The 144,179-nt window shown below is 36.6% G+C and overlaps 7 protein-coding genes across 17 annotated transcripts; 3 read left to right on the top strand and 4 right to left on the bottom strand.

Moving 5' to 3' along the window:
- Positions 1-8,904: 8,904 nt before the first annotated feature.
- On the bottom strand, positions 8,905-18,065 carry zgc:103482 (uncharacterized protein LOC450001 homolog). Its single transcript, XM_053479001.1, has 8 exons — positions 17,653-18,065; positions 17,437-17,548; positions 15,832-15,978; positions 15,677-15,748; positions 13,894-13,977; positions 12,388-12,553; positions 12,116-12,307; positions 8,905-9,210 (listed from the first exon to the last, which is right to left on the bottom strand). Exons 1-8 carry the CDS (start codon positions 17,906-17,908, stop codon positions 9,166-9,168), a joined length of 1,074 nt encoding a protein of 357 aa, XP_053334976.1. The 5' UTR covers positions 17,909-18,065; the 3' UTR covers positions 8,905-9,165.
- A 2,207-nt stretch (positions 18,066-20,272) lies between these two features.
- Positions 20,273-21,183, bottom strand: hspb9l (heat shock protein, alpha-crystallin-related, b9-like). The gene has a single exon (XM_053478924.1). The coding sequence runs from the start codon at positions 21,145-21,147 to the stop codon at positions 20,524-20,526; it is 624 nt and encodes a 207-aa protein (XP_053334899.1). The 5' UTR covers positions 21,148-21,183; the 3' UTR covers positions 20,273-20,523.
- A 9,236-nt stretch (positions 21,184-30,419) lies between these two features.
- pde6b (phosphodiesterase 6B, cGMP-specific, rod, beta) lies at positions 30,420-40,745 on the bottom strand. 3 transcript variants are annotated; one of them, XM_053479303.1, is made up of 22 exons: positions 40,168-40,745; positions 39,552-39,704; positions 39,257-39,346; positions 38,922-39,062; positions 38,536-38,610; positions 38,387-38,451; positions 37,709-37,775; positions 37,563-37,610; positions 36,777-36,926; positions 36,515-36,658; positions 36,351-36,416; positions 34,949-35,095; positions 34,294-34,401; positions 34,094-34,203; positions 33,876-33,963; positions 33,659-33,759; positions 33,095-33,202; positions 32,566-32,629; positions 32,409-32,483; positions 31,772-31,855; positions 31,473-31,629; positions 30,420-31,129 (listed from the first exon to the last, which is right to left on the bottom strand). In XM_053479303.1, exons 1-22 carry the CDS (start codon positions 40,636-40,638, stop codon positions 31,074-31,076), a joined length of 2,568 nt encoding a protein of 855 aa, XP_053335278.1. In that variant the 5' UTR covers positions 40,639-40,745; the 3' UTR covers positions 30,420-31,073. The 3 variants fall into 3 exon arrangements, with proteins under 3 accessions (XP_053335278.1, XP_053335279.1, XP_053335280.1); XM_053479304.1 differs by having other exon boundaries at positions 30,420-31,126; XM_053479305.1 differs by having other exon boundaries at positions 39,552-39,699; positions 40,168-40,192.
- A 15,640-nt stretch (positions 40,746-56,385) lies between these two features.
- On the top strand, positions 56,386-59,641 carry rbp4l (retinol binding protein 4, like). The gene is made up of 6 exons (XM_053477921.1): positions 56,386-56,500; positions 56,666-56,780; positions 57,009-57,145; positions 57,820-57,932; positions 58,632-58,844; positions 59,013-59,641. Exons 2-6 carry the CDS (start codon positions 56,667-56,669, stop codon positions 59,021-59,023), a joined length of 588 nt encoding a protein of 195 aa, XP_053333896.1. The 5' UTR covers positions 56,386-56,500; position 56,666; the 3' UTR covers positions 59,024-59,641.
- Positions 59,642-61,612: 1,971 nt separating this feature from the next.
- Positions 61,613-72,581, top strand: slc26a1 (solute carrier family 26 member 1). 5 transcript variants are annotated; one of them, XM_053477910.1, is made up of 5 exons: positions 61,613-62,315; positions 63,233-63,363; positions 63,882-64,131; positions 69,413-70,052; positions 70,386-72,581. In XM_053477910.1, exons 4-5 carry the CDS (start codon positions 69,462-69,464, stop codon positions 71,895-71,897), a joined length of 2,103 nt encoding a protein of 700 aa, XP_053333885.1. In that variant the 5' UTR covers positions 61,613-62,315; positions 63,233-63,363; positions 63,882-64,131; positions 69,413-69,461; the 3' UTR covers positions 71,898-72,581. The 5 variants fall into 5 exon arrangements, with proteins under 5 accessions (XP_053333885.1, XP_053333889.1, XP_053333887.1 ...); XM_053477914.1 differs by lacking the exon at positions 63,233-63,363; XM_053477912.1 differs by lacking the exon at positions 61,613-62,315 and having other exon boundaries at positions 63,060-63,363.
- Positions 72,582-75,229: 2,648 nt separating this feature from the next.
- On the top strand, positions 75,230-85,599 carry zgc:86764 (uncharacterized protein LOC797431 homolog). Of its 2 annotated transcripts, none has more exons than XM_053477916.1 (14): positions 75,230-75,377; positions 76,691-76,823; positions 76,895-77,017; positions 77,374-77,607; positions 78,498-78,668; positions 78,789-78,938; positions 80,042-80,192; positions 80,298-80,434; positions 80,532-80,627; positions 81,772-81,918; positions 82,005-82,100; positions 82,191-82,295; positions 83,494-83,592; positions 84,409-85,599. In XM_053477916.1, the coding sequence occupies exons 1-14, from the start codon at positions 75,358-75,360 to the stop codon at positions 84,466-84,468; spliced, it is 1,722 nt and encodes a 573-aa protein (XP_053333891.1). In that variant the 5' UTR covers positions 75,230-75,357; the 3' UTR covers positions 84,469-85,599. The 2 variants fall into 2 exon arrangements, with proteins under 2 accessions (XP_053333891.1, XP_053333890.1); XM_053477915.1 differs by having other exon boundaries at positions 83,491-83,592.
- Positions 85,600-85,641: 42 nt separating this feature from the next.
- Positions 85,642-132,921, bottom strand: si:dkey-247m21.3 (5-hydroxytryptamine receptor 4). Of its 4 annotated transcripts, XM_053477917.1 has the most exons (8): positions 132,794-132,921; positions 117,902-117,992; positions 117,653-117,796; positions 115,884-116,084; positions 113,594-113,747; positions 111,891-112,456; positions 88,175-88,255; positions 85,642-86,765 (listed from the first exon to the last, which is right to left on the bottom strand). In XM_053477917.1, exons 2-8 carry the CDS (start codon positions 117,928-117,930, stop codon positions 86,672-86,674), a joined length of 1,269 nt encoding a protein of 422 aa, XP_053333892.1. In that variant the 5' UTR covers positions 117,931-117,992; positions 132,794-132,921; the 3' UTR covers positions 85,642-86,671. The 4 variants fall into 4 exon arrangements, with proteins under 4 accessions (XP_053333892.1, XP_053333893.1, XP_053333895.1 ...); XM_053477918.1 differs by lacking the exon at positions 88,175-88,255; XM_053477919.1 differs by lacking the exons at positions 85,642-86,765; positions 88,175-88,255 and adding an exon at positions 106,010-106,219.
- Positions 132,922-144,179: the final 11,258 nt, after the last annotated feature.

Raw genomic sequence — 144,179 nt, 5'->3', positions numbered from 1 at the left:
CAGAACCACTAAAACCATAATTTTAACTACCATTATCATAAGGTCCACCAGATCCATGGTTTATTCTCCTTAGCAATGTACCAGTAAGAACTACTTTCACTCCTTTTAATCACACTGTAAGTCGCTAACTGTTGGTCACTGGCTCTGCCAGTCGCAGAGAGAAACAAGAAATCTGTTCATAATAAATCAGAATTTGTAGGAATGTTGTATAAAAGCATTATCACACTTTAGGTTGTGCTGTTGTACTGAATATCAGCTTGGCTGTGACAGCTATGGCACACCATTTCACTTTTACGACCACATCACAGCTGCGCCGATATTCAATGCAACAGCACCCATTCCATGTGATATTGCCTAATCATGCTTAACATTTTAATCACTGGTAAATTGCTGTGGTAAAACTGGAATGCATGCAATGCTATTTACGTGTACATATGTAATGCATTTTGAAAGGGTGTGGGGATTATGTTATTCTGTACTTAATTGCACATTTTATAAAATAAGTGTAGACTTCAGCACTGCAGTTCTCTTGTGTAGCATTGTGGCTAATGTTTGTCTTTCAGCAAGTGTAAAATTGTAGGCTCGTTATTATTTATTGACTTAATCCTTGAGTAATTAAATTAAGGATTACTCGGTTTTAACAGCCCTAATTGGCAAAGACATGTTCTGGCCCCTGCATTAATGTTAAAACCTTGGCCAGAATGCCAGGAGTATCAATGAACATATTACAATTGTCTTTGCTGTACAAGACTGTAAAAAGCCCCAAAAAATGCATCATGTTAATCTTAAAACAGGGTGTGCAGAATTTGAATGATAAACATCAAATATCTAAAGCACTCCCAGTGTATGTTTGAACAGTAGGCGAGCTGCCGGGTTTAAAACACTCCATCACAGAGGCGGACATTAACCTTCAGCAGTGATAGATGCACTACACAAATAAGGCAAGGACTAGGACAGCAGGGAAACAAATCACTAAATCATGCTTCTCATGCACATATACCATATGCACCCCACTGCAGGCTGTTTAGTTACAAATTGTCTCATTTTGACTGCATTTGACAGATAGAATCCTCTGTTAGAGATAGTAGAGATTTTAACCTTCTGCTTAAAGGAATAGTTCAACCCAAAATTAAATGCCTTATTAAAAGTACAAAAATATTTCAATTAGACAAGACATCGCTTTCTGTCTATTGTTTGTTTTTTGCACTGGAGTTCACAGTTTAGATAAGCTTATAACTGCTATTTTAGCAACACATGAAAAAGTCTCAGTCTAAACTAACATGGGAAATTTGGAAATGAATATTGTTCTTTTGAATATTTTGTTCACTCTCTGTTTCCCAACCACAAAGAAATGCCAAAATGATCAATAGCTATGACCTCTACACTACATTTCATTGTATTAAACATAATTCTGGCATCTCATAAAAAAAAAAAAAATCTACATAACTACAAGTGCTGACATCTTGGAACTGCAGAGGTCAATATAATAATTTTAATAAAGCTACAGTTTAACTTGACAGAACAAAAAAAAAAATTATGTGACAGCTACAAAAAAAAAAAAAAAAAAGAATAGATGCCGTTTTTACACAGAAATGTCTCTGATGGGAAGACCTTTTGTGCCATCCAGAAAACTAACCAGCCTAGCTAGCTCTCCAGATCATCAGTAATGCAGATGGAATGTCGATTAGTACAGAGAAGGATGCTGTTTGCCTTGACTGCAGTTTGAGAAGTGGGGGCCAGGGGTAGCTCAGTGGTTAAGGCATTGGACTACGGTTCGGAAGGTTCAAACCCCACAACCACCAAGTTGCCACTGTTGGGCCCTTGAGCAAGGCCCTTAACCCTCAACTGCTCAGATGTGTAATGAGATAAAAATGTAAGTCGCTCTGGATAAGAACGTCTTCCAAATGCCTAAATGAAAATGTTGTGTACAGTAAGTTCCTCAAAATTACATTATGGCTACAATGCAAAGCTCCAATACTACAAATGAAATATTTTTTTGTTCAACATGTAATCATTATTAGCTCACTAGCAAGCATCATTCATTTTACATGGCCATATCATCCTATGTTCGTATTTCCTTTCTAGTTTCCAATTGTAACCTGAGGTTCGGCGGGCTGTTGGAAACATGTAAACCTTTTACTCTTGATTGAGAACATTAATAAACAATGTACAAGCATTTTTGTAGACTAGGTCATAATCATAATACTTGTTTTAACATTCTTTTTTCCAAATTAGGTAAACGTCACAGTACATATACAAATCAAAACAATATCCAAAATGGGTCAATTTAAGAAACTAAAATTTGAGGCAAGTACCCACATTAGCATCATAGCTTTATTTAAAAAATAAAATAATAAAATTGAGACACCACCAAAATAGCATTAACGTTATCCCAGTAAAATAATTCATGACCTTGACTTTACCCCAGTCAATTCAGGACAAACACATTAAGTACTAACCAGGAAACAATTAAAACTGAAATTCATTGAATTTCTTTCAACGTCTTTTTGCAAAAATCAACAGAGTGCAGTAGAGCTTGGTTTGCATTTTCCTGGTAAGCAAATCAGCCAGAATGGAAACTCCAAGTCATGACATTACCCCATTCATTACAAAAAAAAACGAAAGATGAATTATACAGTTGTGACCTCAAAATTGATTAATCATATTACATATTTATGCAACAGACCACACACTTGTTTATACTGCCTCATCTGATGTTCATGAGCAATGACCAACTCATCAGCCTGTTTGCTTACATCCAAATCAGTGTAAAAGCGCCATCTAGCGGCATCATGTTTGCATGAGAACTTGTGTCTGAAACTAGAATACAGCCCTAGGGGGGGGGCGGGGAAAAAGAGACCGACCAATGCTAAATAAACATTTTTGTTTTGTTTTTTTTGTAGCGGGACTAACAGATTTGTTCCATTTTTTTGTGAAATCTACAAATTACAGTAATGTGGTCAAAAGTCAAGACACCAGCAGTGGAACTTGCCATCCTGCAAAATATTTAACATGTTTATATGGCAATGTTGATGTGTGTTTTTTTTACTAGTTGCAATTTTATTATTCCTAGCAGAAAGTTAAGTGCTTGCCTGTTGTCCAGTGGGATATTACAGAGGCTCAAGACCAGAAAGTCTACATTGGACTTTGACAGAAAACCTCCAAAAAAGCCTTTTAAGTTCTAGAATAAGATGCTTGTATATGATCAGAAGAGAAAACAAGAATAAGGAAAGAAAAGGCTCATGATCCAAAGCATAGAACATCTTTTAAATGTATTGGAGACAGTGTTATGGCAAGGGCATGTATGGCTGCCAGTGGAACTGGGTCATGGTGCTTACTGATTGAAATAGCAAGATGAATTTTAAAATAGAACAATTTCTGCTTAGGTTTAAACACTGCAAATACAAAAAATAAAAAATAAAAAGGCAGATTGAGCATGAAACTTTCAATGAACACAGCCCAAGGCAAATAAATGGAATGTTCTTAAAGGTCGAAATCAGTTAGCTGACCTTAACCCAATTAAGCTTTTTTTTTCACTTACTGAAGGCCAAACTACCAATCATTATCAACTCAAGGCAGCTAGAGTAAGAGTCTGGTAAAGCAGCTCAAGGGAGGAAACTAAGCATTTGTTAGTGATGTCAAAGGGTTCCTGACTTTAGCCAGTAATTTATTTACATATTCAAAAATTAAAAATAAACCCAATATTTTAATTGCTTGTCTAATTACTTTTGAACCTGTGAAAACAAAACAGAAAATAAAATGCCTGACAGCACTTTGGGGGATGCATCAGTACAGGCAAAGCTAAAGGGAATGTACAGAAACAGGGTGAACTATACAACATGAGGATTGCCATGCAGCATGTGAGCCTCCAGCCTTATTACCACAGACAATATAAATAGGCTGATAATGTGTCAGATTTGGGCTGCCAGTCTAAAAAGAGGCACATCTGACCTGATCACCTTCAAATAATAGTGTTGACAGTCAGTCCTAAAGATCAGATTAGTGAAACAAATCGGATTTGCCTATAATCTGAACAAAGCATGTGTCAACTTTGAGTTTAATCAAAAATAAATACTTTACAGAGATGTAAACCAGTTCCAGGTGAACATTTTCTAATCCTGTTTGCATTTGTGGACATTATATATCGCTATAACCATCATAAGTAAGGCCGTTCATACACATGACAAAGCATTGGGGGGAACTAACAATACACACACATGTATATATATATATATATATATATATATATATATATATAATCAACATGTGTGTGTGTGTATGTATATATATATATATATATATAAAATCAACATGTGTGTGTGTATATATATATATATATATATATATATATACAGTGGTGTGAAAAACTATTTGCCCCCTTCCTGATTTCTTATTCTTTTGCATGTTTGTCACACAAAATGTTTCTGATCATCAAACACATTTAACTATTAGTCAAAGATAACACAAGTAAACACAAAATGCAGTTTTTAAATGATGTTTTTTATTATTTAGGGAGAAAAAAAATCCAAACCTAATGGCCCTGTGTGAAAAAGTAATTGCCCCCTGAACCTAATAACTGGTTGGGCCACCCTTAGCAGCAATAACTGCAATCAAGCGTTTGCGATAACTTGCAACGAGTCTTTTACAGCGCTCTGGAGGAATTTTGGCCCACTCATCTTTGCAGAATTGTTGTAATTCAGCTTTATTTGAGCTGAACTGCCTTTTTAAGGTCATGCCACAACATCTCAATAGGATTCAGGTCAGGACTTTGACTGGGCCACTCCAAAGTCTTCATTTTGTTTTTCTTCAGCCATTCAGAGGTGGATTTGCTGGTGTGTTTTGGGTCATTGTCCTGCTGCAGCACCCAAGATCGCTTCAGCTTGAGTTGACGAACAGATGGCCGGACATTCTCCTTCAGGATTTTTTGGTAGACAGTAGAATTCATGGTTCCATCTATCACAGCAAGCCTTCCAGGTCCTGAAGCAGCAAAACAACCCCAGACCATCACACTACCACCACCATATTTTACTGTTGGTATGATGTTCTTTTTCTGAAATGCTGTGTTACTTTTACGCCAGATGTAACGGGACACACACCTTCCAAAAAGTTCAACTTTTGTCTCGTCGGTCCACAAGGTATTTTCCCAAAAGTCTTGGCAATCATTGAGATGTTTTTTAGCAAAATTGAAACGAGCCTTAATGTTCTTTTTGCTCAAAAGTGGTTTGCGCCTTGGAAATCTGCCATGCAGGCCATTTTTGCCCAGTCTCTTTCTTATGGTGAAGTCATGAACACTGACCCTAATTGAGGCAAGTAAGGCCTGCAGTTCTTTAGATGTTGTCCTGGGGTCTTTTGTGGCCTCTCGGATGAGTTGTCTCTGCGCTCTTGGGTAATTTTGGTCGGCCGGCCATTCCTGGGAAGGTTCACCACTGTTCCATGTTTTTGCCATTTAAGGATACTTCTCTGTGTCAGGTAGCTCCTATTTAAGTGAATTCTTGATTGAAACAGGTGTGGCAGTAATCAGGCCTGGGGGTGACTACAGAAATTGAACTCAGGTGTGATAAACCACAGTTAAGTTATTTTTTAACAAGGGGGGCAATTACTTTTTCACACAGGGCCATGTAGATTTGGAGTTTTTTTTCTCCCTTAATAACGTAAACCTTCATTTAAAAACTGCATTTTGTGTTCAATTATGTTATCTTTGACTAATAGTTAAATGTGTTTGATGATCAGAAACATTTTGTGTGACAAACATGCAAAAGAATAAGAAATCAGGAAGGGGGCAAATAGTTTTTCACACCACTGTATATATATATATATATATATATATATATATATATATAAAATCAACATGTGTGTGTATATATATATATATATATATATATATATATATATATAAAATCAACATGTGTGTGTGTATATATATATATATATATATATATATATATATATATAAACACATACATGTGTTTTTTTTATAGATATACACACACGCGCATCTATACTGTAGAGTAATTCCATCTCAAATCAACCAATGAAAGAGAAATTTTCCACCATCACCTCTCAGATTTTGCTGATTTTTTCACCAATTGTTGATATTGCCATGAAAATAAAAACCCCCAATTTTTTTGTCCCAACTCCCACTCGTTAAAAAATGGCAGCCATCTTAATTTTTGGCCTCAAAGTGCTTTAAGACATGCCACGCCCCTTTTTGAAATCCTTTTTTCATTGATAACTCTCTTGCTATATGTCATATGGAGATGAAACTGGGTATATTTATGTAATTTTTCATGTAGATTCAGATTCTGCAATCGGAATTTGGCTATCTGCTGTGGTTATGGAGATATTTCTGAAAAAACATTTTTTGGGGGTACCCCTTTTCGACCCCCCAGAACTCAAGGTCTGCATGTATATATGTTACTCAAAAAAATAGGGGTTACTTCACATCACCTTATCTTGAAAATAAATAAAAACCAGGGGTGTGTTATGCCCTGTTTTAGAGAAATCATCAAAAATCAATTGTCCAGGTTTTGCAAATGTTTTATGATTTGATACACATTTTATATACAGAGAATGTACATGGATCTACACAATAGGCCTTATCTACCAGTAAATGTGTCATTTTTTGGTGGTGCATGTAAGATACATGTATCACTGTCAAACAGTATCCTGTAACTGAACCATTCAGGTTCATACTGATCAGAAAGTTGAATTACCTCCAACCAACTCCATGAGTGACCTCGCACTCAAGGAACTTGGTGATTGCATCATCTTTTTCTTGGTGCTAATTAAGTGCAGAAAAACAAAAGCATGTGAGTGTGTTTCATTTATGTTAATTTATTAACTAAAGCTTTCCAATGTAGTTTATCTTAATCACAATCTGATTACAAAGACTTGATGGCAAAGCTTGTCTGTTCTTTGGATTCTCGTGACTATATGTTGCACAGGTGTGAGCAGTGCCCCCCTAAATCAAAACTATCTAATTATCTTGATTAGGGCAGGGAAATATGGCCAAAAATATTTATTACGATATACATTTGAAAATTTGCGATAATGATATAACTGACAAAATGATTGACACGAGACAAAGCAGCTGTTTGTATGTGCATTAAAGCTATATAAAATTTTAACAGTGCAAATTACACACCACTGAAGTTGCACTATTTTTACAAACCAATTCTGGTTCATCTGTTTCATTCAACGATCCGCTTTCTCCTTTCTTATTCTCCGCCGCCGCCAAGCTTTTTCCGCCATAAGCGTTTGGAAACAAAGGCACTGCACATGCGTGTTTTACCTATATTCTATCGCGATATTTAATTTTCTTATCATTGCCTAACATTGTACCGGTATTACCGTGGAAGGTATGATATGGCCCAGCCCTAATCTTGATGGTATATTTGAAAATGCTGATTTGGACCCAGATGACATTGTTCAGTTCAAGCAGTGGAATTCATTATGAGACTTTGTGAAAAATGTGACCCCTGCACAGCTCATCACTATACAGCCAAGGCCCAAGCTGCTTATTTGAAAGAACTGAAAGAGAAACTTCCCATTGGAAAGGAGGCTGTTATCCTCATGGATTTTGCCGAATGTTATTTTTTATTTGTCAGGATGCTGTTCAAGGTTTTCATTGGGATACATCCCAGGTGATTCTGCATCCTTTCGTGGTTTACTATAGGGGTGGTAGTGGAAACGATGGTTCACTAAGTTGCAAAAGTTTTTGTGTTGTCAGTAATGAAAGGGAACACAATGCTATTGTTGTTCACAAGTTTATTAAGGTTCTCATGAATCCACTGAAAGTTCTTCTACCAAATTTAAATCATGTGCATTACTTCTCAGATGGTGCAGCCAGCCAGTACAAGAATTATAAATTTTTTTTTTTTTACAAATTTGTGGAGGCATTTCCTATCAAAATGACTTTGGTAGCTACAAAGTGCATGCCTTTCCTAGTTGATATTATTGTGTCACTGCAACTTGACAGGTCTCGTACATGTACCTTTTTGTCTTATTCCATGAACTCATTTTTGTGGGCTTTGTTCTTTCAGAATCAGATACCCAGGGTGATGAAAAAATAAACTGTGATTAGTCCTTTTAGTGTAGAGAGATGAATAACGTCATTATCAGTCTTTGACTAGACATGCATTACAGAAGAATTTGAGGTAACTTTTACTTTGAAAGAAGCAGATTTCATGAGTATGCATTAAGTATTCTACAGATATTGCAGTGCATTTCTGTGTGTCAAATCATTTAATGTTGCAAAACCTGGACAATTGATTTTTGATGATTTCTCTAAAACAGGGCATAACACACCCCTGGTTTTTATTTATTTTCAAGATAAGGTGATGTGAAGTAACCCCTATTTTTTTGAGTAACATATATACATGCAGACCTTGGGTTCTGGGGGGTCAAAAAGGGGTACCCCCAAAAAATGGTTTTTCAGAAATATCTCCATAACCACAGCAGATAGCCAAATTCCGATTGCAGAATCTGAATCTACATAAAAACTTACATAAATACATAAATACATAAATCATCTCCATATGACGTATAGCAAGTGAGTTATCAAGGAAAAAAGGATTTCAAAAAGGGGCGTGGCATGTCTTAAAGCACTTTGAGGCCAAAAATTAAGATGGCTGCCATTTTTTAACGAGTGGGAGTTGGGACAAAAAAATTGGGTTTTTTTATTTTCATGGCAATATCAACAATTGGTGAAAAAAATCAGCAAAATCTGTGATCATGTGGTGGAACCCTTTGGTTGATTTGAGATGGAATCACCCTGTATTATTAAAAAAATAAAAAGGACAGTTTATGGACAGAACAATGGCATGTGTTTAGTGATTGGTAATGGTTTTAAACTAAATGTTAAACACTTTTGAAGTGTCTGAGGTAGAAAAATGAGGCCCAGCATTCTTTTTGCTTGCTTTATTTTTCATAAATGTGAAGGCTAGTAGAATATAGTACATATCACAATATAAAGGTCTGTGGAGAAGTAATTTATTCTGTGGAGAGAATAACCAAGGCCACGAAGACCGAAGTAAATTAAATGTGGGTGCTTTTTTTTTTTTTTTTTTTTTAATTAGTTATTAATAAACAACCTCAAGTGCTGTTCAAGTCCCAGGAGTGGTCCGCTTGCTCAGTACCAATATAATCTCAAGTGCAGCAGCCACATCAACCCAATGCAGGGAAATCCTCTGGGTCGTCAGGGTTCGGAGCCTGGGGCAAGAAAACATTTAAACTTGAAGCAAAGCAAAAGCTCCAATATACAGACATCAAATCATGTTTAATCTTTTACAAAATTCATATGACCTGGGCAACCCGAGCTCCCTCCATCCACTATGGCAAAATGTGTTGCGAAGTGTTACCATAGCTTACACAGTTTGTGTGGTTTACTTCACAATGAGGATTCTTGGGTAAAAAAATTAAATCTCACCAAATTTAAATTAATAAACTGCATCGATGGTTTTCATTAGATATGCAAGTTATTTAAAATTATAAAGAAAAAATAATAATAATAAAATTCACTGACATAGTTCTATCCATATATACACACTATCCCAAACTTGGAGAAATTTAGAGTCTACAGGTGTAATAATTGAAATAAAATGCGAGTTTTAAATTGGCTAAGATTAATCCGATTAAGAACCTTGAGTAAAAACTGATCTCAATTGTGTGAACAAACAGGAAATAAATAAAAAAAATTTTTTTAAAAAAAAGCTTTTCAGCACTTTTGTACTTTGGCAATGTGGGTTTAAAATGTCAACACTGTTCAACGGAAACATGTAAATTAAATGGCAGTTCAGCAACAAGCTTTAGATCAATTCACTCTTGAGTGACTATATATCGACACATTCATTAATCAGAGTCAGGTTGCAGCTCAGTACTGAGAAGCCAAGCAGCAGTTATTGCCGTTTTCACTAGGAAATTTACAGACTATCAAACAGAAGTTAGATAAAGGCTGCTTAAGAACCAAAACACATCTTTGCCAAAACTTTGGCCCACAATATTTAAACAATTTCACAGTGTAGAGTAAAAAGCCCTTAAGACAAGTACTGGCACATGATATCGAATGAAACCTTGCACACAAATTTAGGTGCTCAGAAGTGCCGAGTAACAACATAATACCAAACGGCATAAGCATAGACTAGGACACGAAATGGTGGCTGGAATGATGCCTTGTACAATAAAACCTTGCATTGCGAGTAACTTAGTTTGCGAGTATTTTGCAATACGAGCTAAAATTAATAATTTTAACTTGAATGAGCAAAGTTTTGCACTACAAGTACATATACACTTTAGCCCAATCCCAATTCAATTTTCTACCCCTTGCCCCTTCCCCTTGTCCCTTGAAACGAAGTGGAAAGGGTTAAAATATTTCCCCTAAGAAATGGGACACCACTACAACACTGTTATACGTCATCATACGCATCCCTTTATTTACATGTACACATACAATATGGCCGTAAGCAAAACAATGCGTTATCAAAAGCTCGGCAAACTGCCGTGCTACTGAACTTTCATATTTGTTTGTAGCATGCAGTAAAGTGTATATGACATAAAAATATATTTTTGTAATATTGCGCAATCGGCGCTATCCGCTAGCAAACTTTAGCGGTTTTTTTGCAAACGTTTTTTTTACAAAACATCACCATAAACAAGACTAAAATTAATATACATATAATGAAAACTAGTCATAAAAAATCCTTATTAGTGGCAAAAATTCGTTAAATTTATGGGTCTGCTTGCTCGAGTGAGCGGCCATCTTGAAAATTTCGTTAGCCCTTCGTTTGAAGTGAGGTCCCGAAAAATCTTCGTTTGGAGGGCTATCTGGCCCTTCCCCTTAGCCCTACCCCTCCAACCAAAAGAGAAATGAGACACCCCTACCCCTTTACGTGAACGCGCCAAACGGAGGGGTAGGGGTAAGGGGTAGAATTGGGATTGGGCTTTTGTCTGCAATGTAGGGCTGCAACAACGAATCGATAAAAAACGATTACTAAAAGCGTTGGCCACGAATTTCATAATCGATTCGTTGTGTCGCACGATGCGGAGACATTTGATTATTTAAAAAAAAAAAAAAAAAAAAAAAAAAAAAACTTTAGTTGAGGGCAGAACAGAGGGAACATATTCGGTCTCGCGCACTGATGCTAGCAGAGTTCGGCGTCTCAGACAGGGCGGAGCAAAAATTTATAAAATATTTATAAAAACGAGCAAAGGTAGAGGAAAGATACATGACGGAGGCTGTTGGGTCTTAGTGCACGTCTCTTACTGGTACAATCAATCAACATCCGAGAACATGTGTACTGTTTACCATAACACGCTGACCACGTGTGTGCGCGTAAATGTGAAAGTCTTATTAGAGATGTTAAAAATCCATTTTCTTTCTGCTCAAGGTTCAGCCTGCTCTTTGTCTACTCTCTCTATGTGTGTGTCATTGAACACCATGCCTCACACATACAGACCCCTCCTACTTTCGCCATCAGACACAAACACTCCTCTGTTTTCACACAGAAACACTGCTTTGTCGTGATTCTTTTTAAAGGTAAAGTGCAGGTTAATTTGTTTTATTTTTACTTTACAGCCATTAGTGTGTTTTTAAAATTTTAATTTGGTTTACGATTGTTTTGGAATACGAGCCTACATCCGTTTGTGTTGGTCCATTTTTTTTAATTTATTATTATATCAGCAGCTCAAGGAGCAACATGTTTGTGCACCTTAAGATTTTAGTTCTGTTTTTGAATAAAGAATTGGAAATGAGTGCTTTTCTTGTTTTTGGTTTTTATCCGATTAATCGGGGGAGAGGGGGTAATCCATTATTAAAATAATCGTTAGTTGCAGCCCTACTGCAAAGTGTCATGCGATCACAACTGAGGCAATAGTGATTGTTTCTTGCTAAGGAATTGTGGGTAACCATCTCATGCTTGGTCTCTGTGCGAGTTTACCTCCATAGATTATTAAAAAGGACAGAAAAGTCACAAGACCACTTGAGTTTTGAGCACTGAAACGCATGTACTTTTATTCCCAAAAGGTCTAAACTTTACTGAGGTATAATTCACGTTCACTAAATATATACAAGTAAAAGATAATTAACAAAAAGTAAACAGTTTTGGGTTCTCATGCTTACCAATTCGCTTAAATCTTTCTGAGGTGATCTTTGGGTGACAGGAGCCCCGCGGCCTCTTCCTCCACGCCCACCTCGGCCCCCTCGTGTAGGCCTCCCCAGACTCCCAAAGTTGATGTCCACCTGACAGGTGATGTCTTTAGCAGGGCGCCGACACACTAGATGGTCATCTTCATTCAGACCAGGTCCATGTTCCTAATACAAAACACACATTGTGAAAAGAGAACATGTGCTGATGAGAGAAACATCTGAAATATACACAATACTCTGATCACCTTTGGGCGCTTGGACTTGTGGATCACCACAGCTTTGGGGGGCAACTTGGTATCTGCCTTACGAATGTTAAACTCGGCCTTTGATCTGCTTTGCTCCTGCATTGCTTTCCATTCATCCAAAGACATCTCAATAGCAACCTCAAGCACTTCTTCTGTCTCTACAGGCCTGTAATAACATCACAACTCTGTAGGCATCCACGGACAGAAAATAACAGTTTCACAAAAAAAAATAAAAACGCACAATGTTACGTGTAACTGAAGCCAGCATTGGGTGTTGTTCCGATAGTGCTGAGAAATTTCCTTTGTTAATTTAAATAAATATTTTTACAGGCTCTGGTTTAAAGGCTTTACATCAGTGCATCAACTGTTTTTCTTTGTGGTCATCTGAAACCAGTGGCCTATAGGAAATCAGCCCAGAACCACTGCACTAAAGGAGGAAATCTCCCCTACAGGTAACATTAGTTCTGATTTATTAAGAACTGTGTTATTCTAATTGGCATATACAGTACACAAGTGCCACAAAGTCAGGCTGTTAATTTAAGGATACTTTAAAGTAAATTCTTTCCCATGAATCAAGACTTTTAAGCCTGAATTTACAGTAAAAATAGAATTTAAGATTGAACTGCTGTTAATTCAAATAAGTAGCAGCTGAAAAGGCCAAATTAATGTACCGTCAAAATGCAAAGCTTAATGAGAGCTGAAAACTTCAAAATACAATTATGAAAGTGTTATATTCATGTAAAATTGTTAAACTAGTCAACACATTGCAATGGTTGTATATCAGACTCGCCAACTCGTACTTTTGTGCTTAACGGTATACTCTGTAATTGCAGTAACTCCTTGCCAGCTATTGGCCACTAGTATATAGCAAGGGATTTACCTCCTCCCTATAGAGTGCACTGGCTTTATATTTTACTCCCTATTTGAGATTCAACTCAAACATTTAGTGGGCTATTAATTAGAAAGCCTTAAACGCCAGTATTATTTAAATGCTACATGCACATCATTTTACATTTAGCAAAGGCTCTTATCCAGAGCGACTTACATTTTTTTCATCTCATTATATATCTGAGCAATTGAGGGTTGAGGGCCTTGCTCAAGGGCCCAACAGTGGCAATTTGGTGTTCGGAAACCCCACAACCAGTAGTCCAATGCCTTAACCACTGAGCTACCCCTGGCTATAACATGCAGTGCTTTTAATGCAGCAGAAAGCACAGCATATTCCATTGCAGCGTCTCATTTGGAAAAGAAGCACTGAATGCCAATGCTATCAAACGCCACCAAATCCAGAAGGGATCACATACAGTGGTGGTACCTTGGCATACGAACACCACACCTTAAAAATGTAAGTTTTGCATAAAAATTCGCCTCAGCATACAAGCGAACAAACTGCGCATACATCCAGAAGACGCGTCTTCTGAGACCCAATTAAGGAATATTGGTGCTCAATTAAAAAGTGCCCGTCAGCTGATTTTATTGACGTTTTTACAAAGAATTCAATCTGACCCATTTTCCAACTCAGTCTCCGTTGTATCTGGTACTTCCTCGCCTTCACCGGTCTCCTCATTAGGTGCCCCCTCAGCCACTGCACTGTTAAAGCAAATAGCGAATACAAATGATTAGAGCAGCATCGGAACAAACCACATGGGATGTTGGACAAAGTAACTTTAAAAAAGCTAAATTATACAAATGACTCATTCTTTTCATGCATGTGTATACTTGTGGCACAATTTGCGAATAAACAAGAACTACGAATCTAAAACAAGATGGAGTCAAAGGTCAAAAAACCTAATTCTATGGTCTTTCCTAATCATTTCTTTCTAAATTGTAAAACAATGCTGAAGGCATCCAACCTATGCAATAATTTTTGCACAGTTGATGTGTAGACAAGTCTGCTACTCATGCTCTGTAAAGCCTTCACAATGGCTCTAATCTGAGGTGCTGTTCATTGATTTTTTTTGAGGCTGGTAACTCCAACCTTTCCTCTGCAACTGAGGCAAGTTTTGTTTTGCCAAGATGATCTTGGCTAGTTACATCAGGGTGCTTGATGGGTTTTGCGAATGCACTTAACGCTGTTTTTGCAAAAACTATTCCAGAACATCCTTAAAACAACCGACTTTTTGATGTTACCCAATTACAAGCATTTTTATGGTTTTGAAACCCCCGTGTTTTTTTTAAATGTGTGTAAATTAGAAGAGCAAACTATTGACTGGTATTTTCTTGTACCAACAACACGATTCATTATAAACAAACGTATCCACTAGTCATTTATTTATAAATCACTGCATGTTTCATGTGAAACGTGTTCTAATCTGTGGAACCAATTTGCCGAAATCTTGAACATCAGTGTCACCTCGCACAAGTTAACCAAACGTGGACACTGTCCACTGCCCTGTGTTGGCAGAAATGTTCCCTTACATCTTCAACACCCTTTAATACAGGGTCATCTGCATTTAATCTGAAAAAGGGCTTAGGCTCTTCAGTAAGCATTTTACTACAATGAGCACTGATTGTTGAACCATTTTCCTGATAAAATGTTCGAATAGTGACCAATCAAATTTCCGGCTAATGGTTGACCTTTCTTACTTGGCGATTGAAGATGTTTCCAATTCCCCACACTGCCATTTACTCGCAGGCTTGTAGTGGTGAATCCATGGCTTGTCAACAATATTGATTTCCTTTTAGAAACTTTGACCTTGCTTAGAATCAGACCAAATTTTGCATAAATAAAATATATAATAAAATTAATAAAGTCACCGCACGCTGCTTTTCTGTGCAAATCACAATTGGCACAACCATTTAATTGTTGCTCCCACCGCTGCTACAATTGAACTTATGCAACACATTCTCACCTGCACAGCAGTGACTGGGGAGACAGTAGCACTAAAAAGGAAAGTGCTGTTAAGTGCTACTAACCGAAGTTTTAATTAAAGCAGAGCGCAGATTTCTATAAAAAGCATAGAAATCCAAAATTTCTAAAAAGCTACTCCAAATTTTTTTTTTAGATATTCATTCTCTGTTACCATTTCAACTTGCTGGAGCACTTTATAGAGGTGGGCACAAAACTGTACATAGACAATCATGCATGGTACAGAGAAACAGAGTTTGTTTTTTTACTTAAAGCTAACTTTCTTATTTCAGTTCTTGCTTGTTGCTTTTGTTGTACAGTACGTGAAATTGCTGCTGTAACAATACAATTTCCCTTTGGGATTAAAAGTGCTCCATCATCCATCAAATCAATTTCTCTAACTTTTAGATCAACATTTTAAAAACAAATTGCACGTTTTACCTTACATGGTCCTTCATGGACCCCCAGTTGCGTGGTCCACTACCACCCCGCTTCACGTCAGGACGAACACTCCTGGGTAAAATTAACACTATTACATTTCTGCCAGTAATTACCAAAAAGAAATTGGACCATTAGAAACTGCACTGCATTCTTACGCCCGGTCGCTTCCACTGTGCCGCTCAAACTCTCGCTTCCCTCTGGGATCAAAACCATCAGTGGATCTGGAAAAGCCGACACCTCGAACCCCTCGTCCCCGTCCACCTCCTCTTCCCCGTGTCGCTCTATCAAAAGGCTCTCCAGGCCTTAAAAAAAAAATTATATAAATATATATATAAAACATTACATCAAAGGTAGCTTTTAAGTAAAATTAAAAAAATAACCCAGATAGCATTTGTATTACATTTCTCAATTTTTTTTTGGTTTGTTTTTAGGCATAAGGGCACTGTAAGCTTTATGAAGATGTTGAGTTGTTCTTCCAGCAGGACTTGGCACCTACCCACAGCATCAAAACCAACACCAAATGGTTTACTGACCATATTGTCCTTACTGGCCAACCAACTCTGACCCAAATTTTCCATGAGATACAGTTAAAAGGAAAATGAGAAATGACCAAGCAAATAATAGAGACGAGTTAAAGATGGTCGTCAATACTACCTTAGCAGTGCCTCAGGATAATCACTGTCATGGTAATTTACGGTAAAGAAGCCCCAACCAAGTAAAGCGCATAAATTACCTTAATTTTACATAACTTCCGTGTTGTAAATAGATTTGATTAAGCTTAGAAAATTTAATATTGAGAGATTTTTGATTATGGAGCTGTAAACTGTGATGCATAGATGGCTTAGCTGCTGAGCAGTTTGTGATTTGCATCATTCTATTGCGGTATGTGGTTTCCACAACAATACACAATATTAAAGTTCACCCCACCCAAAAACATTTTCAAATTGTTTTGATCAGTTCTCTACAAGTAAAAAGTCATTGAAATGTGTGTAAAACCTTTAAATTCACAAAACAAATTAGTTAATGTACAGAATAAGAACTTTAAAATAAATCTTAGACTTGTCTAATTTGTGCCAAGTTTAAGAGAAATTATTAGTTTATTTTTTAATTTATGTGCAAGCCTCAGATGTTTATTAAAAAGACAATTTAATTTTTACGGCCAAATTAAGCCGGCAGCCATGCAACATCCTGATTCAGTTTACAAAGGTTTTGGTGTTTCACAGGGAGAAAAGTAAAAAAATAAAAATAAAAACTAGTCCGTAATTATGTTTTTCGTGGATGTTTTTCCCCCCCATGGAGTGTGACTTGAAAAGTTATATTTAAAATATTTAGATCAACCAACCAACAAGGTAATTATATTCAGCACACAATGAATAAAATGTCCATTATTGCACCTGTAATTAATGATAAGTTTAGTAATTAAAATAAAATGTCTTAATGCTGTATGTAATTTTTTTTTTTAATGAAAAGAAAGGAGTTGTAAAACTGAGAGCATCTTTGTTTAACAAAAATGATTAAACTTTCATCATTGTTAAATCTGCATTACTCCGACTTTTAGCGTGAGAATATTTTAAACCGTCCCCAACAAAACTTTTGACAGAAGAAAGTTTAAGAACATTTAAATTTGTGCCTCCTCCTTGGGGAATCAACCTTAAAAAGATCTTAACGCATAACTTTCCTCTAACAGCACAACTGGACACACACTCTGTATAACATCCTACACACTAAAACCACGGTAAAGCAGAGAGAAATCCGCTCACCTCTCGATGGAGTAGCCCAGAGAAACTTCACCCTCAGTCATCTTTGCTTCACTGAAGGCCGCGCGCCTCTCCTCTCGCTCGTCAGGTGCAGCGCGAACAGGCCGCTTCTGTCCTGGAGAAAAAACCACCACAGCCGCTCGCTGTCTCCTTTACTGCGCATGCGTCAATCTCTTTAGCTCATACACACACACACACACCTGTTCATTAGCACCTTACCTGCTGCAGCCCGGTTTGCGGTGTTTTCTCCGACACGAACCAGTGTCTTCCTGTCTTTTTGCGACTCCTTCTTGCTGTTTTTTGTCGCGGCGACGACTTTTTTCAGGTCTTCTTTCTTCTTTCGCTTCTCTGTTTTCACCTGGGCCTGGTACAGCAAGTCGAAAGGGTCGGACTCGTCATCCAGAAGGCGGCCGAAGCGGTTGGCTACGGCGCACCCGTACCCGCTGTCGGGCATCTCCTCAATCAGCTCCTTCATACCTGCAGCAGCTCAGGGGTCATAAAAACCTGGCCTAAAATCATCGAGCGCTGATAAATTATTTCAGTAGAAACGTTTCACCAAGTCAAAATTCTGAAACCATCCCTGGGAAACAGAATTTAGACTTCATTACCAATTAGGCAAGCTTGTTAGAAAACGCTGAAGCCTTGGCGGGAAATTTATGAGCACGCCTTTAGCTCCGCCCCGGAAGTTTATTACAGGTCTAGACGAGTTATCGCGATACCTGGAACTGATCCAATGTTTTGACTTGGCCTGAGTGTTCATTTTGGAGAAACAATTTAAAATACAAGATTAAACAACATAATATTACTTTTTTTGGTCAAAAGTGCTTAAAAACTAATTAAAACTATATATATGTATGGGTGTTCTGGGAGCTTTCTATTAAGCATTCATTGTTACAATATTACCTATATTGGCTTTTACTAGAAGTTAGTACTGTATTTACTGTACTAGAGGTTACCCAATGGCTCCGCCCACATGCAGATCCTAAATCTCCAATGAGCTCCAATGTCTGTCGTATGCCCTATCACCTTAGATGCATCACACTCTGATCCGGGGTTTCAGCTTGACCTCGACGTGACGTACCCATTGGTAAAGACTGTCTGTGACAGTATCAGACGCAGTACAGTAGACACAGTATGACGTAAAAGTTAAAGATGATGCTTCCGGCTGTTATGAATGTCTGTGACAGAACTCCCTGTTGTTGTTGGTCTTTCGGTTGATCCTGGCATGGGTTGCAACAGCGAACCATTCAGTCCACATGTCAAAGCTTGGCACAGGTTTTTTGCTGGATGCCTTTCCTCATCCAAAACTTTCAGCTATCATCACAATGATAAGATAAAAAAGGACATAGATTTGAGGTCTTGTCTTGGTTGGCTTTCTCAAAAATGTTTCTGACGCCATCCCACTAGATCCAATATATTTTTTTTGCTGACAAACCTTTATCAGAAATGTAACCAGAATTTATTTGACAGTGTTTGAAGTGAGATGTTCATAGCATGTAATTTGGATCAGTTACACAAACCAACTGTTCCATTTGCTGGAGAGATTTAAAGACACAACTGAATCTGCCCCTGCCATGTAATGGTTTAACCAGACAAGGTTTGTACCAGCATACATACTTTCTTGAGTGATGTGGCCAAACATTAAGCATTATAATGAAAAAAAAAAAAATATATATATATATATATATATATATGTTCAGAATTATCAAAAAGTTGATGTTAGGAAACATAGAGCTCTTGGACAGCAGACATTGTGTAATGTCTGGTATCCTGGTGTAAATATTTTCTCAGTTACATTTTTGGATTGTAGAAATGGAAGGATAAATCTAACCAGACAGAAAACCAAATGATATCGTATATTCAATCCAAACCACTGAATTACGATATATAAAAATATTTTCTTGGTAAGGTAAGTGTATGCAACCGGTGCCTATAAATAAACTGATTGGCTCATATATATGCACGGTTTTAAATAAACACAGACATCAGTCATTTTTTCTTGAAATCAATCAGATTACAATAGAGGAAATATAAGGTTATTAAAGTAATGTACTGTAGAGACTATTTATTACTATAAAGTTTAAATTGTCTTAATCTATTGGCAATAAATTTAGTTTCTTTCTATAAAAAATGCCTAATATTAGTTAAATTATCTGCCAATATAATAAGGAGTGTCTAGGAGTGCCTATTCTAGGAGTGTCTAGAAATAGGGTTAATGAATATTTAATTTATATTTGGTCTATTGTAATCATATTTAATATAGATTCTAGTAATAGAATATTACTAGATTTATTAGTAAGATTGACCATGTTGGAGATAGTTCACTTGTTAGGATGTCATTTCATGTACTGTGTTGATTAGCATAAGATAATGGGATTGCTTTAAATCTAGCACTTTTCTACAAGGTTTCGGATTGTGCTTTGAGGAGGCCTGAAAGGTTTTATGAAAAATCCAACAATTAATGTTACAATTGAACAAGGTAGAACTACCTTCTACCCCTTTTAGTATTTACTTTGTGTACAGTTAACCAGAATGACCAGTGTACCAACACTGTTTTATTGTATTTACTGCTTAAAGCTGCTGAAGAAAACATTCATAATTAATGAAGATACTCTGATGTGCTAATTCTACTTTAACTTTATTTTATTAGGCCATTCTTGCATAGGCCAATATTTTGTGTTTCTATCCTACAGTACACTTAAACCCAATCAAAATATTTCCTGAAATGTCTTCTATAGAATATTATTTACTTGATTATGTGAGTCAGTTGTCTGTTTGAGGTGTAAGTAAATTAAGTTGGCATACATTAAAAGAAAAATCTTAAAAGAATAGCGGAAAATTCTTTGATGAAAAACTAATTTAATATTGTACTTCATGAATAAGCCAGTTATTCCAGTGAAATCTTTCCACAATGAGGTATTTACTGTACCAACAGTCCAAATCCAACAAAATCAAATAAGTGAACATTAAATTATCATGCTCGAAATTCAGCATGGAGTTAAACATATTTTCAAAAACTTCATCATTGGTAATTAACTAGTTCTATAGTCCATGGTCATTTGTCAACGTAGTATGTTATTGCAGCTTGTCTTAGTTTTTAGAGGAATCTTCCTGGTCCGGCTGGCTCTGTGGTTCTGGACTCTGAGCTGGAGTGCTGGTCACAGCAGGAGTGTATGCAATAGGCACTATCCTCTCATTTGACCCTGCAGGGGTCTCCTTAGGTGCCTGGATCTGTAGCTCGCCACTGTTTAAAGAGCAGGTTACCTCCTCAGGGTTCACACCGTCAGGAAGGTCAAACTCCTGCCGAAATTCTTGGCATCTGTAAGAGTATGAACCTTTCCCATCATCCTGCTTCTTCTCTGACTTTCCACTCACACGTAGCTTCCTGCCCACTTGTTTGACTGAAAGCTCTTCGGGCAAGAAATCTTTTGTATCCAGAGTTACTGCGAAATTATTGTTTTCTTTGGCCACCTGAAATGAGATGGGTTTGAACACAGCTGAAGGTGAGGTATGGTCAATTTCATCGAAGATCCTCCTGTGGAGGCGCTCCATGAACTCCAGGCTGTGTCGCATCTCCTGCATGTGCCTTATCATCTCTTGTTCGATCTGGAAGAACAGAGGTCTTGTCTCAGGCCAAAGGCTGCGCACCGGCCAGTGGAAGTCCACTAAGGGAAAACTACTAAAAGTAGGCTGGAAAGTGCTCGGGCAAAGCATCTTTGATCAGTTGGTGGTCTGTGCTGCTGTGCTGCTGTGCTGCTGTGCTGGTTCTCGCTCTTTTGTTTGCTTGTCTCAGCTGTCTCGCTGCTTCTGGCTCAGTGCAGTCTGCATGCCCCTTTTATATCCTGGGCAAGAAAGTTCCAGTAGCAACCAGCTTCTGTCACTATGTGTCATCTATGTGCCAGAGTGTTATGACGACGCACATGCAGTCATACTCTAAAACAAGATAGATGGATCTGCTTGTGTGATCTAACTGCCACATGCCAGAGGAGTGTGTCCTTGTTCTATTTACAGCACAGTGACAGGCTTGAACAGATACATGCTGGATATTTTGCATGTCAGAAAGCCACTCTAAACACAGCTGATTTCTATTATTACTCTTATTGTATAACATGGAGAAAGTATAGATATAAATGTTAGTCAGCAACAGCGTTGAATATTATTCAGTTACTAATTAGTATTATGTATTGTTTTAGGGGATTTTGACCTTTCCTCGAAAATGATTAAAAAGTATTAACTGTACTCTTACTCTGTCATATTTACGTTTTTCAAGTACACATTATCATGGTGCATTTTCTTTTCTTCGGTTTTCAATTCTGATTTGTGCATTTATCAGTCATTTACAAAGGGTGTTCAAGTTAAACCTGAACTTTCGATTGTGCAAGATAATACACAGTTATGAGTAAAAATCTACCATTATTTCTCTATATAATCCCCTGCTACAGTACACTAATGCACTTATCCTAGCATTTTAGAAGTACTTGGATACCATCAAGGTAGAAAGGTTTCTCAGTAAGGCAGAGCCATGATCAGACCAGGAACTCCTATCACTTGGAGGGAGGTCAGGAATGTATTAGGGAATGTTGCAAAAACTCCTAGCCGAGTTCCTGTAATGTTTTGTTGGTGAATGATTGTGTGTACGTTTCTCATAGACACAAATTATCTGTAGATTTTCAAGGATCAGGCATTTCACATGCTAAATGTTCATTGGGACGACTGCAGTTGGCTCCGAGCCACCTTCGTTGGGATGCTCATTCACAGATTTACCGCCCTCTTTAAAACATCGTATAATTTAAATCTTTTGTCTCATCACTCTACTGTAACTTTTAATCATGTAAGCAAAACAGCTTTTGTTATCAACTATTTCATAGCAGTTGTAAGTGGTAGTTTCCTCACCAGACTCTTTTCTCTCACCTGAGGTTAATATGAGAAAAATAATGAAGCTTGTTACTACAATGGAAAGCATACAGTAGACATTTATGCGCTATGAGTGATATTGGGAAATCTGAATTTACAGCCTCAGAGCACTGGAGAGCACTTTCAAATACAGTATATATACAGTATCTCACATAAAATTAAATAATTATTCCATATGTTCCTTTGTAAAATAATAGCATGTTTTTATTGCTAGTCATAAATTATAAATGTAACTTTAATAAAAATATATATTCTTGTATCAATTGAATTAATTCAAATAGAAAGGTTTAGTTAATTAAAAATTAGTCTGTACTTTTCTCCCCATAATTATCACTTTTTTAGGAATTAGATGCCAAAGCTTGATGTAGCCTGTTACATTATTTAAAAATTCAAGTGATCATGGTGTGCATTAACATCTTATGACCTACGTCTTAGTCACAGGATAGAATTTCCCAACCATTTCCATTCATAATGTTGGTCATGTGCTTAAATTTAGCCCACCTTTTCCAGCATGCTTTCCATTCAAGGACAGTCCACCACCCCATATTCATACCAGACATCTTATTCCTGCTTTAAAAATAACAACGAAAAGCTATTCTTGGTGAAGGTTTTTTTTTTTTTTGTTCGGATTTTTATACCCCGATCCTGTTCAATTCTGAATTCTAATTGAATTCCAAAATGTGTTGATTCTTTTTTTCATTCTTTCTGACAGTAGAGCAGCTCAATTACAGGCTTTATTTGCAAATATAACATTCTTTCCTCTCTCTCTCCCCTGTGTGGCCAGTACTTGCTGATCAGGCTCATACATTCATTTTCTTTTTAGAACATTTAAATATATACTTATATATATATATATATATATATATATATATATATATATATATATATATATATAACTGTTTTTACTTTCAGTAAACTTAATGTGTAAATATTTGTATGAACACTAAAAGAGTCAACACCATAAGACATAAACTAAAAATGTTTCAGAATGTGTCCCTGAATGAAGGGAGGCTCAAAATCAAAAGTACCAGTCAGTATCTGGTGTGGCCACCTGCTTGAAGTACTGCAGTGCATCTCCTCCTCATGGACTGCCTATTGCGGACAGTCCGAGCACTGATGGAGGGATTGTGTGTTTCTGGTGTGACTCGGGCAGTTGTTGTGGCCATCCTGTACCTGTCACGCAGGTGTGATATTCGGATGTACCGATCCTGTGCAGGTGTTGTTACACGTGGTCTTCCACTGCGAGGATGATCAGCTGTCCTTTCTGTCTTTCTGTAGCGCTGTCTTAGGCGTCTCACAGTGCGGACATGGCATTTTATTGCCCTAGCCACATCAGCAGTCCTCATGCCTCCCTGCAGCATGCCTAATGCACGTTCACGCAGATAAGCAGGGACCCTGGGTATCTTTCTATGGGTGTTTTTCACAGTCGGTAGACAAGTCTCTTTAGTGTCTCGAGATTTTAGAACGGTGACCTTAAATGCCTACTTTCTGTAAGCTGTTAAGGTCTTACCGACCATTTCACAAGTGCATGTTAATTAATTGATTATGGTTAATTGAACATGCATGGAAAACATTGTTTAAACCCTTTACAATGAAGATCTGTAAATTTTTTTGAATTTTTACAACATTATTGTTGAAATACACAGTCCTGAAAAGGGGACGTTTCTTTTACGTATATATACTGTGTGTGTGTGTGTGTGTGTGTGTGTGTGTGTGTGTGTGTGTGTGTGTGTGTATATATATGCACACACACAGTATATATACTCAGCAAAAAAGAAACGTCCCCTTATACAGTTATGTATAATACAGTTATTATACTGTTTACTATATACAGTTGTGTTCAAAATTATTCAACCCCCACTGAAATTGAGTGTTTTGGCCAGTTTGACATTGATTTTGATCATTTCAGTCATCTTGTTTACAATGAAATCAAATAGGCACTTGTAAGTCAGACAAATATAACATACCATTTATAATGAAATAACCACAAATGTCTTTTCTGTGCTCACATCATTATCAGTTTTATTTAACCCCCAAGTGACATTCATTCTTAGTACTTAGTACAACATCCTTTTCCAGTTATAACAGCTTTTAAACGTGAAGCATAGCTTGACACAAGTGTCGTGCAGCGATCTACGGGTATCTTAGCCCATTCTTCATGGGCAAAAGCCTCCAGTTGAGTCACATTCTTAGGCTTGCGCGCTGCAACTGCTTTCTTTAAGTCCCACCAGAGGTTCTCAATCGGATTTAAGTCTGGTGACTGCGATGGCCACTCCAAAATGTTCCAGCCTTTAATCTGCAACCATGCTCTAGTGGACTTGGAGGTATGCTTGTGATCATTGTCCTGTTGAAAGGTCCAACGTCTTCCAAGCCTTAGGTTTGTGACAGACTGCATTACATTTTCTTCCAATATCTCCTGGTACTAAAGAGAATTCATGGTACTTTGCACACGCTGAAGCTTCCCTGTACCTGCAGAAGCAAAACAGCCCCAAAGCATGATTGACCCCCCCGCCATGCTTCACAGTAGGTAAGGTGTTCTTTTCTTCATAGGCCTTGTTCTTCCTCCTCCAAACATAGCGTTGATCCATGGGCCCAAACAGTTTTAATTTTGTTTCATCAGTCCACAGAACACTATCCCAAAACTTTTGTGGTTTGTCCACATGACTTTTGGCATACTGCACTCGACTCTTCTTATTCTTTGGAGACAGCAAGGGGGTGCGCCTGGGAGTTCTGGCATGAAGGCCTTCATTATCAGTGTGCGCCTTATTGTCTGAGCTGAAACTTCAGTACCCGCATCTGACAAATCTTTTTTCAGTTCCCCAGCAATCACATTTTGCGCTTCAGGTAGCGCACAGCAGTCGAAGTCAGCATCTTTTTTCTGCCACGGCCAGGTAGCGTTTCAACAGTGCCCTTTGCTTTGAATTTGCGAATGATGCTTCCTATGGTGTCTCTTGGAATGTTTAACATCTTTGCAATCTTCTTATAGCCATTGCCCTTCCTGTAAAGAGAAATCACCTCTTCTCTTGTCTTTCTGGACCATTCTCTTGACTTCACAATGGTTGTAAACACACCAGTAAATGTCTAGAAGGAGCTGAGTATCACAGTCATTTTAAATTGGTGCTTATTATGCTTGATTGCTGCTCGTTGACATCCACAGGTGTTTTCAATACCTGATCGAAAACACTTGAATGAACCTCTGTTCTTAAGAGTGGTGGTCTTTAAGGGGTTATATAATTGTGTCAATGAAGACATCCCAAAAAAAAAACATTAAATACTGCATTACAAAAACAATTGATGTAATTTTAGTTGCATTTGATTCTTTAAACAGTCCTTGTAAGATTTCATTCTGAACACAATTACAAATGTACACCGAATTCCCTAAAACCCTTTACAGCATTGGGGGTTGAATAATTTTGAACACAACTTCCTGCTTTAAAAATAACAACTAAAAGCTATTCTTGGTGAGTTTTTTTGTTTGGATGTTTATACCCCAATCCTGTTCAATTCTGAATTCTAATTGAATTCCAAAATGTGTTGATATTTTTTTAAAATCTCTCTGACAGTAGAGCAGCTCAATCACACACATATATATATATATATATATATATATATATGTAACCGGGTGGTGGTTAAAGGGGCATTGGATGTCTGTACTCTATGTTTTGTGCTTGTAGGGTGAAAAGGGATACAGGGCCCTTTAAGAAATGCGCGATGACGTCATTACGTATGCGTGTGTCTCGGTGCGTATGAGAATGGAAACCAGGAAGTTAATGTGGTGAGAGGTATCACCTGTAGCGGTTTTCAGTAATCTGTGTGAGTGAAAGATTGGATACCACTGTTAGCATAGAGTAAGCTAACATATCAGGACGTACAAGCTATACAATGTTCCCTGGTGTGTTTGGCCTATTGGGGTGTGTGTTGAGGTTGGAAAGTAAGTGAACTGTACAATAGGATCTTACAGGTATCATTTACTGTAGTTTTTGTTTTTTTGCCAATGATGTAGTTAATGCCAAAGGCATGTTGTATGTTCTTTTTGTTTGTTTTGTTTTGTTTTGTTTTGTTTTAGAACTGACACTGCCATTTTCTTTACTGGCTGTTTGTGTTTTTTCTTTTATTAGACGGCGCACCATAGTGATTCTGTACATTTGTACATTTTCTTGGGTTATTTATTTCTATTACTGGGAAAAGATTGTCTCTAAAATTGTTTTATTTACTCTTCTTCCACATAAAAATTAACAGTAACTAATGTATTGTTGATTGAAATAAAACAACCACCAGTTTCGTTGGTCTTTTGCACATCGTTCCAATGGCCACATATATTTTTTCATATGTTGTATTGTCTTCTTCTTCCTCCTCCTCCTCTTCTTCTTAATTTTATTATAACAAATCCACACCCAGTTTTAATGACAAGAGTGGGTAGGTTTATTTTACATTATTGGCCCCTGAAAGTTAAGCTCTGTATTAATTGCAGTTCTGTGTCTTAATCATCATACCAAAAAAAAAAGATTCAGAATAAAGCTGCAAAGAGGCCCACATAATGTCACATAGTGTGAATGTAAGTTGCTTTAAAGTTAGAGTTGCTTTGGTTTTAGCATTTGATTGCAGTCAAACAGTGGCATTTTTTCTCCCACCAGGCCTAAAGAAATTTTGTCTCAGGCCTTATTAAGTTACAGGCAAGTTTCATAAAATGTATTGTATTTAAAAAATAATAATAATTAAAAGTTTTGTGGGCAAGTATGTCTTTCCTGATAACAGGTGACAAACACTCTCACAGGTCAAACAGCAACTAACCAAACAATTGGCCTGGCCATTCTCTGTAAATTTTTGTTGTGCATGAAAATCAGTAAGAAAAAGAAAGAGGGAGACCCCTGCAATGCTGTCGTTAACCCTTAGGGGTCCCAAAATAATATACTGGATTCTGACTTTAGCTTTTTTCCATGCATTAAGACTACTCAAGTTTGCTTTATTATTAATAAATAACAAAATATGAAATAAATAAAAATGAATAAAATAAATGTGCATTAAGTAAAATATTTCATTATTAGTCTAGAATGTCCAAAGATTAATACTGTATAAATAGGTCAAGCTATTTTTTAATAATATTAAAAAACTATTAATATTTAACACATTCATGAAAGAGCTTTCACTGTTGCCCTTTAGCACCACAACACTCTTTAAACAACAAGGTTTAAAGAGAGCAGCTGCGTAATCCATATGTGGTTTAGCATACAGTAAATCCCAGATTCAGGTCACGGTCCAATACAAAAAAGTGCTGTGTTTGTGCAAGACATTTACTGCAGGGTTTAGCAAATTAGTTCATGTCACTTTCTTCTTAGTGATAAATTAATTAAAAGAATAAATTTACCCAACCTTTTTAACAGCTACTGATCATCTTTCATTGATTTAAATGTAAACAAATGTTATATTGTGTAATGAGCAGAAATAATTAAAATATTATACAATCAAAATATATCAACATACTAACTAAAATACAAAATATGTGACCACAGCAACCTTAGAATCAACTGTGAAGTTTTATCATTTCTTTTGTTGAGAGATGAGCTGTACAGTAGTACTGTATCTTTTATAATCTTGGCTGGTAAGAAATGGATAGACTGGAAACTGCTGATTGTTTGTATTAGATAAGAGGATTTATTAGACGTGAGTCTCTGCTCATACTGTAAAATGGCAGTGACATGACATGCTAATTAAAGAGCTGCTAGAGATAAAGTATTAAAATCTTTACCTCCTAAATAATCTAAGAGAGCAAATAAATTTTAACCTCTTAGGACTATTTACATATCTCAACATTTAAAACAATGCAATGCTGTAATTATGTTATTTAAAAAGTGAAACGTTTCATATACTGTAGTTCATTCTATAAATAGGTTTGATGTGTAGAAATAAGGAACCGTTTCATTCCTTATTACATCAAAATTCAAAAACTTTATATAAAAATTATAAAAATTCATTCTTTATTTCTCAATACAGATGAGCTTTACAGAAGGATTTTTAGGTTACTCTCACACCTGTTGAATCAAAGTAATTATTTTTGTTATTTTGTTTGCTTTCACTGCACATAATTCCTGCATACTCATTAAAAAATAATTCATTGATATTTGATGCCCAAATGAAGATCCACACAGTTACCAAGTGTTTGTAGAAATCACAAAAATCCCTGAGCAGAAAGAACACAGAACTATGTTTTGTCCTGCTTAGGGTCAGGGTTGATCCAGAGTCCATCCCTGTCTCTCACACTGGATGTAAGGCAGAAAAAGCTTACTCTGATGTACCGTCAGGTCCATAGGTATTTGGACATGATTTTCATAATTTTGCCTTAGTACACAACCATAATGAGATTTTAATACAAATATGTTAACATTCTAGCGTAAATATTGCATAACTTGTTTAAGAATTACAGCCATTTAAAAGGGGAAAAAAGTACAAAGTATCAATGCAAGTGAAGAAGTCTACTATTAGGCTACTATTAAAACACTATTAAACAAAACAAGAGAGCTATAAGTGTCCAAAAAAATCATTTGGCGCATTCTAAAAACAGAAGAAATGCACTGGTGTTTTTGGCAAACTAGGGCCTTAAAGGGAACTAAAGAAAAATAAATTATAATCTGGATAAGGTGTACCATTGTCAAAGTCTGCAATCAAGAAAGGAATTTAAGGAATTTAAACACAATAAACAATCAGCAATTGAAATGTAAGGCCTGACAAAGCAGGGAGGAAACATTTGGTGATGTTCATGGATTTCAGACATATAATTCTAATTAATTCTGAGCCGGTGATGAGAAAATGTAAAAGAAACAAATGGCTGTAATTCATAAATCTTAATGCTTCTATACAATAGATTTGTCAAATCCCTTGAACTAAATCTGAAAGTCTACTTTTCAATCACATATTGATTGCTTCATTCCAAATCAATTGTGGTGGTGTACAAAGGCAAAATGATGATGCTTGTGTCCCTAATCAAATATCTATGGACTCGACTGTACTCTTAAGTGTCTGCTTCAAGAATTGGGAAGAACACACAAGAGTGTCATTTAAATAGACTAACTCTGCATACATGACAGCGTCCAAAAAGCAACACAACCAACAAAAAATCTTAGTTAAAAATCCTAGTTTAGTGCATGGACCCCTAATTAAGCCAAGATCTAGTTTTTTTCTATTACATAAAATAAACTAATTGTCATAATATATGAGTTTATCTTAATGTCATGCTTTCCTGCTAAACCTAAGTAGTCTATTTGATTCGTTTACATAATAAAGATTTACAGGTAATGTCCACTATTTTTGTAGATGATCATAAAAAGACACGTCCTCCTTCTTAAACATAACACAAAATTAGACTCATGACATTTGTAGGTTTTGCATCATTAGAAGTTGGCTTAGAAGACGTTCAATATTTATGTGGTGTAGAGATATGAAGGCCACTGGCACTGGTATTCCCTCCAGCTGCGTGTGTCTCAAGTGTAAACTCAGACGTATGAAAAAGCATATGTATGGTAGCACTTGAAGTAATGCCATGATGAAAATTCATATAAAGGATATGAAAGAACAATTACACAAGTTCAAGTGCATGTGTACCATGATGCTATTAAAATGGTTCTAATTATTCATACTGATCAACAAGCATTTATAATAAGCACATGTCTTAGATAAATACTGTATATACATTTCTCTACATTTTGGAGAACCCTATGGGTCTAGAGACCATTAATATCTTCCACAGGAAAGCAGCTATTTTTTATATAGGTAATCTCAATTAAAAGTGCAATTAACACAATTTGGATCTATAAGTAAATTGCATTATTTGTAACTGGCATTTATTTTTGTGTTTTGTGCTCAGTTGTGTTTAAAACCAGAAACATATAGATGGGGATATATATATATTTTTTTTTTTAAATGTGCGACTTTTCTCTGTCTTTTGTTAAAATCATGCCCCAAAATCATACAGTGTACAGGTGACCTTCTATAGTTTTCTCCATTACCATAATATAATAATAATAACAATTATTATTATTATTATTATTTTATTGTATTTTTTAAGTCATATAAAAAAGAATGATTGATGTTCATTACTGCAATACAGCTTCATGGACTTGTACAAGCAAGTTGAAGTAAGGTGAAGCTGTTCTAGTGGATTGCAATGGCCTAACACCTTGCCAACAAATGTTATGTTGTGTTACTTTGTCATCTATCTGTAGCTTTCACTAAACTTTGATCCATTCTCAAATGTTTTCAGTAATGACTTATAATGCAAACCAAACTGCAAAGGGTGCCTTTCAGGTAAAATGCTGCCCAATGACACAGGAGTCCTTGAAGCATGAACTTGTAAGTATGAAACAAAGCTTGTGCATCAGACTTTTTTCCACAAACACTGGTAAGAATTGGTATATGTACTTTAAAATAAAGCAAGTATTATCTCATAGCTATTGCATTTGATGAAAAAATTCATACGACATGACACAACAAGAATGATTTTAACCGAAAACCACAACCAGTGACCGTTCAAACTGAATGTTTGAACTATTTCATCTTGGTTTTCATCTACAAATATTTGTTATGTGCATGTGAGCATGTGATTTATTGGTTCTCTCAGTGTTTCTTAGTGTCCCTCTGTTCTGGGGTTGAGGCCACTCTCACCATGTGGTGTCCATTTCAGTGGCTGTGTTGAATCCCTAAAGCATTCTCCCTTTTCTAACAGCCATCCAGTTCTAGCAGATTGAACAGGTCTTCGATCCTGATGATGATGGGTTATTGGTGGCAGCTGCTAAAGAAAATAAAACATTTTAACAAATACAGCACCATTTATAATTTTCTACACAATGCCAGTCAATGCCAGTTACATCCCTGCTAAAAAAGGTCGATGTCCATAAAGAGACATTAACACCATGGAATACAAAAATAAAATGATCACAACCCTCTCTCAACTGACATCATGTTAAAGTTTCACCCAGAAAGTCATTTTAAACTTTACAGATAAAGAGATTTTTGATCCTTCTATATTCTACATGACAGCTGTGTAACCTAGTTTGCTGCATAATCTTCACTTTCAAGAACAAATTAAGCAAAATTATAGTGAGACTGCTGCTTATGTGATATCTTTGCCAAACCTTTTTTGGCAGCTAGTTCTTCTGCTTTTGCCTTGGCTGCTTCTTCAGCTTCCTTCAGCTTCGCCTCGTAAGCCTCCTGTAAAGCCTTCCACTCTTTCCGGTTGTTAAGAATGCCATCATACATTGGTTGGATAGCCTTGTGGAACCGTGAAAACTCCTGCCGATGATATATTCATGTAATATGCTTATTTTTCCTTTGGCTTTAAAATTCAAGCTCTTTTTTGGTATATTAAACCAGAATACTGTATAATGCAACTTTAGCAATTAAGATTTAATTATAGATGTCTGTTAAATAATACCTTGTAGACAAAAGTGCAAACAAAGTCTATAAAACCACACTGAAGCTTGGGCAGTTCTGCAGCTTTGTTCCTGTCCATCATTGGCTAAAGAGAGAAAGAATACAAGGGCTTATGTATGACATTAAAACATACATTTAAACCCCCCTCATTCACTGATTAAAATTACAAGTCAAACTGAAATATGTCAAACTGGGACTTGTGGTTGAAGGCGTAAAATTGTCAAGGATCAATTGTTTCTGTGAAAATTTGCTGACTGGAACACCCAATCCTTGACAGTTGACTAATAACTTAAAGGACAGACAAAAATGTCTTGTTTTTGCAGGACAATGCATAACCCCATACTGCACACTGTACTACTTGCACATTACAGGAACTTGAATGGGAGTTATTGCCACATCTCCCATACAGTCCTGACCTCAATTCAAATGATTTCTACATGTTTGGGCCATTTAAGGAGGTCCTGGGAGGCAAGCTTTTCAAACATTTAGCAGACAGTCTGATCATGGCTCCAGTGTAGTAAGAAAACTGTTATTCATCACCATCAAAAGTCCCGATTTATAATTACAACTTGCAGACAACTAAATAAGATCATCTAAAGTGTGCTACTAGGGCTAAGTGCCAACCATGTTAGACTCACAATGGGTTGTTGCTCAAGTACAGTCCTTTCTAAATCACCCTGCTCCCAGAATTCAGCTGCTACAGACAGTGCCACCTGCATAGACACAAAATCTTATACATCAGTTATACATCTAGAACTTTGTTTTGATGAGATAACTTCATCCAGACATACTTACCTTACTCTGAACTTCCCATGGTTTGGTAATGGCTGACAGATCACAAGCAGTCATCATCATGGCCCTAGTGTTTCCATGTAAACATTACCATATCCACAAAACAGAAATGAACAAAATGTACTTATTGAAGCAGTAAAACAAACCATCAAGTTAATTGTTTTTATTTGTTCACTGATCAGCCATAGCACTATGACCACTGGAGGTGAAGTGAATAATACTGATTCTAAATTGTATACCAGTAAACCGATGACAGGATCATTGTAACCCAAGGCTCATCTATGCCTATGGGGACCAAATCGGTCCAATCCGATTACAAAGAAAAGAGAATGCAGCACAAAGATCAGGTAAAAAGACAATGTTGGTCATGATAGCCAACTGGTGACAGACATCACAGTCTACTCCCAAAGGACTTGTGGAGTAATGTCCCGAGGGGCCAGAGCTGGGACAAGGGGAGCCTACACAATATTGGGCATAATGTTATGGCTGATCAGCTTTTATATTAGTGACCAATTGTCATGTTTGCACTCACATTACAATTTCCTTCCTCGTTGTTTCCAAAGACAAAAACTCAACCCATTTCTTCTCATCCTCATATGTTTCAGAAAGATCCACAATTTTCTGGAACATAGTCCTCTTCCTGTTAACATTAGAGAGTTATTTTTGAAATAGGTGAAACATTTTAATTAATCATTTGTGAATTGTGTATTCTATTCTATTGGTATGTTAATTCTATTTTGCAGTTCCTATTTGCTAAAATACATAAGTGTAGTTAAATTCCAGATGCTGATTGAAAGTGAAGATTTTATAAAACAGCAGCTCTGACATTAGAAAAGATGGAAATGTTTATATTAAATATTAAAATACATTTTGTTAAATTGAACATGGAAAAATTTTCATGTGTTTTAAAAAAATAATAATAATAATTTGTTGTCAAATTGCTGTTGTACTGTATATAAAAACATCAGGGTATAAAATCCTATCACTGAATATTTTTCTATAACACCATAACATGGTGTGTTTTTTGACTCTTATACACCTTAGCTTCAATTAAATGATTATAAGAAAATCCTACTAATAAAAAATGAATACTCACTTGAAATACAAGGCAAGGTCAGTTGCAATAATGGCGATGTCGATTAGATGAAAAACGTGCTCTGTTTGTCTTCTGTTCAGGTTCTGGAAAATGTTTAAAGTCTGCAACCAAAAATATATGTCCCAATCAGTCAGTTCGTATGGCAGTCTGGGAATTTCTCAACCGTTTTTTTTTTTTTGTTTTTGTTTTTTTACAAAAGCCTTTTTATTTTTTTTACCTCATCTCCAAGTAAAAACTTCCCAAACTCTAAGTGATGTCTCTCCAGAATAGATGACCCATGAAGCTTTGCTAATGGATTTTGTGATCTAAAAACATATTAGAAAAATCACAATTAAAACATTGCGACATTATAATAAATGTGGTTTATTTCTTATGTAACAAACTTGGCATATGCTCCATTCCAAAATTCTGCCTTGGTCAGTGAGAGTGACTTACTTCACTTGGTAAAGATTATTAGTGCCTCTGTGGTCAATATCATGTAGGAATCCTGCCGTAATCATGGCCATGACTTCCAAGTCTGTGTAGTATCGCTTCAGCTGCCCTGTCTGACTCCACACATAATTAAACTCTAATTATAGATATCACAGTATCACATCTCAAATTTGTGCTAAATTGTTGCTTAAAGAGGTTCATACCGTTAGTAATGTAAACATGGTTTGTCCAACATTAAAGCCGTGGCGCCAGTTGTGATAGGTGATCTTTCTGTAGCCCTTGCTTACAGAGTACATAAACCGTACTAAAACCTAATGGAGAAAATAATGGCAGGTCATTTAATATCTGATATTTAAAAAAAAAATTACAGATTTTCTATGTGGACATTGTAAACAAAGTTAAATTGTATCAGAGTTTTTTGTATCAAAGGTCCTTTGTTATGCTAATATAAAATTGGTTTACAGATTCAAAATTGAAAACTGCACTCAAAAATGATAATTCTTTTTAAACGAGTCAATTAACAAAACTTGCTCTTGAGATTTTATTGTGAGCACTAAAGATGTAATGAAGGTTGGTTAAACTCTAGTCATGAGGTGGATTTTTTCCCTTATCACTGTAGCCTTGAAATCAGCACTGGAGGCAGCGAGACTGTATGCTACACTTAAATTGGGACTCCTCCTAACAATAAATCTCCTAAATCTCCTAACAGTAAATATTCCAAACACTAAACAGGTCTTAGTTTTAGGTACACAATGTTGGAATATTTATCATGAAATACATTTCACACATCACAAATCTCCTCATATTCACTTAGTAACAAAACAAAAACTACCACTGCTAATTGACAGAAATACTGACCTCCTGAGGGACCTGAAACTTCTTCACAACACCAACTTCATAGTACATTTGGATGCCACACATCACCAATTCCAGCTCTGAGCAGTCAAAGTCGCAAAAGTGGAACTCATATATCTCAAATTTATTTCTCCCTGGAAGTTCTTTTTTCTACATATGAGATCAGACAACAGTTAAGACAACAGTTATGTGTATATAAATAACATGAGCTATAATATTTACTAAAAACAATTGACTAAAATGTTACACTAAGATTGTATTGTATTTGGATTAAATAATTGTATTCCTTATCATTTGAGGGTGTCAGTGTCACAGTTTATCTCTGGATGCTGTGCAGTATTTTTTTATTTCAGGTTTTGTCGGACTTTTATTATGAAACTACCAATATCCTTTTGGATTCAGGTGCATTTACGTACAAGGCAAGGTCAGTTGCAATAATGGCGATGCCGATTAGGTGGAAAACGTGCTCTGACTGTCTTCTGTTCAAGTTCTGGAAAATGTTTAAAGACTGCAACTGTAAACATGTCCCAATCATTGAAGTTGTTTTTTTTTTGTCTGGCACTGTTGTTATCTTGTCTGATCTTTTAGTTCACTGCCAGTTCTGTTATCTCATTGATGCTATCCCATGCTAACTTTAATACAGATTTGCCAAGACCAGTTCTTCATTAACCTAACCTATACCTGCCTTCAAGTGGCGCAGTGGTAAAGCGCTCGCCCTATCATCCAGGGAGCGCTGGTTCGAATGATGCTGTTTTCCTCTTACAGCCGGAGGCACAGAGAGAGCTGATTATCACGCATTCCAGTCAAATCCTGCTCCACTCAAGCCATGTCCTATTGCCCCAAACCATGCCCTGCACCACTATACCTGACCATGCCCCATCCAAGCTGAGCCTAGGTCTGCCAAAACCATATCCTGCTCTTCTTTTTGTCCTGGGATTAACCCTGTTCTGCCCAGTCCAGCCTCAGCCAGACCCTGTGACACACCTAATTCTGATGATTCCATGTCCCAGTCTGGCTCACACCAAATTCTCACAAAGTGCCCATATCTGTTCTGGCTAGGTCTCCACCAAAGTCCTAAAAGATAGCCTTCTCTGCTCCAAGCCTTAGCCCAGACCCAGTCAGACCCTTGCAAGAGGCTAAAAAGGTAGCCTTCTTGGTCATGAGCTCACGGGATGCTTCAACCCATAACCTACACCAAGTTGCAAGTTTGTTTTGTTCCTTAGTCTAACATCCAGTTTAATGACCATTTGCCTCCAGCTAAATCCTGCTCCTTATCATTAACTTTGTGCATGTTAATGAAAAAATCTTATTTGCAAATGAGCATGAATATTGCACCAACAATACAACAGCATCTTATTTTGTCATGCAAATAAAACGTGTTGACAAGCTTATAATATGTATATACCAGGATTTGCCGAAGTTCATCTTCTTCACATTCTTTTGGTTCTTTTCCAAAATATTCCCTGGTTTTCTAGGGGAAAAACAAAAAACTAAATATGCACTGTATTGTCCTGATATTGTCAGAAATATGTGATTTTTGTGACTCAATACTTGTAACCTAAGACTTACAAGGATATTCTGAATCTCATCATCTCGACACTTTACATGGTACAGCACCATGTCTTGGGCAATGTCTTTTCTGTTTTCCAGTTTATTCATCTTGTCATAGGTGTCTGTGTTGAGTGCCGACCAGCCCAGAAATTGGGTCAAAGCCTTTAAAATAAACATTTTATATCATAAATGATAATTAAGACTTATGTTTAAATAGCAAACAAGTAGTAAGTTACTAAGAACGTGGTGGTTTTCCAAGTTTAAAAATTAAGAAATGTACCTCCATTAGTTGTTCATCCTGTTCATCAAATGGCTTGCCATCCTTCCTGTTGTAGAAAGTTGCCACTCCCATAATTTCTTCCTTTTTGTTGACGATTGGCAGAGACAACACATTTTTAATGGTCCATCCACTGTCATCAAGTGCCTCATTCTACAGCACAAGGATAGAAGTGCATGCTTGGTATAGAAGACATGAGATGTTAATTGTTTTTCTTTCAGTTTAGCCCTTTCTAAACCCCACCCACTAGCCGAATGTCACTAGCTGCATAACAACCACCAATCTGTGACCGTAAGGGTTAATACCTCTAAGATATCTTTTAAACGGCATTGAAAAAAACAAGGCAGATGGGACTGAATGATGGCACGATCAGTTGATCTAATAAACAGCTTTAACACCACAACCTTGATACTACCACTTTGGTCAATGTTTGGTCAATTTGCCAACTCTCTCCCATTAGCTAGCTTTTCCTTATTAAAAGACAAGTATTGCCCTTCTCCACATGAGCTCATAGACTGCCATGATTGTTTTAGTGTCAGGAAGGACTGACAAGACAGAGAGTAACATAATTCTACCTATGCCAGTACACAACCACTTATGCATAATGTCTGTAATGTTCCTGCACTGTCACCGAAATTAAATATTTAAATGCAATTTGTCAGTTTTTACTGACAAATTCACTGACAACCAGATTTTATGATGCTAAAACTATACGTCTGATTGGGATTATACAGCTGTCCCACTCATGAACCTCCTGATATTATTGTTTTATGAAAGAGAAACGTCTACCTGAAATTTGAACATGTCCTCTGCTGGTGCATTCATGATATTGCAGATCTAAAGCAGTGAAGAAAAACTAAATGTAATGTGGCTTCCAGTTTTAATACATTTTCTTTATGAATTATATTAGCATGCAAAAAAATGGTCACACATACAAAGCCACTTTCTGCTACGTAGGTGGGTAGTCCACTCGCCAGTGCCCAGTGGTCTGCAGGTGGATTTCTGTAACATTAATAATCATTTGTCATTTGTTTTAAAAAGATGTTCATTTTCTATTAGAGCAGTTCCTAAAATAGTAAGATCATAACTGCAACAAAAACTACAATTTAAAGTTTTGTATTCATGTGCTCATTCTAATATGTTCTAATATGTTGTTATCCTTTCTATACTGTAGCAACAGCTGATTAACAGAAACATGTGACATATCATCTGATTAAAAAGCAAATTATTTTTTTTAGCATTTATGGAATAAATGTCCATTGTCCGCACTTTCTAACCATAAAATGTAACAGAATGACAGAGTAGTGTCAGGGCATTTTTATTTTTAATTTTTAAATCTCTGCTATATATCATGTTGCACTATTTTGGCTTATTTCCAATTATGAGAACAACAATTATTTATGGCTTTTATACCACAAATAGTAACTGAAACTACCATGTCTATTTTACAACATTAGACATAAACAGATGAAAAGTATGTGATTTAATAATAATTGCTATATGTTGACATTTTATATTATGTAGTATGTCCTGTTTATGGACATACTACATAAGTTACTGTGATTATAACTATACTGTATTAACTGTGACAAAGGCTGTAAGGCAAAACTTACGGTATGACTTTAATGTCTTCCTTTCCATGCAAAATGTAGTCAATGACTTTGTAGAAAATGATTTCCTGCATAAGCACACATGAACACATGAGCCTCCGTGTTTATTAATTTGGCCAAATGTGAAATATTAGAGTTGATAAATCACCTACCCTGCCATCTGGAGTGACAGGACCAGAATATGGTGGTTGTTCTCCCATTAGAACAGGCCAGACATCAAAGAACTCCTGTCCAACACCACATGAGAAATAAGGGTCAGACCCAAGTCTAGTATTAAACGAGTATGTATTCATTTATATCAGCTTAATTTCTGGTAACAGGAAATTTGACATATTAGACTAAATAGTTTGAGAGTTCAAGCTCATGGTCGATAGTCAGACCATCAAGAAATGCATGTAGGATTTTTTTTTATTAATCAGGAGGAAATGGAAAGGTGGTGAGTACATGAACTTTATCACTTGTGGAGAACTGAGAGATGGGAATTTGAAGGAAGTTGAATTTGGCCACTTTACACAGTATATGGTATTTTTGGACACACCTTTTCCTTAGTCATGTCCAGTAGACCGACAGAGTAGCGGTCACAGTTGAGGTACGCGCGTACTGTGTACAAAGCTTTGTGAAACTGACGCTCAATATCCGTGAGCTCTTCGAACACTTTGTTAGCAGACCACAAAAGCAGCTGTACACAAAACATACCACAAAAAATCATATTGCAATATTTGAAGACATTTTAACAATTTATGATATGCACCATAGTTTTTGACCTAAAGATCTAAAACATTTAAAAGACATGGTTCCTGTTTACATGATTTATATTTTTTTATTTAATAAAATATTTAAAAGTGCCCTATTTGATGTCTATGACATACTCACCTGGCCTTTACGTGTCTCACAGTTGTGCAGATAGCTTAGGTGATAGATCTTCAGGTTCAGTGTGCCAACTTTTAGATACTTTAAAAAAAGCTGTGAGAGAAAGACCTTAATTGAGGCATACACATATTAAATTGAGTAGTTTATTAAGGGTTTTTTGTAGAACCTTAAATTACTTTCATAATTACTTTTAGCAATTCAGGGTTAGACAGTAAGTGACCAAACTAACACTTTAAAAAATGTATGTATGTAAAGAAGAAATATGCAATTAAGCTATTCTATGCTGTAAATCACTCACATCTTCATCCTCATCTGTGAAATGGGGTCCGTTATTTTTATTGACTGCCATGATGACCGCCACCACATCTTTGCCGTTCATGATGGGGGTAGCCAAGATGTTGCGGGTTGTGTATTCCGTCAGCTCATCAACAAATGTACTGAAGTAGCTATTCTGGAATTAATAAGATTTTTAAATCAATGTTTTAAATACCTTTTCTGTCATAGTCTTTGATAAATAAATAAATTACTTGTGTCATTAATGAAAATGAAAGTGCTGTTTATGAAGATTTTTTTATTTTGTAGGATATTTATACTGACATTTTATATTTAGGCTTAAATAGTTCAAAAAAATAACCTCACTTGATCTATTTAACTTTTTGTATTCTTTTGCTGACAAACAAAATACTGTACAATGCCACTAGTGAAATAATCCCCAAGCCAGAAAGGGTCATGACATATTGAAATAAATGGATTATGTCAAGAGGATTTTGCAGGTCTAAATTGTGCATCTACTACCTGTATGTACAAGCATTATGGTCACTGGTGCTCCAGTATTTTTTATTTAAAATGTAATAAAAAAAATACAGTAGCCTACATCATTGTGTTATATTTAAAGATCGCAAAATACATCTTACCTCTTTAACATCCTTAACATTGATGGTTTTTTTTGATTGAGCAACATGACCAACTATGCCGATATCAAGAGGAAAGACAATCTCTGAGTCAGGTGGAACCACACACTCTTCCAACTTTGATGAAGCGTTGACATTAAACAGTCGTGTGGCCAATTCAGCTATGCCATTCCTCTGTCTGTACATGAAGAGACTGCATCGGTCCGCATGGATCAGAGCGCTGAGTCGCCTTAGGATTTTGAAGATCACCTTCTCCATGTTGACGTTCTCTTGCATGTCTTTGATTAAATCAAAGAATATTGCACCTTCCTCCACCTGACACAACATCTCAAAGGAATCCAAATCCACTTTGGACTCTGGGACTCCTGTCATGGATGCCACAGTTCCAGGTTTAAGCTTTTTTGCAAAGTAGCTTTTCGAGAAACTTGGGTTTCCATCTAAAAACTTCTCCACATCTTCTTTTTTGACACTCATCTTCACTTTGTAAGCACCACAAAAGGTTCAAACAAGGCTCAACTCTGGTCTTGAATGAAAAAAGCTATATACTGACATGCATAATTACAAAGCTGTGAAGGTAAAAAAAATTGCAGCAGCAGGGTCGTCCACACAAACCATCAGCAAGGTGTTTCCCTTGTAGTGTTGAAGGTGAACAAGGATCTGCCCATGCAAAACTGATCAGGTGATCAGCAGCAAAGCTGGTGTCCACTTCCTCACCAGAGTATCTTTATCCTCTATAGTCTATATATCTTCTCTGCGGTAACAGAAAATAGTCACTGTGAAAAACTTGTCAGTTCAAAACGTCTTATTATTCAACTGGCGTACATTAAAAATATTAGATTTGCTTATTGTCTTCTCTCCCAGGCCTTTGTACTGCAAGGTCTTTATGTTCTTATTAAAGGCACACTCCTCATGCCTAAGCCCTATTCAGCCAGGACACTAGCTGATTATCTCAGCACTCTTGTCCTCTTCTCTCTGAAGGAAATAAGAATCATGTCCACATTTACTCTATTATCAATGCACAGTGGACTAGGGATAGTATTTTTTTCGGGGTAAATAAATGAATAAATAATGGAATGAATGAATGAATAAGCATGCTTTAATATTTAATGTTGTAAGTGCTATAGATGTGACTCATCCTCAAGTTATATACCTGGCATGTAAATAAAATGTAAGCTAAAAATTTTCAATAATCAATAATCCCTAATTTCAAATCTGAAGTATGCAGGCTATATTAAGAATGGGTAAACATCTTAAGCAAAAGGTCAGGAGGATTACTACCACATTATTAGCTTCATACCTCCCTTTAGTGAGCTGCAGTGAACACAAAGCCTGTTATTAAGCAAAGCAAACAAGTGACTTTTATTTATAAATGTGGTTTAACACATTTTTAACACAATAGTTAAAAGTATTATTGTTAATAATAATAATAATAATAATAATAATAATAATAAAATCATCTACAAGAAATTATAACCCCTATAAAATGCACCTTAAACTTATGACACCATAAAAGTGTGACCACAAGTAAACATAAGAATGTAAGGCAGTTCATGATCCTGGATTGTTCTATATTTCTATCAGGTCCAGTTAGGTAATAAATATATTTACTAATAATGTTACATCATAGAAATATTAGGTTAACATTAGGTTATTTCAGTTTGCTAAGTAGATAATGATAGCTATAATGCCAGGAGGCAATTTTGTATATAAATGGATTTTTATTACCAACATATTTTTATCACTGTAGAAATAACATCTTGTATAATTAACTAACTAATTACTACTATCAGTCAGTGAGCTTACAACCATCACAGGAGTAACACATTTCCAGTACAATTCAAATAAAAATTTTATTTGTCACATACTCAGTCATATACAGTCATACACAGTACGATATGCAGCAAAATGTTTATACGACCGCCCGTGACCTTAAAATTTAAAAACAATTAACAAGAAATAAATAGCTAAAACATAAGAAAACATGATTTTCTTAAAGAATTTGGACATCTGCTATCAGACCTAATTGTTAACCCTGACAAAGTGTTGATAGTAGGTGACTTTAACATTCATGTAGATGATGCTAACAACACAAATTCTTATTAGACCCCTAAATGCAGACGATCTAGATGAAGTGACCAGCAGCATGGGTACTATTTTTACCAGTACAGTAGACACTGTTGCTCCCATCAGATTAAAAAAAGTCAGAGATAAAACACTTGCTCCTTGGTACAATAGTCATACTCGCGCCCTAAAGAGAGCAACTCGTAACCTTGAGCGAAAATGGAGAAAAACTAAATTAGAAGTTTTTCGAATTGCGTTTAAAGACAGTATGTGCAGCTATAGACAGGCTCTAAAAACCGCTAGGACCGAGCATCTTAGCCAACTAATAGCAAGAAACCAAAACAATCCCAAGTTCTTATTTAGTACAGTAGCCTGCCTAACAAAACCTAAGATGCCTGCAGAGAGTACTCCACAACATTTTAGTAGTGAAGAGTTTATAGACTTCTTTAATGAAAAAATCGATAGCATAAGGAAGAAAATAACAGAGGTTCAACCTCTAATAGCATCTCATGATCTAGTTCAGCCTAGAGCTTCACATTTAGATTTTCAGTGCTTTACAGGTATAGGACAGGAAGAGCTGTATAAACTTATCACCTCAGCTAAATCAACAACGTGCCTGTTAGACCCAATACCAACCAGATTTTTAAAAGAAGTGATGCTTACAGTTGGAGAGCCACTTCTAAACACTATTAATTCTTCATTATATCTAGGTCACGTCCCTAAACCTTTGAAGCTGGCAGTTATTAAGCCGCTTCTTAAAAAAACTAATTTGGACGCGAATAAAATAACAAATTATAGACCGATTTCAAACCTTCCGTTCATATCAAAAATATTAGAAAAAGTAGTATCAGCTCAAATATGCACATTCTTACAGGAAAACAACATCCTTGAAGAATTTCAGTCAGGTTTCAGGCCCCATCATAGTACAGAAACTGCACTAGTTAAGATTGCAAACGACTTGTTTTTAGCTTCAGACCAAGGCTGCATCTCAATACTAGTCTTACTTGATCTAAGTGCTGCATTCGACACCATAGATCATAATATTCTCATAGATCGCCTACAAAATCATATAGGTATTCAGGGGCAGGCATTAAAATGGTTTAGATCATACCTGTCTGATCGATACCATTTTGTAGATCTAAATGGAGTACCGTCTGATGTAATGCCAGTGAAATATGGGGTCCCACAAGGGTCAGTTTTAGGACCTCTCCTGTTCTCAATTTACATGCTTCCCCTGGGAAACATCATTAGAAGGCATGGGATTAGTTTCCATTGTTATGCTGATGATACCCAATTATACATCTCAACAAAACCAGATGAAATACCCAAGTTGTCTAGATTAACAGAGTGTGTCCAGGACATAAAAGATTGGATGACCAATAACTTTCTTTTACTAAATTCAGATAAGACAGAGATATTGCTCATCGGCCCAAAAACCAGCACACAACAGCTTTCACAATGCAGCCTGCGTTTAGAAGGATGTACTGTTACTACTAGCTCAACAGTAAAAGACCTGGGCGTGATATTAGACAGTAACTTGTCTTTTGAAAATCATATTTCCAATATCACAAAAACAGCCTTTTTCCATCTTAGAAATATTGCCAAACTTAGGAGTATCCTATCCGTATCTGATGCAGAAAAGCTGGTTCATGCATTCATGACCTCCAGACTGGACTATTGTAATGCATTACTAGGTGGTTGTCCTGCATCCTCAATAAACAAGCTACAGTTAGTCCAAAATGCAGCCGCCAGGGTTCTCACTAGATCCAGAAAATATGATCATATAACACCTATATTATCATCCCTGCACTGGCTACCTGTTCAATTTAGAATTAATTACAAAATAGTACTACTTACATACAAGGCTTTAAATGGTTTAGCTCCCTCATACCTAACCAGTCTTCTGATACGCTATAATCCACCACGTCCCTTAAGATCACAAAACTCCGGACTTCTGGTAATTCCCAGAATTTTAAAATCTACAAAAGGGGGCAGGGCATTTTCATATTTGGCTCCAAAGCTTTGGAATAGCCTTCCAGACACTGTTCGGGGAGCAGACACGGTTTCCCAATTCAAAAGTAGGCTCAAGACGCATCTCTTTAATCTGGCATACGCGTAACTCATCCCATAACCTCATACTCCAGTACACCTATCCTGAATGGCAACTACGCTAATTCTCTCCATCTTTTCTGTATTTTTCTACCCATCCTGAGGCATCTGGAGATTGTGCCAGCTTCAGTAGACAAAAGCCAACCCTGCGAGGTTTCTAAGGCATCTTGAGAAGGACCTGCTCCAGCTAGATTCTGCTTTATGATGGCTGGAGCTACACATCCTGCTCCTGTGCTTCCAGTGATCCTGACCCCATCTGCCCTCTGCACCTACTGCTGAACTGAATCTACACAACTTCTGATATATTGAACTTTCACCTGCACAACACACTTGATGTTATTTCTATCTGTTATCACCCAGATGAGGATGGGTTCCCTGTTGAGTCTGGTTCCTCTCAAGGTTTCTTCCTATTGCCATCTCAGGGAGTTTTTCCTTGCCACTGTCGCCGTCACCCTTGGCTTGCTCATCAGAGACATTTCATTCATCATTCATTCATTTCATTATTATCTAGACACATTTTTCTCACACATACACACTTCCAAATATTTTCTTTTCTTTTCTTTTCTAAAAAAAAAAAATTATAAAAAATCTTCAATTTTTTTTTTTTTTTTTGTAAAGCTGCTTTGGGACAATGACCATTGTTAAAAGCGCTATATAAATAAAATTGAATTGAATTGAATAAGAAAATAGAACAAAATATAAAAACTTATCTGTACAAAAGACAAAATAGCAAATTTAAATGAAAATAAAAATGGAAATAAATAGAAATGTCCAGAAAGTGTGCAAATGTACATGTATGTCCATGAGTGTCCGGTTTACAGCATACCGGGGTATGTGCATCTGTGCATATGGGTCAGGGCTAGCTCAGTGGGTTAAGGCATTGGATTACGGTTCGGAAGGTCCCAGGTTTAAACCCCACACCCACCAAGTTGCCACTGTTGGGCCCTTGAGCAAGGCCCTTAACCCTCAACTGCTCAGATGTATAATGAGATAAAAATGTAAGTCGCTCTGGATAAGAGTGTCTGCCAAATGCCTAAATGTAAAAAAATGTGGGGCCAGGGGTAGCTCAGTGGTTAAGGCATTGGACTACGGTTCGGAAGATCCCAGGTTCAAACCCCACAACCACCAAGTTGCCACTGTTGGGCCCTTGAGCAAGGTCCTTAACCCTCAACTGCTCAGATGTGTAATGAGATAAAAATGTAAGTCGCTCTGGATAAGAGCGTCTGCCAAATACCTAAATGTAAATGTAAATGCATAAGTAAACAGGAGAATAATGCTATAAGTGTCCACTTCTGTGCGGTGTGCAAAAACGCAGAGATGATTAGTCCTGTGTAGTGATCTGGTTTAGAGACCGTATCGCCTGCGGGAAGAAGCTCCTCCTCAGTCTCTCTGTATTGGCCTTCAGGAAGCGGAAGCACTTTCCTGACTGCAATAGAGAGAACTGTCCATTGCTGGGTCACTGAGGTCCTTCACAATCTTCCTGGCCTTGGTCCAACACCGCCTGCTGTAGATCGAGTGCAGGTCAGGGAGCTCGGTGCGGATGATGCACCACCTCAGCTGAACGCACCACCCTCTGTAGATCTCGTCTGTCCTGCATGGTGCTGTTTCCGAACCAGGTTGTGATGTTTCCCGTCAGGATGCTCTCTATGGTGCAGGAGTAAAAGTTCCTGAGCACCTTGGAGGTTAGTCTAAAGTCTCTTAAGCGCCTGAGGTGGTAGGGATGCTGTCGGGCCTTTTTCACTACAGTCTATGTAACAGGACCATGACAGGTCCTGCGTGATGTGAACACAGAGGTTTCTAAAAGCTGTTCACTCTCTCCACTGGGCTCTCATTAATGACGGGGGTCTGGTAGTTTCTCTTCTGCTTAGTGCTAAAGTCCACTATCAACTCCTTCGTCTTACTGACGTTAAGAAGGAGGTTGGTCCTCTGGCACCAGTTCTCCAGATTCCCAATCTCTTTCAGGTAGGCCGCAGGTAGGCTGTAGGTACTCGTTGTTGTCAGAGATCAGGCCCACTACCACGATGTCATCAGCAAACTTAATGATGGTGGTGGAGCTGGTAGTGGCCACATAGTCATACGTGTACAAAGAGTACAGTAGGGGGCTTAGAACACAACCCTGGGGGGCTCCAGTGCTGAGAGTGAGGAAGGCTGAGACATGTCCATCCATCCTTACTGCCTGTGGTCTGCTAGTTAGGAAATTAGAGATCCACTGGCACAGAGATGAGCTGAGTCCCAGGTGCTCCAGCTTGGTGGTGAGTGTGGAGGGAATTATAGTATTAAATGCTGAGCTGTAGTCGATGAAGAGCATTTTACATAATTCCTACTTCTAGTGTCCAGGTGAGTGAGTGATGTGTGGAAGAGGTGAGAGATGGCATCATCTGTAGAGCGGCCAAGTGTCAGCGTTGTGTTAAGTATTGATGAGCTGCAGCATATAAGCATTCCATGTCCAGAAAAATACCCAAAACAAAAGATTTTTAACTGTCTTTAAGCCTAATGAAAACAGATTTGAACACAAACTACAGGGGGAGTCAGAGTACCATGGATGCAGTGGCCAAGAGGCGGCAGCAGAATGCCGTTTTCAGCATTTTTTAGCGGATCTACAGAACAGGCTGCATGTCTAAGCACTTTGTGATAGTTGGATCTATAGACAGACCAGGCATACCCACTGTTCCAACTAGCTGGTGCGGTGACATTATGATGCCGTATTGGCTGTATTGGTTGAGAGAAAAACTCAATATATTACCACATACAGAACATGAGGCGCAATAATAGAACTTTGTGACATGTCTCAAACAAATCAGTTCTGTCTCAGGGTCACTGAAGTATGTCTTATGAAATATGTTACCAATATAGAAATAGATAGATAAAAAGCTCTTCGTGTGATTTATAGGGTTGATGTTTCTGTGTCATGTTTTCTATCTACCACCTAAGGTTGTGTTTTTTTCATATATATTTTCTTAATATTGTTTTGGTATGCAATAGTGTGTACATATTTATCCAGTAAACAAATATGGAGTATGTGTTGTGCAGAAATATTACGGTGCACTTACAGCATAAAACCCAGTTTATCATACAATTTTAAAATAAATAGCATCAGTCAGTATACATTCTAGTACAGCTCATTCAATACTGTGACAAATATCTATCATTAAAATTAATCTATTTAGACTAAATAAAACAAAATAAGTAAATTGATACCAAAGTAGTAAAATAACAATTTTAATTGATTTTTGCATAAATTATGGCAGAAATACAGCTCAAAAAGTTTATATATGATCCCTATGTAACTGAACTTTGAATACAAAGCAATATTTCACTCCTCAATCATTAGTTAAATTCAGAAATAGTTAATACTTTTTCGTAGACATAGACCTAGTCCCAAGAGCCAATAGGTGAAGAGCAAACTGGAAAAGTCATGTTATATGTTTGGGTTCTTGCACAGTAGCAATAACTTGCATGCCGTCAAGTTGACACTGAAGGTACAATAATAGGGTATGTCAGGTCTACCGTTTTAAATCTCTATGGTTGGACCCATCCCAGTCTAACAGCTAAAAGCCACTGTTTCTTCAGCATGACTGATGATGATCTAATGACCTTTTTGCCAGGCTTTTGTTGTGTGAGCAAGTGTGTTAATCCTCCATGTTGTGATTTATAGACCAGAAGGTGCACTTTAAAGTTAGTTGTGTAGCACGCTGGAAGAAGAGATTTTTTTTTATAAATGTGGTAGTTTTTACCTTCTTTTGGTTCCAGTGTATACACAGTAATACAGTAGCATTAGTCTCGTTCATTGAACGTGTGCAATTATATTTTTCTATTTATTAAATTCATAAAGCTTTTCATTCTTGAATTTTTGACATATTTTATTAAGACTCCAGTACATGATTTTGACAGTCGCCTTACTGTATGATCACATGCATTGCAACGGCTTTACTTACCTTTGCTACAACTAAGCATTTTTTAAAAATTCTTATTTACTTAGTTAACTAACACATACAGTACAGTAGGAACTATATTTTCTGTTCTGTTTATTATCAGAATCTGTGTGGTTTTCAGTTTATTTTAGTGCTCCAACCAAACATTACCTTTAAGGATCATTTGTGTATCTCTCTACTTTTCATAAAAAAAGTCTTTTTTTTTTGTTTTGTTTTTTTATTTTATCTTAAAATATTTAAATATTTAATTTTGAGTTAAGTAAATTACTATTTATACAGTATAAATACTGTGCATCTTTTGGTCTAGTTCAGTACCTGCAACACTAATCATATAGGGAAGACTCATGCTGACCAAGCTGTCCAGAAGACATTCATTAACACCTCCCACAAGGTCACAGAAGATCATGGCTTTTCACAGAATGCTGTATCATAGCATATTCTTGAAAACTTGACAGGTAGGGAAAAGTGGGGTAAAAACATGCATGACCACAAAAATTCACAACAATCCGAGCATGAGTTGCACTGCTACTCTAAACCCCATAATTTTAAAAGGCCATCTGAGGTCATACAGACACGGTGAAGAACATGTCAAGTCTAATTTTAATTGTAAATACACACCAGACAGCAGGGGACTCCAAACAATCCTCACTGACACTTTCACCTGTGAAAAGCCAGTGTTTCACTGCTGTGTTTTGTTCTTCTCAGTTTAAACTGTACATTTCCAGTGAAATTTTACGATTATTATTGGTCATACTCTATGAGAGGGGATAACAATTTCCAATCAGATTAAATGATGATAATAGCTACTATAGTCTGTGATGCTAGGTGTGCAGGGCTCATTGAAGCATAAAAATATGATGAAACAATAATAAATAAACTCTATAAGCAGAACCTTCTAATGTAATTAGCTAGCTACACACCTGCATCTTGTAATTAATCTTCTGTTTCTTTATTTTACATACCCTCTTGTATGTTTGTGATATATAGATATATATATATATATATTTTTTTTTTTTTTTTTTGCAGATTTGTCACACTTAAATGATTAGGATCACCAAAAATGGTGTTAATATTACTCAAAGATAACCCTAGTAAATACAAAATGCAGTTTTAAAATGCTGATTTTATTTATTAAGGGGAAAAATCTGTCCAAACCTCCTCATCCTCCTCCCCCTTCCCCCAGACCTGATTATTGCCAGACCTGTTGAATCAAGAAACCATTTTGAAAGAACCTGTCTGGTTAAATGAAGTAGCTAAAAAGCAATATATGCTGCTATCGAGGCAAATTCAAAAGAGAACAAAGTAATTGACGTAAAGTTTCAGTCTGAAAAGGATTACAAAGTAATTTCTAAACGTTTGGGACTCCAGCAAATCACGGAGAGCGTCATTATCCACAAATGGAGAAAACTTGGAACAGTGGTACCTAGTGGTACCTTGGAACAGTGGTACCAGCCTACCAAAATTATTCCAAGAGCTCAACAACGACTCATCCAGAAGCTCATAAAAGAACACAGAATAACATCCAAGGAACTGCAGGCCTCAGTTAGGGTCAGTGTTAATGATTGGGCAAAACAGTGGGCAAAAACTACACCATCCCAAAAATGGGACAGTTTCAAGTCCAAAGCCACTGCTGACCAAAAAGGACACAAAGACTTGTCTCACATTTGCCAAAAAACATCAAAGGCTTTTGGGCAAACATCTGGTGTACTAACGAGACAGAAAGAAGAGATCCCATTACATCTTGCATAAAAGTAGCACAGCAGTTTATAAAAAGGACATCATACCAACAGTCAAATGGTGATGATAGTGTGGTGGTCTGGGGCTTTGCAGCTTCAGGACCTGGACAACTTGCCATTATTGATGGATCCATGAATTCTGTTCTCTTCCAGAAAATCCTAAGTTAGAATGTCTGGCCATCAGTTTGTGGCCTCAAGCTTAAGCACACTTGGGTGTCGCAACAGGGCAATGATCTAAAACACTTGAGCAGGTCCACATTCTGAATTGCTCAACAAAAAAAAAAGGTTTTGTAGTGGCCTAGTCAAAGTCTGAACTTTAATCAGATGGTGTGGCATTTAAAATTTACATTTAGGCTTTTGGCAGACGATCCTATCCAGGGTTACCACCATGGTAACATAAGCACCTCGAAAACCTGTCACTGCTGCTGTAAAAATTGCACACTACGGACATTAAGTATTAAATATATATTGAAACAAAAACTGAAACGTGTATAAATTGTAAATAAATTATTGATTAATAATAATTGTTTAAAGATATACAGAGATTTATTTTTACAGATTAATAGCCTATATAGTATTAAGGATTTCCTGTTTAAATTAAAATGTTTTTTTCTGTCCTTTTAATATAATGTCGTCCTTGATAATAATAATGCTAATAATAATAATGCTAATAATAATAATAATAATGCTAATAATAATAATAATAATAATAATAATAATAAATATATAAATCTCTTTTCAAGCTTAATTTTTTTTACGCTCCAGCAAAACGGCTGATGGGAATTTTTTCATCCCCTTTTCCGGTAAAGTAAAGACCTGATCTTCACTCGTTTCCTACAGCGTTTGCAGTTCCCTTGAACATTTTTGCTCCCTGCGGTTTGGAATCATGGCTAAACACCCTGTGTAGTATGCTTTGCAGGGTACTTCGGGCCGTTTGGAACGCACCTTGTGTTCAACTGTGAAGATTCACCAAGAACTAAATCGTCTCCAGTCATAAATCGTCTCCGTCAGTAGCAAGCTTTAGCTCGGGAATCTGTGTGAATAATATGAATACTGTCTACAGCGATTTGATGGACAGTACACACACTTCAAACACTAACATTATGCATACTGTGGTAAATCAACATGTTAATAGAGTGTATGTTAACTGTATAAAAACTGCATTTTGCCTTTTGTATTTACTTGGGTTATCTTTGTAGATTATTAAATTAGTTTGATGATCTTAATCATTTTAGTGTGACAAATATGCAAAAAAATAGAAACTCATACCACTGTATGTACAGTATAATCACAGTAACTCATCACTAATCATAGGTTTTGAAGCCATCAGTCAAGTTTCACATTAATAAGTTTTCTTAAAAAATATTTTTATTATTCCCAAAACGTAGGTCCTCTTCAGTTTGTGTCCCAATAAACTGTTTTTTCCCACAAATGTTTTTTTTTTTCTGGTTTAACTGTGAAGGATTTGTGAATACTTTTGTTTTTAGCAGCTTGATAATTGAGGCCCACTGTGCCTTCTTGGAACAATTCCACACAAAAGAGAACCCTTTCAACCCACTATGGTTCTGGAGCAAACAGCTTTTATCATATGGACACAGAGGTGCAAACATACAGTAGTAATAGCCTGAGTCCTAGAAGACGGTTCGTGCCCATGGGAACGTGTATTCCCATGTGCTTGATCAGCAGTTACCCCAAAGCGCTCAGCTCTGAATCATGTGAGCTGGAGCAGGCTGTCTGAAGTCCAGGCATAATCACATGGTCCAGTGTTTATGGGGATTAGCCAGCACAGAGAAGGAGGCTAAACAGAATGAACAGTACTGTTTTGGATGCACACTAAGAGGAAGGATGTAAAAGGGGATTAAGATTATATAATCCCACATACTGGAGACTCACAAGTTATGGGAAACCCTTAGTTAAAATATTAATAAAAAAACACAAAAAATATTAATTAATGAAATTACCAATATTTAGTCTGTTAAACAAGTCATCTAATTTCAATAAAATCATAATTAGTGTCTGACATTTGCTTTTTCAGTTTTGCACAAGAGCTACAAGGTTAATGTAGCTCAAAAGAAGTTAATAGCAATCAGTTCAACATTGTACTAGAGCTGATTTTAGATTTACTGAGACTTGAAAAGACTTATTTATTTCAATTATATATATTAGTGGAAGAGCATACAGTACACCAAACTTAGGAGTCCCCCATTAAATATTTAATTGTTTTTAATTCTTAGGTCTTTTAGCATCATTGATATAAGCTAATAAGCAAACTTGGCTATTTACTGTATGATTGAATGGTATTTTCAACATACAGTAGCCTAATCTGATTATCAATCACTTATTACTTTAAGGAACTATATCATTTTAATTGACAATTAACAACCAAAAGGAACGTGTGAAATGACATCAAACTAGGCAATGAAGTAAAACAATATTAAAAGTATGAATAGAGGCTAAGTTAGAATGAGTTGCAAACCCTTGGGAGTGCCAGGCCAGTTTTTGAGCATTGTGAGGAGTTCATCTTCCTGTTAGATGAAGAATTCAATTCAATTCAATTCAATTTTATTTGTATAGCGCTTTTAACAGTTTTCATTGTCCCAAAGCAGCTTTACACAATCAAAATAATTATTTAAGGTTGTATGGCATTTGTATGTGTGTGAATCAAAATGGTCAGATAGTGCCTGGTAAACAAGCTGAGGGCGACAGTGGATCGTTGTAAGCAAAGTCATCTCCTTTTTATGATTCTTTAAAATAGAGACAGGAAAGCATAATTGATGCTGTTGGTGGAGCAAAATTGTTGGACACTGATAGCTTCCCACCTGGTTTTTGCCATGGCATTCTTTTATCTGCTCCTTGTTTTATCAATAGGGTAAATTATAATTGAGTGTCTCCTGCCATGTTCTGTTGCATCACCCTACACGTCAACCTACCCTACTAGTAACCAGGTATGCTTGTGTTATCCAAAACAGTTGTGCTAAAACAGTTACTTAAGCACCAAGGTAAGGAAATCAGTAGAAGTCACAGTCATGTTTAATAATATAAATAAGACCATTTCCACATGCACAATGTAAGAAGAGCTTACAGGATTGGGACCAAACGATTGTGTGACGATGTTAAAACCTCTTGGTTTAATGGATAATTGGTAAAATAGGGCTTTGTTGGGATTTGTTAGGGAGCAAAAAGATTAGACTTTGTATCACTCAAAAAAATGTCATGTGCTCTGATGAGTCCAGATTTACCGTATTTCAGAGTTATGAACACATCAGGGTAAGGAAGAAAGCACATGAAGCAATGTACACACACAACATATAGTATAGTATACATAACATACCACAACATATAGTATCCATTGTACAAGCATCTGGAGGCAGTGTTGTGACCTGGGGTTGCTTCAGTCGGTTAGTCCTAGGCTCAGCAACATTATGTGGCAATAAAGTAAAGTCGACTGAATGTACATTCTGAATGTACTGAATGACCAGGTTATTACATCTATGGAGCTTTTCTTCCCTGATGGCAAAAATATATCCCTGGATGACACTGCCAAGATCCATTGGGCTCAAATTGTGAAATAATTGAATTGTCCATTGAATTCCATTGAAACTCTCTGGGATGTGCTGGAGAAGAGTTTACAGAATGGTTTAATTCATCATCAATACTAGATCTCAAGCAAAGACTAATGCAACCCTGGATAGGAATAAATGTTGTGAGATTCATTGAAATATAAGAATGTTTAACTTTCTTGGTATTGCAGTGCATATGAGGTTCAATTTTCAGAGCACAAGTAATTTTTTTTAAATGGTATAGGCCATACATAACAAGAAAAGTGCTCTAAAAATAACTGTGCTAATCCTGTAAAAGCTTGTCTGAAAATAGGCATTACAATTGATCTCTGTGTAGATGGAGCCTTGTAGATCTGACTGACACTCTAAGTCGTGAGTTTATGGTTTTATTACTATGGCTTTTCAGTCCCATAATTTCTTTCAAGACTTACAGTAAACAAAGCATTGACTGATATACAGATTCTAAAGCTACAGAAAAGACCTTCCCTTAATGTGTAATTGCTTGTGGCACATGCTAGTTTAAAACTAAATTCACACATCAGGCACAAAGTACAGTATGTCTTTAGTGTGTAAATGTCTTCTTTTTGCTAATCAATTTCCTAAAGGAGGCTGATCAGACATATCCCAAGCAAGAGTTTGTAATGGTAATTATCACTTCACTCCTTTATTTTTATGCCTGTCAGCAGGTTCATTTGTAAATGATATTCTTAAAATGGAGAATATACACTGCCTGGCCAAAAAAGTCACTATTTCAGACTGACCAAATTTTTGGCCTGTATCAAGCACTGGAAACTATAAAGGAGATTTGAAATTACTGAAATTAGGTTAGGAACCAACACATTACTATAAAAATATAATAGTGTAATATACTATAAGATAATATAATAGTAAATATGATAATAAAAATAGTATAATATAAAAACTCAAGGGATTGGGACTAAACGGCCTTGTAGCCTTAAAAAAAAGCCACTTGACAATGAGTCTAATTACAAAAAAAGCATTACATTTACAGTATTCATATAAAGCATTTAAATAAAAAAGAAAATCTTTAAAGTTATATTAAAATATTAATAAAAAAATTAATAGATGTAAAGAAGGAATGTTCCTGCAGTAAACAGTCAAAGAAGATGTCACCATAATTGCAACATATTGTCATCTGGGTCACATAACTGTATTTGGAACAAATTTAAAAAGTTCATAAGTTATTATGAGTTGCTGCTTGGAATAACTAGGTTTAAAGAAGCAGAGATATGATATTGTTATTGTATGCACTTAACACTGGAATGCTGGGAGTATACAGTATTTAATGACATTTTCGAATTTCGAATTTCTACAGGAACATGTTTCCTCTAAACATGCTGTTTTCAATATACACCCAAAGTTAATCAGATGCTGATTATAAATCAACCACATTACTGCTTAAGTTTGTCTGTTACACACATACATTCACCTAAAGGATTATTAGGAACACCTACTCAATTTCTCTTTAATGCAATTATCTAATCAACCAATCACATGGCAGTTGCTTCAATGCATTTAGGGGTGTGGTCCTGGTCAAGACAATCTCCTGAACTCCAAACTGAATGTCAGAATGGGAAAGAAAGGTGATATAAGCAATTTTGAGCGTGGCGTGGTTGTTGGTGCCAGACGTGCCGGTCTGAGTATTTCACAATCTGCTCAGTTACTGGGATTTTCACGCACAACCATTTCTAGGGTTTACAAAGAATGGTGTGAAAAGGGAAAAACATCCAGTATGCGGCAGTCCTGTGGGCGAAAATGCCTTGTTGATGCTAGAGGTCAGAGTAGAATGGGCCGACTGATTCAAGCTGATAGAAGAGCAACTTTGACTGAAATAACCACTCGTTACAACCGAGGTATGCAGCAAAGCATTTGTGAAGCCACAACATGTATAACCTTGAGGCGGATGGGCTACAACAGCAGAAGACCTCACCGGGTACCACTCATCTTCACTACAAATAGGAAAAAGAGGCTACAATTTGCACGAGCTCACCAAAATTGGACAGTTGAAGACTGGAAAAATGTTGTCTGGTCTGATGTGTCTCAATTTCTGTTGAGACATTTAAATGGTAGAGTCAGAATTTGGCGTAGTGCCAATTGGGCATCGTTTAAATGCCACAGGCTACCTGAGCATTGTTTCTGACCATGTCCATCCCTTTATGACCACCATGTACCCATCCTCTAAAGGCAACTTCCAGCAGGATAATGCACCATGTCACAAAGCTCAAATCATTTCAAATTGGTTTCTTGAACATGACAATGAGTTCACTGTACTAAAATGGCCCCCACAGTCACCAGATCTCAACCCAATAGAACATCTTTGGGATGTGGTGGAATGGGAGCCTTGTGGCCTGGATGTGCATCCCACAAATCTCCATCAACTGCACGATGCTATCCGATTAATATGGGCCAACATTTCTAAAGAATGCTTTCAGCATCTTGTTCAATGCCACATAGAATTAAGGCAGTTCTGAAGGCGAAAGGGGGTCAAACACCGTATTAGGTGTTTCTAATAATCCTTTAGATGAGTGTATATCCATATCTAATAAATACAAAATAAAAATATATAAGACAACACTCTCTTTTAGGTCCTCTTATTTTTAATTCTCAAAAGGAAAGATTTTGTAGTTGCTGTTGTTACATCAGTACAGCTTAAAGTGTTACCTAAATCCTGACTTGTTTTTACAGACAGGATGGGCGGGTTCAACCAAGAATCCAGATTACGCAGAGGATTTCTACAACCAGATTAAACTAAGCACCTTATTTAGTAATAAGAAGTGAAAATCATCAATAAGCCCTTCTGTTGAGTTGATATAAAGAGGCTACTGGTTCAGAGAGATACAGTATTGAAACTTGGGGGAGAAGTGGAGAGAGATCCTACTGCCATTAACTCCATATCAGATCAGCTTTAACACAACAGGTAAGAACTGTGATTTTATCGTTAACTTGAAAAGAATGAGGCCTGAAAGGTATGTCACGTTTATACTGTCAAAATGTATGTAATACAGATTGACCTCCTCCTTAGAAAAACATTATCGTTGTTGCAGGATATAAGTATTGCATTTGCTGTCTCATTGTTGTGTAGGATGGATTATTCCAAGTTCACCATGATGGTGGTCTTCCTGTCCTACATTGAACATTGCTGGTCTTCGTGTGTGGTGGACAGCTTAACTGTTAAGCAGGACTTTGACCCCAAAAAAGTGAGTCCACAGAACTGAGTATGGGGAAAGACTGTTTTGGATTTCTGGTATTGTATTGTTGATTTATGAAAGGATGTGTCAGTGTCAGTACTATGTGACAGTCAGAGGTTCCTTCAATTTTTAGTTGTGGCAAAGTGTCAAGATTATCTACATACTGTAGCTAAATGGCACAATGAGAGGTGAGACTGCAGGATTGATATTGTTGATTATGATTTTTTGTTTTGTCAGTATGCAGGAAAGTGGTATGCCCAGCAAAAGAAAGATCCAGAAGGACTCTTCCTGCAGGACAACATTTCTGCAGAGTATACTGTTGAAGAAGATGGCACTATGACCGCATCTTCCAAGGGTCGCGTCACTTTGTTTGGGTGGGTGGGAAACAAAATAAAATCAACCGCATGACGTGTGCAGAAAAAGTGCATATTGATTGAGTTGAGTTGGTGATGTGAATAAGTAGATTTGAAGTAGCACAAATATGACATTGCATATTATTATCGGACTAATATGCACTTTATATTAGATATTAGAATCGTATCTATCTAGTAATGTATATTGTGGTATAGTGTATTTTTAATACACTATTTGTGTTTGGCAAATTTATCAATAAAATATTAAAATAAATTAATAAAATAACAGTGACCGATGACCCTTAAAATGAGGACAGGTCTAAACCATAAACAAAAAATAACGTAAGGACAGTGGAAAACAAAAATGTAAATTTTCAAGAGAGATTTAAACTTATTTATCTTCACAGCTACATTTTTGCATTATTAACCCACTAGTTATTCATGTTCACACATACAGTAATTGGGCATCTACTATGAATTGTTCAGTACCTAGAGTAAAACTTATTCTAAAAGTATGTATAGAGTGGAGTATGTAAGTCTGGCCTCACAGAGAGTGAATTTCAAGATTTTTAAGCAAAGCTATAAATGTATAATACAGGATCTGGAACTGGTTACTGGAACTTTATTAATGCAGCCTTAACTGCTTAAAATGTTACCAAACTGTTCTGTGTGTGTGTGTGTGTGTGTGTGTGTAGATTCTGGGTTGTATGTGCTGACATGGCTGCCCAGTACACGGTGCCTGATCCATCCACACCTGGCAAGATGTTCATGAACTACCAGGGTCTGGCCAGCTACCTGTCTAGTGGAGGTGGGATAAAGTTCACGTAAAATGTAAAACGTACTTTGAAAAAGTGAAACCTTTGGATGTTTTCCCAAGATTCTTAAGATAAACTGTGTTACCAAAGTACAGCTTTTTTTCAAATATTATAAAATAGTCAAATACATGTTTATATGTATTATTATATACAGTAATTAGATTTTTGAGCCATTGTTTCTGTTCATCAGTAAAGATTCTATTTACAGTGTGTTTAATGTTTCTAATCTTTTAACTTACTTTGTTAATAAAAACAAAACAAAATCCTACAGCAGATTTCGCTATCAAAAGTTCCTATTTCATTAGTTCCTAGTTGAAATCACATTAATCATTTTCTGAGTTATCATCCAAAATGGATATTAGTTGAATACTTATGTTTTGGAAACTAGAAAACTTCTTTTTTAAAATGTTAAATAAACATCCCCTTACAGAAAACTTTACCAAATCAATGCTATAGATTTTGCTGTTTATATAGAAATGGTAAACTATTACATATTAGTGCATTAATAAAGAATGATTTGCCACTACACCACTGTCAGAGCTGCTATTATAGAAAATAAATAAATACCTCACAACCAATCAGAATCGGCAAATAATCAAGTTAAGTGAAATGTTATAACCTCCAACCTAGATATTCATGGACCTCACGTTAAGAATCTGAGAGATTCATAAAGGTATGTTTCATCAACACAGGGGACAACTACTGGATCATCGACACGGATTATGACAACTACGCTATCACCTATGCATGCCGCACACTGAGAGATGATGGCACCTGTGATGACGGCTATGCCCTGGTGTTTTCCCGTAACCCCCGTGGCCTGCCCCCGGCCATTCAGCGCATTGTGCGCCAAAAACAGGAGGAAATCTGCATGGCGGGGCAGTTCAAACCCGTGCTGCAATCAGGTCAGGCTCCGACGAATGCACTAACTCACACCTATAAAAAGAGTGCTTTTCTATCTATTAAAGAGTGCTTTTAGCCCCAGCCAATAATATACAGTGATGTCTTCATAAATTAATGCATGCCTGCTGGACACTTTCTGAGGGTCACAAATTTCCTTCTTTGTTCCACAGGAGCCTGCTGAGCTCTGTGACACCTTCCTTTAGCATGATGCCATGAGAAAACACATCCAGCACTTGGACAGAGGACAAAAGCGCATCAGGGAGAAATGCCTGTTTGCTGTCTCAGGGGAAAGTTTGTTGTTGGGAAAATAAATGTTTTTTGTTTTCTGTGTTTAAAGTTATAGGGAATTGAGACAGGCCTTTGCAAATGCTAATAAAAATACTTTCTGCCAGAAAGTAACGCTTTTCACAGGAATACTATAGTACTACTGATCAAAGTTTAAAATGTATGGTATTTATTTTTTATTCCTTAATATACACTGTAGTTAGGATTATTTGCAAGTAGTGAGGCTTTATTACTGAATTGGATTTAATTTAATGAAACTTTGGCAGTACTTTTGTATTTGTCAGAAATTAAACATGCAAGTTAAATTAAATCAAAATGTTAAGTAGAAGTGAAGTTATGAGCAGTTGTGTGTCAGAACAAACAGCATATTGCATGTGTCAATCTGTGGGCGTGTCTTAAAATCGACGGCTGGTCAGAATTTATTGAAACTTTAGCAGTATTTAGATATCTGCCTGAAGGTTAACCTGCACCATAAGCGAAATCAAAATGTTGAATAAAAGCGATGTTATAAACAGTTATGTGGCAGATTTAATAATTTTCTTTGAAATAAGCTACTTATACATTACTTGCTCAATGTAAACAAACACCTGCACAAATAGCTATTAATTAGAAAGGCTAAACAGAATATTTTTACTGGGATTAGTTAATATTTTCACCGCTAAAATAACAGCACTGAGTTAGTATAAGTGAATTTTAACATGCTGGAGTAGTTTTAAGACAAAACTTCAACTTTATCCGCCCTACTTTTTTTTATTTCTCATCTGTGATTCCCTCTCCGATTACCAAACAGGAAGTGTATTTGGCTGATGATGAAAGAAGTACAATTTAGCGTAAAAGGTGTAAGATACTCAACCTTACAAAAGTTTATTTCTTAATTTTCATAAGTTAGGCAGAGAGTTCTGCCATACAAAAAGATAGGCAGATACTGTATGTACTTGGGCTTCAACCTGAAAAAATAATATCACTGATGATATTAAAACTGATTTTGTTTGTTTTTTTAGCTTTTTTTAATCAACAATATTTTATTGATTTCAAACAGAATCATACCAAAGCAAAAATGTAGTTTGCATTTCAAGGCACACTTGTACACACGTTATACTGTATTTATAGACCTCTTACAAACCCCTTTCCTCCCCAACCATGACCCCCCACCACCCTTGTTGTTGATTTTTCGGCTGCTCCTACCCATCCCTAACTCCATACCAGCCTTGCAAGTCTAAGGCAGGCTAGACACCAGGCATATTTAAAAAAGAAAAGAAACAAAAACATGGAGTTTTGTATGCAGAGAAAAGAATCCACCAATGGGAAGAAACTAAAGAACCTAAACAAAACCCGCATGGACAAGGTGAGGGCATGTGGATATTCACGCAGATGAAAACCAATGCTCAGGCTTTGGAGCTGTGACGCAATAATGGTCACTTCTTACTTCCCACCTGTAATTTGTGTAAACCTTGGGTGCAAATTAATAATGTGTTTCACTAGGTACTACAGTAGGTACTATTTTTAGTGTCCAGTGTCACACCCAAACAAGACTACATCACTATTGACTAGGCACTAAATACTAATTTAAAGAGAAGTTAATAAGACAAAAGTCAAATATATGTCACCTTGCAGCACAGTAAAAAGATTTTTCCAAATATTACAGCTTATGAAATTGGAATTAGAGCACAGGGCCTTATTCAAGGGCTCACACAGCAGCAGGGTTGAGGCTTGAACTGGCAAAATTCTGCCCATTAACTATAAGTCTTAACCTGCTGAACTACCACTGCCCCAAAAGGAAACCTATAGAAAAGGTCATGTACTTTGTACCTTAATAGGTGAATCATTACATTTTGAACACTGTTAATCTACAACAACTCAAAATCAGCACATAAAAATAGATCCATTCATTTAGTTTAAACTCTTTATACAGTATTTAAAAATGTATTATTATTATTATTATTATTATTATTGCTTAAATTTGTCACTTATCCGCTTTTAACATATCCAAATTGTACCTCTATAATACTCTTCTTGTAATATAAATACAAATAAAATGTACTACTATAGCCTTAGTAAAATGATCCAAAGTTGGTTCATATGCAAAATGTTGTGTACGTTTGAGAACTCTGTTAGTATAAAGAAGCACATTTTTAACCAAACCAAGTATTAATATTTTATCAGGCAGCAGAGATGGTGGTCAGATGCCATCAAGGATTATGGCAAACTGTCTGAAACATGAAACAATTCAGGGTCAAAAACAAGCAGCGATTCAGGTGAAAAGCAAGCCACAAGCCACGGCATAAAATTCAAACTTGCAAAACCAGCTAACTAACTTAGTAATACAGACAATTATTAAATAAGCATTACTTAACAGGGCTTAAGAGCCCCTTACAGTATATAGTGGCAGGTGTGATTGGTAACGGGTGTGCATGCCCAGTAATTGGGCATGCACAATTGAGATTATGAATGGTGGCAATGAGTGTAAGAGTAATGTGTAGTAGTGTGCAAGTATTGAGGTACAGAGCAGTCATGTTAAAGCCTAAAACAGTGGTTGCAAACCGTAAATTTGCCGAAGAAGTGTAGTCAAATTGTGAAGGAGTGGTTCTGGGAGCATGAAGTTTTCAAAACATGTATTGGCCACCACAGAAACCTAGCACCAATGAAAGTTTTTGGCATGTGCTCGAGAAGACTTTATGGGCTGCTTTGACTCTTGCAGCAGGAATACAAGATCTCAGCCAGACAATTAATGAAACTCTGGATATAAAGTGCTATGACATTGCATAAACAATGCTGAAACAATGCCACAATGTACGTGCAAAATAATCAAAACTTATACATCTCTCTTTCGTTTAAGTATCCACCAACTTTGATGCACACCTTGACTTGGCAATTTTATTTTACTTTTTCTGTCCTTAACAAGTCAATTCACAATACAAAGTCATTACAAACCACCAACCTTCCTTTTTTGAAGCCATTCCTTTGTGGTTAAATTTGTAATTTGGGTTGTTATTGACCTAGCAGGTGAATCTTCATCTGTCTAACAGGAGCCAACAGGTTTTGTCTCAATATAGATTTAGATGTTTGTATTTGGAGCTATTCATGATTTCCTCTATCTTGACTAGAGCCACAGTCTCAGCTAAAGTGAAGAAGCACCATAGGACAATGCTACTACCACCATGTTTTACAATGGATATGGTGTTCTTTGGGTGATGTTTTGTTTTTGTGCTTAAATAGCTTTAAAAGTTGTGGCCAAAATGTTCTTATCATAAAAAAGTGCACATAGGTTTTCAAAGAAATTTGTAAGTTCTGGGTATGAGGCTGCTTTCATGCAGAAGCACTTCTCTCCAAAACATCCTGATTCTTTGAAAACGATGTAGTGTGTAGCAAGCGCTTGTCCACTTATTAACCTGTACATTTATTAAGCTTGGTCTGTTATTTTCATGTAACAGAAAAGAATAATAAATGTCATATTATTGTCTATTTATAAGTAGTCAAATATTAGCTTTAACTAAAATATAGTTATATTATTGCTAAATTAGTTTAGTATACTGTATGTTGACTTACTTATATGTTGCTTATATGCCCACAGAAGCAAAAACACATCCTCAAAGTAATACAATCAGATAATTAGTCACCCATGTGGTAATAAGTAAAGGCAGTCCAAAACAACTGAGTCTGTAAATAATATCCACTGGTGCATTTTTTTTTCCCACTGTTGGTGTTACAAATCCTTATCTAATAACCCTTGCACTTGGACACAAATTCATCATCTACTAAAACAATAAGTAACCAGACATGCTGCATGATGCAGCTATGCTTCAACAAAGTCACAATGAATGTGCAAAATTCATCTGCAAATATTAATATGTAGTTATTTTATATTTGATCATTTAAAAAAAAGAGAGAAAAAATATTGGACAAAATTTGGACACATTGCTAAGTTAACTAACTATACTACTATACAAATACTATAAAAAGATATAAACTTTAATTAATAAAAACAGTTTGTGCAGTTTGTTTTTTAAAGAAAATTAGCTGCTTAGTTTTACTGAACATCATGCAGAACCAGCCACAGTCCTTCTACTCTAAAATGTAATTTAGTCACCTTTATCTTTGATTACAGCACACAATGTGGTGACCAGTTCAAGATTTCTCAAACTCCCAGAAACACTCTGCAACATTTTGAGTCCTGAAATATGGCGTGCCATCAGGGAATAAAAACTACATTGTTTTATGTTCATTCAGTACATTCAGGTAATCAGCTGACTTTATTGTATTGCCACATAATGGTGCTAAGTTTGGCCTTGACCAACTAAAGCAACCCCAAATCATAAGACTGCCTCCAGAGGCTTGTACAGTGATCCTGCGAGTTCTTATCACATTGTGTGTGTATGGAAATGCTTTTACTTTCACTATTAAACATAGATATGGTTTTTACTATTGACTTTTTTACCATGCAACTTTACCAAATGTTTAAGCCAGTTCCATTCATTTTTTATTTCTTACTTATGTTCTTGATGCAGCTCAATAATTCGACCCTTCTAAAATATCAACGTTTTCTTTGGCCGGGGCAAAATATACACACTGTATGAAATCTAACGGAGTCTAAAGAAAGACATATAAAGACATATATGCAGTAATGTATATTGTATATTGGACATGCTTTTAATCTGACAGCACAGATTAGACATTTTATTTGCAATCATCTGTGCATTTATAGTTTATTTACCTTTAAATGTGTGTTTCATTAAATGCTTGTATCTTCTGCATAGATGTTCCTACAGAGGAGGCTCTGTTTCCATGGTGATGAGACCGAGGGACCACATCTCACCCTCCCCTCTGTGGTCGCCCTGGATTGGCTGTTGAGACAGAGCGCTCCGAAAGGCGCGACATTTTTTCCCATCATGCCTTGTCCCATTCAAGGCATACAGAGTGAGCTGCTTCACACCAGGAAGTCATGGCTAAGAGAAATGCATGGCACATATCATTTCTCCACTGCTATTACTCTCAGCTGTGATGTGGGTAGGTTGCTCTTTCTGTCTCAGCTTAAAGCAAGCATTGTAAATTAGGAGTGTCTATGTATTTAAAAGCTTTCTTTCATGCATGCAGTTTGATCAGTGATGTGATGTTTGAATGAAAACGTGGACCTGCTTTCTCACAAATTCTTTTAAACCTCGTTTGTTGACATGCCTTTGTATATTAACTCTTTTCCTATAGCTTTAAACTGAATATAGTGAATGGCGGTAATTATGCAGGAATATTTTTCAGACAATATAGGCTTTCTTCAAGAACAAAACCAGCTTAAAATCCAGGACAAAAACATTTACTACTAATAACCAAACACATATCTGGAGCAATCTCAGTAATTTCCCAGATACAGCAGTTATGATATTTGATCATTTGGCTTGTTAGACAACTCAGTAATAAAGCCATTTAGCTAATTGGAGCCGTTTAGTTTATATTATTTATATAGTTGCCCTCACAAATGATCTCCTATTCTTAATATACTTTTCCCAACAGAAGTACAAATCCATGAAGGCCTCAACATAGAGACAGAAAAACTATCTAATGTAGTTGTGCAGAAATATAAAACAAAATCCTTCCTAACAGTGTTTAACTGATGGTACATCCAGTCAGTAACCTTGTGAAACAGTGTAGGGATACATGAGCGTCTGCCAAATGCCTAAATGTTAGTGTATGCAGTGTATCCCCTCAGATCATCATGATCTTTAATTCAATACAGTATCAATTTAAGTTGTGTATCTTTAGTGTTAGGGCCCGGGTCAGCACCAATATTCCTTTTTAGCTAGTACATGATGCATCAAATTCACTGTAACTTGTAATTCGCATAAAATGTTTTATACGACATATATTGCTATACTGTATATGCCATATATTGCTATAAAGAGTTTTCAGTTGTAGCACCAGGAAATTTCGATATAATTTTTTTACTGTAGCAGAGGTTCACATTTATTAGTTAGAACTGCTAATGATTACTCAGTTGTCATAAAGCAGAGTGTAGAAAACCCTGTGTTAGAATGCTCCAGAAAGCTAAAAACATTCAAGTATTATATTATATTTAATAAAATATATTAATAATTAGACTCTATTGAGGATTCCAGGCTTCTATTTAGGATTACAAGAACATTAAGTTAGCAAGAAAAGAGTAAAAGTAGATACCCTACATTAAATATTACTCAAATAAATGTAAAAGTTATCCATGTACAAGTCTACTTCAGCAAACATAAAAAGTACTTACCTTTAATTTTACCTATGTACTGTATCAAAAGGACTGATCTTGTATTAGCTTATAGTAACCTTAAAGTCATATTAAAAGTCTCTCTTTCTCTCTCTCTTTCTGTCTGCCTCTGTGACATGCAGCTTTGTTGCTATCTGCAGCCAGCTCTACTTATGATTTAAAACACCTGCTACATAATTAGGGAAAGCAAATCAAGCAATTATGCATAATAGCCAACGCAATAGGTAACGCAATGCCAACCTGAAATGTAACTGCGGTGACCCGTAATGAAAGCAGCCAAAAGACGAAGAGAAAGAAGTACTGTACAAGTGGGAAAAAAACATGTGATGCAGACCAAATGCAGATTTCCTTTTGGCAAAAAAGCTGGTTTCTTGCTTGGGACCCAAACCTGGGGCAAGGTAGTGAGTGCAGTGAACACATCTTCTGCTGATGCACACATATTGCTTTGTCTAAAATTTCATGTAAAAAAAAAAAAGAAAAGAAAAAGTAGCCAACTTAAAAAAAACTATCAGGAGCATGTCACAAATGTACAGGGCTGCACCACTTTACACTAGTTCGGACATTGTGCTACATTAAGTGGCATAAATGCTAAAAATAAAGGTTGATATTTTGTAGTTTGAGGTTGGATTTGCAAAATTATGCTGCAGTAACAGGGTCATTCTGACATTGTCTGAATAATGTGTTGTGCTTGATGATGTATTGTGACACCACAACCTGATTACAATAATTTGGCAAGGTGGTACAATATTAGGGTTCTTGGGAAAACACAATCGAAGTAATTATAAACAGTTGCTTTTTTACTAGCTTTTTATTACTTTTCACCACACTTTAACATAACATAGCATAATGTGCTTCATAACATGCTTCAACGTAAAGCATGTTTTAAATCTACTATAATAATAAATAATAATAAATGTTAGTCCTGGAAAAAAGATAATTTTTTTCAAACATCACTTGTCATGTCAAAATTCTGAGCACAAACGTGAGTAATGTCCTGTAAGAGACCATACAAAGGTATAAATAATGTGATTCATCTTAGTAGGTTTACGCAGGTGATAATAATACTGAGAATCTGAAGTAGTTCTTTTAGGTTAGTTAATGTATATACCCAGACACCTCAAGCATGAGCACAGATTGGAGAAAATGGACTTTCCATACACTTTGCCCTCATGCTGCAGATATTGCTCAATGGAGGGCTTGAGAACACTTGCAGCTCCACCCTGTATGCTCAGCCTATAAAACCAGACAGTATCTACTGAGTGATTGTCTTTCTGTCTTTTATTTTGTGCCAACATGCTTGAACCTCACACTCTCTGAGCCACAAGGCAGCTGTGACATTTTAATAAGAAAGGGACAGTAGGAAAGAGATGGTGCTATAATTTTGTATAAGTGTGGTAAGTGTTTTTTTATTTCCTACTGTATGTCACTTTGTCATGCCCACTTTATTTACTTTGTCACAGGTTTGCTTTGATCAGAAATGCTTAGTTTTTCTAGTTGCCCTAGTTTTGGTAACAATGAATTTCTTTTTTTTTAATAACAACTTTTTCTATTTTGAGAACTGCTATTCAAATGGGCATCAATAAGGCATCTAACACCACATATTTAAGCTTTTCATATTTAAGACTATGATAGTCTAAAGCTCTCCAGTAGCTTGCTATGAGCAGTCTATTCCAAAGCTGGAGACCATCAACAGTATAATTCTAATGCATGAGTTTGAACCTTCGATTATGATAACTTACAACAAAAATGGAAAGTGGAAAAAATTGGAAAACAAATAGAAAAGATATAGGTGGGAAAAGGCTTTTTAATATTGTACCCTTTTGATTTTAGGGCTTAGGTAACACCTGCTTTCAGTGATGCTTCCAGTATCGCTTTACTAAATGTTCAATTAAGTAACACTATTCATTGCACTAGTTAAAGTTAACACAGTGCTGTCGTTTTCTGCTTTCTGATTTGGTCTAATATTGTTTCTAATATTGTTTAGAATATTGTTATTTGTTCTCTATGTTGCTATGCCTATAGTAACAGCTCATTCACAGAGACTTGATGGCAGAAACTTCACATAATTAAAGTTATTAACTTGTAAAAGGGGCTGGGCGAATGACATTTTATAGCTGCTATGATGTTTATAACTGGATTATGACAATAAATTGTTTTACAGACAACTATACAACAATAAACAAATACGAGGGTTGGACCAAAAGTTATGCAAAAGTGTATAATAATTTTTATTAACTGGTATTCTGTACACTTTTGTTTCACCCACAATGTGGTTTGACTTCAATTCTGGTTTCTCCTTCTTAAAATTTCTTAATCCATCTGTGAACATTGCTCTTGTATATATATATTGTATAAACATTCTGTAGCTTTCTGTGGACTCAGTGACAGAATGATGAATCTGCTTGGAAATCTAACACGTCTTATCTAGACAATTATTTTCTGTAATGAAAAAGAACCGAATTTACTCTATACAATATGAGCAATTTGAATGACTTATGTTAGTTAATAAAAAAAAGTTCTGATCACTTTTGAGTTCATTTCAGTACAGCCCTCATAAAAAGTACAATGTTTTACTGTTATTACTTAAATTACAGCAGCTATACTGTAAATGGTTGTTTCGCCACCAGCTTTGTCTCTCTTTCTTGAAGTTATATTCTGTTACAAAGAAGCAGAAAAATCTTCTTCTGTTTTTAAGATTTTTCCATGTCTGAAAACTTTTTACTGTTACAAAAATCTGACAGTGGAAACTCTTACTGTACCCCACTGCTTAGTGCACATGTTAAAATCATAACATTACACTGGCTGTATAGGGTTTTGTATGTGTAATTTTCTTTACAGTACAGCAAATAAAACCATTTCAGCACCTACAGTATTTACAGTATTATCATGTCATAAAACAGCATGGTCTGTTCTTCACTGCTTAAAGAAATTAAGTTAGGAATTAGTTGTAGAGTATCTAAACTTTTAAAAAAATAAGTAAGAGAAAAAAGTTTTTCTGTTAGCAGACAACTGCACAATCATGGTGAGTATGTGTAAAAAATAAAAAAGTCCACCATACCTATCTTCACTGGATAGTTTGACTGTACACAGAATTTAAATGTTAATGTTTAAAAATGTAGAAAAGACATTCTTAAAACTTACTGCTTGCCCCAGGGACATACTGTGGGTCAGATAAAGAGAATCCAACAGAACACGACAGTACTTGTACTTCACTAGTTTTTCTTACTAACTTTATGACCTGACACTTTTGATTTTCACTTTCTCCAAAAAATCTACTTTTATCCTTTATTTTTTCTATTTAATAAGTTTTTTTTATCATTACATCACGGGAATATATATAAATTCCTAAAAGATCTATAATTTGGTGGATGTACCAGGGAGAATTTATCACTACAGTTTGCACTGTAATAACTGATTGATATTCAGCTAGTTTGTATTATCTAGACAGCTACTGTTTAAAAGATTGGGAATGAACAGTTTGTTAGCTTGTATAAGTTAATGTTTTCCCATGTTTCATGGTGAAAGTAGGTTTACAGGAAATTGCCATCAGTAATTACAATCAATGTCTGACTTGAAATCAAGGCAGACAAATGCCATTTTGTTTTATTATCATACACAATAATATTTAACCTTATAATTAAAACTGACATTTGGGGGGCCTAACAGCTCTTATATTTATACTGCATATTAGTGTAAAAATTTTCTGTGAATGAAAATTTTACTATGTCACAGGTTTGTTTCAATCAGAAATGCTTATTTTTTTCTAGTTGCCATTTTTTGGTCACATTGCATTTTTTTTTTTTACACATTGTAATAAAATTTTTAAAACTTTTTCTATTTTGAGAACTGCTATCGAAATGGGCCTCAATAAGGCATCTAACACCACATATTTAGGCTTTTCATATTTAAGACTATTTTTGTTAGTCTAAAGCTCTCCAGCAGTTTTCTACGGGAGACCATCTACAGTGAATTTTGAGACTTATTTAGAGATTTTATCAGCATTCACACTCTAATTTTAATTAAATGAACTCTTTATTTTTTCAGGAGATAGGATAAAGAACCTCGTTGGCACACGGGGACAGCATTAAAAGACATGGAGAATGCAAATCCTCAATACCCTCTGAAACGCAAGGTTCAGCAGAAGAAGGGACCAGTAGAGATCATTAGGACCAAACTGCACCATCAACTGTCTTGTTCGCTTCCCAAAGTAAAAAGGACATTAACGGACTTCTTTCCTTTTGTGCTATGGCTGCCAAAATACAAGTTCAAGGAATATGTGTGGGGTGACGTAATGTCTGGTCTTATAGTTGGGGTTATTTTAGTGCCTCAAGCAATTGCTTACTGTCTCCTTGCAGGATTGGAGCCAATTTATGGTTTGTACACATCCTTTTATGCCAATATCATCTACTTTTTTTTGGGCACATCCAGGCACGTATCTGTGGGTATCTTCAGCCTCATGAGTTTAATGGTAGGACAGGTTGTAGACAGAGAGGTCTATTTAGCAGGGTTTGATTTGAGTGAGGACAGTAAGCAAAGCTCCATGCAGACTGGATGGAATGGCACTGAAGATAACCAAGATACTGCAGTTAACTTCACCATTGGGGCCTTCAGCATGGAGTGTGGAAAGGAATGCTATGCTATTAGCATTGCAACAGCTTTAACATTCCTTGCTGGAGTTTACCAGGTATTCCTTCATATTATTTATTATTGGGAAACTCGTGATCAGTTTATATATATTGGGAAAATCATTATGAGTTTTATATAAAAAGTATATATTCATTCTTTATGCTCAGTAACAAATTGAAGCCCTTTTTAGCCTCACTGATAAGTAGCAACAATAACAATTGTTAAAAGCGCTATATAAATAAATTTTAATTTTATTAAATTAATTTACAGCTGTTTAGTGCCAATCCATTGTATGTGTGGAAATGCTTTTACTTTCAATATTAAACATAGTCATGATTTTTATAGGCTATTCTTATATACAGAATATATATTCTTTTTTCTTTTCTTTCAGGTCCTGATGGCTGTGTTTAGGCTTGGGTTTGTTTCAGTTTACCTTTCCGCACCTATGCTGGATGGCTTTGCCACTGGTGCCTCGTGCACCATCCTGACAGTCCAAGCAAAGTATCTGGTGGGACTGAAAATCCCTCGTCATCAGGGTTATGGAACTGTCGTCGTGACATGGATTAATATTTTCAAGAACATACATAGGACCAACTTCTGCGATATGATTACAAGTGCAATTTGTATCACTGTCCTACTAGCTGGGAAAGAACTCCAGGATCGGTACAAGGACAGTCTAAAGATACCTCTGCCTACTGAGCTGGTAGTAGTGGCCTTAGCGACAGTGGTTTCCCACTATGCTGATTTAAACAGTCTGTACAACTCAAGCATCTCAGGTGCCATTCCAACTGGTTTCATTCCCCCAAAGGTTCCAGATTTCGAACTAGTCCCAAGAGTAGCAGCTGATGCCATTCCATTGGCTATAATCAGTTTTGCCTTCACTGTCTCCTTGTCAGAGATGTTTGCTAAAAAGCATGGCTACACGGTCAGGCCAAACCAGGAGATGTTAGCAATTGGCTTTTGTAACATCATCCCATCATTTTTCCACAGTTTCACCACAAGTGCTGCACTTGCCAAGACTATGGTGAAAGACTCAACAGGTTGTCGAACACAAGTTTCAAGCGTGGTGAGCGCTTTCGTTGTGCTTTTGGTCCTTTTGTTTTTAGCACCATTCTTTTACTCCCTGCAGAAATGTGTCCTTGCCTGCATCATTATTGTCAGTCTGAAAGGAGCCCTGCGGAAATTCAGAGACCTTCCTAGACTTTGGCGCCTCAGCAGGATTGATGCGATCGTCTGGATGGTGACCATGTGTTCAAGTGCTTTGATCAGTGTAGAGATTGGACTTGTGATTGGAGTAGTCTTCTCTATGATCTGTGTCTTAGTGCAAACCCAACGTCCCAAGGCTTCGCTACTGGGCCAGATCGAGGATACTAATCACTATGAGGATATGGATGACTATGACCACCTTGTGATTATTCCAAAAGTAAAGATTTTTCGCTTTCAGGCTCCACTTTATTATGCAAACAGGGACTTCTTTTTGAAGTCTTTATTCAAAGCAGTTGAACTTGAGCCATTTCTTGAAAAAAACAGAAGGAGAAAACTAGAGAAAAAAGCAAAAGCCAGGACTGCAAAGCAGACAGACAATGAAAATGGTGATGTTAGTTTAAGTTTAGTAGCAAGTGAAGTAGATTTCCACACCATAATCCTTGACTGTTCTTCTGTCCCTTTTATTGATACTACAGGTATTACCACTTTGAAAGACACAATAAAAGAATATAAAGAGGTTGGTGTAAATGTCATCCTGGCATGTTGCAACACAACAGTTTTAGATATTTTAAGAAGAGGTTCTTTCTTCGGATCTGATGATAAAGACATTAATACACGGTCATTCCACAACCTTCATAGTGCAGTTTCTTTTGCCACAAACTTTGCTGCACAAGCAGATGACACTACATCAGTGTGAGGGGAGTAAAATCTGATTCAGTGCCGCTTAATATTAATAAGATACTCAATACTATTATTTTAAAAAATAAAAATTAAATTCTTTTTTTACATCATACATGATTAGTTGCAGAAGATTGCAGCATTAACTATGTAATTTTTAACCTTATACAGAAATTCACACTGTACACAAATTCATCAGATTTTGCATTTTCTTTTATTGTAAGACAGTGCTATTGTTACTGTATGTACTTATACCACATTCATATAATGTGGAAGAATAGAAAAAGTTACCATTGGTCCCACTTGAAATCATTTATGTATTGCCGTTATTTAACTGATTTTTTTATATACATTTGATAGCATTAGCATACATTTGTGTTAATGTGTAATAAGTGCATATTGTGTTTCATTTAATAGACCAAAATAGGGTGCAGTTTGCTAATTGTAATTCATAATGAGATTAAATAATGACTAAAATGTCTTATTTTGGATGTGTGACATGTTTATGTCGGCCATTGCAGCAAACAGAAAAATCAGGGCTATCAAAGCTTCCAAAGCTTTAAATTGTTACTCAAAGGTTGTCATGTAGTGTCACAGTTGGGAATTAAATGTTTTTTCATACAATGTGAATCCAGCATTAACTAACTCTTAAGAATGCAACTAATGTGAATTTTGTATTAATAAATTTGATTGATTTTTCTTATCTTTTTGGTTTTGCTTGTATTTCATATGTAATTATTATTTTGAACCCAATATAATCACTGCCATGTTGACACTGTTGGGTCCTTGGACAAGGCCTTTAATCCTATTGCCATATAAAATCACTCTGTTGTTGCCAGTTCTAAAGGCCAGATGAGAAAGTAGGAGTGTTGGGTGTCAGAATAGCATCCTGGCCTAATAAAAATCATCATTGCTATGAAAATGATAAAACCCGCCATTTGATCTGCTAAACACTGCATGAGGAACAAAAAAATTACATGTTTTTATCAGTGTAAAGTTGATATGTACAGTATATGTCTAGAGTTTTATGACACAAGCAAGATAAATAATAATAATTTTAAAAAACTGCTTGTAATATTACGTAAACTGACACGTTAGTTAAAAGATGTTGATAAAGATGCAGGAAAAACTCTGCATCATTTTTAAATAACAGCACTTCACCCATTATGTTAAATCTTTAATTAAGTGGAGCTTTTGAAATACAATTCCATGTGAATGAACTTATACCTTGATCCTGGTGCTCTGCACTGGAGTCCCACAGGGTTGTGTACACTCTGCTCTGGGTTGTGTTCTCTGCTCTACACTCCATACACCCATATGCACATCAACTTATAACACAAAGACTATTATTAATTATGCAGATGACAGAACTGTAATAGGACTCATACAGAATAATGATGGGTCTTCTTACAAAGATGAAGTGCAAAAAAGGACTGCATGGTGTTTGGATAACACCTTGGTACTTAATTCCTCTAAGACAAAAGAACTGCTAATTGACTTCAAAAGGGAGACAGAGGAACTTTCTCATCCATACAGCAAAGGAGACAATGGTGGAGCAAGTCAGTAATGTCAAATTTCTGGGCACATACATCTCTCAGGATTTTTCTATACATGGACTTTTAACACCCCCTTTCTCATGAAAAAGCCACAGTAATGGCTCTACTGTATATTCAAGGTCACTGAGGAGAGTGAATCTGTCGCAGAAGCTTCGCTGCTGTCCTTTTATAAAAGTTCTGATCAAAGGATATGGCTGATAAAAAAAATAGCACTACAGAGAGTTATTAAAGAAGCACAGGACATCTTAAATACACATGTACCCTCTCTCAGACATACACAAAAACGGATGATTATAGCAAGCCATAAACATAATGCAGGACTCCCAAGTACCCAGGTAACCATCTTTTTACTCCTTTGCCTATGGACAAATGCTATAAGACTATTAGGTCCCACACCTCTAGAATTTCTATTTAAGTGCCAAAAGAACTGAATCCTCAGTAGAATTTTGCAGGATCATGGAAAGTGTTAATATTATCCTGTTGGATCTGTGGGATGAGCAATATTTTTATTTTATTTTGTTACTAAATGTTTATTTACGTATATATGAAAGTTCTTGTCTTTCTATCTTTTTATTCCATATCCATGTATGTCTTATTTCTTTTATTTACTTTTTTCTTGAGAGGATTTGCACTGTACAACCGTGCAATGACAATTAAGGCATTCATTCATTTATTCATTCTACTACAAAAGCAATAATTAGGACTTGTCATTTATTATTTGTGCATTATTGTTTGTGCTTCCATGAAGAAAATTAACCAACACGTACTGATCAATCAAAATCGAGTGCCAGTAACCATACTAAGCCATAACACTGCCTCCACGATGTTTGACAGATGATGTGGTATGCTTTGAATCTTGAGCTGTTCTTTTCTTTGTTCATACTTTTCTCTTCCTGTTGTTCTGGTACAAGTTAATCTTGGTTTCATCAGTCCAAAGAATCTGGCAAAGTCTAATTTCTGTAAAGTCTGTTTTTTCTGTACTTGAGCATTACTCATGTTTTGCATCTTATTGGGGAGCATCTTTATTTATTTCACATAAAGCATAAAGCACGTAACATAAAGCAATTTCTTTACTGTAGACTGACAATACTGTAAAATGACGTGTTTGCCTACCATGTCAAGAGTGTTGTGAAAAGGTTCCTCTTCACCATGGACAGAGATCTGCATTCTTCCAATTTAGCCTTCCCATGTGGTTTTGCAGGCCTTATAGGTATTGTTAAAGGATATATGGCGATGTATATGTCCCTCCTGTCCATCATACAGTGGCATAGAAGCATAAACACAAAGGTAAAAAAAGAATACTCTTGCACAGGAAATATGCTTTGCCCTTTCTAGAACATACTCTAATACACAGGAAAATTATACTCATACACAAAAGAGATGCTTCTGCGCCACTGCAATGTCAAAATTTTATGTATTACTTATGAAGCAGGTTTACTCAAGTACTGTAAATGGTTTGTTTACGTCACACAACAGTCGCTGTCTTACCGCATTTGGTCGCTAGGGGGTACCCTTTTATCTCTTTTGCATTCTTTTAAACTTTTATCACACAGCTTTCAGTGTTACAAAAAGGTTACGTATACTATGTAATAAGTTACCAAATTGTATTTCTCACACAGAATACTAAACTACATTTAACTACTCACATTCAGAGAAAGTTATACACTACACATTAACGCCATACTGTACACTAGCGCAGTGTGCTAAAACGTGCCCGTGTTTTTTATGGCCGCTAGGTGGCAGTAAGAAGGCGCTTTGCTCCAGGAAGCCCTAAAAGATGAAGAAGAAACGCCGCGACGCGATTCAAATTTGAACGCGGTGAATCTGCTCGCGCTTTCCCTCGGGCGGGATATTTTATTATTCTGCTTTTCAGCAGATTCCCGACAGTGATTAATTAAAGGTGGTGTATACCCAAAGGGAAAAATGATGTCGAGCCGAAGAAGGTATGTTTGAATGCTTGATATAACAGCGTTGTGCGAAAGTAAGCGAGTGAATCACAGTAATGGTAATAATAAACAGGAGTAACTTAATAAGAGACCATTACTCTTCATTATTCTCACTCTGGTGTGAGCAACTGCTGGATGCTCTTATTGCAGGGTTTGCTTATTTATTCTACGTTGTTTCTTTTATTTTTTGAGAGTTAAACATTTTGTTAAAAATACGAGACTTCCGGTTTCGTGTTAAGACAGAAAAAAAACAGACAAATACAGTTCTCTTTTACAACTGTACCGGCATTATCGGCTTCCTCTTTACAGTGTGTGTGTTTGTTTTTGATGTAATAGAAATTGCTAAAAGAATTTAATAATGTGCATGCAAAATTCCCATGGCCATTTCCCTTTGTGAAACAGCCATAGGAATTATATATTAAGTGATTATTTTTATAAACGTATGTCCATATGTTGCAAATAATAACTACAAAATAAATCACCCTGTAGTAAGCTTTACTCTTATTGCTTCCTGGCGTTTCAGACTCTGTGGAGATGTTGGCCAGCACTGTTCTGTCACGTGACAGATTCAGGGTCTCAGCCTTGCTTTTCTCTCCTCATGTCCATGGGGTTCCCTTCTCTGGTCTCCTCTAACTCTATAATCATACCAGCAAGTGGATTGCCTTAGATAAATTGACCCTGGTGTGTTTGTGTGTGTGTGTGTGAGAGAGAGAGTTGGACTTTTGTCTCATCTAGTGTGTATTCCCACCATTTACCCATTCTAATCAGGATGAAGAGGTCCCTAAATGTTGAAAAGATGTCCGTCAGCTTCAAGAACTAAAGAGAGTAGAAAGCAGTGTTAAAATTGCAGTGTTATACCTTAGAGGACTCCAACCAAAGCTGTGGATCAATACTAAAGGGGAACATTTAGATAAGATAGTCTGTGTTGAAGTGCCAGTTAAAAGCAGACAAAGAGTTTGAGACACAGAACAAGACAAGATCTGGATAGGAAGCATTAGATGCTTTGTTTTAAAGAAGACTGAACTGGAACATTGGCTTTAAGAGGCTGGAGAAAGAGATCGACAGCTGGTGGTAATGCAACCTATTGGATTCCAACCACCCATTAAACAACAAGGAAAAAGAAAGATGTCAGTAGCGGGAATGCATTTTATTTTATTTTTTTAAGGGGGCTCAGCTTTTTGCATTTAATATTCTATATTCCGAATATTTTTATCGCGTTCTCATCAATCACAGTTTATTGAAGAAAAAAAATTTCTGTTTGTGGTAAAGAAGCTTTAGAAGTTTAAATTTATTTATTTTTCCCCGTACAGTGAAGCCCTGGCTTCTTCCCTCGTAACGGGCATCAATCATGCCATGGCGAGGCTGGTGGACATCTGGGACAGTATCGGCATCATGGAGGAACAGAGGATTGAACGGATGCAGACAGTTAAGAAGCATATAGAGGTAAGTAGAAACATTTATTTTGATCTGCTTTTATTAAGTACATTTCTCTTAATTCTTCTCGTTCCACAAAGGACCTTTTGACGGATATGATCACAGAAGAGGAGTCACTGAGACACCGCATCAAAACCAGCATCATTACAACTCAGAAGCAATTGGAGAAGCTGTGTCTCGAGTTGTCCATGGAACCATACAAAGTAGGTTTGACGGGATGTTTTAATGCAGTTCAGCGATTGATATTAACTTTAAGGAATTTAGTATAAATCATTAAACATGTATGTTTCTTTCTTGCCCAGGGTGCTTTATTTATTTATTTGTTTGTTTGTTTGTTTTTAAGTAAGCTGTAGGTAATATGCAAATCAATTGAGTCTGCTACTGTGAGATTACATAAATCCTTAACCTGGTTTTTGAGTTTTCTCAGTTAACATGTCCTTGTAATATCTTGACAAAACGTTTACACAAAATCCTAAAAAAACAACTGCGCTTAGATGTCCCTAATAAGCATCCCAAAGATTTTATAGTGACAATGACTCTGTGTAATAAACCTTTTCAGTTAGAGGAAGACCTGACGGTTCTACAGATGGAAAAGAACCTGCGCTGTCGTCTGGACACTTTGCTGAAGGAAAAGAATGATCGTCTGAAGGAGCTGAGTGATCTGATGCAGCAGGATGAGGAGCTGTGTGTGACGCTATGTGCTACACCATATTACATTCCCACTGGCAGTTTGCCCTCTCTCACACAGCTGCAGGAGCTCCGTGAGCACATCAAGCAGCTCAGCGAGGAAAAAGTAAACGCCACAACCAAAACATTTCCTTTTTTTTTTAGTTTACTTAGTTTTGCATATATATTAACTTTCCATGTTATAGCTCCTGAAAAACATTCAGCACATTACAGAAGCTACAGCTCAAAATGGGATGATATGTTGTCTTTTAATGCTTTTCTTTGGGCAGCTTACCACCGCAGGTTAACCATACCCCTCCACGTTGTTGCTGTTTTCATGTAAAGTGTACTGTATAGTACTAAGTGTACTGTAATGTAGCTTAAAAAGCTGTGCTGAATTTAATTCTCTTCTTATTGATGTACCATGTGAGCAAAAATGTGAAACATGTGGCCAGAGCAAAACTATAGGAGACTACTGGTTTGGATGAAAGGGGCAGGGGCACTGGTGGCTCAGTGGTTGGTGTTTCGCCTGCCATGTGAAAGGCCTGGGTTTGAGTCAGTGCTTAAACCCCAACCACTGGATTCAGTGCCTGTCCCAAGCCCGGTAATGGAAGGGTTACGTCAGGAACGGCATCCGGTGTAAAACCTGTGTCAAGCTTGTATGACCCCTTGCCGGGAGCAGCCGAAAGACGAACATTAACAACATCTGATTATAAATGTCTCTCATTGTAAATGTCTTGCAAAAAAAAAAAAAGAAGAAAAAAATATATATAGCACGACATTTACAATGAGAGATATTTGTAATTAGTGTTTCAACATTTGTGACGTGTAATTTGTCGCCATTGATTAGTTTTTCCATCACCCCGGGCAGCCATTTACCGGCACATGACTACACATGTACACATTTCTTGACCTCTCACTCTTCACGAGGTTTTGAAAGTTTTAACATTGGCTAATCACCACCCACTACAGGATGCTGATTATTAATCACAGCTGTGTCAATGTTCCTGTGTGCAGGAGAACAGGGTAAAGGTGTTCTCTGGGCTCCGTGAGAACATCAGAAATCTGATGGATGAGATGGGCCATGAGCCAGAAACCAGTCTGGAGCGAGAGTCTGTCTGTCCTGATGCAGATATTTTCCTGCTCACACATGAAAACATCAAAGCTCTTAAGCTGTTGCTCAGTCAGGTAGTATACAGATTCAAAAGAGTTTTATAATACTAATGTTAAATAGTAAATTATTGGTGGTGCTGCTGCTACAAGATAAAATCAACAAGAGGCATGTGTTTACATGTGTGTCATGTCTAGCTGGACATGAAAAAAGAGTCTATGATTTCATCTCGGGACAAGCTGAAAGATCGTGCCACCAGCCTGTGGAATCGCCTGAGCTGTCCAGATGAAGGGGCAGAGGAATTCAAACGGGAGCCTCTGAACACTCTCTGTGATGACATCAGAAGGGTATGAGATTAGAGACCTGGAACTGTCTATATGTACATGTACGCTGCCTTTTTACCCTGACGCACCCATCATTTTGTAATAGGTTTAATCTGGACTCATCAGACCCTTTTTCAGTATGCCAAAGTCTAGTCTTTTCGCTCCTTAGCATTGTCTAACCTTTTATGCCCACACTGTTATTTATTCCCAATTCTGTGAGCTCCCATCACATTGGGGCAATGTTCTTTCTTTCACTATTTAACATAACTATGATTTTTACAGTTTATATATAAATACTGTACATAAAAAAAACATGCAACTTCAAGTATTTAAGTGATCTTCATCTCCTTCGTTACTCCCTCCCCCTAGGTGCTATCTAATAATTTAAGCGTTTTTGTCTGTTCGTGTAAAAATCATATATGTATATGTGTTTATATACGTGTTAATTTAATAAAATAATAAAATTAATATATTAATAAATATGTCTATGGCAGATTTGAATAGTTTCACTACTTTGGTATTTGTATGGTATTAAAGGTGATCTCCATGTTGATGGTCATTGGGCTCTTTACACTACTAACACATCATCTCCCCCTTCTGGAGATAATTTGAACTGCAGTAATGTATATGACCAAGATTATTAAACGATTGTTTATGATTGATTTGTATATTATGTTTATACTAACCTTGCCCACAACCCTTTACAAACCTTTTCAGTTACAAGGGAATTAATTCAATTACCACTCAGTACACACTACTGCATGGCAGCATGAAACCTGAACTGTATTTACACCAAAGCTTAAGATAAATGTCATGTGAACATTGCATTCATTTTTTTATTTATAGCTGTTATTTTTACTAGTAAAATTACAAATTGCCCAATTTTGATGTCTGTAGGTCATGATTTCAAATAATGTTAATTTACTGAAAGCAGGATTATGATTTCGGTGCATTTGTAGGAGTGTAAGGAGTAAATGCTAAAGGGCATTGCACCAGTATTTCAGGACTCTTAGCTTAGATAACATGTCCATGTGATTTTAGAATTGTTGCTTTGCATGGAAGAATTGTATTTTTTTTTATTTTTTTTTTACTTTTATAAAACACAAGGTTGACTTGTGTGTTTGCAGTGGCAGGGTGTGGTCGATCGTCTTGAGCTACTCCAGAGGACTAAGTTGGAGGAGGTGATAGATAAAGTCCGACAAGAGCTAGTGGTCTTCTGGGACAAATGCATGTTTGGTCCAGAACAGCGAGAAGCTTTTAACATCCACTTCTGTGATGGTAAATATAATTCTTGCTGATTTACCATCATTTCCACTTTAATACTAAATTAATGAAAATCATGTTGTGTTTATAGTTTGTTTTATCACATTTGCTTTCCTGCAGCTAATTACACAGAGGAGCTACTCAGCCTGCATGACTGCGAGCTGCTGAAGGTGAAGGAGTTTTACGAGAAGGCACGTCCTTTACTGGAAAACATTGAGAAATGGGAGAGGAACTGGGCTCTCTTCCAGGATTTCGAGGTGCGAATTTAAGAACATGCCACTTGATCTTAGACTGATGTTTAAAAATGGATGCTGGTGTTCAGTAAGGATTGCTGATAGTCACTGTTTTATTCAGAGAAAGGCAGCAGATCCGAATCGCTTCTCCAACAGAGGAGGCGCTTTACTGAAGGAAAGCAAGGACCGAGCTAAAGTGCAGAAGCTGCTCCCTAAGGTACATAAACAACTTTAAATGTTTTTCATTACGTATGGCATCATACTGTACATCGTCTTTAATATTCTTGTGAAAAACATTAAATTATATTTAACAAATAAAAATGTTCGGCATTTACATATTGGTTAAAACTTGTCATAACATTCCTCCTTCATATATTAAGTGTAATAAATTTTAGTTTACACATTAGAGCAAATTTTATAGGCTTTAAAACGGCATTCTGGCTTTCCCCAAAGAGCTATGGAGAGGACACTATGGTCTTTTTCTCCCCCTTTTGACTAGAGGTCGAATCTGCTGTAGCACTGAACAAAGTTCGCTAATTAAGTACCTACAACTATGACTGCTTGACCATGGTTGTTGATGTACATAAATGTCAAGTCCTGGAGCAGATTTCGATTTGTTTAGATTAAATAAAGGGGATTATGTATGTTTTTTTTAAAAAAGTTTTTTTAAGTCGATTGCTATTGTATTTTTCTTCCTGCTTTCTGTGTCTTCTATAGTTTAGTTCTTTCCGACCTGCCTCCATAATGCTTGTCCTACATGTTCTTTTCACTGAGATAAAAAAAGGAATAAATGAGAACTCCATGTCCAGTAATCTAGTAATTTGTGAACTGAGATCTAAAACTCCTGGCTAATATGGCTGGAATTAAACAGAAAATAAGTTTTTCAAGCTAGTTAATTATTTGTTTGTTATTAGTTACTTAACTATTAATTCATGTATTTCATAGAATGCAGCACTGGTTTTCTGTTTAAAAATTCTATTATTTACCTGTCCACACTGGCATGTGACATTTTTGTATTAATTTTGTGCTGATTTATATGTAGTTAAAACAACTACTGATTGCTGCTTACTTAAGTCTGTATTTGTAATGTGCAAATGTTAAACTATATTTTTAAAAAATAATCTAAAAAATAGCTTTGATAATGAAAATTAGCATTAATAACTTTTACACACCTTGAATTGCAACGTGTCGGGATTGAAACATTTATAATGGACCAGATGTACAGACCAGTTAAGGGACGTACATCAAAAAAAGGCTTACTACATTAATAAGAGTGATGAACTAAAGTCAGAGTTTTATTTGTCTGAAAAAAAAATATATTTTTTTTTTACATAAACTAATGTGCTTGTGTGTGCATACAGCTAGAGGAAGATCTGAAATGCCGCGTGGATACTTGGGAAAAAGATCAAGGCTCCCCATTCCTGATGAGAGGAGAGAGGGTGATGGAGTACATTTCTAAACAGTGGGAAGAGCACCGTTCACAGAAAGACAAGGAAAAGAACGATCGTGTGAGTATTTTTGATAGTTAGCAAAGACACTGCAGCTCCAATAATAATTTTAATAACAAGGTGCTTAAACCTTTTCTAAATTACAGATATCTAAGAAAGCTGACAGCACGCAGTTTAAAACCCCGAGTAAGAGACCTCATGGAGCAGCCAACAGCACCGTGACGCCCAGCAAGATCCGCAAGGTGCTACAAACTCTAAACTGAATGTTGGCATAATACTGGGTTTTAATTGAAGTTATTTTTTAATCTTCAACCTTTTTTAAATCTTGTTAGACTCCTAATCAGCCATCTCAGCGCTCCACCACATTGAGCAGCACTTCCAGCAGTGTGTGCAGCACGTTTCTGTGTGTGCCCGGCAAGCCTCCACTCTCAGCCAAAGTAATAATGCATGCTCGCATTTGTTATTTCCATATTGTGCACGTTTGTGTTAACTGATGTTGCCAGGCAATCATATTCAAGGATGCACTGACTTTAATTGAATGATATACAACCTTCATACAGTCATACTAAAAAATCTAGTACAAAACCTTCTCAAAAGAGTGAACGTAGATACAGCAGGAAAGGCAAGGTCAACTTTGGAATGGGATGTTCAGCAAGGTCATAAATAGGTCAGTTGTCGTCAAACCATTGGTCATATAGTGCATTTTACAATTTCTAATCAAAGCAGACTACAAACAGTGCTCTTCAAATATCAGTAGAAGGGACTACAGCATCTTACCACAAAAGGGACCTTGTGAAGCATTTTATTCCATTTAATAGAAAACTGGCATTACAGATTATGGTCAATAAAAATGAGTGCAAGGTGCCATGCATTTCGAGCACAGAGCAGTGAACTGATCATGCAGTTAACGTGTTGGTAGTGAGAAAGAGCACTTAGAACTCTTGGCTCTGGTTGTGGCATTGTAAGGAGTCAAACTTGCAAATACCTTATGATGAGGTGATTGATTTCTGTTGCACCATTCAGGGACCTCAATAAAGTATGTTTAAGGGCATTACGTTGAAATGATGTATCAATTGGGAAAGTTAAATTAAATCAAAGCTAATTTGGTCAAGATGCGTGTGTGAAAATGCTTCCCCATGCACCCAGAACCACCATTTATCAATTACAATTCTGCAGTTTGCCCCAGGGAATAAAAACTGCATGTGACAGATGTTGCTGAGTCTAGACTTGACCAACTGAAGCAACCCCAGATCGTAATATTTCTTCAGAGGCTTGTACAGGAAACTCTATGCATGATTGGTGCATTGCTTCATGCACTTCTTTTCTTAATATCACATGACTATATGGTATAGGGATCAAACCAGCTGTTTAGTCCTACTCCTGTGAGTTCTAGTCTCATCATGTTTCTGGAAATGGACTTATTTATTGCTGTCAGTTTTTATGATGCAACCAGGCATTGGCTTTTCCTTTCCAAACCATTTTTTTCCACCAGAGGGCACTATTGCCTAGAAGTTTGGGGTTTAAAAACTTGTCAAGATTCATCACTTGTGAATGCATAAAGTCCTTTCTGCAATTATGCACCCCCTCATTTTGTTTTCTGTGTTTTTTTATATATATATTTTTTTACTTTAGCAGAGGGTTAAAACCTTCGAGACTAGCTCAGCCACTCGGACACCACTTCAGGAATTCAACAGTGATAATAAGCTCACCTCTATCACCTACTCCGACTTTACCGTGAGTAAAAATTACACTTTTATCAAAATAAAGCACAGGGCTGTAAAAAGAGCTGTGACATTACTGTTATAATGAGTTGCCGGTATGGATGTGAAATATGGTACAAATAGCATGTTGTGATATTTATATTTGCTAACATGCTGTCAACTTTTTTGCAATTACTTTTTTATTATTATTACAAACAACAATAAAATTGTAAATATCCCTCCAAAAATTAATGCTGGTGATATTTTCATGTAATTTTATAATGCGTCACTGCTGGATAAATGATTCCATCCATGCTGACATCCTGTACTACTCTTGTGTTCATCCTATTAAACACTGTCTAATTTTTTCCTAAAATTTGACTTTTTGCTGTTAAACTTCTCAAAACCTCCTTTAAAAATACCTGGTTTAATCAGGGTGTAAATCTAAAAAAAAAAAAAAAAAACAGTGTGTAAGCATCCTAAATGAGGCTCGATAAAAGTATTTACTGTGTAGTCTGTGTGAAATTAGACAGTAGTGTTATTTATTTGGTGTTTTGGCTCTGCTGCAGCGAGGTAGAATCGAATCAGCTGTAAAGTGAACAATATGAGCTGTAATTTGAGGATAACTTCATCTTACCTCTCCCTCCTTGCTGTTGCTCAGTCAGACCCAGCCATCAGCCCGTATGACTTCTTGGTTGTTTTCTTTAGTGCGGTAAAATGAAGCTGAGCATGACTCAAGGAAACATACTGAGCAATTTAACAACTGCAGTATCTGGCAGGATCTTCTTTGAGAATGTGTGTGTGCATTTTTTTACATTATAACACAAGTCCTGCATTTTTCTTCCCACAGAATGAGTTATCGAGAAAGGCCGATGCTGTTCTAAACTCCACTGTAAAAGATGTGTTGTAATTCACCTTCAAAATGTCTTTCATTTTAGGTCAAACTCTCAAGTGCAGCTATTATCTTTAAGACTTTATTTCTCAAGGCATTTCTTTTTCTTAGATCTTTGTATTTAAATTTAAACCATATTTTAAAGTGCTTTCCCTTCAACATTGTAAAGGATTTCTTATTTTCTATCAACTTTCCATACTCTTATAGAGACATGATATTTTTTATTCATTTTCCCTATTTTACATACTTTTAAGCTGAGCAACTTAAAAGTACACTTGTGTGTAGATATAGATAAATTACGTGTTTTTTTGTTTTTTAAACAGCCAAACAAATCTGTACTTTTGTTTTTTTACTTATCTGCTAAGTCTGTGATATGCATTCCCATTAACCTAAGGTGGGTGTACACTGCAAAATTTTTATTTTACAAAAAAGCACAGGACATTAATGCAAAATATTAGTTGATCTTTAGAAATGGAACTGCAGAATGGACAAGTTTTTCTTAATCTGCATTAGCCAGCAGAACCATACAACACAAAACTTGAAATCTCAGGGCTGTGATTGAATCATTGCCACTTATCGCTTCCTCTATATTGTGTAAGGCAAAGAAGGAAGTGAGTTTAGGTTTTGGGTTTTTTTTCCTGTCTTGCTTTCTCCCCTTTTACAACCGCCTGATTCCGCTTGATACGCCAGTTTATTTTTAATAACAGCAGCTATGACTGTAATGCAGCTGTTTGTTAATGCACTTATTCACAGAGACTTCATATAAACATGTTTAGTAATCATAATGCACATGTTTTTTTTTTTTATCAGCAAATGTTTATGGAAGGTGTGGGTCTTTAACAGTGTCAATTTTTTTGTCAAATATTTTATGATGCTTTAAGTCGTCTTTATGCCAAACTGTTTTTTTAAAGACCTTTTTAATGTAGGATGCTCTGCCCTGTATACGTCTGTTACCCTTTTCATCACACTTGACTTATTTTTTATTATTATTATATTTTTGTGTGTGCTGAACTTTTTTTCCAGCTGTCCCAATTATTAAATAGAAAGTAAAAGTATGTTTTAATAATAAAGTAACTTTTGTGTAACTTTTGTGTAAAGAAAGTGTGCTGCAATTGTCTTTTAAATAAATACAATACTGAGTACAAGTAATTCATTTTTCCTGCTTTTTTTAAACAATATCACCTCATTTTAACAATATTCAACACAAAAAACATACCAGAGAATACAATAAGGTTCAATCTGAAATGTCACACAGTGACAAATGTCATTGCTCCTTGTGTCTGAAGCCAAAACTGTACACAAAAATAAATAATTTAAGGAGGAATTTGGATCTACTACTCTCTGATCTTTAGTGTGTTGATGGGAAAAGTTTGCTTTAAAACAGTTTAGTTTAGAGTTGTACAAAGTTGGGTTAAGACATGGTCATTTGTGTCCAAAATTTGCACTGGAGCTAAAAGATTAAAGCTGCTTTCACCCTTCATCCTCCTGTGATGCTAGCTAGGTTCGAAGCTTTTTGCTATGGTTACAGTGGACATATTGAATGGCAATTTTTTTTTTTAGCATTGTTTCTAAAGGGGAGAAGAAAGCCAGGTGTAAAAGCAGACTGGTTTACATAAAGGACCCTTGTTGATCTGAGATTAGTGCTCTAAATGCATTACTAATTTATTGACTTAATCATGAATGTCTGACGCTAAAAGGTCTATGTTTGGGGTATGAGGAAAATTGTGTACATTTTTCTTTAAGTAATCTCAGTTCAAGCCACATGTCTCACTCTGATACTGTACAATTCACTTGTAATCATTCCCCAACAATTACACCTGACAGTGTCAATTCTATAACAGAGAAATGGAGAAGACTCCTCGTAGCTTCTTTGAAATTATATCTGGTCAATGAGAGGTCAGCTTTTCTTTGCAGCATCCACTATTGTTTTTTTTTTGTTTTTTTTCCTTTATGTCGTTATGCTCACTCACATGATGCTAAACATCTCTCATATGCTGTTATACTTGGCTTACCCTTTACCATCACCTGGGCAAAGTGTGTAAGATGCGCCTTTATATTCATTGTAATGATTCAACTGCCAAGTTTGTCACTGAAGGTAAAAATCCATGTGTATTAGGGCACTGAAGGATGTCTGGCTTAGCTAAAGCAGCGATGGATGCCACTTATGGATGCTGGTTTGTAGAAACGGGTTGCTTCCACCTGTAAGTTTGTATTGTCTTAGTTACAAAATGCCAGCAGAATCCTGAGATTCCTGTTCACTGGAAAGGATTCGTTTGCCGGTATCACTGTAGCTTCCATTTGGAAGAAACGACAACCTGTGGAGGGACAATACATTTCTATCATTAGCACTAATGTTACAGGTATAAACGTGCTTGTTTCAAGGATGCACAATGAACATTGAATAATGAATATAACATGCACTTATGAAAGGGTTATGAACAATAAGGATCTGTCTGCAGATTGCCTTCAAAAGTATGATATTGATATATGATATGATCATATCAAATGATATTCAACATTAACATGAGCTAGCCTGACAATTTTTTAGAGAATGTTTTTTTAATACCACTAGTAAACGAAAGCTAACCAACTAAATGTCTAAAATAATTTTAAGTCATATTCATAAACCCACCTACTAACCCTAGCTACAGCTAACTACTGTTAGCAATTTTGAGAACCAATGATGTCTTAGCAATGCTCTGAATATGTTAGCTAGTGTATTTAGCTAGCTAATGTAGGTAATATATAGTGGGGCAAAAAAAAAAAAATTTGAGCAATTCAATAATTATTATCTATGATCTTTTTTTATTGCAACAATATGTAGTATCATGTTAACTCTAAAGAGTTAGTCGCACCATCAATGATGCTATCATGTGACAGGGGGATACATATTTTCCATGTTGAAGTGTGTATACATTTTTTAGGCACCTCTGTATATTATAAACATTTGAAGTTTCTGAAAAAAATATAGCTAGTCTTACTAGTGAAAAAGTATTCTGAAAAAGTAGACAGCTTCTCCCCTCAATTAATGAAATCATCATTTAAAAACTGCATTTTGTATTTACTTATGTTATCTTTGTGTAATATTTAACTTTGTTTGATGATCGCTATCATTTCAGTGTGACAAATATGCAAAAAAAAAGCAGTGTTCAAGTAGAAATCCAATCGTAAGCTAATGTTGATTAGCTGATTAGCACAAACGATATATACAGAATTTATAAACCCTTCAAAACTTGACATTAAAGCTCCCTTTGAAATCCTGTCAAGATGGGGAATGTCAGCTTTCTAACATAAGGATCATAAATATATATTAAACATGTCTTTTTAAATATCTGGTCATAGTTGCTAGCTCATGTTAGCTATCGAGCATCAGCTAAAAATATTATTTGTAAAATAAATTATAATAATCCACAGATGAGTTCATTGCCAATAACAGAAAAAAAAACATGAATAGAAATTATTATAAAATCATGCAAGAAACACTATATTCACCACAACATTTTTTTTTTTATAAGATGCAGCTCATGGATAAACAGCGGGGAACTTTTGATGGAACACGATTTCTCAGTTACCAACAGGTAAATTTCAATGACAAATGTTTTTTTACATTGTTCTCCAGCTGATACTGATACTGCATAGTGACTGAGAAATCTTTATTTAAGATCCACAGAAGCATTAAACACAATGGATTTTGCCACAACATGGACAGAATCTTGGGAAATACCTATTATTATGGGCCTGCCCATTGAATCTGTATGGTAGGAGCTCCGGCAGAACTGGAGATGGCATCTCGATAAGTGTGCTCCTGATAAGTACATGAAATATAGAAGGTAAGTCTGATTACTTTATCACCAGGGTTAACTCTGGTCCATACCTCAGCTTTACATACACTGGGCTGTATTTAACATTTTACATGCTATCAAGGTGATTAGGGGTAGCTCAGTGGTTAAGGACTATAGTTCAGAAGGTCCCAGGTTCAAATACCACGACCATCAAGTTGTCCCTGTTGGGCCCTTGAGCAAGGCCTTTAATCCTCAGATGTATAATAAGAAAGAAGTAAGTTGGTCTGAATGAGGGTGTTTGCCTAATTTATTCTGACTGAATGCTTAATATATTAAACAAACATGTCCCGAGTTGTTGTGTGGATCAGTTGGTGTGGTGTGCAGACAAAAGAAAACCTTCAAATTACTATTTTTTTTAATATATATTTTTTAATATACATATGGTGTGTATATATATATATATATATATATATATATATATATATATATATATATATATATAACATATGTATATGGTAAAAAAAAATATTTATATAATATCAAATTTATTCTGGTAATAATAATAATAATAACCACAACAACAGCAGCTAATTACATTATGAGTTGACTTGTCTAGCTTAATCATCTTTCGTTAACAGGTTGGTGAGCTGACCAGTAAGGCTGTTTAACTGTTCACTCATAGTCACGCAGTGGAAATGAATCTCTATATACAAAGTAATGCAGTGGCACTTCTAATCAGCCCTCCCACCTCATCCTCTCTGCTCTGTTCTGTTGTGCCATCAACACCATTATTCTCGTTACCTTGTGGATCAGTGGAGTCTCTAAATTAAGTTGTACTTGGTGCTTGGTTTTTGCACCTGGTTTTCATTATTATGATCAGTTTACACACACACCAGTTTACCGACACAGCCAGAGAGAGAAGAGGAGGAGGAAGGGGGCTACTGTATAGGATAAATTTCATACACACACAGTTACCAACAGAGATTCTCATACCCACAAACACAAAATGAAAACATGAAAATGATCTGATCGTACCGGGTCTCAGTATTAGGAAAATATAAGATCACCAACATATAACTTGTCATCACTGTTTAATTATTTATTTAAAAAAAAAGAAAGAAAAAAAAAACATGTGGTCAATATTAAGTACTCCTATGATTAAATAGCTTGTAGACCTACCTTTAGCAGCAATAAACTGAAGAAATCTTTTTCTTAATGTCATCATCAGCCTCTTACATCATTGTGTGGAATTTTGGCCAATTCTTCTATATAACATTGCTACGGTTCATTGATATTTTTTTTTGAGCATTTGCTTTTACACAGCGCTTTTAGGCCCTCATTTGTAATTAAATTTCATCTGGGTTGACTGGGACATTCCAGAACTTTGATTCTTTTATTTTTCAGGCATTCTGATGTAAATTTACTGGCGTGCTTCAGATCATCGTCCTGACCCAGTCACATTTGCCTCTAGAATACTCTGATAAATTGAGGATTTCAGGGTTAAATTATTGACTAGAAGGTGCCCAGGTCCTGTGACTTTAAAATTACCCATATTATTAGCCCTCCTGCACTGTGTTTGACAATTGCGTATGAGGAGTTTCTGCTGAAATGCTGGTCATCAAAGCCAAACAACTCCTTTGGTCTCATCTGTCCATAGGACATTGAGCCAGAGCTCTTTTGGATGCAGTTTGCGACCCTCAGTTGTGTTTTCCATGTTTTTTTAGACAAAAGAGGCTTTCAACTGGTAGCTCTGCCAACTGGTAACACGTTTTTTGTTCTCTGAGCATTGCATGGTCTTACCTTGGGGTGTCTTCCACTTGTGAATTATCTTTCTCACTATAGAATGTTAAAAGTTGGAAATGGCTTTATAACCCTTTCCAGATTGATGTGCAGCAACAATTGCTTCTCTAAATGCATTGCTTATGGTTTTTTTTTTTGGCTTCATTCTTGTTAAATAAATATCGGCACAGCGATACACATTGTTCATCCGAAAAAGGTGACACACCCTGAACAGATGGTTTTTATTCTTTTATTTTTGATCAATTATTTTTGATATATTTATAATAGCCTAACATAGCCTAACCTCATAGTTGCCTGATTGAATGTGTTGCCCGGGTTGGCGGCCTAGGGCTCTTTACCTTCTGGTCCATGCGCACAGTGGGCTTTGATGCCTTTCTATTGTGATCAGCATTTACTTTATTCATGTGTTCTGCGGCATTGGCTTTTCTTTGGGATCAGAGTAAAGGGGCTTTTGTGATGTGTGGTCCAGTGTTTCTTTGGTTTCCCACTCCCAGTTTTATTTCCTACTCCCAATTAGCTCTTTTCTCTTCAAAAAGAAAAAGTATAAACAATGGTTTAATCTTTTTTGTTGTACACAACAGATATTTTTTGTTTTCAATAAAAAATGTAGTTTTTATAATAAAAAATATTTCAGATCATAAAAGCGGTAACATTAAAACCACTGACAGGGAAGTGAATTACAGGTACTTTGATTATTATGTTACAGTCACACCTGATAAGGGGTACGATATATTAGGAAGCAAGTGAGTAGTCATGGTGGTGCGTTCCTTGTATGTACTTTTTAGTTAATACAATACCTGGTGACCAGTAAATGTGTCATAGGTTCTCAAGGCTCACTGCATGTGGGGAGGGAAGGCTAACCCATCTGGTCCAATCCCACAAAAGCACCAATGTAGCACAATCTGGTAAAAAAATAAAATGCTCGCTATGATAGAAAGGTGCAGAACACACAGGTGTACCTGTGCCAGGTGCCCGTGCTGACCCCTGTCTACCAGCGATAAAACACCTATAATGGACAAACAATGAAAGGAGTTGGTGTGGTCTGATGAGTCACATTTTCTTAATATCATGTGGAAGACTGGGTACTATTACCCGGTAAAGAGATGTCATCAGGATGCACCATGGGAGGAAGGCAAGCTGGCAATGCGTGAGTTTCTGTTTTGTTGGGTCTTTTCTGGCATTCATCTGGATGTCACTTTGGCACATACCACCTACATAAACATTGCTGCAGACCAAGTACAGCCCTTTATGCCAACAATATCCTCTGATGGCAGTGGTCTCTTTGAGAAGGATAATGCTCAAATTCCACAGTGCAAATAATGTTCAGGCATGGTTTGAGGAACATCACAAAGAGTTCATTTGGACTCCAAATTCCCCAGATCACAATCTGATCCAGCATCTGTGGGATGTGCTGGACAAACAAGTCTGACCCATGGAGGCCCCACCTTACAACTTACAGGACTTAAAGGATCTGCTGCTAATGTTTCAGTGCCAAATACAGCAGCATACCTTCAGAGAGGTCTTGTGTATTCCAGAGTCCATGCCTTGACAGGTCAAAGCTGTTTTCACGGCACAAGTGTGACCTACTCAAAATTAGGCAGGTGGTTTTAATGTTATGCCTTGCTTATAGAGCCTCAATTTCTACATTCCAGCTAAAAGAAATCTACGCAGCATTGCTTTAACAGCATTGAGTTATTTTCTAGTCAAAAGTAATCAATGCAAAACCCACTCATGGTTGTTAATTTTTTTTTATTTATAAATCGATGAAAAATGCAACTGTGAGTGTAACTGATACTTTAAAAGGTACAGATACTGCATGCTGCTAATCATTTAATCACTTTTTTATATAGAAGTTTTCTTCTAAAACTATTGTAATGTTCTTAAAATGAAGCTACAAACTGTCATACCTCTGCTTGTAAAATGATGACGTGTGTAAAGCCATAAAGTGAAACGTGGTACAGATTTATGAACTTCATAAAACTGCGATATCTATGATTACTTTATACAGGAAATGACCTCCATTATTTTCTTTTCCTGAACTGTGGTTAATACCGGGTGCTTAACTTTGGAGATCCAGTGTTGAGAAAGCTTTATGGTGGACTTAAATTTCATTCCCCTGTCTGGAACATGGCTGGATATGTACAGAAGGAACCTGATAATATAAACATCGTCAACTGCGGAGGAGCAGATGATGGGGAAGAAACTCTAAAAATATCACAATTTCATGTGTAAAATCGCAGCTTTAGTGTGATTAGCTTGAAGAAATTGGCTGTTTAACCCTTTTTTTTATCTTTCCTTAAACCAATTAGGTTTAGACAAATGTCTAGTACATGAAAACAGAGGTCTTCTTTTCTTCTTTTCATCCCATGCAGAGTTTAATCTGGACTAAAGGTTTAAAGGATTAGTATTAATGCATGATCATGAAGGTGATTGACTTGGGCTCTGATTTAGGAACGTAAAACTGTGGAATTTTCAGCCTGTCTGCTCCCGAAGCCAAGAAAGTTCATCATGTCCACATTTCTCACGTGTGAGTTCCCTGCTCCTCACTTTTTCCCAACCCCTCTTAGTCTTCCAGCACAAACTACCCAAGTCCGTCTGTTTTCCTCAAACGTCTGCTTCAAACTGTTGCTGTAACAAACACCCAGAGAAAACACCCTGGCTCACATGCATGTTTACTACCCAAAAGGCCATGCAGGAGTTCCTTCCCAGAAGCCTTTGTGAGCAATTTTAGGTAAGGGTAAAACTTACAAAAACTATTAACTCTTACAATACAGTGACGCAGTAAAAAAATAGCACATACAGTGATGTAATAGTATGTAATAGGACAGAGAGTGATGCAATAGAGGAATAGTACACAGTAAAGGAACAGAACGTACAGAAATGCTAACAAGAACAGCTATAAAGAACAGTGTGTACAGAACGTATGTACCCAGTTAGCCACAGACACAGACAAAAGTAATGTTTAAGAATACTCAGTTTAATATAAGGATTAGTCACAAGTTAATGCATGCAAAGTATAAGAGCCTCCAAAACTAAAAAGATACACAAGACATAAAAGGCCTACTGTAGGTAAGCATCCGAAGTGTACAGATATCACATATCAGTAGGCAATATTCCATAGAAGCAGCCATAGAAAGTGCAGTGAGAGGTATAGAAGTAGAAATGCATCTGTTCACACACAGCGCAGAAGTAAAATCGGTTTGGGTGCCAACGGTAACACTATCACCAGTTTGTGTACTGACAGACACTTTTAGAAATCAGTCCGAATGGCAACATCATAACAAATTGGCAATAGATCAGCTTGGTTGTATCACGCATGTGCTTTCTCTTTAAGCTGTGAGCATTTGCCCTGTTCAGTCAGCTAAGCTGTGTTCTTCAGAAAATGGCCAAAAATGTCACTTTTAAAAGTAATCGTTTAATTATGTGGTGTAACAGGTGTAGGGAATCCTGTAAAAATTGATGTGATATACTGTAGACCTCACATTCTGTATTAAACTTTGGCAAGGTGTCAGGGATCTTTTAGGTCCAATTTTTTATCCTCTCTGAAATGATCTCATGATGGAAGAGGAGTTTGAATGCTTTCCAAGGAAAAATTTTCATGACTTAAAATTGCAGGTTAATGAACTGTTTGGAACCCAAATCCAAATGTTTCTGCTGTCTAAAATGTAACGAAATATTTCCGTTCGAAATTTTACTGTATCCTGTATGATATCTTCTGAAGCAGCAATGAATTCTAAACACTGAGTCCAACACCTGTTAGGCATAATTAAACGATTAAACTTTTAAAAGTGACATTTTTGGTTATTTTTTGAAGAACATAGCTTAGCTGACTGAACAGGGCAAATACTCACAGCTTAAAGAGAAACAGGACATTGGCTTATAATAAAACACTCGCTGCAGTTGTTCTTTCAGCGTCTCCCATTGCAGGGTTGCCACAGCGGACCATTTAATCCGCACTTTCAACTTGGCACAAGTTTTGCCAGATGCCCTTTTCCTCACACTACCCTCCCATTTCCATCCAGGCTTGGGACCGGCACTAAGAATGCTCTGCATTTAGTGAAGAGGATTGGGCATTGGCTGGAAATGAAATCAAGGCCTTTCTTTCTGAAGGCAGGTGGGAAGCCTACCACTGGGTGACCAATGCCTAAAACACTTTCTGGAGCAGGTATTAGAAATCATCCTATATTGACAGTGTATCCTGCATATCTTCACTAATTACCACAAACAGCAGTGGAAAGTTTTTTTTGAGGTTATAGATTAGTGCTTAAGCTGTCACATAGAAATGAAAAAATGCCAGAGTTACCATCAGGTCAGCAAGTATTTCAGGAAGGCATTTCAGGCTGTTCACATGAGCCTTTACTATAATAAGACTTTGTCAGATAAGATCAGTAATCCAGCATGGCTCTGTTCTCTCTTTATGAGGTACATTATGCTCATCGTGTTCAGTAATTCTCTCCATATGTCCAAACAGATTCTCATGATGCTCTGTGTTTTGAGATGCATTTACTCTACCAAAAGGCAGACCCTCCTCTGACTCAGACTTCAGATCGTTGGCTAATATTAACTCAGTGTTTCAACTAAACTTGATAGTAATGTATTTTTATTTTTTTGCTGTTAATCAGATTACTAGTTCTCTGCACCACTTTAGACTCTATATTAAATGCATTTCTATGCCTATCTATGCCTATAATAAAATCTTAAACAATTCAGTAAAACTAAAAATTCTAATAAAATCTATGTCCTCTTTTAAATGTTAATGACAGTAATCCAAATGTGCAGATTTATTCCATTATTTCTATCTGATGTAAAGCGGTATAGATGATGAGTGAGTGAGTGAATGATAAATAAGCTGTTACTATCAAAATAATAAAATATTAAAACAAGTATGTTAAAATAAACATTTAATTTGTAACTACTGTAGAATACTATGAGAATTAAATGTATATAAAATAAATCAACTAATAAGAAGGAAAACACTGACAGAGCTTTTAAGCTTCTCCTATTTCCGTCTTGCTCCCCTAAAACAGCCCTGATGCATCAGCGCATAGACTCCACCAGACCTCTGAATGTGTGCTACAGTACCTGGCACCAAAAATTTAGCAGAAATTCCTTTAAATCAGTGGTCCCCAACCTCCGGGCAAATGGTACCGGGCCGCAAAATAAATAATTAAATATTTCCGTTTTATCTATTATCTGAGTCTGAACGATATTTTATTTAGAAAAAGCTTGTATTTTAAAAAATGACCGGATTCTTTCGGTTACGTCTTGCGCGACATTACGAGAGCCGCTGCAAAGATTTCTCTCAGAAAAGAAGTCACCGCTGGCAGCACATTTCAGTGATGAGTAATGGGTCGCAAAACTGGCTTACCGGTGTTCTGGAGAGGAGTAGAGCTTGTGAGTATTAGCATGCACACCATCATATGGACGCATTTTCTGACGGTTCTGACGACCATCTCTTCCCCAGGGATGTGACAGACCACCAAAAACGCAGAACTCATAATGTAAAAGAAAATGAGTTTCTTCAGACCTGCTCTAGTTTTGAACATCATGTGGATAGGGGTCAGTATTGGCACTCTGACTCATCTGTGGCTAAGCAGCCCCATACACAGCAAGTTGCTATAGACCTTTCTATCACAGCCAGCATTAACCTTTTCAGCAAAATGTATAGTAGCCCATGTGAGATCAGCCTGCACAGGCTAGCCTTTACTCCCCATTAGCATCAATACAGGCCTTGGGACTCCATGAACCTATGGCCATCCTTCCTTGGACCACTTTTGATAGGCACTAACCATAGTACACTGGGAACACCCCAAACAAATGACAATTTTAGAAATGCTTTGACCCAGTCATTTAGCCATTACAATTTAGCCCTCGTTAAAGTGACTCCAATTTTTCACTGTAACAATATAATCAATCTTATTCACTTCACCTGTCTGAGGATTTAAAGTTATGGTTGATTGGCTTATTAATATCACATCATGAAATTACTGTCTTCCAGTTTTGCCCTTTTGTGTTTTCCTTATTCTTAGGGTTGGGTATTGTTTGGGGTTTTTATGATACTGGTGGCAAATCGACACTGCCTAAACGCTGCCTGAACTAATACTTTAAAAAGAAAAAAGGAGCCAAGAAAATGGTGGACAACATAAAAGAATCACTTTTTATTGAAAAACTATTTAAAATAAACAATATATTAAAAGTTGGGCCGGGGATGCCCACACTGCCAGCTGATGTCTGCAAGCTGTTAAACACGGTGCATCCCTTTGCGTTTACTTTCATCTCGTGTGTTATCAAATGTTTCATTAGGTTTGACTTGTTTCCCTCTTTACATGCAATTGTTAAAAGACATTTGTTGCATGTCACGGTGTCAGAATCCTTTGTTGTGAAATACATCCACACTTTAGAACATGTATTTGGGCCGGTTTATTTAAGCATTTTTAGCTTTGTGAGCTAACACTAGCTGTTGCCGTCACAGCAAAGGTATTTACTGCATTCACACGCTCATCGGATGGTCTCATTTCCCGAGTTACCGGAGTTATCCTAAAATCAGCATTTTGATCTAGTTCTAATACATACGGGTTATATAAATCGGTCCCATACTGGCCAGGTTTTGGTACCCAATCCTATACCCAACTATTTTTGTAATTAAAAAATAAATAGTACTAACAAGGTAAAGGATGCTTTCTAAAACAACACAAAAAATCTTAAAAGTTCAAATAAGGCCATAATCCAGTTTACTCTTAAATAATGAATGATGGGAAGTATATTTTTCATTACACTTGAACCAAATAGGATATTGATTGAAATTAAAACAGTCCACTATATGCAATAATGACTTACAGTGTCCACAACTTTAAAAGCTGAGGACATATAATTGCTTCAGAGCAGAACTTGAATGCACTACTAAGTCCACATCCTTCACTACTGAGTGCCCTCGGATCAATTAGTCTACCCACAGGTACGGGCTCCAACAGACACACAGAACCACCCAGCTGCCAACATCAGCACATCCCTATGCTTTTAAAGCCATTAAGTTTAAGAGCTGCAGTTAGTGTATGCTGGCTGCTCTACACTTTATGTTACTGATACAAACAACACTGTTCATCTGCACTATATGTCATTTTCATGGTAAACATCATGTGTTTTACCCTTAAACACAGCTGCTATTGCTTATGTCAATTATGGCTCTCACAATGTCCAATAAAATTTTACTGTTTTTTCCAATTTTGTTTTTTCACATTTAATTTAAACCAGGACTTTTGATTGTGCAGAGTAACAACACAGTTATAATTCTTTTGATTGTGTAAAGCTGCTTTGCGACAATGTCAATTGTTAAAAGTGCTATACAAATAGAGTAAATCGAATTAAAAAAGTTACGAGTAAGAACGATCTTTATTGCTCTATAGAAATACTGGCTACACTAATGCACATATCCCACAAACAATCATTTGCACAATTTGCACACCTATTGCAGCATTGCACACTCACTGCGGACCTACTGTATTTAAACGTACTGCAGACTTTTTCACACACTTTGCAGAATTTGCACAATCCATGGACTGTTTACAGTAATATATTTACATATACATATATATTCAGCTTTTATCTTTTCTTTTGTATACCTATATTTATTAGTTAAATTTTTTTTCCGTGGCATTCATTGGGGACAGCAAAGAAAGAATTTAATTGCACAGTGGGAACATGTTTCTTTACTGTTTATGCGACAATGAAACTTTGAAAATTTTTAAACATCTGAAAAGCTGGCCTACCAGGAACTCCTTTAATGGCCCAAACATGTGGAAATCACTTGGCGTGAAGTCAGGACTGTACGGGGAATGTGGCAATAACTCCCAAATTCCTGTAATGTTCAAGGGGTGGTTATGAATGATTGTACAGTTCCCACAGACAGATGTTTCTCTTCTGCAAGTTAGAGACAAGTTATCCATCAAATTTTAAAAAGCCAGACGTTCCACTCACTCAGTGTTCATGGGAACAACTGCAGTGGGCACCGAGCCACCTCAGCTAGGATTATCATCCATGGATGTACAGCCCTCAGCCCAACTGAGCATTAAATGGCATTAATAGTATGAAATGTAAGAAACTCCAGATGTTTAAAATAATTGTATTGTAAATTCTGTAACAAAAAAAAACACCACACTTTTTTTCTGGTTCTAAAACGAAACAGTTGGCAGTCTGATAACAGAAAGGTTAGTAAACTTGCACATGCATGTAAAGGGAAACAGTGAGTAAGCACCCAGTGCTCTATGTGTGCACTCTACCAGTGGTAATAAGGCACTCATGCATGAATATAATGACTGTTCCTGTTGACACGTTCCGCTCTGACCTTCATGTTGTTCTGCTTTGATGATAAGAGGACTTTATATAGCACAACATAAAGGGTATGCACAAGGTAAAGCGCAAAAAGGTTAGACCTGATGCATTTTGGGGAAATTCAACTGATACCACAACAGAACACGAACAGAGCTCTTATTAGAGCTTGGTTAATCTCTTTTTTAGAAATTTCAATACACTTAATACATTTTATTGCTACTACATTGATAATAGTAAATGCATTACAATGACTGCTTTACCTTCAACCTTTAAAAAGAAAGCAATTACTGTCATTCCTTAACCCTTGACCTTCTGTCTCTTCATACGTGTTCCTGGAACTGTTTAAAGCCCATCATCTTCAGAGGCAGCTCGGGACACCTGTGAGAGGTGTTATATAAGACAAGACAAAGCTTGCTTGAAACTGAATATTTGAAACTACATATTGTGCAACCAGAAAAATAGGGACAAGCCAATTTTCAAAGTCAATGACTAAGAAAATAATACAGAAATAATAATACTTTATGGTGAAACTTGATTAATTTGATCAAGTCTTGGACAAAATAAGTGCCTATAAGTAGCACCGCTATTTACTGATTTAACTATTTTCAAAAAACAGTTTCAAAGGCCTACATTATTTCTAAAGGCTGCAGATATATAAAAAAAAGTATACCTATTGTCCTGTATGTTGGAGCTAATGCCTCTTTGATTAATGCCTTTTTGACAGTACAACAGTACACGCATAAGCAAATGTTAGTTGCTCTCTCCTATAATAATATGATCATGAATAAATTTTACACATATTGGAAAAGATGTTGGCATTATTACATTCTCCTTTGAAATGTTTGCAAGAATGCTTACAATCCACTGACAAATATTATTTCTCACCATTGCTATGTACAGAATGACATCATTGGCTATTAATTTCTCTAACATGTAATTAAGTCCCAGGGCTTGAACTCACTATTTTTACCAACGAACTACTAAAGTCAGACCTAAAAATATTTTTGGCAGCTAAACCCTTTCGTGAGCCTGCTGAGCACACAAGACCTGGGATGTCCACAAGTGAAGAAGAACTAAGGAATATGGGTGGACAAAAATGTGCAGCGCCTCGTGTATCTTGCATAAATAAATCTTCTTAAATCTCATTTTGATATGGTAATCAAATCAGACTGTGGCCAAATAGTCTAAATGTGTAAAAACATCTTGAACATCTGTGCTAAATAGAAGCCAATCCCCAAGGATATGAGATCCATTTCTGAACTTGAAGTTCCCATGTACGTAACTCGCTCATTTTGTGGTCCATTCTGTTGCTCATGTTGTACACATAAGGGCATAAAAATCAGCCTGGTGGCAAAACAGGAAATAGAAATACTGGCCTGCTTTTCAGTACACTTCACACAAATCACAGTTTTGCCAGATCTTCTAGTAATTATCCCTGACATTTTTGGCAGAGCTGTTCTTTTACATCTAACTCCATCCAAACACCATGAGGACAGACACCATCATATCATATTATAGCTGACAGATTGATGGACACAGCTGACAAATCCCTGACCCCTCTCTGTAAAATCTGAGAGATTTTCAATTACACACACTGGTTCTCCAAGTGAGTCTGTGATTAAAAAAAATGATTGTTATTGGGTGTAATTCACAGCCTGATATTATATCATAGTTCTTATAGTTACCAGATTTAACAGTCAGTGCTTTAGACTGGAGTTCAGGAATAAAAAGCTGTATGGCTTTGCCTACAATTTTATCATAGACATTGTACAAGTATACATTTTATAAATGCATTTTTACTATCAGTTAAGTACAATGACTCAAAAACTAAACTGCAATTAAAATGGTGTAATTAGATATTCACCGCAAAATCACACCAATGGCACTTTTTGCCGAAGCATGTTTTTCCAGCTTCAACATTGCCAGTTTGAGCCTCAACTTTGCTTCATGTATAGGGTTTGACAGGTGACAAGTATCTGTGTGGGTTTCCTCTAAATTCTGTGATTTTCTTTCACTGCCAAAAACAAAACATATGCTAGCAGGCCGACAATAGATTGCCGCTGTCAATGTGCAAAAGTCATACTGTAAGTCACTGAATGCTTATTAAATTGTTTCTACTTAATTCTGATAAGAAAGAAGTATTGGTACTAGGACAACATGCAGCTAGAAGTTATCTTTCTCATCACACAGACCTTGTGTGTTTATTGACTCCAATGCAGCAGCCATAGTCTTTACCAGAACCAAAAGATGCTTCTACGTTACCTCTTAACTTTTCCCACACTGCATTGCCTCATTGGAAAACTGACTATAAAATACTGCGATTGACCGATAAAGCTCTAAATGGTTACATACTACAGAAATTGAGTAAATATTTGGTCTATAAGGATCCAGCATGCATGCGTGGTTCATAAGCTGCAGGCTGTTTTTTAGTACTTTGAATAAAGAATAAGACCTAAATGAACCTATAGCAGGTAACAGAACGTTTTCTTACAAACCTCCACAGTTAGGGTAAATTACATCTTCACATGACTTTTTTTTTGGTAAACTGGGATGTTTTGATATCATCACCAGTTGATAATTTAAAACTTTATGCCCATTGTTAATACAGTTAGCATTTTTTGCTTTACTAGTGTCCAGTTATACACTGTTTGTCGTTACTGAGAAAAGGAAGAGTTCCTGTTTAAGTCTGGTTCCTGTTAAGGTTTCTTCCTAATGTTCTATAAAAGTTTTTCCTTGCCACTGTTGCCTTTGGCTTGCTCATTAGAAACGGATTTGAAAAAAAAAAATTGTATTACATTTTCCTATCTGTATTACTGTAAGCATATTTGTGACAAAGTTCAAAGTTAAACTTTGTAAACTGAATTGACCTGAATCGGGTTGAATTGAATTTCACTATTTCTGTGCAAAGAGGGCTTGAAAGGTAAAATGTTTGAACGGAACATGTAATTTTTTCCGACTGTGTTTTTATGACCCCGGTTTCCATAATACTGCCAGTTTGAATAAACAGTCAGGCTATGAAATACAGCAAGTCTGAAAAAAGAAAATCACTGGAATTTAACGGGACATCTCAAGTTTCTGTCTGATCTGGCCTAAGTGTTTTTTCCCCAAACATGCTGAAACATGTGCTGTCAAAACAAATCATAAATTATACATTCACGTGAAATTGTTATCAGGTAATATGATGAGTAGATTTTATTTGACATGGCATTACCCTGGTAAAGCTACAATATTTATTGCTCCAGAGACCTGTCCTGGTACTGGACAAAAATAGAAACAACTATTTTAGCCATGGATCAAGCGGGATTGCTTCGAACAATCAGTTCTAGCTGAGACACGCTTTTATTAACCACCCTGTCGTTGATTATTTTCCTTTAATGGCATGACTGTTTATTACTTATCTATTCCATACATACTTATGCAGACATGAATACATGAGCATAAATGCACATATGAAATCGAAATCATCAGTATCACTAACTATGTAAAAAAACACTTGCGATTTACGGCTGACATAAACATGTGATATACGGCTGACATGAAGCTCTTTTATGGTTTTATGATGAAAGCGCGCATTTGTCCAGGAAAATGAATAATTAGACACAAGCACATCATTCCAACAGATATGACCACTCCACACAAACCCAGGTGTTAAACAGTTTACAGAGTAGCGGAAGAGTGTATATTTTATAATGCTATTCTTATCTGAATGCTCAAATTTGCTATGCGGTTGCTTTTTTTTTTTTTTTCAAGTAGCTGGCATTGCCTGGAGATCTTCCTTGTATGGAACAATGTTTGTATTGCAGGTTGCTAAAACATAGCAGAGGCTGGCATTAGTCTAAGCTCTAAGCACTGTATTAAGCTGCAGTGAAGGCTTGTAAAAGTGCGCTGTAAAACTAACAGGATGCATTAATGTGCTCCTGTTCAAACCCACTCCCAGTGTCAGAATACCAAGCAACAGGCATAGTGATGAGAATTCCTTCTCCTTTCAATACGTCAGCCACTAATAAAGAACGACTCCCAAAATGGCTCATTGTAATTATACACACATCACACCACAAGATTCAAGACAATATCTAACCACAAACAACGCCACGGGCGACATATATGAACAGTTTGTTCATACAAAGACATACATATTTTATTGAATTCATTAACAGCAAACAGGTGTGAGGGTAAATGAATAATAGATAAATTATTGTTTGTAAAAAAAGAAAAAAGGCTCATATATATATATATATATATATATATATATATATATATATATATATATATGATTAATTTCTCAATGTTCATCTAACAGGTGACAATTCAATGACACAACTTATTCATAAACTACATACCTGTCGGTGGAAAAAATGCTATTAATTAGTTATAAACATCACCAAAATCACTCTTACTCACTTACTCATCTTCTATACCACTTTATCCTGTATTCAGGATCGCAGGAACCTGGAGCTTATCCTAGGCTTAGGGCACAAGGCAGGGTACACCCTGGACAGGGTGCCAATCCATCACAGGGCACATACACATACTTCGGGCAATTTGTAAACGCCAATTAGCCTAACCTGCATATCTTTGAACTGTGGGAGGAAACCAGAGTACCTGAAGGAAACCCACCAAGCATGGGGAGAACATGCAAACTCCATGCACACAGAGACGGGAATCGAACCCGGACCCTGGAGGTGCAAGGCGACAGTGCTAACCACTACACCACCGTGCTGCCTATCACCAAAATCAATATAATACATTAAAGTAGCAGGTACTCCATCTTAACCAGTGAAACAGCATACACAATGGTGGCCAAAAGTATTAAGAAAACATATGTCATGTATTAATGTTTCTCCCTGTGCATAAAACAGGTGATGTCACTAATTAGTTCGAGTCTATCTGGCTAAAGAGTTTGCTAATTAGAATCAGATGGTTAAGTTAATGGATGAAACAAAAATGTTGCAGGGCTTAAAGCCGGGTTGATCGCTTGGACAAAAATGGTTAAACTGGGGAATGCTCAAATGACCTGTGAACTCTTTCTCAAGTAAACTGTGGAAATTTTTGCACATGATCTTCAGGAAGCAATCGAGCAGGCATGGATTAAACAAGTGATATCAGACTAATGCAGACGTCTTTTGGACTCTGTGCCAAGCCGGATGCAGCAGGGCTTCGCACTAAACACTGATAACAGAATAAAGGACATCATACAACACTGATTATTCTGCAGTAATTTAAAACACAAAATTTGCACTCAAATTCAGACGTTGGGACATCTACAATGATTTAATTAGCATTCAATTAAAATGTAATAAACGTGATTTACAATGTATTAATAAATATGACTACTTAAGATGAAAAGCAAGTACTTAATTTAATCAAAAACATCATGCACATTCACGAGGTAAATTTCAGTCAACTGATTACTATCTGTTCGAACAGATACTAGAATAAATATAAATTAATTGTTTTTGTTCTGTTGACTTCATTACTATTTCTTTACGTGTAAATGAACATTTGTGTGGTAGAGTATCTCCTCATTAAAAAAAAAACTCCTGGCTGAAAATTACTATTTTAAAAATTTTTAATTGATTCACAATTGTATTAACATACATGCAGTACATTTTTACAGTTAACTAACAATATAAGAATAAAACATATGACACTAAACAAACTAATTTTAGCCAGGTGGATCTCGTACTCCTCGGTGAATTGCTGTCCTAAAAATATACTGAGGTGTTATGGCTATCATATATACAGTTGCAATGTATATAAACAGAAAGCTCGAGGTCACATCCTGTTCACAAACTTTGTCGAAGACTATGCAACTGCCAAGCAAGAGCGCAGCGTGATCAGCACGACCCTCCCATGGGTGAACCATTAACTAGACGAAACGCAAGAGGACATCTTTATGACGAGCAGTAACAACAACATCTCTAATCTCAAACAGCGCCATAAAACACTTTAGCGCTGTGCCCTATTTCAGATGCCATGCATGAAGCTGATGAGTGTCCTGCCCTAGCCCACCTGCTCTGCATGACTCATTTACTCTTATTTATCTAAGCTGAGAAGTTTACGGTACATGTTAAATAGGAATAAAACAAAATGGTGTATGCTATTCTGGGATAGCATCAATTGAAACTGGGATACTTGTTACCACCTCAAGATTACAGTAGGTTCTTGTAACAGCACATCTTGAACTACTATACACTATTTCACTTATGACACTTTTTTTATTTCGGTCCGTGCCCATGCTCATCGGCACATTGGGAGACAGATACTCCACACCTTGGAGATACTGTATATCCATAATTTCTATGGCAGTTACTTTAGGAGTCTGGTTGCCAGCTCGATGACACACACACACACACACACTATGGGCAATTTGGGAATGCCAATCAGACTAACCTGCATGTCTTTGGACTGTGGTAGGAAACCGGAGTACCTGGAGAAAACTTACCAAGCACGGGGAGAACATTTAAATTCCATGCACACAGAACCTAGGCGAGAATCAAACCCGACGCTGGAGCTGCAAGGCCACAGTGCTAACCACTAAACCACCGTGCAGCCTTTCTACCACACTGGCCAGCAAATAATATGTTTTATCTATTTAAAGTTACATCTAATGTTGTAGGAAAAGTTACAGCTTGACACAAAAAATTCTTAAATATACATAAATATATAAAAATACAAATATTAAACAGATTACCCCTCACAGAAAACTTTACCTTAGCAAGAATTATTCACCATATCAATGCTTTTCTTTGTTAAACAACAACGATCTGTTTATTCTGTTTATTATTAGGATTAGATTATGTGGCACATAATCCATACAATCCTGTGAATAAGCTGTTACTATGGAAACAATAACGATATAATAACCAGTGCATTATTATACTATATGGAGTGGCCTGCAGAGATCCCTAAATAAACACACTTGTAATGAATTGGAACACCAAATGCACTTCAGGACTTCTCGCACGACATTAGTGCCAAACCTCTTATGCTTTTGTGCCTGAAAGAGCAGATCCTCATAGGCACACTCCAAAATATAGTGGAAAAGTGGAGGCAACAAAAGGTGGACCAAAATTTATATTAATGTACATGATTGTGGAATGGGATGTCCTGCACACACGGGTCCACATACATTTGTTCTTATGGTATGTAAACCTGTGAACTGCAACCAGTATTGTTATACATATTCAATGAACACCAAATCAGAATTCAGTAGATGTTTCACAGATGTTCTACAACGTTAAACATAACTTCTACATTAAAGTATAAATGAATAAATATAAAGTTTGTGCCGTTCTTTAATATATACAACACTGCAATAGTAGACAAACTGCTATGAAATTAGAGGTAGAAAAATACAGAATGTGGCTGTTACAGGAAAATAATCAACAGTAACTACTGTATGCTTTATCACTTTGTTTTGGTTCATCAATGTTGAATTGATTTCACCTTTTGATTTAGTTTGTTCATTTTATAGAACTTTAATACATTGTTAAGCTGCCCAACATCGAGATGAAATAAAAAATAAAAAATAAACTTTTTTGGCTCTGATTCTTTATAAATCATTCTTGGCATTAACAGCATGCACAGGCTTCGGCTTAGACTAAGCAGTAATGCTGGTTGTATCTGGCTTTCACACTACCCCCACATCCAAAGTTCCTCTCGCAGAAGTAAACCTGTGCCAAACTGATGGTGCACCGCTTTCCACTAATCACAAGGCACCTGAGAAAAGCCCTTGTATTGCTTCACCTCACAGCTTCAGAAGTCTTTGGAGAAAAAGCAGTTCTCAACTGGAATATAAAATACTGTGATTGACACTCCAGGTGGTGTTGGAAGTCTGGCAGCAGTGGGGTTGATGGCTAAACAAGGAAGCAGAATGGAAATGTGAGTTTTTTTCCCTCTACCTCCTCTGCAGCAGGTTCAATCAGCACACTAAAAATAAAGATAGTAAGACAAAGAGTCATCACAGCATACTTCTCTATAGTGTTACACAGTTTTAAGGGTGATTATTAAATGACCTTTGTCCAAAAGAGCTAGTGGTTGTTTTCAGTCTTAATTTGTGGTCCTTGCGTGAGTCTGTGTCCACTGTAACATCAGATTCCTGTTCTTGGTTGACAAGTGGGGAACCTGATATAGTCTACTGCTATTGTAGCCCATTAATCTCAAGCTTAAACCTCTGACCTTTCTCATCAACAAGACATGGTTGCCCATAAAAAACTAAAGCTTACTGGCTGTTTTTTCTTCTTCATACCATTCTGCATTTTGCATGCCGTAGCATTACATCTCGTGGGACTGTTACGCAAGAAAATTCCATGAGATTAGACGTTTCTGGAAACTCAAACCATCCTGTCTGGCACCAGTGTCCATGCCTTGGTCAAAGTCAATGAGATCACTTTTCTCCCACTCTTATGCTTCTTGTAAACATTAACTGAAGAACTACACCATTTTTTTATTTATTTTTTTACTGGTCGACCACAAAACTGACAAGAACTTATTGTTAAGCACACTTGAGTTTAAACATACATACATCCATTTTCTACAATGCTTACCACGTGTAGGGTGGTTGGGGATGGTTTAAAAAACTATGGGCAAAAGAAAGGACACCCTAAATGGTAATTAGGTAGTTTGGAAATGCCAAGTCAACTTACAACCCATGTCTTTGGACTGTGTAAAGGAACCGGAATATGTGAAGAAACCTTACCAAGCATGGGAAGAACATTCAAATTCCCTACGTACACAGCCGAGGCAGGATATGAACCCTCTATTCTGGAGATCTGAGGTAACCACGCTACACACTAAGCCACCATGCCGCCTGATACAGGTATGTTGGACGACATTAAAATCATTAACATAAAGTGAAACATTTATGTACAGTAAAGTACTGTAATAGCCTCCATAATAACGTATTTCAGGACATTTGCTCATTTCCCTGATGCTTAAAAAGACACAAATAATGTATATAGTATAATTAATGTAGATTACAGCAGCAGTAAAGATCAGATTTCAGCTCATGGACAACAAATAAGGCAACTTGGTTGTGCAGTGAACCATCAGTCTTGTAATCTGTGACACAAAGCTATAATTGGTATAAATGGTCACCACAACAAGCTCAACTGGCTTGTTATCTTTTAGTGTCAGGTAAATTTAGCTGTAGAATTGTTTGATGTGGCTTTGTGGTTAAAGGTTTGAATTACAGATCAAACAGGTTCTATTCAATTGTTAACAACTGATACATTTTTTAGTGGACTAAATATCTTCACATTGCAATTTTTTCATTTTGGAAAAAAAAAGATTGTCACTGTACATTTTGTGGAAAATATTAAATATGTATCTTTTGCACGGTGTAATATACTGTATGTTTACAATATATTATGCCTGGAAGGTAACCAGCAGGGTGGGAGTATAATCAATTGTAATAAGTGTGGATAGAGTTCACACAAAAATAACACATCTGATACACTTGCACAAGAACCCAGACACACAAACAGTACCAAACAACTTGTTTGTGTGTGGTTCGCATGCAGGTGGATCAAATGTATAGTTTTTGATGTGATTGTAAACACTGTGTACTGAAAGTCACCTTGTTCTGTTATATAGTCGAATAAATCACCAGACATATAAATGCTCAGTGGTGGTCTCTTTATATTAATGGGAAGCTGACAGATTATACAGAGCAACAGATGGACTAGAGTTAGTCATTTTACACCTACAAAGTCCACCTCATGGTACAGCAATGAAACGAACACAGATTAATACTGCCCTGAGAATGATTAAATATATTATAGAAGCAAATAAGCCTCGCAGCACATTTATACAATTAAAAAATTGTATAATTAAAATTATACAATTATATGACAAATATGGAAAGCTTTTAAAAAAATTATGCTCTTATGCCATTTCCGCTGTGATAAATACCACAATAAAGCAAAGACCTTATTTAAAAATAACAACAACAAGAAAGATCCTGAGGAATCTATATAAAACTGCCACAACAATAAAATGTAGAAAAGCACCCACAACCAATAATTGTCCAAAAACAAACCATAAAGAGGCGGCGGCTGTGAAGGCACATAAAGCTTCTCAAATCACACAAGGCAGCCCAACTGCTGTAATCTGTCTAATCACAGCAGAAAGAAAGGTCACGTTGTTAATCAAGAGATTCATTTGTCTGGAAGGGAAAATTCCAGTACAAAGAAAAAATAAATGCACAAATTAAAGGGAAAACAATCAGTTTAAAAGTCTGCACGATTTTAAACAAAGCACATAAAATCTTACAACAACAAGCCTGCCGCAGTCACACCCACCAGCAGCCACCATCATGGCATGCTGCCCAAATCCTCTTCTCCAAAGCCACTACAGAGATGACTAGAAAACAGCATGACATAGCCAAGTACAAAAGAGAAAAACAAGGAAAAGTATGTATGGACTGTGCACCACCCTTCTAAAGCAAACAACGCTAACTTTAATAATCTCATGCTTTTCCCCCTTTGAGAAATGGCTGCTGTGCCCTGAACAGATCTTCACCATATACAGTAGCATTTGCATCTGTTCAAAATTCAAATCACTCCAATGGAAATGAACCATCTCTGAAAATCTACATGATAAAACCTTTGACAAAAACATCAGTGTGGGACAAACTAACACACACACACACACACACACACACACACACACACACACACGCACACACACACACACACACACACACACACACACACAGTGGGTCCGCAGGTGGGCCTGTTTGTATACTGTTAACAAAAAGGCTGTGTATATACTGTTAGGCTGATTGTATAAGTCTATTGTTTGTGATTTTTAATCTGTAAATCATTGTGATTTATTAGTTTTTTAATATAAAACCAAATATTTAAGATTTCTGATTTTGTGCTCAAAATGGAAACACGGATATCAAGAACTTACTTTCCATTTATTGTTTGTTTTTTATTAGATTTTATTTAATTTTTTTCTTTTCATTTTTTTCATGTTGCATGACCCAGAAGTTTTTACTTGTTTCTTTATGTATTGTGTTGTGTTTAACCTGAAAAGCATTGTTAATTTTCATGTGATTTAAGGAAGCCAACCGTGTAAGCCTCTGAGACACTGCATTTCAACCAACATGAAAGCAGCTGCACAAAGCTTTTAGGGGTGGGGCTTTTACACATTTACAGCTTTACTTTGTACAAAATTATTATTTTAAATAATTAACAGAAAACATGAACTTACAGTATCTATAGAAATGTATAGTTTTTGTCAATAATTCTGTACATTTATAAATGGCTAAATGTATTAAGTTTCAAGAAATGCTATAAAGTATTAATTAAAATAAAAATACATGCACTAATAATAAACTATATTATTATTATTACTCGTTGTATATACCGCTTTATTCTGTATACAGTGTCGCAGTACACCTTGGATAGGGTCCCAATCAATCACAGGGCACACACACACATATACAGTATACACACATTCTAACAATTATTCACAATTTGGGAAATGCCAGTTAGCCTAATCTGCAAGTCTTTGACCTGTGGAAGAAAACCAGAGTACCCGGAGGAAAACCTACCAATCACCAAAAGAACATGCAAACTTCGTGCACACAGAGAGAGGAATTGAGCCTGGCTGGAAATCAAACCCGGACCCTGGAGGTGCAAGGGGTCAGTTCTAACCAATAAGCCACCGTGCCACCAACTATATTATTATTATTATTATTATTATTATTATTATTACCACTAAATTGACACTTAAAATGTCTGATCAACAGTTAAACTCAGGGTTATACCCCTTCACAGTAAGGTGCTGTACATGCCAAATAAAATGTATTAATTTAATTAAAGTTAGCATATTTTGATCAGTAACGTAAAATCAGCTAAAAGAAGTTTAACTCACTACAGAATGCTTAATTTACACCAAAAGATCTTCTTAAAATCAATGCTTTGGAAGTGACCAAAATGTTATTACAAACAGTAACATAGAGCTCAGGACACTACATGGAGGACACACCAGACAGGTGCCAACCCATTGCATGGCACTGGCACACATCAATGCTTTAAAATTAAGTATAAATAAGATAATGTGCAATATTCTAGTTATTTGTTCCTTCTTTCATTAAAATGATCTTTTGCAGAAAGGATAGGATTCAGTAAAATAAAACCAACACTGGAAAAAATCGAAAGCTAAAAATGTCCACGTCATGTTACTGGGGTCCATTGGTAAAAGATTAAAATAGTCAGTGCTCATAATCTGCTTTTCCACTTTTTTATTAAAGCACAAAATCAACAAGAAAACAAACTGCTATTCATTTTCCTTTTTAACTATTTTGGTTTTGAAAATAAATATTCTAATTAGTTTTAAATCTTTTTATTTATATTTAAAAGATTTATAATCTTTTATATTTAGTTTTATATCAAAAAAACAAATGATGCACAGATTTTCTCTTACAAGATAAAAAAAAAATGCAAGAAAAATGTAAAATAAAAAAAACAGCTTAAAATTTTAAATGTATTTTAAAAACTAACCAGGGGAAGAGGGTCTACTAAAGCTTACCTTTCTTTTTTTTTACCAGTTTCTTTAACAATTTGAGCTAAGCTGCCACAAATAGCCACAAACCATGTTTTTACTGTTGCTAAACATTATTTTATTTAAAACAGGTATACATTTTTGTTGTAATTGATTTAAATACATAAAACAACCAGTGCAGGTTAATTTGTTTTATTTTTACTTAATATTTTGTGTTAATTATTTTATGTATTTGTTTATTTTTGGCTGTGGAACGAATAATTTGAGTTTCTTTTATTTCTTATAGGAAAAATCGATTTGGTTTAGTGTTTTGGAATACGAGCCCGCTTCTGGAACGAATTATACTCATAATCCAAGGTTCCACTGTATTATGATAAATGGAATACTCCAGTGTTTTTCCTCCTAATCTGCATCTAATGTATTTGTACTGTGTGTCTGTTTCATTGCAACACTAATATTGGTCCAATGTAACAATTTTTATATATTTACATATTTTTTTATGCACTAGGTACTTTTTAGTTAGTTAGTTGATACTAGCTAGGAATGATGAGAATGTTGTTATGGTTACAGTCAGCAGGTCTTTTTTCAAAGCAGCACAAAAGGCATAATCACCAGCAAGTTTTTCTTTAAGAAACACCAAATGTGAAGGCAGCCCAGACTTCTATTACCTTTAATTATAAGTGAGTTTGAGGTAAACAGTTTTCTTTTTTTCAGTGCAAGAAAACATGTTAAAACTCTTGTCCTTGGCAATCGCACATACACTACAGATATAGCAGAAGGAAACTGACAAACAGTAGAAGAAGGCTGAGATAAAAGAACATTCATTTCAACGCCATTGGCGATGCTGAAATGAGCCTCAGTACAAAACGATTACTGTGCATTACAAAACACAGAGTCTGTCGGTACCTGACCCATAAACATCGCCCCAGAGAACCATAAAAGATAAAGCTTTCATATACTAGGTAATCTTTCGTTTCAGGAAAAATAGCATGTTCAGGAGAAGAATTACTGTACCTGAGTGCTATAGATGTTCCGTTCACAGATGCTGAGCAAGCTCTGCTTGGGCTAAAGCTTCCCTGGCGGGCATAGCGCATGTCCCCACAGCACAGGATCATAAGGAAGGCTCTGCGAAAAGCCCGGTTTAGGAAGGCATAGAGGAATGGATTTAAACCCGAGTTAATGTATCCCAGCCACAGCCATGTGGTCCACATCTGCCATGGCACGCTGTATTGGATGAAGGGGTCCAACACATTAGTGATGAAGAATGGTGCCCAGCACAAGCAGAAGCAGCCCATAATGACTGCTAGCGTCTTGGCCGCCTTGGTCTCGATCTTCATGCGGCTGGAGCCGGGGTGTTCATGACTGTAGTAAGTGGAAATGGGAGTGGATCCGGCACGCCTCAGCATCCGGATCTGCCGAGCGTGCTCCATAGCCGTGACATAGATGCGCTGGTAAGCAAGGATCATCAGGCCCAGAGGCACATAAAAGGCCACGGCTGAGCAGACGAGGGCGTAGGGTCGGTTCACCATGAATATGCAGGATGTTCTGTTTGAGCCATGGCTGAGCTTCCTTTCTTCAATCTGGAGTAGGAAACAATGGGTTTGTGTAAAATGTTCCAAAAAAGCAAAACAAAAAAATAGCACATTCAAGCAGAGCTGGGCAACGTGGCAACATGACAGTGATTTCTTCAATTTTAGTGGGAAACACCAGTACAATGAACTCTTTGTAAACATGTAGTTCAATGGATATTAAAAATACTTAGCAGTTAAGTAATTTATTTCTGTTGTTCCCAGTTAAGCCATAAATGTTACAGTGCATGGTTACTTTCGCTTTTTCTCAACCACTTTGTCCAAACATTCCTAACACTAGACAGTCTCTGGACTGTAAACTATCTGTTTGTGCCTATTTGCTTGTGTTGGTGTTGAGTTTTACCTATAGCTTGCCTGGATTTGAAGGTTTTTTTGGTGTCTACTTAAACACTGGCCCATCTCATAAAGCTTATTTTGTTAGCTCTTACAGTTGTTCTTCTACACATTAAGAAATTCATGATTTACGATTAAATGGCAGACCCCTTTTCATTTCATGTTCCAGCCTTTTGCATATGAACAGCATGAAAAGATGTAGATGTATTGTAGTATTGTATATTTTTTCACTTATGCCCCAATGCCTTTGATTCCCTTATCTAACTTAACTAACAAGCAGATGTACAGTTCATTCAACATTGTTAGCAAAACACTATGAAATAAAAGGGAAAAAAACAGCAGATGTTAAAATACTAATAAATGCACACTTCAACTCATAAATGCACAGTTCAATCCTATTTAGATAATATATTAGTTATATGTATACAGAACATACAGAATTTTTTTAAAATTATTTTTGTTTACTTTAGATTGGCAGTACAGGCAAAATAGAAACTGAATGAATTCTCTCGGGGAGACTGCCGCCAGCTGCTCTCTAATGGACCCTGATCATAGATGGCGTATGTAAAACACAGGTCACAGCGGTAATGTTCAACTCAGGACTGCAGTAGCCACACATTAGTCAAATGAGCTCCTCCTCTCTTTTGGCAGGTTATACTAAAAATATCTATTTTCATGGAAACTTGCAGGGTGCTTCTGCAGAATAGTGTTTCAGTTGCGCTGTTGGCAAGTCAATTAATCCGATGAAAAATTTCACAAGCAAAGCTCACACGCTGACATCAATTATCCACTTACAATGTCCTCGATGCCAATGGCGTTCCAGTTCTGCATGATGGGCAGAAAGGAGATGAACAAGGGGATAACCCAACATCCCCCCAACATCAGAGACACTCTCACCGGTGTCATCTTGTTTCTGTAGACCAGCGGCTGGCAGCAGATTGCATAGTACCTGCCAAACATGAGACAGATAAAAGTGGTGTGAAAAGTGGTGTGTGATATATAGACGTCACGGGGTGTCTTGCATAACCCCCTAAAACACTTATTAAACAAAACTTGTTTTTTTTTTCTTCATCTTGATATCACCCACCCTTGTGAATCACATTGCTATTTTATACTGTAGCATTTTTTTCCTGTCAGGCATGAGGTGAAAAAAGAAAAAAAGAGTCATTACTTATTGGGTAGGGAGAAAAGAATGAATGGCACAGTGGGATGAATAAAATTGCAAAGTCGAAGGCAAGTGTGCAAAAGTGTGCACGTCTCAAAATGAGTGTGTGTTTGTATGTGTGTGTGTGTGTGTGTGTCAGACAGAGAGAGATAGAGCGAGAGAGAGAGAGAGTGAGAGAGAGAGATAAAGAACGAGTGTTGTTGCTTTATGGCAGGTGCAGTACAAGAGGCACAGCTGTTCTCTTTAAAGCCATGCAGGATTGCATCATCTTAATACATAAACACTCACATTATTTATGTTAAACACTACAAATACACATAATCTCCTCAGAGCCAAACGAAGACATGCCAAGTCTTTTTGCTCTTGTGAACATATGCTATATGTGACATTACTTTCAGTGTATCCACATTATGCATAATAAACTATCCTTGCCCAGCTCACAAATTAGAGGAACATTTAAGTAAAATTTATAGCTGTTTAATGGACTGTTATATCCTTCGTGCCTTCAATTTCTCATTAATATCATACAACTGATTTGTTTCTTCGTGTTAGTTTTCTATTTAAATTTTCCCCATCCTGACAATTACCTCTGTCCGTACTAGAACTGGGCTGCATGGTCTAACCCCCTTTCCTGATAATGCATATGTTGTGTCCACAAAGAGAAAAAAGCAGAAGTGGAAGCGCAAGGCGTATCAGCATTTTCATTACAATAAGACTTCATCTCATCATGAGCAATATGTGAACTATGAATATGGCAAACTGATTATTTTTGGGAAAATTGTTTACAAACAAAAATCTAGACCTACATCAAATTCATATGCAGACTTCAAAAACAAACAAAACAAAAATCTGTGCTACCACTCACTCCACTGTTTCAGGCCCTACATCTGCCTATCAGAGCTCACTGGCCTATATATATTTTATGATGCCATAACTCATCTGTCACATATTCAGTACATCCTTTTTTGTGTTTTAAACAAAACGTAAGAAACCTTTTTTTTTTTTGCAAAAAATCCAATTTCACATAAAGGTGTTTTTTTACTTTACCGCACAGTCATTACTACATAAGAATAAAAAGCACATTTTGAATCATGATTTCTTCAAGTATGACATGTTCCAGGAGTAACATAGCTTTCCTGTTTGCTTGTTTTTGCAATCACTATCATCTGTTGTTGTCAGACAGCGCCTCTCAATATTTTACGATGAAATTTATAAAAGTGTTTTTAATTTCATATAAAACATTAAGAAATGTAATCTCAGTACACAGCAAAACCCCTAATAAAGTATTATTATTATTATTTCTTTATTCCTTTTTTTTTATTATTATTACTTTAAAACTTATTATTGAGTCTGGAGGAGTCACACACATCATAAAATACACAATGTATTATGTTTACTTTCCTACTTACTAAAATCTGCAGCAGTTAATACGGCCCTTTCAATATTTAAAAATATTATGCAATAAATTAGTAATACCACAATTCAAAAAAAAATTATAATTGATCTGTGAATGTTGAGGTTTTGTTTTAAAAAAAACCTGTACTTATACATACTGAGCGACACTGAGATTTGAGACAGAATCTTAAGCGCATCCATACATACTTGACATACTTATTTCACAAAGCACCAATCAGATGTGAGTGATTAACAAAAACAGACACATCAGCCTTGCACCATCGTGTGGGTTATCAGCATTAATTTTCAATGATCTACTCTAATGAGGGCTCTCTACCATTATGATAAAAAGGCCCCTGCTCATAACAAGACCATGCGTATGGCTAACCCGGCAGCTGTGTAATAAACAGGAAGTGCTGTGCAATTCAACCCACAATGATTATTCTAAGTAGATGGTCATAGCTTTGTTTCATCTCTCTGGGATTAGTTAATGCGACCTCATTTGCATGTTCCCCATGCTTTTACCTGTCCAGGGCAATGCAGCACAGGTGCAGTATGGATGCTGTGGTAAGCAGCACATCCAGCGAAGTGCGAACCAGGCAGAACGTCTCTCCCAAGCTCCAGTGGCCTGTGGTGAGTTCTATCGCTGCAAATGGCATCACTAAAAGAGCCACCAGGAGGTCTGCAAATGCCAGGGAGACAATGAAGTAGTTGGTCTTCTTCTTCCTAAATTTCGGTAAAAAAAAAAAAAAAACAGTTAAATTTTACCTAAAAATAAACATAAGCCTATCTAAATATAAGCAGTGTCACTCACACCATATCGTGATCTTTTGTCAGAAATGAAACATTTCTACCAATCCTAGTTTACAGAAATTATTGACAGGTCATTATAAAAGCACAGATTGGTTAGTGCACCAAAGTGATTGACGGTTACCTACGCAACAATCTTGCCCAGCAACGATACAAGAACTATTCTGGTCTCTGGGCTGCGTATTTCTCTGTCTACTTTTTTTTAACTGTTTTTAACGGGTGCACTTGTTAAGGTAAGATTAGACTTGATCTTGCTAACTACCTAACTTAGCACTAACTGAGAAAAAGAGTTGTGAATGGTTTGTGTTTCATGCCAATAACAATGTCTTACTAAGAACTGGGTAAAACGTTCTGGCACATCCTTTAACCTTATTGTATTCTGTATGCTTCAGTATGCCCATGTTTTATTAATACAGGGTACCAATTAGAGCAACCATCTAGCTAAGCTACTGAAGTAATGGAAGATGCTAACAATGTTGCTCGCCATTTATTTGATTAATGTCAAATCCTGTTCCTATCAACAACTCATGGCATCATATCTAGAGCCTCCTGTCCATTAGCTTCAGTAACGTAATATTCTCTCAGTTCACACTATTCAGTCTCAATATACACTTCATCTGTCTTTGTAAAGAAAACAAAGTACATTTCTCCTCAGAAATTTTTTTATTTAAAGTTATATTTCCAATTATTGGGTATTAAAGGTTATCCCCAAGCACTAGGTATTAAAAGTTGAAACCCTATTTATTATTATTATTATTATTTATTTATTTTATTTAAATTATTCATTATATTTAAAATGTATTTAAAAGTTAAAAAACAAGTTAAATAATTTTAAAAAATTTTTAATATAACTTTTTTAATAAATTGTCTAAAAAGATGGCTACAAGATATGATGAATGTGTAAGTCATGTCAACACAGCCAATAAACTGTACATTTATTTATTATTAATGTCTACTTTCGTTCTGTTAAAAAGAAATTCTGCAGAAATTCATGTTATCAACAGCATCAACTTTAGTTGGGTTAAATGGGTTGCTTCAATTAGTCAAGTCTACTCTCAGCAAAGTTATATGGAAATAAAGTTAGCTGATGACTTGAATGTACGTAATGATGAGGTTCTAAGATCAATGCATTTTTTTTCACGGATGGCATGGACAAATTCCAAGATTACAATGTCGATATTAATTGGGCTTAAATTGTACAAGAGTGCCTTTGGAAACATGAGGAATCATTTTCACACATGAACTGTACTGACCTTAACCCCACTGAAAATATTTAGGATGTGCTAGAAAATAAATTATTGAATGGCATTAATACAATGCAAATAATACACACTAAAGGCCTTCCAGCACTTCACCAGCTCTATCATGATTTGTTATGTGAAACCTGTTTTTTGCAGAAAGACACATAAAAATTGGTGGTAAATCAATGCAAAGTGGTTCATTTTTCATTTAAGGGTCACATCAGTGGCAAGAAGTCCCCTTACCTCAGTTGCCTGTCTCTTGATAGAGCCACCATCACCAGCAAATTACCAAGGACGGTCATAATGATAACAGATCCCAGGAAAAAGGTCAAAAGGATTCTTTCCAGGGTGTTAAAAATGTGCTCACTGACCACTTCATCAACTGATCTGCAAGCAATTAAAGCAGCAGAATCAACACAAGCACATGCCGTTATAAAATAATAAGAGTATTTTTAAAGCATATAAAATGTAGCGTAATGTGCAGTTTCTTACTCTTCTGTGGGGTCGGCCGTCGTGGCCATCACTGGTCATCTGCATGGAGACAGTCCAACGGGATTCCTCCACACTAAACATTGCAGCGCCTCTGCAAATACACATAGTAAGTGCAATTTCTCACATCAAAAAACTCAATCATGCTCTTGCAGCATGGTGTCCAAAGTGAGAGCACTGGGACCAAATTGTATAATAGCTTTGAGATCCAAACTTCAAAAGAAACAAGTCACACATTCAAACATTCACAGTGTGTGCTGTTGAGATAATTTCATTGTTCTCCTTTAACACCTTCACTCCTACATTAGGATCTTTTTAATTTTGCAGAATTTCACTTTATGATATGCAAGCATATATCAAGCATTACCAACTGACAGATTCACAATAACCTCATGCAATCAGATGCATAAGACAGAATCCACCATAACCTTGACCAAGATAGAGCATTTACTGAGAATAAATGAACGGTACTTGCTCAATGTAAACAAATAGATATTAATTAAAAAAGCTAAATTGAATATTTGAACTCAGATTAGTTAATATTTTCCCTGCTAAAATAACAGTGCTTAAGTGGTATAAATAAACTTTAAGCCGCTGAAGAAGTTTTAAGACAAAGCGTTTTTTAATTTTTTTTATCCACATTCCTATTTTCTCATCTGTGATTCTGTGATAAAGCCATTTGAGTAAAGTAAACTCCCTGTGATAGTCAAGACACCAGTTTGAGATAACTTTGTGACATAAAGGGATAGAAATTCCATACTTCATGTTGTTTATGCCAAATTCTGACCCTAACGTCCAAATGTTGCAGAACAAATCATGACTCATCAGACCAGGCAAGATTTTTCTATTGTCCACATTTGCTGCGCCCATGTGAATTGTAGCCTCAGTTTCCTGTTCTTACCTGACAGGAGTGGCACTCAGGGTGGTCTTCTGCTGCTGTAGACAATTTTCTAATTTCAGACCATGTGACATACCTTGATTGTAATGAAATGTTATTTAAGTTCCTGTCGCCTTTCTATCAGCTCAAACCAGTCATTCTTCTCTGACATCTAGCATTTTCACGTTCATTTACAAGGCATTTTCACTGGGAAGTTTTTTTTTCTTTTTCAGACCCTCTTCCATAATCCCCATCAAGGTTGTGTGTGAAAATCCTAGTGGATCAGTAGTTTTGTCACTTTAATCACCTTTCTTCCCCATTCTGATACTCGTTTGGAAATTAAAATATTGTCTTGACCATAATTACATATCTAAATGCACTGAGCTATGCTTTTAAATGCTATGTGATGGGCTAATTAGATGTTTGCAGTAAAGAGCATTGGAACATGTGCTCCGAATGAAGCAGGCATGAACGGTTCTTCTACCACCTACAGTAGCGCTAATTTTCTTTCCTGAAGTGAACAGAACATCATATAGAATCTCTAGCAGTTTGTACAGCTTCTGCAATAGACAATGAATCAATTCCTTCTGACCAATCAATCTCAATGAGAATTTAACAGTGCTGAAAAAATACATGGCTTTATTATAAAACTAAATGCCTTTAGATATAGCATGGACGGAAAGTAAAGAAGATCAAATAAGAACCATACTGTATTAACTAAATGCCATTCACTTTGGACACTGTCAAGTTTTGACCTACTTAAACAGACACACATACCCAACTACACACCTAATCATCATGCTATCAGCACAAGAATATAAGTGCTCTCGAGTGGTAGACGTTTTTATCTAACAATCACAGGATGGCCAAAAAGGAACGGACAGGTAGCCCTTTAATCTTTAGGTGTTTAGATGGTGTCACAACTTATAACTTGTTAGACATCACGCACGAGAATAGAATATCAACAACACTGAGAAGGTAAATAATCAATAGCTGAGTGGTGTGATGAAAGGGAGATACTGTGGACAACCTAAAGTTGATTACTTTCTTGTAATAGCACATCCCTGAGTATTTTATTTCTTTGCATTTTTCTATTCATAAAGGAATGACACACCTTACTTTTATCTGTTTATGTTGTGGGACGTCTAGAAAACAGATTTGTTCCTGTTATCGCTTTTGTTGGAACCCCAGTCTTCCTTTTTTTTGTATAATGCAATACCACTCACTTTTTCAAAGCAATGATTCTCATTAGCTAAGTGTTAAATTAGGCCCACCACCCTGTGCACTGTGATCACCACAATGTTGGAGCAACATTACTGCAGAATTACGATAAACCTGTGGTCTGTTGTTGCACTGCTAGTTATCTTGCTATAGAACAAAAAAAATCAATACTTTCTGACTTTTTTCACCAATCAGAATCCAGCGTCAATGTGCTATGGTATATTATATCGTAAAGGCAACAAAATATGCTGATTTAAATGAAAAACACACACAGAGACACACACAGACACACACACAAAAAAATCCATCAGTTTCCAATTTTGGGATCTGTGCCACATTTTTATTTTGGGTGGCATGATGACTTAGTGATTTTGTGTCGCACCTCTATGGTTGGGGGTTTGAGTCTCGCCTCTGGTCTGTGTGTATGGAGTTGTTCCCCCGTGCTTTGTGGGTTTTCTTTCTAGAGATGTAAGACTACAGTGCTAACCACTAGGACATCATGCCAACATAATAATAATAATAATAATAATAATAATAATAATAATATCAGACCTTAGGATATAATGTATTGTTAACACAGAATATTATTCATTATTATTAGCTATTAATAAATATAATATGATTTTAAGACAAAAAGGATTATCAGAGTCATGCAGTAATGTCATGAGAAAGCACAAGCTATTAATGCACTTGAAAACGTGACATTTTGTTATTGTCTCCGTATTCTTTTATATTCTCTTACAAAGGAAAGGTGGCAGGCGTTTATAAAGTTCAGTTCTTAAAAAATGATAAGTACATACTGTACGAGTATAGGCTTTTTTTAAAAACAAATGAAAAGTGTTCAAATACATGTAAGCATTAAAGTTTTTACCAGGGTCAGATGAAGGTCAAATACAAAACATGGCCATATGAATATAAAATATATCACTATAAGCAGAGCATTGTTGTTTCTGAATTACCAAAGACACACACACACACACTATTACCACCTCTATAGATGTGCGGGGATGATTGAGAGGTCCTGAAAGGCTGAGTACAGAAGAAAAGCACTTCATCATTAAGCAGTCTGCAATGCGGTAGCAGAGTGAGGTTCGGCTCAGTAAACACGGATGAGAGTCAAGTGTTTGCCCAGCTGTGAAATTCAACCCATTATCAGAAACATACTGCTTCTTCACTACTGCTCCTACTTTATTTCAAACTTCAAATCAGATCAGAGTTTGCACAGCTGTGAATGTTAACAGTTGTGTAGAGTTCACGTATGGTCACTGATCACCTTCTGACCATTCAGATTTCTTCCAGCATTTCTCCGCCCCCCCCCAAAGAAGCATACGAGCTTACTAAATAAGTTAATGCAATATAGATAGCATCCATGAGACATTTTATATTAACTTTGATTTCCATCTATGTGACATGTTACTATCCACTTAAACACAGTTGATTTTATATTAAGGTTTCAGTCATACTACGTACTGTAGATGCCTAATTTAGAATTTAAATACAGCAATTATTGCAGTTATTGATTATGAGTCGGGTGACCCTATAGGTTTAACAGCAGTCAGGTCAAGGTGTGTTCTTTCCTCTTCAAGGTTGCAAACAACCGTAAGGTTAATTTGACATGCTAGCTTACATTGCATCTCCCTTTCTAGTCTGTCTTGCTAACCTAGCTTAGCAGTACATCTCTTCATCTGTCTGCATCTTTCTGGCTCGCCAGCCATGTCCAGAGCTGTATTCTGGGATTTTATGACAAAAGTGACAAAAGTAAGTAAAATACAACTATTTATTACATTTCAGTCATGCTTTCATTATAACTCTGTAACTAAAGCAAGATGAAAATGAATTAAATTGACTATTTATTGAATATTAATTGACTATTTAAGATTTTGATCTGGGCCTACTTGGCAATATGGATAGCATTGTATGTGGTATATCAGCACATAGTATCCTTTTATTATTATTTTATAGTTTTATAATTTACAGACAGTAAATGTACTGAGTAGTGAGAGCACTAGGGTGTTAGTTGTGACTGTGTGACACAGATGGATTACTTTACAGAAGGCTCTGGTTATGACAAACTATAAGTCGTCACATAGAGAAATGATGGGAAGAAATCATATTTGCAGTGTTATATAGTGGTTGATATACCATGTATCTTTTTCACCACCAGTACAGTTTATATATGAAAACATTTACTGCAAAAAAGCCATCTGTTAACTATTCATTTCTATGACTAAAAAAAGTAAGAAAGATTTACATAAAAAATGAATTATGGCTGTTTCTGTTGCAACAAAACAAACATTATACCATTATAAATGAATGTTGAGAAAATGTGTAATATAAACACTTTAAACATACAAAGCAAATTTTCCTAAGTAACTATTTACAAATAATACAGGAATGTTAACATTGTATAGTAGTAATAGTTTTACTTATTACTGTTTTTTTAACAAACATTAAAACCTTTCTTTTCTTCCACCAGGATAATCAGCTCCTGCATTAGTATCAGGGTTAATCCACCGCAGGCAGCATGCAGGGTTTATTTTGTCCTTCCAAAACAGGAAAACATGTCCCTGTTAAACTGTAATAAACCCCTTTGTATATAAATCAGAACATCAAACATCATTAAAATGATCAGTTTCATATAAACGGCTTTGCAGTCAGAAGTCAAACATTTGCAAGCACCTAATGTTGCAAATTTTAAAAAATGTGAAAGGATTTAGAAAGGACAAACAAGGTTTCAGAATTGTACTATTGTTCAAGTCACACCACATTACATTTTTAATAAATATGACTGAGTAGGAACAGTAATAAATAAAAATAAATACAGTACATATGTGTAAGAGCTAGATTATAATTGTATTCATTCACACATTCTCTAGACAACTTATTCTCTACAGGGTCAGGAAACCTGGAGACAGTCCCTGATGATTTGGGGCAGGAGGCAGGGTATACCCTGGACCGGGTGCCCATCCACCGCAGGACACACTAACACACACAATTACTCACTACGAGCAATTTGGAAATGGCAATTAATCTACTGCATGGCTTTGACCTATGAGAGGAAACTAGAGTGCCTAGAAGAAACCAATTCACAAGCACAAGGATGACCTGGAGGTGCGAGGCTACAGTGCTGCAGTGATTAATATGGTTCTGCTGGCAACAAGTTGCTTTAACCATAACTGATGCAGCCTATCCCAGGAGACTTAAGGCACTAGGTGTCCACTACTCTGGACAAAGTACCAATCCATCACAGGGCACAAAAACATACATTCAATTCAATTTCAATTACATTTTATTTGTATAGCACTTTTAACAATTGACATTGTCGCAAAGCAGCTTTACACAATCCAAAGAATTATTGAAGTTTGTATGAAATGTGAATGTGTATGGATCAAAATGATAAGATTATCCCTGAAGAGAAAGCTAAGGACGGTGCCGACAGTGGCAGGGATAAACGCCCTGAGATGGCAGTAGGAAGAAACCTTGAGAGGGACCAGACTCAATAGGGAACCCATCTTCATTTGGGTGATAACGGAATACCTGCACTCATACACTCATTCACGCAATACAAGCAATTTAGTAAATGGCAATTAGCCTAATCTGCATGTCATTGGACTGTGGGAGAAACCCGGAGTACCTGGAGAAAACCCACCAAGGACAAGGAGAACATGCAAACTCCATGCACACAGAGGCAGGAATGAAACCCAGACCCTGGAGGTGCAAGACAACAGTGCTAACCACTAAGCCACCGTGCTGTCTAGATCACTTTAAAAAATCTTAATGAAAAAAACAAACAAAAAAAAACAGTACAACTCATTACTATGTTAAATAGTGAAAGTAAAAGAATTTATACACATACTCTGCAAAGAGAACTCAAGGTATTGGGCCAAAAAACTGCGTAGTCTTAGAAAAATCCACTTATCAGTAAGACTAATCAGAAAAAAGGCTACAGTTGGTCTGATGAGTCCAGAATTATCCTGTTCAAGAGCAATGGGTGCCCCTCAGGGTAAGATGAGAAGCAGATGAAGATATATTATGCCTAGTGCCCATCATACAAGCCTATGAAGGCATCGTGAAGATCTGGGGTTGCCTCTGTCGATTAGCAACGTTATGTTGCCAAAAAATTAGGTCAGCTGATTATCTGCATATACTGAATGACCAGGTTTCCCATCAATCATTCTTTTTCTTATGGCACGGGTATATTCCAAGATGATGATGCCAGGATTCATCGAGCTCAAATTGTAAAAGAGTGGTTCAAGAAAGACGATCATTTTCATACATTGAAAACCACACGAAAAGCCACACCAGAGGACAGACCTTAGTCTCATTGGGAGTCTTTAGGATGTGCTGGAAAAGCGATCCAAGTCTGCCATCATCAATACAAGATCAAATTAATGTGACTATGGATGGCTGCATTTTTTGGGGGCAAGCAGTAACCTAACTATTAAAGCAGTATCAATAGCTGGATGGAGTGGTGAGACAAGGTTACTTTAACTTCCACAAAGTAGATGATTTTTTTTTTTTTGTACAACAGCATGTCCGGAAGTGCATTACCACTGCCATATGTCAACATTTACAATTTTTTGATTCATTAAAGAACATCATACTGTATAATCATTTAAAATTCCATTTAATGCTGTGCAACAACAGCAAAATAATAGTCCCTGTTTCACATATGTCTGTTCTTATAATCAGGTGTTCCCTCATCAGTTAACAAGACAAAAAAAGTTATATATGCTTGCACATGCCCACATTTAATAACTAATTGTCATAATTCTAAAGCACTTTTCAATTACAATTACCAAGATCCAGACTGGCTCAACATAAAAGTATTTGACCTATCATATGGAGATTGTTGAGTTTGAGTTCAAATCCTGATACCATCCATTGCCATATCTGCTGGATTGGAAGGGTGCCATACTCCTCCTCCCCTTCCTACAAAAGAATACATTTTTTTAATGTTTAAGATTAGAGCTAACTCTAGCAAAAAGTTGCCGTTTCAGAGAAATAAAATTATTAGGCTGGAAGGACAGTGCTTTACTGAAGGAATGAGGTTAGGGGGAAAAAAATCACGAAAGAGTGTTACCATCAGTTAGATTAAATGAGCATTTGGTCAAGTTGGATTGTAAAAAATTAACAGCAGAGAACACAGCTATGTTTAAAAATGAAAGCAAGAGCATCTTCACACAAAGTGATGAAAACAGGATTAGAACTAAATAGCTGTTTGGCCATAAGAACTTGTTAGTTGAGACTAATCATAAAAAATAAAAAAAATCAGTTTTCTAGAGAGCATAATGATTAGAGTTTGAAATAATGGGAAAAGGTCATGATAAGTGGAGACCCTATTCTAGAGTGATGGACACATCAGGGTAAAAAGGGAAGCACATAAAGCAAAGCATCTATAATGCCTAGTGGCCACTGTACAAGCCTCTGAAGGCAGTGTTATGATCAGGGGTTGCTTCAGTTGGTCAGCTCTAGGCTCAGCAATAATCTGTGGCAATAAAATGACATCTATCTACCTATGAAGTCTATTCAGGCTAGTCTGAAAGTACTAAATGTCCAGCATATCACATCAATGGAGTTTTTCTTCCATAATGGCATGGCCATATTTCATGACTCAACAGTGGTTCTGGGAGAAAGAGGAATCATTTTAACACATCAATTGGTCAGCACATTGCACACCATAATCATTGTTAAAGGTGAGATCTTACAGTGTGCAACTTTTTTGGCCAGGGAATATAGATAACAAATGGCTAAACCATATGAGTCCAACAGAATTAGCTTTGTATGTTGGTCCTCAAAAAACAGTGATTTCTACAGCATAACACAAACGTTTATATACAGTCTTTAAAAAAGGTATTTGAGTATTTTTTTTCAGACTAAAAACCTTTTTCCTCAAACATACAGTATATACATTTACATACTTTTTATAAAGACGATTTCTTTAAAACAAAAAAAGCTAATCAGCGGATCGATGTTTTTTAAAAGATTACCCAGAAAAAACCTACATGAACATGAGAAGGACGTGTAATTTAGCAGAGACTTCTACCCAAGCTCAGAAACAAACCCCAGTGCTGTGAGCCGCTGATGCTACCTGCTGCGGCACCGTGCCGCCTCCTATTCAGGTCCACTAAAAGGGTCAAGCATGGCTTAACAGCATAGGAAACAATTGTTGTCCTTAAAAAAAAATGTAGGGGGGGGGGGGATGGGGGGTGTTGGAACCGGATCAATAGTCCCTGGAAATGCATTTGGAGACAAGCAGCCAGTTCCAAGTGAGACTATTTCCTAGGCCTTTCTTTCCTGCATGAGGCTGGAGTGCAAATGGGCACACATCCATCACAGCACACACAAAAAAAAAAACATAATCGTGCTTTTACTTTCACCTGGCAAGGAAAAAAGGGAAAGAAGAAAACATGGTGTCAAAAGGACACAAATGGACAAAACAACTGGGTTAGACTAAGTGTATCATGAAAATCAGACTTTAAAATATTTTTTTCATGACAAGTATCTTAATATTTTGATTCTAAAGTTCTCTACGGTTTGCTTTTGCAAAACAGTCATTTCAAACATGAAACTTTTGCATAGAAGCATAGTTTTAGTACGAGCTGTGTTTACACATCTGAAGTTTGTCACTTTTGGGTGTTAGTAGAAACTGCTACTGTGTGGTAACTCTGTGGGGGTACACTACCCAGCATCTCTCCAGTTATAATGAGAAATGGTAAAAGCTACAGAATATGTGACAAATCACAAATCATGTATTAAGTTGCGTTTTGGGTGATTTGGGTTATACATATTCTCAGGTTCCTGGTTCAATAAGCTGCATTTTGATACCAAGTTTTTTACATGTTCAGTTCCTGAGATCTGGCCAGTGCGAGTTTATTTAGGTATATTTTTAAAATAGTTAAATGATGATTAAATAATTAAGAATTTTTGATTGTCATATCAATACAGATACTGTTCCAGAACGATTTCTGAATATTAGTTCCAAGATTTTTTCTGATACCAATTTTGTGATCGATTTTAACAAAAAGAGAAATACATCACACTTATATTTTGTTTTATTTTTTTTACCTCCTTTGCACTCACCTCCTTTTTCACTCACTCTTTGTACCACTTATCCTATAAAACCTATCCTATATCCTATATTTTGTCTTGTGCCCAGGGGACTCTGGGCACAAGACAAAATACACTCAGAACAGGGTGCCAATCCATCGCAGGAAAAAATGAGCCTGTTGCGCTCTTCTAGCACTTATTAGCACTTCTAGCACTCTAGCACAAATTCAAATTTAAATTTTATTTGTCACATACACAGTCATACACAGTACGATATGCAGTGAAATGCTTATTTGCGCAACAGTGTCTGTTAATGTCAGTAACTAAAAATGTATAAGCCAGAATCAAAGGGAACTTTCATATTACTAGACAGCTACTGTTATCGCTTTTAATTTGTTGTAATTTTGATGTTAAATTTTGTAAACAATCGTGTACACATTGGACGCAAAGTTTGCTAAACTTAACCTATAAAACCCCAATCTCAGGCCGTTTGGATGGAAGTTATGTAATGTTTTGCAGACATGAATGATGAAAGAAAAATGGCTGTGGTTTGTTCCTCTTGCAGTGAAACATGAAGCAACTGTCTGCAGTTAAATGTATGCATCCAAACACATTTAGGGTATTTTTTTTATTTCATTGTGTCGGTCTGGACAACTATGCCATTTTCATATATATTGAATCTCAGGCAGATGAAATCATCCAGGATGATAAATCAACCATACTTTCGATCACTTTTTTTACACTTACTAAAATATGCACACCATCTTAACGTATAAAGTACAACACACACCATGCCTCCCACTTTGAGGGGTGATTTACTCTTTACTAATAATAATAACAATAATTAGAACTTTATTAATCCCTGAGGGAAATTGCTTCTTCGCATATCCCAGCGTAACTGGGGTCAGAGCGCAGGGTCAGCCATGATACGGCGCCCCTGGAGCAGTTAGGGTTAAGGACCTTGCTTAAGGGCCCAACAGTGGCAACCTGGTGGAGCTGGGTAACAAACCACCGATCTTCTGATCAGTAACTCAGTGCCTTAACCCTTTGAGCTATCACTGCCCCCCTTAGAGATTTTTAAAAGATGCCATAAAAGTGGTAAAGTACGGTACCCAGTATGACTGCATGTTGTTGACTGTACCTTTTATTCATATAAAAATTTTAATCGCAATATGGACCTGTGTAATTATTTTTTCACAAAAGCTGCAATTTCTTAATTTCAATATTGCAAAAGGTAATATATGCATAATCGGTAATTTATGTAGGGTGGGTCAAGTATTTGTTTATTATATTTTTTAATAATATGATAAATAAATAAAAATTGGCAAACATACTCATAATGAGATAATTTGTGCCATTATTTGTTGTTAGCCTATAAATACAAAAAAATTCTAAATTTTAAATAGAAAAAAAATTATAGTAACATATTGCAGGTTAAATAGGGAAGCCAATCAGAATTTCAATATGGGTCAAAATAACCAAAAGTGATTTTTTGATTGAGTCACACGGCCCCGAGCAGATTTTAAAAATATAAACACACTGACCTTCAAAGTATAAACATATGTACAATGATTTTTTTTTCCTTATGTTTTCTTACACAGGAATGATTTGATGACAGAAAGGTTTAAACTTTTAGGATTCCAGGCATAATCTGCATGTTTTCTGTCATTATTTTCAAGATAATTAGGGAATGATACTCAACAGGAACTAACCTGTTTTGTGCACATTCCAAAACATTAGTAAGAACTACAATTGGATAAAAAAATTACGTTTCGTTCTTTAATTAATATTTTTTATGTTGAAAATTGCTGTGTATATATTAGAAATCAAACATCTTTCAGAAAATAATCAAATTTCCCAACAATAACTCTATTTAATTACTTGTTATTAAACATTACATTATATTTATATTCACTGTTTTGTCATATCCATCACACATATGAGTAGCTTAAACTTTCACATGTTGTTTAAACTGGATGTTTAGTCTAGCACATGAGATCTTTACTTATTATCATAGACTAAACACAAATTCTTCACACTTTTACAGTAATCTATTCATTACTTCTGCATTATTTAGTTGGCAAGGTGACAAGCTAGCATGAATACGTCTCTCCATGAACTGCTAAACCATATCAATAATTTAGCAAGAGGGCAGGGTGTCAGCTCAGTTACTCATCAGTGGCAGATCAAGATGCAGTAATCGTCTGAAACATCTTGGCATGGTGCTTGCTTCAGGACATGGACCCGCCGCCAAAAACCTGACTCCAGAATAAACGGCTGTGAGGGGAAGTAAGTCAATGTGACAAATAACAATTCATCCATGGAACCAATTAAAAGGATCGAGTTTAATGTCAGGCTGTAATAACTTATTGAGGCACCAGCGAGAGCGGTAAAAATAAGTACTATTAAAAAATCTAAATGATTTCCATGACTGATAATCATATTTTTTTTCTCACCTCAATATGGATAGACATGAGCGTTTTCTGTAACTGTCCCCTCAGCACGACCAGAACAGATTAATGTGATGCAAACACATGAGGAAAAATTCTCCCAGTGACAAATGCTCTGATTATTAATTTTAACACCTTCCCACACAGCCCCATTTTTCACCAGACAAACTGAAAGCTGCATTTAAGCTGCATTTACATTCAGTACGTAAATCATATGAGGATTTAGCAAACTTTAAACAAACTCATTCCAGTTGCTGTAGTAAACCCTGACTAGAGGTGCATTATGGACACATGTGCAAATGATGAGACAACTATCAAGAACATTTGATCATGAGTGAATTAAGTTGGAGTCATGCATCAGAACTGGGATTCTATAGGATGAAACAAAAAAGTTGGTTGTACCACCCTGTGGCCATTTGCAACCAGTCAATCATGGACGCACAAAAACAAAGATTATGAGCACTAACATACAGTGGTGAGCACTCTGGCCTCGCTCTTCCAGGGTCAAAAGGTCAAGTCCTGCCTTCGAGTTTGTGTTCTCCCCATGCTTGGTGTGTTTCCGCAGGGTACTCTGGCTTCCTCTCACAGTCCTAAGACATGCAGATTAGCATGATTGAGATTTTTAAATTGAATGTTTTGTGTGCCTTAGTGTATTAGGAGTGTGTGCTCGTGTGCCCTGCTATGGACAGCAACTTCATCCCCCACCCTGGCCAGGGTTCCTAGGACATTCATCCTTGGGAACTGCCTGGTCATAGTGATTTAAATTAAGTGATGTCAAAAAAGCATCACTTCCCAATTGTCCATTTCAGTTTTAAATTTATAAAAAGATGCTTTTTTGTGTGTGTGTCACATATATATGAAGACACAAGACATATTTATGTCCATAATATGAAAATTTTATTTTCGTGGCATTTTCAAATTATTATTTGTGTTTGCCCATGTGTCATTATTTATCATATATAGTACTGTACATTTCAGATAAGTTTTTAATTCTATAGTAATTGCATCACACCCCTCCCCTACCCCCCAGAAACATCAAATGAACAGGTCCCTTAGTTTGTTTAATTGAAGTTAATTTTGTACAAGCTGCTATGGTGAGAACCAGGGATGACCAATCAAGGTCAAGTATTTAATGTGAAAGATTAGACAGGTAGCTATACTCTAATATTGAGAAATGTCTAGGCGACTGTGAAACAGTAAAAGCTTACTTCAGAAGGGAAAAAGATAAAATATGTCCTTCTATTACTACCATGTTATTTTAATCATTCACAGTGAAACCATTGTAAAACTGTTTTACCTCAATGCTTATAACATGCAGTAATATGACAAAATTGATATTACTTTAGTAATAATAATAAGAACTGTTCAATCACCTACTATTTCAAATCCAACAAAAATTCTTAAGCATGTCACACTTATCCATATAACTGTACAAATCATGCAGTAATTTATGCAGAGTAATTTATTTTCACATTCCGTGACTAAAATGAATTCCTGGCTACACCACTGGATGCGGCTGTTTACCACTGTGTGTCATACAGCGTCAGAAACCACATCAGCAACGGATGATTTAGCCATGCATTTCGATCTGCAAATGCTTAAACATAGTAGCCGTAACCTTCCCTTATTAGCATGATGAGTCAACTGCAAAACTACAGAAGTAAACTTCACATACCAAACATGTCTCAGCTGATTGACTACACTTGGGATAAAAAAAGACAGTGTGTACACTTAACGTTTGGTTGAATTATTGCTTTAAGCCGATGTGTTTTTTGTGCCATAAATAGAAATTCAAACACAAAAGAAGGAAAATTTCAGAAACAACCTCTTACACACAATAAAATAGGATTGATTAGGCATCAAACACAAACTGAGCTTAGCGTTTACCTCATAGGTCACAGATTTATAACAAATTAAACTGTAGAGGCTTGTTAAAGACATTCAGTTAAAGAACAACAGTTCCTAAAAAACAACAGCATTAAAAAAAATGTGCACACAAAACCTATTACTGTGAAAACTAGACCATGTGGACAAACTGCCAAGCCAGTGATACTGTACTGTACATAAAGATTAATTTAATACACTGTAAGGGATTTATGCTTGCTGTGTTCCCTACAGCAAGGATAAATGTATAAGACGACAGCACTGTTGAATTCTGGATTCTGATTGCTTAGAAGGTCTTAATTAATTTCCTACTCTGACAATAGAGCAGCTGCAAATCGCAGATTTATATTATGCATTTGTAATACATTATCATGTCTACAGTAAGGATGTATTTACAAGATCTTGCATCACACAATCTAATCCTGATAAGTAAAGGATGTAAAAAAGTGTACTTTGTTGGTTTCTGTGAGAGGAGATTGCTTCTGAATGAGGTTCACTTAATAACGGGAACATGCTTAATTCACACATTTAAATCAAACTAAAGTACTAATAATATTAAAACAAAGAGTGGTCAGATAAATGAAACCTTTGATCACAACATATATTTAATAACCAGGGGGTTAATTTGGGTTTAAGGGTTTTATATCTTTTTAAGTATTTTAATATTATTCAGGGTTAATTTTGGTTTTATTGTCAGATTTAAGACTGAATTGTTGAATAGATTCAGCAGCAAACATAAAAAAAAAACTTTTTAAACTTGACCGTAATTTTTTGCACCTGTTTCAACTGCCTTAAAAAGTTTTGTAATCAACACTACTACTTATGTAAACCTACTGCAAATAAAACTGAAACCTGAAAAAGCCATACGCATGAATTCACTGTTTTATCCTATTTGACATATGAAATTTTGGCAAAGCTATTAAACATCATATTTGTGCATTTTAACATCTACATAAAAGTTCATACTCAAAATAACATACATATATTTTATTTATATAAGACGTCGTATAATGCTCCAGGATGTTACAAAAGTCTCCATACAGCATAGATATTAAGATCACTGCATGCATATCGCCGGATATAGGGCGAGTCCTTTATCTTATGTGGGACAGATGACTGCGTGCATGTTCACAAAGGAAGAGCAGTAATGTAGAAGAGGTTTTGTACTGTTTAAGTTTTGGACTCCCTGTATATTGGATCGTCTTTGCGCAAAGGTTAATATAATGTCGCATTCGCTTTGAACAGTAAGCTATATTAAAATGAAACGTTGCATACTTCTAGAATAAATAATATGTGTTCATTGCTTTAATGAATTACAGACACTTCTGCAGCAAGCTCGGGCATCAGCATCCTGTCACCATCCGCAGAACGGAAATAAGTAAAAGTGCCTTAAACACTCCGAACTTTACTCACCCCGGCGCTGTGCACCTCAGCAGGGCAACTCAGCATTTTATCTCCTCCAGACATTCACTTGCCGAAAAGCTCCTAATCCATGGAGTCAGAGGAGAGGAGTTGGGTGAAGGAGCGCTTGGTGAGGTGTGGATCGTAAGGTGAGCGCTCACGCACGCGCTCACACACGCGCGCGCGCGCTCCCGTTTCGCCTGTTTGCACGTTCAAAAGCTCAGAAAAGCCAGTCATGTGGGTACTGGAGCAACAGCGCCTCACAGTGAATAGAAATAACATTTGATAGAAATAAAAGAAAGGTTTTGTATGTACATTGGTCAGAAATTGCTCTATCAGTGGTATCTTTACGTGTCATACATTGGAGGACCCGAAACCAGTCTGAGAAAATTTTCTGTCTGTATGTCAGGCAAATCTTGTCACAAACTGACTGGACAGAATTTAATAAATCTTTGCCAGTACGTCGGCATTTCGGCTTGGAGTTGAACCTGCGTCATAAACGAAATTTAATTGTTCTGTAGAAGTGATGTTATGAGCAGTGAAGTACCACAAGTAAACCGTTTTGAGTTACGTTTTAACAGCGTACTGCACATGCGTCAAACTGTGGGCGCGTCTTAAATCGACTGCTAGATTATAAAGACCGTTTGGACAACGTACTGCGCATGCGTCACACTTAATTCAATTTAATTTGTATAGCGCTGTTAACAATTGTCATTGTCGCAAAGCAGCTTTAAAAGAACAATCAAAAGAAATTATAAAAGTTTGTATGAAATGTGAATGTGTATGAATCAAAATGATTAACTAGTCCCTGATGAGCAAGCCGAGGGCGACGGTGGCAAGGAAAAACTCCCTGAGATGACAATACAAAGAAACCTTGAGAGGAACCAGACTCAACAAAGAACCCATCCTCATTTGGATGATAACAGATAACAGGGATTGATCACTAGTCATACTGTGTGTTAGGCAGCTTGAAGATCAATATACTGTAACAGTTGATGTCTGTGGCTATGTCTCAAATTGATCGCTGGTCAGAATTTAATGAAACCTTTGCAGTACTTAGATATCTGCTTAAAGTTTAACCTGCACCATAAGTGAAATCAAAATGTTGAGTAAAAGAGATTAGCAAAGCTAAACTGTATATTTTCTACTGCGATCGCTTAATATTTTAACCACTGAAATAACAATGCTGAAATGGCATAAGTGAGTTTTAACATGCTGGAGTCATTTTAAGACAAAACTTAATCTTTATCCAATCTACTTTTTCGATTTCTCATCTGTGATTCACTCTCCAATTAATTGGCTAGTAATTGGCTGATGATGAAGGAAGGACAACTTTGCATAAACAAGGCGTAAGTTACTCAACAGATGGAACGGAACAGTTTTATCTCCAAGTATGCTAATCTCCCCCGTCACCCTCCCCCCTCCCCCTCTCTGACTTCCTTCCTACATCCTGAGGGAGGACAAGTGACCTAAAATATTTTAATAATTAATATCCTCCTACATGTGCCGCAGAAAACCCTCCAAAAAATATTTTATTAATGAGTCAACCAGATAGACAGACATGTATGTGGGCTTCAACCTGATAAAAAAAAATCACTGATTACATTGAAGCTTATCAACTCATTTTTAGCTTTAACCTTTTAGTTCTGTCAAAAAACTATTTTCCTTTCAACAACAGGTCCTTACCCTAGTGTTAAATATTTAAGGATATTTTATGTCACAGATCTGCCATACCATTAAAAGCACTGACAGCTGAAGTGAATAACATCTTACAGCTATGCATTTAGAGGAAAGAGGTGAGATAGATTAGGCACCAAGTGAACAGTCAGTTTTCAACCTTGATGTGTTGAAAGCAGGACAAAAGAGTAAGCATTTTGGTATGAGTAACACTGACACAAGTCAAATTGTGATGCCACAATGACTGGTTCAGAGCATCTTCAAAAACTTGTGGGATGTACCAATATGCTGTAGTTAGTGCCCACCAAAATGCTTCAAAAAGGGCAACCAGTGAAATGGCAATGACTGAGTCACTGATGCATGTAATAAGGGAAGAAGAGAGCACATCTAGTCTTTTGCTGATTGCTAAAAAATATAATGCTAGCTATTATGGAAAGAAGTCAGAACACACAGCTTGCTGCATGTGAAGATGCGTAGCTGCAGACCAATAAGAGTACTCTTGCTGTCCCCTGGCCACTGCTGAAAGCACCTACAATAAGCAGGTGAGACACTAGCCTCCTTCCGGGGAGTAATTCACCCTGACACACTGCAGAAATTGTTCAAAATGGTCTGAAGAAGGTGTTGAAGAAGAAGGTGTTGATTCTGCCTCAAAATTTCCCAGATGTCAATGTGATCGAACATCTGTCTGGTGTGCTGGACAAAGATCCATAAAAGCCCCATGTTGCAACTTAAATTGTTCAAAATGGTCTAAGGAACATGGCATATTTAAAGGTGTTGACTCGGCCTCAAAATTTCCCAGACATCTGTGTGGTGTGCTGGACAAAGATCCATAGAAGCCCGATGTTGCAACTTAAAGCATTTTTTCTTCTTCTTTTTCTGCTTATTATTCCATTCACTCACTCATTGTCTATACCGCTTTATCCTATCTGCTGCTAACATCTGGATTTAACCTGCACCACATTAGAGGTTGAGTGGACCTTGAAGAAGTCAGAGCTGTTTTGGTGCTACAAGGGGGTCCTGCTGAATATTATGCAGGTGGCTATAATGTTATATCTGTTCAGTGCATTATAGGAACACCACTCCTACTTCTAATAATAATAAGCAAAGGCGGCACAGTGGCGTAGTGGTTAGTATTCCACTGGGTTACGGGTTTGATTCTCGCCTTGGGCCTGTGTGCATGGAGTTTGCATGTTCCCTTTCAAAGGCTACACTCGATGCTGCGTGAAAACGCCTTTTATGTTGCCGGTTGTGAAGCATGTGTGTACCAAACACGGCAAATTTTGGCTTATATAATCTCGGTCAGGTGACGTCATCTGATTCCTCAGATCTTTTCCTTCACCGCATTGTGCGCGTGTGTGTGTCAGCAAAAGCATACTAAAATATAAACAAGCAGAATTAAAACTCATAAAACTCATAAAACTCACCAGATAATATGGCAGAGTTTAGAGTTAGATGTCCCCCTCCTTGCGAAAATTTCCTTTCGGAGGGTGATATACATACGTTCTCCCATTTTTTGATGACCTCCACAACGAGTTATCTCGTACTTGGAGTAAGCCTTTTTCTTCCCGTATTTTTGTACCATCGACATCGTTTTATTCGAACATTCAATTCAATTCAATTCAATTCAATTCAATTTTATTTGTATAGCGCTTTTAACGATTTACATCATCACAAAGCAGCTTTACACAATCAAAATAATTAAGTTTGTATGAAATGTGAATGTGTATGAATCAAAATTATATGATTGTCCCTGATGAGCAAGCCTAGGAGGACGGCGACAGTGGCAAGGAAAAACTCCCTGAGATGGTAATAGGAAGAAACCTTGAGAGGAACCAGACTCAACAGAGAACCCATCCTCATCTGGGTGAAAACAGATAGCAGGGATTGATGTGCATAATAATATGAGAGACTGGAAGTTCAGTATAAGAGGAGATGTGTAAGATTAAAGTCCAATTTGTTCCTGGAGGCTCAGTCCAGTCCTGAACTATTGAGCGACTGAAGTCACAGGTCCTCAGAGAACAGCTGTCTGCATCAGTCGAGGACGGGACCACCTTCATGGAAAAGTGGAACCAACCCCAGTCACCACACGCATTCCAGGCAGACCACACGGGGGCATCCATGTGATGAGATCTCCAACCAGAAGCAGGACTCCAGGATGAGTTAGAGAGGTCCAGCGGGCAGAGGGGGTCTGGATCACTGGCAGCTCAGGAGCGACATGTATAGCTCGACAGAGAGATAGATAGAGGAAAAAGGAGAGAGGGAGAGAGAGAGAGAGAGGAGAGAGCAGAAAAGGAGAGAGCAAAGAGATGGAGAAATAACAGTTAGGTATGGTCACAGTCGAACAGTGTAAAAAGTGAATGTATATTTAGTGCAGAGTGCAAGCAGAGACTCCGGCAGGACTAACTATGACAGCATAACTAAAAAGGGAGAGCCAGAAGGAAACACAAACATGAGGGCTTCCAGAGATGTAAGGCAACCAATCACCTCACCGTCAACAAACCTGACTAATCAATGAGAGTGGGGAAGACAGCATCCAAACATACCAGTTCACCTAATACTCTACGTCCATGAGTCCCCCAGATCTGCTCCTTTACCTAAGGCTAATCTATTTATAAAAATGCTTGGCTAAATAAATAGGTTTTTAGCCTGGACTTAAACACTGAGACTGTGTCTGAGTCCCAACATCGTTGATGCAAAAGCACGAGGTTATGTGGTGATGCCCCAGATAGAAGAGACGCTTGCGGGCTATCTCTCCCCTGGGACATCATCCTCATCAAAGAAACCAACACATCCCTCTAAGCCGTGTAAAACTTCTTTTACCCTGGTGGGGAAAGCGTTCCAAGCAGCAGGTCAGGCCGGTGCTTCCTTGCACCACATGGCAGTTTTGCAGGCGTATCAGGCTGATCTGCTGAAAGATTTGAGCACGAGTGGCACACTGAATCACGAAGCATTCAATGAATTACGCCGGGCTACTGATTTATCGCTGCGTGCGACTAAATAGACAGCCCGTGCAATCGGCCGTTCTATGGCCTCCTTGGTGTCCGCTGAAAGACACCTGTGGTTGAATCTGACAGACATCAAAGACAAGGATCGAACATTCCTCCTTGATGCTCCTGTCTCACCCAGCCTCGACCAGATCTGATTCTTGCTAGGCGAGAGGCGCAAAAGGAGAGCGTCAGCAGCCGGGGTACGGCTCGTCGCCCCTCACAGGTCGCCTCCGAAAGATCAGATCGCCACACTGTCTTCTTTTTAAAGACTAAGTCCTGAAAGCCAACGCGCCCAGGACTGTGGGGGTGATCCCCATGAGTAACAATTAATTAGAGTTAATTAGCTAATTAGTTAACACTATCTAAGAAAAACACTCAACACTCATTTGCAGAGCATGGGGTCTTTCAGGGCGTTATGTGATTATATTTTATTTTAAATATAATTTTATTCTTTTATTTATTTATTTATCTATGTAAACCTTTTTTTTTTTTTTTTCCAGAAATTAGCTCTGTTCTATGACAGCCCAGTGGTCAGCACAAAAAATATATATTATAATAATGAGTGACTATGAGATGGTATATGAAGTGTGGTATGGTCTTATGCCTATTTTTACTACCAGTATTAACAGTATTCACTGCACTTAGTGACATTAATCATTAATCAATTCAGCATTAACAAGCCATGGGTAGTATAATCATTCACCAAGTTACCAAATTTGAATGGCAACAAATGCACTGAACATTGTGTAGTTTTTGAAAAATAATCAACTTCAAGATAGTAACAATAACTGCTTCATCACACCACCAGATTTTTATTACTGGTTTTCTTAATTAGGTATTTAATTATTAAACAACTAAGTTTGTTACAGATCATTTTTTTTAGATGCAGTACAGTACCAAGACCGCTCTGACAGTGATAGAAGTCATGTGGCTATAAAACTATGTTCAGCATGCTTCATGATTTCAGTCTAATGGAGTTAAGCTTTTTAGCTTTAATCGATCTCTCTCTGACTAAGAATAAATAATGCTGTTGTTATTCCCGGTGTTTGTTTGTTTGACCAGTGTTGTAAGCCTATTAGTGGGCTGTTTCTTCATTTCTCAGTACTAAGTATTATTTGTTAGATTAATACCTTGTGCCTTGTACTCAACTAAGTCTTCAACGACTCAAAGGGTGATTTGCCTGAAAAAGGAATATTCAGAAAGATAGATAGATAGATAGATAGATAGATAGATAGATAGATAGATAGATAGATAGATAGATAGATAGATAGATAGATGTGAAATAGATATTTTAATTTTATGGAATTAAAACAAAGTTACTCATTTTTATTATCTTCTTTATAAATAGCCCAATAATACAGTGTCAGACCTAAAAAATGTCTATGATCTATTATTTAGTTTGACCACCTTTAGGTTTGATTGCTGCATGCCAATGCATTGAGCAGTTCATATGTGGAAATGAATCCTCATGTTCCCAGAAGAACATTTAACAATGTCAATGTGAGTCCTGAAAAATGTCCATGACATCAGAAAAGAAAAACTCCATTGATGTGAGAACCTTGTCATCTCCTTAGTTGCTTCCTTTGTTTGATGCAAGTACTTCTAAAGTTGAGACTTTTTGGCCAGGCAGTATATAAACCCATTTTTTTAATAAGCTCATTTGTAAGTTTTGGTCTTGCATTCCTGGAATAATGTTTATGAGAGCTAGGTTCATCATGGTGCTTGATGGATCATCCACAGTCTTTCCCACTCGCAAGTGCCCTTCAGGTTGTGTAGGTCTTGGATCGATGGAAGACTGGCAGGCAATCACTTTATCAGTAGAGTGAATGAGTTTGCCAGTTAATGCAGCGTGCCAGATGAACTTAATGCGGCTGGTGTAAAGAAGCACAAATTTTGACTGTAGCAGGTTGATAAGTATACACTTAGGACTTACACAAATTCCTACCTCTGATCTTGTTAAGGAAGCTGGTGTTAAACTCCCACTTGAGGTCCATGATGATGAAGGTGCCGCCCCATAATACTGAGAGGGGAGCCACAGAGGGTGATGGGGTTGGCTCTTCCCAAAATTTACTAACTCTTCATTGTTTTTACAGTCATGAGCTTCAAGTTGTTTTGTCTGGACCAGGTCAACAAAAGTCAATCTCTTACCTGTAGATGAGAGATGAGCCTAATCAGGGTGATGTCATTCATGAACTCCAAGAGTTTAAATGAGAAAGAACATAACTCTGTGGAGAACCAGTGCTGATGGTGAGGCCATTCAAATGTGGCCCTGTTCCCTAGAGGAGTCTCTGGTGTTTTCAGCACATTAGACCTTACACCTAAGGGTCACTATGAGGTTCATATCCAACACATGGATAGCTAATGTGAATAGTTAGAAAGAATAACAAAACTACTATTGCAATAATTGTGAAATCATGTTTTGTCTTTTAGATCAATTTACCTTGCTGAGGTGGTTGGTGGAAGGTTGATTCCCAATAGAATGGTGGTGGTACGCTTTCTAGAGTATAAAGCTTCCCTTAAGGGGATAGTAGGAAAAGTGTAAGATGCCATTGACAATTACAACCCTATAATTTTGACAGATTCCCAGGGCAATGCCATTCTGGAGTCAGAAGGTACAACAGGTGAGTCGCAGAAGCCTTTATTTAAATAAATAAATGTTACATAGGTTCTTACAAAAAGATGGTGTAACACATGTCATAAAAGTCAAGTCAAGTAGGCTTTTATTATCATTCCAATCGTATACAGTTTAGTACACAGTGAAATGAAACAACGCTCCTCCAGGACCAAGGTGCTACATACATACAAGAACATAAATTAACAACACACAAAAAGTTGTTTGTAAAATTAAGCCGTGTTTTGGGCATTTGCTTGTGAACAGTTCACCTTTTTTTAAATGTCAGTACATACATTTTTATCCTTAGGGTCACAATACTGGAAACAAAATGCTCGAAAAATTCTTGCCGTACCAGAACAAGATTTTAATAGCCTCCAGGGAACAAAGAGGAAGAGATTGAGGTATGCATTCAAATTATCACTTTGCAGTGCAACAAACTGCAAAAACGTACATGCTTTAAGATTATAGTCTTAAGAAGAACTGTAATGTCAGATGTGTCTTGGAATAGTAATATGCAGTCATTTTTTTGTTAGTCACTACCCATAACTTTAATAACCATTGCACAAAGTCACTTTTTTTATGCATACTTGCACACCATTATAGTTCTATGTGTACAGTATATTTCTATTTTCAGGTTCTATTTTTTCTAGTTAAATTTTTATTTAAATTTTCTATCATATTTCTTCTATTGATATTTATTACTTATAAGTTTTAATTCTCTTTTTAAGGTCACTGGCGGTCGTGTAAGCATTTCACTACATTTCGTACTGTGTATGACTGTGTATGTGACAAATAAAATTTGAATTTGAATTTGAATTAACCAGTCGATTTTTACCTTATTGCTCATGTTTTGCGCTTGTAGCAGCCGTAAAGATGAGAATACAGCTGGCCTATACAGTAATGTTTTGATTACTCACAGAAAGGTAAACCCTTACATCCACAGTATGTATTGTTTTTTCAGTATGTTCTGTAAATTGCTAATGCACCAGTTTATGCATTTCTCTGAGTTATGTTTATCAGATAAAGCAAGGCTTCATTGTATGGAGCAAAGTCGTTGTTTACTGCTCTATAAAACAAATGTGAAATGTCAGGATATTTCTCAGAGAAATGACTCTCCGTTCTTAGCTTGTCCTGTTCTCTTGTCCAAACGTGGAGTATGTTGTCAGTGTAGATCCCACATGCTGTCTGTAAAGGTCTGCAGCTCCAAGTGAATGTGGCAAGAGTTCTGATGGAATTCTTTGTTTACATTTAGGTTCTGCAAAGTGATTTGGTATGCCTTTTCCTGTTAACATAAGAACAAGGATATAAAAATTTTTACGTGAGTGCTCAAGGTATACTGCCTACTTTATAATTTACCTGGAATCCTATAAGCATTCCATGATTCTGCCACGCTTGCAAGACCAATGTGGCGCAGCCTACATGTCAGGTTGGACACAGTATCTTACAAGGCTGTCCTCCATATTGATCTCGTCTTGGTCCATCAGCTGGAGAAGGGCTGTTTAAGGGATAGTTGACATGATTGTTGATCTCAGGCCAACGCTGTTCAACTGTGTGGTTCTGATTTAAAAAACAAAAAACACTGTCTGAATTAATTACAAGTATAGATTTGAAGGAATCTTAATTTCTTTTGTTAATAGTGCAGAAATCTTACTCTTGTAGATGAAGTCTGTAGATAAGGCAGTCTCTCCTGATTGAAGCAGTGGTGTGACATTTGCATAAACAGTGTCAAGTAAAACTCCTTTCCATGCACCCGCACTTATCACAGGTGATCACTGCAGGCCTAGGGATGAAAATTATTTTAAGCTTTTTGTTTGTGCAAAATGTTGTTTTCACTTCTGTCCAACATTGCTGCACTTTATTTTATACTTTTAAATGTACATATTCATACACTGATCAACCATAGCATTACAATTCATTAGGTGGTTTTAATCTGGCTCTGATTGGTGTGAGGATACACAGCCCCATATGCAGCAAGCAACAGCACACTGTAGGTTCTAAAGCCTTCTGATTATAACCACAGTGCTTGACAGTTTTCTGTGTATTTGGCGGTGTACAGGGACACAACATTAAACCCACCTGGTGGTTTTAAATGTTATGGTGTACTAATTTGGTACTTAAACACAACACAGCAGACACTTGTGTTAACATTACTGTGCAGTAAATGTTTTTATTACATGATTGCCATGGAATGTTTTTTTCTCTCTCCATTTTATTAAATACACAAAGGTAGAGAGTATATTAAATTGAAATAGTGAACAAAATATTGTTAATTAAAGTTGTTTGTTATTTCAAGGAACACACCAGAAACATCTAATGTTTTTTTTTCTCTGTTCCACATCCATGTACATTTCAAATAACTAGGTTTGATAGTGTTCATTTGTGAAAATATGTCTGTTATTTTACATTATTTTAGATAAATTAGATTATACACATTTATCAAAAATGTTAAAAACTATTTAAATTACAAAAATTACAACAGGTGTCTGTGGTAGTGTTAGAATTACCTGACAGTAAATCCATCGATGGCTAAAACATGGGTCACTCCTAACATCACAAGCTTTTCGTTCTGGTCGAGGTGAAGCTTATGGCCCATACTGTATATTCGGCATGGTAGAGTAGGGGATAAGGTTCCAAGCTTCCTTAAAAATAACGAGATTCATATACAGTCATGTGAAAAAATTAGGACACCCTTTGAAAGCATGTGGTTTTTTGTAACATTTTTAATAAATGGTTATTTCATCTCCGTTTCAACAATACAGAGAGATTAAAGTAATCCAACTAAACAAAGAAAACTGAAGAAAAGTCTTTTCAAGATCTTCTGTAAATGTCATTCTACAAAAATGCCTATTCTAACTGAGGAAAAAGATAGGACACCCTCACATGTATTCCCTCTTAAATTGGCTCAGATCTCACACAGGTATATCACACCAGGTGCACATAATTAGTAGATCGTTACTCTGCATGTTGAATGAGGCTTGCCCTATTTAAACCTCAGACATTTAGTTTGGTGTGCTCCTGACTGTTGAAGTGAGAGTGAGCACCATGGTGAGAACAAAAGAGCTGTCAGAGGACTTCAGAAAAAAGATTGTAGCAGCCTATGAGTCTGGGAAGGGATTTAAAAAGATCTCAAAAGATTTTGAAATCAGCCATTCCACTGTCCGGAAGATAGTCTACAAGTGGAGGGCTTTCAAAACAACTGCCAACATGCCCAGGACTGGTCGCCCCAGCAAGTTCACCCCAAGAGCAGACCGCAAGATGCTAAAAGAGGTCTCCAAAAACCCTAAAGTGGCATCTCGAGAACTACAGCAGGCTCTGACTACTGTTGATGTAGAAGTACATGCCTCTACAATCAGAAAGAGACTGTACAAGTTTAACTTGCATGGGAGGTGTGCAAGGAGGAAACCTTTGCTTTCCAAGAGAAACATCGAGGCCAGACTGACATTTGCCAGAGATAAAGTTGACAAAGACCAGGACTTCTGGAATAATGTTCTTTGGACAGATGAGTCCAAAATTGAATTATTTGGACACAACAGCAGAGGACATGTTTGGCGTAAACCAAACACAGCATTCCAAGAAAAGAACCTCATACCAACTGTGAAGCATGGAGGTGGAAGTGTCATGGTTTGGGGCTGCTTTGCTGCAGCAGGACCTGGTCAGCTCACCATCATAGAATCCACGATGAATTCTACTGTGTATCAGAAGGTGCTTGAAGAACATGTGAGACCATCAGTTAGAAAATTAAAGCTGAAGCGGAACTGGACCATGCAACATGACAATGACCCAAAACATACTAGTAAATCAACCAAAGATTGGCTGAAAAAGAAGAAATGGAGAGTCCTGGAATGGCCAAGTCAAAGTCCAGATTTGAATCCCATTGAGATGCTGTGGGGTGACTTGAAAAGGGCTGTACGCGCAAGAAACCCCTCAAACATCTCACAGCTGAAAAAGTTCTGCATTGAGGAGTGGGGTAAAATTTCCTCAGACCGATGTCGAAGACTGGTAGATGGCTACAAGAACCGTCTCACTGCAGTTATTTCAGCCAAAGGAGGTAACACTCGCTATTAGGGGCAAGGGTGTCCTATCTTTTTCCTCAGTTAGAATAGGCATTTTTGTAGAATGA

Source organism: Clarias gariepinus, chromosome 19 (genome assembly GCF_024256425.1).
Source record: "Clarias gariepinus isolate MV-2021 ecotype Netherlands chromosome 19, CGAR_prim_01v2, whole genome shotgun sequence".
Lineage (NCBI taxonomy): Eukaryota > Metazoa > Chordata > Actinopteri > Siluriformes > Clariidae > Clarias > Clarias gariepinus.
This window is presented reverse-complemented; position numbering and strand designations above follow the sequence as displayed.

Coding starts and splice junctions, on each gene's coding strand:
- rbp4l (XM_053477921.1), top strand. CDS start 56,667: ATGGATTATTCCAAGTTCACCATGATGGTGGTCTTCCTGTCCTACATT. Junction 56,781..57,008: donor AGGACTTTGACCCCAAAAAA/GTGAGTCCACAG, acceptor TTGTTTTGTCAG/TATGCAGGAAAGTGGTATGC. Junction 57,146..57,819: donor GGTCGCGTCACTTTGTTTGG/GTGGGTGGGAAA, acceptor GTGTGTGTGTAG/ATTCTGGGTTGTATGTGCTG.
- pde6b (XM_053479303.1), bottom strand. CDS start 40,638: ATGAGTGTCAAAAAAGAAGATGTGGAGAAGTTTTTAGATGGAAACCCA. Junction 34,402..34,948: donor AGTTTCAGGTCCCTCAGGAG/GTCAGTATTTCT, acceptor TTTCTCCATTAG/GTTTTAGTACGGTTTATGTA. Junction 33,203..33,658: donor GACCTTGCCTTGTATTTCAA/GTGAGTATTCAT, acceptor TAATGTTAACAG/GAAGAGGACTATGTTCCAGA.
- zgc:86764 (XM_053477915.1), top strand. CDS start 75,358: ATGATGTCGAGCCGAAGAAG. Junction 80,628..81,771: donor TGCAGAAGCTGCTCCCTAAG/GTACATAAACAA, acceptor GTGTGCATACAG/CTAGAGGAAGATCTGAAATG. Junction 81,919..82,004: donor ACAAGGAAAAGAACGATCGT/GTGAGTATTTTT, acceptor TCTAAATTACAG/ATATCTAAGAAAGCTGACAG.
- zgc:103482 (XM_053479001.1), bottom strand. CDS start 17,908: ATGAAGGAGCTGATTGAGGAGATGCCCGACAGCGGGTACGGGTGCGCC. Junction 15,749..15,831: donor CACAGTGGAAGCGACCGGGC/GTAAGAATGCAG, acceptor AATTTTACCCAG/GAGTGTTCGTCCTGACGTGA. Junction 12,308..12,387: donor ACAAGTCCAAGCGCCCAAAG/GTGATCAGAGTA, acceptor GTTTTGTATTAG/GAACATGGACCTGGTCTGAA.
- hspb9l (XM_053478924.1), bottom strand. CDS start 21,147: ATGCTTTGCCCGAGCACTTTCCAGCCTACTTTTAGTAGTTTTCCCTTA.
- si:dkey-247m21.3 (XM_053477917.1), bottom strand. CDS start 117,930: ATGGCCACGACGGCCGACCCCACAGAAGA. Junction 117,797..117,901: donor ACGGCCGACCCCACAGAAGA/GTAAGAAACTGC, acceptor AATTGCTTGCAG/ATCAGTTGATGAAGTGGTCA. Junction 116,085..117,652: donor TCAAGAGACAGGCAACTGAG/GTAAGGGGACTT, acceptor ACCGAAATTTAG/GAAGAAGAAGACCAACTACT.
- slc26a1 (XM_053477914.1), top strand. CDS start 69,462: ATGGAGAATGCAAATCCTCAATACCCTCTGAAACGCAAGGTTCAGCAG. Junction 70,053..70,385: donor TCCTTGCTGGAGTTTACCAG/GTATTCCTTCAT, acceptor CTTTTCTTTCAG/GTCCTGATGGCTGTGTTTAG.